Source organism: Diabrotica undecimpunctata, chromosome 8 (assembly GCF_040954645.1).
Source record: "Diabrotica undecimpunctata isolate CICGRU chromosome 8, icDiaUnde3, whole genome shotgun sequence".
Lineage (NCBI taxonomy): Eukaryota > Metazoa > Arthropoda > Insecta > Coleoptera > Chrysomelidae > Diabrotica > Diabrotica undecimpunctata.
The window spans coordinates 88,849,639-88,993,817 of NC_092810.1; the positions used below are offsets into that span (position 1 = coordinate 88,849,639).

Below are 144,179 nucleotides of genomic sequence, written 5' to 3' on the forward strand. Positions count from 1 at the left end.
TCACTCGACTAGACAAACGTTACGGAGATGCCCATCTACAACAAGTCTACAAGGCGCAACTAAGAAGTAGAATTCAACGAGCAAGTGAAAATTTGCAAGAGTTTGAAGCAGATGTTGGTCGTATAGTGCGGTTGGCCTATCCAGAGGCACCAGACAACATTTTGGAAGAAATTGCTGTAGATGCCTTCGTCAATGGGTTAAGAGACAGTGAACTACAGAAAGCTTTACGACTAGCCAGACCGAAAGTTTTAGATGAAGCGCTCGCTATTGCCTTGAAACATGAAACAGCTAGTCAAGCTTCACGGAGCTATCGAGTACGAACCTCTGAAGAGAGCGACGAACAAAACGAGAAACGTCTGGAGGAAATCGTACGGAAAGTAGTTCGTAACATGATGCCGAAGAGACGTGAACCAAGATGTTGGAATGGTAACGACGTAGGTCACATTTGTCGTAAATTGCATGAAAATAATACAACAGTCAGAAAGCTAGAACAGATCGAACACTGGGCTGGAAAAAGGCATTCAAATGCTGATGCTCAGTCAAGACGGCCATACAGTGCAAATCGTAATTATTGTCTTGAATTAGAAGAACGACTTTGCCCCGTGAGACGAACCACCGTCATTAATGATCAGCGGCAACATCAACAGCTACAAGACGCTCAAGCAGATGATCCATGTATAAAAAGAGTATTGGATTGGATGCGTCGAAGTGAAAGACCTTCTTGGCAAGACATTAGTGCATGTAGTCCCGAAGTCAAGTGTTACTGGAGCCAATGGAATTGTCTAGTGCTAAAAGATGATCTTCTGTATAGAACCTTTGAGAACGATGATGGTACAGAATCTAAGCTTCAATTGATTGTACCTAAAAGTAAAGTGTCAGAAGTACTGCGTCAATTGCATGACGGTGCATCAGGTGGACACTTTGGTATCACGAAGACTCTGCAAAAGGTTCGAGAACGGTTCTATTGGGTGAACTGTAAAGATGATGTGAGAAGATGTGCCGACCTAAAGTTTGGCTGCAGACCTTCTGAAGAACATGTTGCAAACGAAGATTATGTCGACCGCCTGAAGTTAAAAATGAATAACATTCATGAACTTGCCCAACAACACATCCAGTTAGCCAGTGACAGAATGAAAGATCAATATGATTCTCGATGCAAGAGTGAAAGCTATGAAGTAGGTGAACTAATATACCGAATTAAGAAGTTGCCGAAAGGTAAACCAAAAGTAGTTCAAATAAATCGTCTTGCACTATATACTGGCTCAAATGAAACAGAAGAAGCACGAACCCTTCAACACGAGATCAAAGATGACCGGCGACCAAGCTTTAATGAATTTATGTCAAATTACGCAGACAGAAAGAGTGCTAGATTCGGCGTGATGACAGAAGTTCAGCAGGATCTTTTTAGTGTTCCGCATAACGTCTCTCTAGCCCACTGTGTTGCCCAAGATCTTGAGATGACTAAAGGAATCTCATCTGTATTCTATAGGAAGTTCGGTCGTTTGGACGAGTTAAAAAACCAGCAGCCTAAAGTTGGAAGAGTACTGAGATTACAAGATGGTCCTCGATCTTTGCTGTATATGGTGACCAGGGACTCGTATACAGACAGGGCAAGCTACGAGGATATATGGCGTGCTCTAACTAATTTGAAGAAAATCGTGTGCAATTATGACATCAAGAATTTGGCCTTACCCAAGATAGGCCATGCACTAGAAAATCTGGATTGGAAGATTGTCAGAAGCATGCTTGAAGTGATCTTCCGAGAAACCGGCGTACGAATTACTGTGTGTTATATTAACCCGAAGAGATCGTGTCCTTCAAAGTCTGTAGACTGTTATTTCTTCTTGAGGGTTTCGTGCAGAGCTGAAGAGTCCTGTAGATTTCGCCATCCTGGGCCTACGTATAGAGTTGCTGATAAGGGCTCTCAGATATAAGAGGGGAGCAGTGTTACGAACATGCTTTCGGCATGGCCCATATAACGGTTGCAACTCTAAAAAGGCATTAAGAACATTCGCGATGTATCGAGTGCGAGGTAGAACAACACGTCACGTAAGCGAATTAGAGGTGGGACTACTCCAGAGTATTCTCGAATATAATACTTTTGGTATATATATGTAACGATGTTAGGAGTAAGTTGGAGTTGATAAGAGAGTTCCGAACTGTAAACTTATAAATAAATATATTTATACAAATTCGAACCGCTCGTTTTATTTAATATCGCTACAGTATTATCTCCAAAATTAAATCCATATTTCCTCATTCCATAAGTTCACTTTTAAGATCCAACCTGACAGATCGATTCTTTCAAGTCAAAAGAGGTGGGGAAATCACTAACCTGTTTCCAACTTGTTCCGGAGTTCCACAAGGAAGCGTACTAGGACCCACCCTCTACTTAATACACATCAGATCTCCCAACGATGATCAATACAACAATCGATACATATGCCGATGACACAGTCATCATGGCTTCAAATTCTACAGCAACTGAAGCATCCCAGGTATTAAAAAATCACCTACTTAAACTAGAGAGCTGGCTTAAACTGTGGCCACTCCAATGCAACAGTTTAAAATCAATACAAATAACGTTTACTTTAAAAAAAGGTGTCGCGTCACCAATTTCTATAAACAACACTCCACTACCAGTTAATATCGTCGTTAAATACTTGGGAATTCATTTGGATAGCAAATTAAATTGCGGCATCCACATCTGAAAGAAACGCCTTCAACTCAACTTAATCTACAGGAAAATGTATTGGTACATTAGTCGAAAATTAAATCTTAGCCTGGAGAACAAACTTCTGATATATAAACGTATTTTAAAACCGGTATGGCAATATGCAGTACAAATCTAGGGTACAGCAAGTAATACCAACATACAAAAACTTCAACGATTCAACAGTTAGCGAAGCAATATCTGCTGTAAACTCTGTATACAAGACCAGATTATCCTGCCATCCAAATCCGCTGGCCACGGATCTGCTCAACATTTCACACGTAAGAAGATTAAAACGATCGGACCCTTTGGACCTCTAGTTAATCTGGAGAAACAGAGCATAGTGTCATAGTGCAGTGAAATAAGTTATTATTCTGGTATTTTCTAAATCTTTTCTCGATTTTTTTTTTCTTGAAATACTCATATGTGTGTCAGTATTGTTTATCCTTATTAAACTTTGTTAAGTTGAAATTTAAATTAATTGGTATATTATAGATTAAATTTATAATATTATATGTCTTACCTGGGTGCTCGCCACTAGGCGGCTTCCCACTATGTAACTGTACATAAATTATACATATTACTAAAAATTTTCGATAAATCGATATCGGGTCCTTCGATAAGCCGTTATATCCATTTATTTTACATAAAATTTTCCAAATAAAATTCTGGTTTCAAAGCTTCTATCAGGTGATAAGAACTGTACACAGAATAATTGAAAATGCGTTTTTGGGTAAGTAAATATACAAAATCACCAGAAGAATATGCATAAATGACTAACTTAACGCTTAACTAAGGGCAATAATATATACATTAAATATAGTAATTTGTATGTACGAAAATAGAGTGTCATTGCTGTTACAAGAATGCCATATTGTATTCCTTAATGTTGCAAAAGAAAAGGTAAAAAGTGTGCAATCAGTTATAGTGTAATTCTTAATAGTTGACACTGTTGACAGCATAGTACCCTCATTATATATTCAAAAAGAGAGATATTTCTATATCTCATATCTTTTACAGCGTGATCCTCATAATTTTACAAGTGATTAGTAAAATTCTAATGCCAAAGCAAACCGATTACTGTTTTAGAATACTTTAACCCTTTGTTGTCCGACGGTACTTTAAAGTACAACAGATTTTGAATGCTTGAATATTGTATATATTTCATTTGTTTCGCTTCTACCTGACGCTGACGGTACACAGAAGTCCTATGTATTTTCTACGTCTTCGATGCAGCCCATGTGCGAAAGTAATATTTACATTCCTATTTGATCAGTTACGTTCTGAAGTGCATGGTGTGAGGTTAGTATCCAACTAGTCCTGACTTTTATCGTATTTTCAACATTTCATAAGGAAAGGTAAGCTCTAATTGTATATATATATATATATATATATATATATATATATATATATATATATATATATATATATATATTGAAAAAGTTGTATTTTATTAATTTTATTTTTATTTATAATAAATGTTGTAATTTTTAAAATCTGTGGTTCGTTGTTTAATTTAATATATACCTCAGCTAGCTCAATTATGTGTTCTAAGCAATCTGTCACTGTGTGACGTCGACTCTGTAGTCTCCTGGTAGAGTTCAAAAAGAAATTAAACCAAAATTTACTTTAGACCTTTGATAAATTAACCCAAATGAAGCACGTTATTTATTAATATTGAACAAATTTAATATAAACAATAAAATTCGTCTGCAACTTGGGTTGCCTTTAAAAATTTACAAAAATAGGAATCGTATAAATCTTAATGTGGTTTAGAGTCGTGACAATAAAAATTTATTACAAAATGTGGAGACTCTATACAAGTACCTAAAAACTAAATAAATATTGCAACTTTATAAAGTGTTTAAATGAACTATAAAGAAAAGAAAATGAACACTTTATTCCGCTGACTTTTAACTTGCATTCAAATATAATCAAAATTTCAAATGATCCCCAAAATTATTATCCAACCTTACTTTAAAACAGTTCTGATTTATTTAAAGAAAACTAACTACTCGCAAAATAATTGGTGAAACTGGAATATCAATCCTCTCTTCGGAAGTTAAGGTACGTACTATTCTATTTTTAATTTAATGATCATTAATATTTCAATTTTTTAAGGCCTATCGCAATTATGTTAATTCATGAATTTTAATTTTCTCAATTTAAATGACATTTCTGTACTCCAATAATGATTTATAAGTTAAATTGTTTCTCTTACTCTCTGGAACAAATTCTGGATATCTCTGCTGTGGAAACTGTGGAAAAACTAAAATTCTAATTAGACGAGTTAAAAAACACTCCCGACCTATTCCACAATTTCAGGGCTCTCCTTTCAAAAATTCTTGTCGGCCTCTCCCCAAAATCTATTATTCGTTGCTAACAGCAACCAACGTTCTTTTTTCTTTTCGTCTTCTATTTTTTTTTTTTTAAACCATAAAACTGTCCTGTTCTGACACATTTGTCAATCCACATTAATTTCTCATAATCACTTTAATCACATCTAATTTGGGAATTTATAAAAAAAAATGTTCAGATATAAAACTTATTCTATTACAATGCTAATACAATTTATTCTTTTCATCTCCACATCATTGTAATTTCTTATTTAACAAAACCCCTATTAATTTAGCTCCCATAGACTTGCTTGACAGTTTATTTTCTGACGTTTTCAAAATTTCTATGTTTAAATATTTTTTAAGAATTCTTCTTTTTTTGTTCTTTTTAAGGTTTAGACGATTCACCTATACACTAGGCAACTATACTATTCAGAAATTATTAACACTATACCAGGTAAGTCAAAATTAATTTATTTAACAATTTACTAATCTTTTTCTCTCTTTTATTTCAGAGTCGAACCCACATTGTGATGGCTTCATGAAATTCATGAACAACAAACTCATATAAAAATCCATTTAAGTTGTATCCTTTTTAACATATTGAAATCATTTCAACTTCCCCCCAATTTGGATTTTGTTCAGTGCTAACTATCAGCACTTACTAAATCTAAATTCTTACCGGTAAACTTAAATATTTTATTAATATTAACATAACAATAAACTGACTTTTATTAATAAGCATATCTCTTGAATATTTTTTTTTTTATAATTTACTCTATGACAAATACAGAATTCTCCAAACAAAATCTACAAATCTTTCACTAATTATATCAACTTCAGAATCAAATTTCCAAGTACTTTCCCAATTTATTTACTTCTTTTCCTGTACTATTTATTTCTTGTACTATTTTCGTAGAAATTCTTATAATTGTTCCCCTATATACTATTTCATATACTATTTCAGTATCTTTATTCATTGCCGCATTATTATTTATTCTTTTTATATCCGCATATAATATTCATTTCATCATCTCTACATATAACTCTCTATATTTCATATTTCAATATTTCTTATAATTTTATTTTTCATCTTATTTCCGCATATACTATTTATCATTATAATATTCCCTATTTCCCAATTTCTACAAAATATCGATTTGTCCATAGTACTTTGCTCATTTATTTATACTTGTAACTCCTATAAATCTACTTGAAAATAAATCAACCTTTTTTGTTTATATAAATTCATCATTATTCTGTACATCTGTTCCTAATAAATTATTTAATTATCAAATTTATCTCAAGATATGCTTATTTATTAATTATCCTTCTATTTACAAAACTTATATCTTATAATACCAAATTCGTGTCATAATATTGCCTACCCTTGTATGTTTATTCATAATACTTATAAATTCCCTCTATATTAAATATCCCTCTAATTTTATTAGTTTCTGGATGTCTTAGTTCATAACTGTTTACCCCATGTTCAGTACTAATGACATAAGATCCTTCAAATGGCAAAAGTAATTTTCCACAGAGATTTTCATCCCTTTTAGGCACCTGTAGTGACCTGATAAGTACCTTCTCCCCTTTTTCAAAAGTAACTCTTTTCTTTCTCTTCTTATTGATTCTATTTACATAACGATTAGCATTTCTTATTAAATTTTGGTTCACCTTCTTCATTACTTCTTGAATGTCCCCTGTATTACTGATTTCCCAGGGTCTTTCTGGATACTTTCCAGACATTAGGAAATATGGGCATTGTTTGGTGATTCCATGTGGTGTCTCATTTAAAAATCTTTCAACTTGTGGCAAATTTTCCTGCCATAAATAATGTTGTCTAGCACACAAAATTCTTAAGAATTTTACCACCTCTTTGACGTATCTTTCTGCAGGATTAGATGCGGGTCTTCTGATACTAATGAAATTTAATTGGATTTTCTTTTCTTCACAAACTCTTTTTAATCTTGAACTTTTAAAATATTCTTGATCAATTTGTAAAGTTTGATTGACATAGTTAATAATCATTTTATGTTTTTCCATTTCATCATTTCCCAATACTATTTCAAAATTTAAGTGATCTACCACTAAGATTTGTATTTCATACATTTTATTTCCTAATTTTACATTACAGATTATAGAACTATTAGTATCATATAAATTTTTATTATTCGCCCCTATTAATGATAATTTATTTGTTTTTATCACCATAATATTGTCCTTATTTAAATTATTTACAATGTTTTTGTTGATTAGAGTTACTTCTGAACCTGTATCTAATAATAACTTGTATACTGAATCTTGTATGTACCCTTCAATAAACTTTAAAGTATTAGTGTTATTATTTTTATTTAATTCCCCAGTATCTCTAATAAACTCCCTTGGATGTTCATACTTTGATAAGTAGACAATATTATGCACATAGGAGCGGTCTAAACAAAATTTCTCCCTTCTGAATCAACACTTGCTTCCCCCCTATTCTCCTCTGTTCTAACTACATTCACCTGTCTTCTCTCCTCATTTTCCCCCCTATTATATCTTGGATTCCCTTCTCTGTAAGCTTCCCTATTTCTCGTCTCCTGTGGATAATTTCCCTGGTTCTGTCTCCAATTATTGCCTCTGTCATTTCCTTGTCTCCAGTTATTCCCTCTATCATTGTTTGGATTCCCTTGTCTACGTTCCCAGTTATATCTTCCGATATCTCTCCTGGCATTGTTCATATTCTCTCCCCTATTTGTAAAATCCCTGCTTCTATTTTGTCTCTCAAATTCTCTTTCCCTATAATTATTCCCTCGATTCACATATCCCTGTCTATTTGCTGTGTTATTCCTATATGTCCCTTGCTCTTGTCCATTTCGATTCTGCGTCCCTACACTCCTCTCAATCCTCTGAAGATATCCTGTCAGACTTTCCATCGTCTTTATATTGTGGAGAGCTATTGTTTCCGCCATGTTATGGTTATATTGCCTGGCGATGTATAGGACAATCTCCTCTTCTCGCATAGCCGGTTCTAAGTATTGTGCTGTCTGGAATAACTGCATTGCGTACAGATTGTAGTTGGTACTTTTTTCATAATTGAATTTCCCAAAATACAACCGTTCCCTGAAACTAGCCTGTTGGTTTTCTCCCCAAAAATAGTTAATAAACTTGGCCTTAAATTCCTGCACATTATTTATGGAATTTTCATTATTGCAAAACCATAATAATGGCATGCCCACTAACATGTTTCGAATATTCAATTTCATTTCTATCGGATCCCTTACATTCTTTACCTTATTTTTGATGATATCTACAAATATTCTAGGATGTAAGTGATTCAGGTTTCCGTCAAACTTAATTCCCCCATCATTATAACTCGGCATCACAGTACTCACTCCCCTTGTTTGTCCTAGATTTGATTCCAAACGCTGAATCTCCTCACTTGCATTTTTAAATTTCTCTTTCAATTCCTCAATTTGTCCCTGTAATACTCTATCTCCCTTTTCCGCCTGATTTGCATGCCTACCAATTTCCAGTTCCAAATTCTGCAATCCCATCTTTATATTGTTTTTGATAATGGTAAGTTTTTCCTCATGATCCTGAGTTTGCCTTTTAACACTTTCTACCTCCCTAACAATCTCTTTATTCTGCTTATTAACTTCTTTGTTTATTTCCCTTGGTAAATTCTCTTGAATGGATGTTCCCAACTCTACAAATCTGCTCCCAATTTCCTGTCCTATTTCCGCTCTAATTATGGCCTTTTCTCTGGATATCTCCTCCTGTACATTCCTCTTAAAATCCTCACTTTCTCCTCTAACCTGTTCTACTTTCTCTTCTAAACCTTGGGTAATGTGTAGCATCTCTTCCCTGACTATCTTCACTTCTTCTTTGATTTCTTCCCTCATTTTAATTAACTCTCCCCTAAGTTCTCCTTTAATATTATTTTCCATTTTGTTCATATCCCCCCTAATATTGTTAATATTACTATCCATTTTGTGCATATCCCCCCTAATATTATGATCCATCTGTTGTAGCATCCGCATTATTTGCCGCATATCCATCTGTGTCATCCCTGACTCTCCAACATCTCCTTCCCTGCGTCTCTCCTCCTGCACTCTACTTTCATCCTCACTTTCATCACGTCTATCTCTCACTGTCTCATCCAACTCCTCTCTCAAACTATCTGTTATACTTCCCTCTCTATCACCTTGTCCTGCTTCTTGTATGCATTGCTCTAAATATACTACAACTTCTCCTGACCTTCCTCTGCTTTCTTTATCTACCTGTATATCCTGTTCCTGTTCTAATACCTGTTCTCCTTTACTCTCTTTCGGTACGACTTCTTTTCCATTTCTTAAAGTCATTCGGTCTGCCATTTTATCCTAATATCTATTTATTCTCAAATTTATGTTTAACTGCCCCAGAATCTCTGCAACACTAATCACACCAATTTATTTTTACTCTAATCTGTGTAATATTAATAAATCTGCTTAAAAACACCCTTATTTCTGTTTTCCGAGAGGCCCCACGTTGTTAGCGTCAATTGAAAAAGTTGTGTTTTATTAATTTTATTTTTATTTATAATAAATGTTGTAATTTTTAAAATCTGTGGTTCGTTGTTTAATTTAATATATACCTCAGCTAGCTCAATTATGTGTTCTAAGCAATCTGTCACTGTGTGACGTCGACTCTGTAGTCTCCTGGTAGAGTTCAAAAAGAAATTAAACCAAAATTTACTTTAGACCTTTGATAAATTAACCCAAATGAAGCACGTTATTTATTAATATTGAACAAATTTAATATAAACAATCAAATTCGTCTGCAACTTGGGTTGCCTTTAAAAATTTACAAAAATAGGAATCGTATAAATCTTAATGTGGTTTAGAGTCGTGACAATAAAAATTTATTACAAAATGTGGAGACTCTATACAAGTACCTAAAAACTAAATAAATATTGCAACTTTATAAAGTGTTTAAATGAACTATAAAGAAAAGAAAATGAACACTTTATTCCGCTGACTTTTAACTTGCATTCAAATATAATCAAAATTTCAAATGATCCCCAAAATTATTATCCAACCTTACTTTAAAACAGTTCTGATTTATTTAAAGAAAACTAACTACTCGCAAAATAATTGGTGAAACTGGAATATCAATCCTCTCTTAGGAAGTTAAGGTACGTACTATTCTATTTTTAATTTAATGATCATTAATATTTCAGTTTTTTAAGGCCTATCGCAATTATGTTAATTCATGAATTTTAATTTTCTCAATTTAAATGACATTTCTGTACTCCAATAATGATTTATAAGTTAAATTGTTTCTCTTACTCTCTGGAACAAATTCTGGATATCTCTGCTGTGGAAACTGTGGAAAAACTAAAATTCTAATTAGACGAGTTAAAAAACACTCCCGACCTATTCCACAATTTCAGGGCTCTCCTTTCAAAAATTCTTGTCGGCCTCTCCCCAAAATCTATTATTCGTTGCTAACAGCAACCAACGTTCTTTTTTCTTTTCGTCTTCTATTTTTTTTAAACCATAAAACTGTCCTGTTCTGACACATTTGTCAATCCACATTAATTTCTCATAATCACTTTAATCACATCTAATTTGGGAATTTATAAAAAAAAATGTTCAGATATAAAACTTATTCTATTACAATGCTAATACAATTTATTCTTTTCATCTCCACATCATTGTAATTTCTTATTTAACAAAACCCCTATTAATTTAGCTCCCATAGACTTGCTTGACAGTTTATTTTCTGACGTTTTCAAAATTTCTATGTTTAAATATTTTTTAAGAATTCTTCTTTTTTTGTTCTTTTTAAGGTTTAGACGATTCACCTATACACTAGGCAACTATACTATTCAGAAATTATTAACACTATACCAGGTAAGTCAAAATTAATTAATTTAACAATTTACTAATCTTTTTCTCTCTTTTATTTCAGAGTCGAACCCACATTGTGATGGCTTCATGAAATTCATGAACAACAAACTCATATAAAAATCCATTTAAGTTGTATCCTTTTTAACATATTGAAATCATTTCAATATATATATATATATATATATATATATATATATATATATATATATATATATATATATATATATAATGTAAACTTGTATGCAAAGAAAACAAATATTCTATATTTAGAAAAAGGTTTAGGTACAAAAAGGGTATTTGTTTCAAAGTCCGCAAAAGTACCGTCAGGAATATGGAGCATAAAAAAATAAAATGGTTTTACAACAAACCTCTTTCTAAAACAGAATTGGAAGACGTAGCCAACGAAATTATGGCAGGTGATGACTTACCCTTAGATAATAATTTGGTCATATGGTTCGAAGCTCTGGGGATCAGCTAGTAAATTTAATGTTATGAAAATACAAAGATACTCCGGTATTTAGGCACCACGCCCTTCTGGAAGGGATCTATGGAGGAGTATCACCGAGCCGCAAGCCCTTATCTCTTGCCGTACTGTTCCACCTTAGGCCGATCAGACACCAGCATATTCTTTTCTAAGCCGCAGATTCATCTAGAATTTTAAACTGCTGCGTTAGCCTTTTTTATTTTTCTGTACACCGAGCTGGGGCTCGAACCCACATCCACTGAACCATTCGACAGTGAAGTGAATGAGAATCGGCTGCCTAGCCCGCTTGGCTATCTGAGCGACAAGATTTCAATCTAAAACTCTAAAAACAATCGCTAATACCCCTTGGAATATCCAGAATGACGCCTTACATAGATATCTGCAGGTACTAACAGTCTCTAAAGAGTGCAAAAGAATTTCTGAACAATATCAAAACAGGTTGCAGGTGCATCCTAACACCCTGGTATACAATCTTGTCCACAACCAACAAGCGAAGAGATTGAAGCGACATGATCCCTTGGACCTACCAAACCGTTCCTGACAGTGCCTACAGTAGTGGAAGCTACGCCTTCAACAGCGCCCAGCCATTGTGATCTGCTCCACTTTTAGTATTCGTGTTCGCGTATCTGTGTATGTGCGCATCCCACCGGTAAACAAGCCAATATTTGTGTCACTATGCTTTGGTCACTGGACCTTACATCTCTCTGACATTGTAAACACAAATAAATTTTACTTATTGTTTTTATCGCGAAACAGATTGTAAAAAATCTTAGATGCTAATAAAAAAAATGTTGGTCCAATTTTATTCCATTTTCTTTCAGATACTCAGATAGTATGATTAATTTTCTTTATTCTTTTTGACTTCAGTATGAGTCAGAAGAGTTACAAGTGAATTAAACAATAATCTATTTTGAATATTGTAGAAGCATTAAAAAATGTCACTTGTTGTGGCGAGGCAATTACTGTTAGCCTCAAAAGTTAATTATTATTGATCATAAATTAGTGTACTATCTATTAGCGAAATGAAGATTCTTCTTCTTTATCTTCAGCCTGTTTACATCCACCATCCAACCTGGACAAAGGCCTCCCCATGAGCTCTTTTGCTTTCAAGTCTAGCCACCGTTTTTGTGGTCTTTCTCTGCTACGACTGTGCTTGCATGGTCTCTAATGTATAATGTTTGTCGTTCATCTTTCGTTGTTTTGTCGAAGATGAATAAAGTTCAATTTAAATAGTACGGTTAAAATTAACGAAAATTTTACCAGCCCGTCAAATAATATATAGTGCATTAACTTGTTTGTTTAGTTAGATATAATTTAAAAAAAGACCCTTACAATTAAGAAAATAGAAAGCACGAATTTTGTAAAAGTTGTATCTTTCCGCTCTTTAATTTTTTTACGAAGCAACAACTTCTCTTACTTCTCTTTTAGTAGTAGTACTACTTTTGGCTTATAAGGCATATCTATACTATTACATTCATAGAATACTTGTCTTTCGAAAGTGTATGTGCACTATTGTCTATCCAAGTCGTTATCACGAAGATCCTGGATCAAGAGGTGCGGAGATGTGGTAACCATGTGTCAAAGGCCACCCAGAGAACCATGCGAAAAAAACTTGCTCGTTGCTTGGTAACAGCACGAAGCCGAACACTTCTAGTGTATAAAAAAACGGGTACTACTGTATTATAATCAATATGTATTTATCTGTTATTATAATTGACTGCTGTTATAACAACAGCGGGACAAATCGTTGACCGATTTGGAAAGCACTGTATACTTTTTGGGGATTAAATCCTTGACGGATTTTTAGGTTTTCTGCCAAATAGAGATGTTGCTTCGTCTACGTCTAAATTCGCTTTGAGGGTAGACGGGGTGCCTGATTTTTGGAGGAGTCCTTTTTTTGAAGAGTTTTGAAGAGAGAAGTGCAAAAGAAAACTATATGACTAAAAAACTGTTGACAAAATTGACCATCGTTTGACATTTATGACATTTATAGAGTGGGTGCATTTTTGTCAAAAGTGGAGTTAAATACTAAATTAAAAATGTTGATAAATATTTTTACATGTTCAAATGGATTTATTCGAACATACTCCCCGCCAGGGGAACAAAGGCTAAACATATGAAACTAGAAAAGAAAAAAGAGAAGAAAACCAATTATATTAGGTGGGGCTATGAAGTTTACTTACTTGCCTGATGGATTTAAGACAAGATGTGTTTTTTGTCCGAAGTCGTAGAGTCCGAACCAGGCCATCATTGCTTGGTATTAGCTCTAAGACTCTTGCTAGCTGCCACTTTAGCGGGGTAGGTGACTTTGAGTAACAGTACACCACTTGGATCGAGATTGTATGGTTTGGAGGTATGAGACACTCCATTTCTTCCAAAACAATTATTGCATTCGAAACAATTTCTGGTAGAGGGACAGTCTGTTTTCTGGGATCTCTAAAATATTACTAGGCTCCGGTGGGGCTAATAGAGATTGGCCCACCAAAAAAATGGGCAGGGCAATGAAAGGAAAGATCTTCTGGGCATTCTGAGATCCTAAATAGTGGTCTAGAGTTAAGATTTGCCTCAATTTGGCAGAGTATTGTATTGAAGGATTCGTAAGTGAGCACTGCGTTTCCTATCACACGACGGAGATGAAACTTAGCTGACTGAATGCCTCTTTCATGTATTCCTACACTTGCAGGATTAAGAGGGGTAGCGAACTTAAAAGTGATTTGGTTCTGAGCTGCGAAGTCTTTAATGGATGTTGTGTGGTCTTCATTCATAAAAAATTTATAAAGTTCATGGAGCTCGTTTTTTGCCCCATAAAAATTAGTCGCATTGTCAGACCAGATACATGATGGGACTGACCTTCGTGCTATAAATTTTTTTAGTGCCAAAATATAGGCCTGACTAGTGAGGCCGGTTACTAGCTCAAGATGGCAACACTTAGTGGTGGTGCAAATGAAAAATGTTACATACGCTTTATAGGAAGGAGATCGACGGAGGTGAGATGATTTCAACGTAAAATGTCCCGCATAGTCCACTGAGACAAATTGAAACGGTCTTGTGCCTGAAACACGGTTATAGTGAAGATCAGACATAAACTGGGTGACTGGTTTTGCTTTAAACCTGTGGCATACCACGCAGTTGTGAATTACTTGTTTTATTTGAGTTAAACCCGACAAAGGCCAAAATTTCATTCTGAAATGAGACACTCTGGAGTAGGGAGACGTTTATTTGATACATCATCACAGATACAATTCGATTCTTACTAGGAAGAATCATGGGATGTTTCTCATTGTAAGAGAGATGGGAAGCGTTGGAAAGTGTACCTCCAACACGTAGTGTCGAATACTTTTGATGATAAAAAACATTTAGTTGCTAAGCGATCTGTTCGAGAGAGGTTTTCCACTTTTTAATTCTGATAGTTCCATGTGAAATGATCGTAATTGAAGGTATCGTACAATGCTTAGAGTTGCCGCTTCAATTTCTTCATTATGTAGGGAAGATGAGAGCAATGGGAGATTAGAGCTTTTATTCTTCAGATTTTTGATAAATCTAGAAACATAGGCCAATACTCTTTGCATGCGAGAGAAAGTCGAAAACTTACGACTGAAAATGAAATTGAAAATAAATTCTAAGGTTTCATTCACTTGTATTTCAGTGGAGGCTGTGGTTAACGTAACTTGTGTTGACCGAATCTCGGGTAAGTTTTGTGTGATGAGAATAATCTTAAACTGAGAAAAAAAAAGACGATTATGAACATAAGGATTCAACGAAAGCTTTTTTTTTCAAAATCCAACTAAGAGCTACTAACGAGACTGAAGATCAATAGAAAGAAAACTAAATTTATGGTGATCAGTAAAAAGAACATTCAACATATCGACCTGAATATTGAAGCCGAACGTATTGAAAGAGTACACTGATTTAAATATCTGGGATATACAGTAAATGATAAGTGGGACCCAGACGTAGAGATTAAAATCCGAATTGAAATAGTAAGATCCAAATTCATCAAAATGAGAAAGCTCTTAAGCAACCGCCACCTAAGCGTTAATCTCCGATGACGCGCCACGAAATGCTACGTACTCTCTACGCTACTTTACGGAGTTGAAGTGTGGACGTTAACAGCAGCAACTATAAAGAAGTTAGCGGCTCTAGAAATGTGGCTGTATCGACGCATACTGAGAATACCTTGGACAGACAGAGTGACCAACACAGAGGTATTAAGACGAATGGGTAAAGAGGTGAAATTGTTCCTTGGAACTTTTAACAACTGTTAAAAGGAGGAAAGCGTCATACCTGGGCCATGTGTTCCGTAAGGATAAGTACAGTCTCCTACAGCTTATCGTGGAAGGCAAGATTGAAGGTAAAAGAGGTTTGGGCAGAAAGAAGAAGTCCTGGCTGAGAAATTTGAGAGAATGGTTTCAAATACCAGAAGCTGCGAACATAATACATGAGGCACAAAACAGAGAAACCTATCGTTTGATGGTCGCCAACCTTCGGTAGAAGACGGCACATAAAGAAGAAAGAAGCTTTTAAATGATGGCATTATTGAAGAAAGTCAGTCCCCTTGGAGAGCGCAAATGCTTATCACCAAAAACGAAACTCACATGAAGCGGCTTGTCATTGATTATTCTCAAACAATTAATCGATTCACTCAACTTGACGCCTATCCACTGCCAAATATCGAGGAAATGGTGTCCAATGTATCACAATTCACTGTCTTTAGTGCAATAGATTTCCAAAGTGCATACCATCAGGTTCCAATACTTTCACATGAAAAGATGTACACAGCTTTTGAAGCCGGTGGGAAACTGTACCAATTTTGTCGCATTCCGTTTGGTGTTACCAATGGTGTAGCCAGTTTCCAAAGAACAATCGACTGGCTCATACGCACAGAAAACCTTGAAGGGATATATGCCTACCTTGATGACATAACTGTTTGTGGTAAGAGGAAGGTAGAACATGATAAAAATCTTGAGAACTTTCTCAAGGCCACGGACAAATATGGCTTGACACTAAACAAAACCAAGAGCAAATTCAATCAAACAGTAATAAACTTACTTGGTTATACTATAGGACCAAACCATGTGATAAAACCCGATGCTAGCAGACTGCAACCCTTATTAAAAATGCCTCCACCGAATGGCACTGCATCTCTCAGGAGGGTATTAGGTATGTTTGCCCATTATTCAAAATGGATTCCCAAATTTTCCGAAAGGGTCCACACACTAGCTCATGTCAACAATTTTCCATTGAACGAAGATGCTTTATCTTGTTTTGAAAATCTGAAATCTATAGTTGCAAAGTCATCTGTTCACGCTATCAACGAAAATATGCCATTTGTTGTTGAAACTGATGCTTCAGAACACTCAATTGCTGATATCTTTAGTCAGGATTGCAGACTTGTTGCTTTCTTTTCAAGATTACTTAACTCTAGTGGGCTGAACAATTCTGCTGTGGAGAAAGAAGCATATGCTATTGTTGAATTTCTAAAGAAGTGGCGCCATTTTCTTATAGGAAAGCCTTTCACAATCATTACTGATCAAAAGTATGTAACATTTATGTTCAACACGAAGCATTCCAGCAAGATTAAAAATCAGAAAATACAGATGGCGACTTGAATTGGCACCTTATAAATATGACATTGTGTATCGACCAGGAAAAGACAACCAAGCAGCGGGTGCTTTATCGCGCATCTGCTCTTGTGCTAATACCACGGTGGCAGGTGCATCAAAACTCAAGTCACTTCACACTGCACTTTGTCATCCTGGGGTAACACGTATGTTTCATTGGATAAAATCAAAGAATTTGCCTTTCTCTCTCAATGAAGTCAAGACTATGACTCGTGACTGTGGGGTATGTGCTAAAATTAAGCCGAGGTACTTTAAGAATGAGGGGCTTTTTCCAAAGCTTGTAAAAGCCACATTTCCCTTCGAACGCCTTAGTATTGAGTTTAAAGGACCAGTACCTTCGAATACCAATAATCGTTATATTCTTATGGTAATAGATGAGTATTCCAGATTCCCATTTGCTTTCCCATGCAGTGACATTAGTGCCAAAACAGTAATCAAGAACTTAAATAACTTATGTTGTGACATGATGTTTGGAATGACTGCATACATTCATTCGGATAGAGGGACTCAATTTCTATCAGCTGAAGTCAAAGAGTTTCTCAACTCCAGAGGAATCACAACAAGTTTAACTACTGCTTATAATCCTCAAGGAAATGATCAAGTGGAGAAGTTGAATTCTACTGTTTGCAAAGCTATTCAACTGGCCTGTGAATCACATGAAGCACCTATTGAGACTTGGGAACAATACCTACCTGTCGTGTTGCATTCCATTCGTTCACTGTTGTGTACCGCAACTAACTGTACGCCACATGAAAGGATGTTCGTGCACACATGTCGATCTCCAAATGGGAATACAATACCGTCATGGCAAGCAGAATCTGCACATGTCTTGATGAAATGGTTCGATAGGAAAAACAAGTACCAGCCTATCTTAGAGGAAGTGGAGGTAATAGAGGCAAATCCTGAATACTCTTTTGTTAAACTGAAAGAAAGACGGGAGACCACAGTGTCTAATCGTCATCTGGCTCCGAGTGGTCGAGGTGAAGGGGAAATACTAGATATACCAGGTCAAGAATTAGTGTTCGTAGAAGACCCACATGAGTTACATTCGAGTCTTAATGATTCCTTATCCAATACAACCCCGCAAAACGTGCAGCCCCTGGCAGATACATCTACATCTCCCCCTCCACCGGATTCATTACTTCTTGAAGAACCCCCAATGAGTTCTGAATAGAGCTTATCGCCCCCTTCAGCACTACCTAGAAGATCTGAAAGAATTCGTCATTTACCACGGTATTTGGAAGATTATAGTGTGGGAGAATGATGTGATATTAACCTTCTTGGTATTGCTTAGGCTGTAGACTTTGAATATTGTAGGCAACTTTATGCTGTCAGTGTTTGACAGAAGTCACTGTCACTGCCATATTAATTTCTATTGTTTTTGTTAACATTATGTGTACAATTTATGTTGATTAAAACCTTATATCCTAGGTTTTGCTTTATCATTTCAATTTAATCAACATAAATGAAGAAGTATCTAAGACCCGAGAGGTTCGACGGGGATCCATCTTTGAAATCAACAGCAAAGGAATGGGACCATTGGAAAAGAACCTTTATGAACTTTTTAGCTGCCCATATTGTCACTCCCGCTGTTTCTGCTGATGGTGCTGCTGTACCCCCTACGTTTTTGTTAATATTATGTGTACAATTTCTGTTGATTAAAACCTTATATCTATCTATATATAAGCCTTTTACTATAGAGAAAAAGTAATGAAACGCTAGTATAGAAGCTTGGCTTCTAAATCTTTTGTAAAATTCATTTATTTAATTAACTTGTCCTTGCCTGAGGAACAAGTAAAAAAAATTAATTCTCCAGTGACGCAATTGATAATACTACTAAACTGGTTAAAGGACGCATAATTGACCCCCTTTTCTGTTGTATGGTAAGGGCACACTATATTTATTTAACATTTTTAAAATCTATTATATTATATAATAATTATTTAAATTTAAAAATTCACACGGTGTGATTCGAACTTGGAACTCCTCGCACTACATGAAAGAATCCTGTATACTACACTACTCAGACTTACGGTAAAGATAGTGGTAGGATTAAAATGTAATAAATAAAAGTCCAACGTAGTAAAAAATGTTTCTTTAATTAGAACAACAGCATATCTATATACCACCGATGAACATTTCCTCACAGTTGCGAAGCTATTTACAATGATATACAACGATAAATTATATATCAACTAACATTATATTTATATAAATTAAAAACGAAATATACAACGATTTTATGTACAGGTTCAGTTCGAAAAATATACACAGTGTAGTCAAAATCAATTTGACCGAGATCACAATACTAACATGCATCACGAAAGTTGTTTATATTTTAACAGAGTTTTTTTTTAATTAATAGTAAAATATGTACAAACATACTCTGCAAATGCATTTCGAACAAAACAAATAACTGAGAACTATTTGCCTGTAACCTTAGTTTATAATTCAGAAATGATACTAAACTTTATTTGGCATTGGTAGACAGGGAGTAATAAATTACTGCCAAGTGGCCACTCTCAGGCGTACAGTTTCTCTCGCTCTTTACCAGTTTTCCTCTTTCGCACCCTCTCATTCTCTTTTTTTTTCCCCATCTTTCTCACTATTTCTCTATTTTCCTCACTTTTTCTGGCTTTCTCTGTCTCTCGCTCTGCCTCTGTTTCTCTCTCTCTCTCTCTCTCTATCTCTCTCCCGCTCATTGAAAAATGAATCAATAAAAATTGCATTGTTTATTAAAAATAAGAGAATTAAAATCTGCTTCGTTTAAATATAAAAACAAATAAAATCAAATAATGACATGATGCTATTAACAAAACCAAAACAAATCATTCCAAATACATTTGCACTCAACAACAATAAACTTGATAAAAAGTATGTGCTTAAACAAAAAAAACGTGATCTGACAGTTTTTTAATTAAAAAACAAAACGATTTTACGTGAAGAATGTAGTGATATTAACATATATCATGAAATTGACAATAACACAATTACTTATATCATTAGTTGAATCTTTTCCTTAAGAAATAGGGATACTTTAAACAATACATCAAAATTTAAGTCATTATCACTACTTCATAACGAAAAAAGAAATGTCAAACAAAAATAACATCTACAAAACACTGACATGTCATTAACAGTTGACAATCAATTTTATTGTTGCCAACTTCAATATTATATTAATGCTTTGTGTACATGATGCCTTTCCATTCTTCGAGTTTCTATTAGAAAACAAAAGTTAACACATAATGAATCCCAAAACAAATTTTATTTTTATTGGCAGTATTTTTAACAGTAGTATAAGTTTTAAAACGTCTTTTCAGTCTTAATTCTTAAAAGAAAACTAACGTGATGCTTTAAAATCAAAACAACGATTCAGTTCTTCTTAGCTGGTCTATATTTTTAGATTCCAACAAATCTAGACGAACAATAATATCAGAACGATCCATGGAAGGATGCGGCAAAACGTTTTTGGGTAGACACCAAAAATTAGATTAGATAACAAAATAAATAAAAGTTACCTAAAAACTTTTTGCGCATCGATTAACAAAACAAAAACAAATACCACAATTTGTTAACATTACGACTAAATCATGGCTTCAAATACGTCGGGCAGGCGTGCAACAGGCACAAACCAGTTCATTGCGAAAAGAAGTGACTCAATTTTTTTATTTAAAGCTCTTTTTGAAATCGAATAAATTGTTTATTTTGTTATATAGACTTGTAGGTAAAGAAAAATTTAAAATTGATTGTCATAGATTCAAAGTTGCAGACAACCATTTCTAAGTAATACTTTTCCTTTCAAGAAGTTTGAAATATAACTTTTGAATCACATTGCACTTACTATTGCTATCTAATGTTCGTCCAGAATCTCATGACACCTGATTGAACGAATTTTAACAGTACAAGACGTATTTCGCCTGCAAAACACCAGAATCATGAGATACTCAACGAACTGTATCTCTTCCAATCCAATCCGTCGAATGCCTGCCGACGGAATTGACTTAATCTAAAACACAGCACAAAATTTGCACTTTGCACAATTTTTCACAGAAAAAATTCAGGAACTAATCGTCATAGAGACTGCATTCGGGCACTAATTGATCACAGGACCTCGAAGACCAATCTTTGTCTTCCTTCGCTAACCAAGGGTGGTAGAGGATGTCTGCTGAGGTGATGCGTTCTGAGGGTTCTCGTCTAAGCAGTGATCGAATTAAACACCTCGCTCGTGACGATAAACACTCGGGAATTACGAAATGACCTCGGGATATTTTGGCGAATAGCGACGCATGTTCTGAGTCGTTGAAGGGATACCTGTAACAAAGAAAAGTATATAAGTATAAACAATAAACAAAATTAACAGGAAATTGGTTACCAAATAATTCTATATAGAAATCCATATAATAACCTATTGTAATGACTCGGTTAATTTGCATAGTCTTACAAGGACTGTAGTATAATTATATCGTTCTTTTATATTTTATGAAATATATTTATATATGTCTTTAAGCCTCATAAAGAAAAGTGCGAGCAGACATATTAGAATATTTTGTATAAAAGGGAGAAGGTTACGTGTACATGTATACAAATTAAATTGGTAAAGAATGCAATTTCTGACAATATATTTAAATACTCGTATACGCAAAAAGTATTGAACCAATATAACACAACGTGTAAGTGAAGCTACTGGAGTATCTTTGCAAGCAGTGGAAACAATATATATCCGCAAAGAAAAATGTTCAAAAAAATTCATGGAAGAAAAGACAAGATAATCGACGTTTATCAATTGAACGAGATAACATTAGTGCTATATGCATTAAGTATTAAGTATTTAAACCCCATTAAATAGTACACAGCGTATGGTATGGTTCACTAAGAGACATCTTTAAGAGCAACATCCCGATGGCTATGAAATGGAAGACATTTGACCAATGCGTTCTTCCTATTATGACATACGGAGCAGAAACTCTCACTTTCACAAAAACAACAGCACTAAAAATGCGAGTGGCACAAAGGCGCATGGAAATATGGATTCTCGGCGTGACAACAAAAGACAAAATAAGGAACCTATTAACCAGTGGACAGAGGAGGTTGCATGATGATGATGATGAAATAGTAGACAAGCCAATTGTATATGTTCCTTCAATTCAGAAAATTATGAAAAATGGTTGATAGAAATAGTGTGTTAGTAATTGCAATCCTACAAAAAAGATAAAAATTCTCACCCGGCCGTATTCGAATTCACGATCTATGTTTTTTAACGAACGGTAAATTGAGGCTCTATTACTGCGCCACCAAGGCGTTAATAGAAAAGTTAATTTACTACAACTTAAAATAAAACACACACCAGTAATTATACAAAAGGGTCTATTGACGTCTTGGTTGACAGAAAAATATACCATTCGTAACTTCAATGTTTTAATCGCAACTTATAAAATTATCAGACGACACAAACAAGATAATATACAATAAACTTCGACCAGGTCCTTCAAGAAAGTAGATAAATATGTTTCTTTGCAACATCCGTCATACCATCGAGAAGAGGTACTCGGACTCGGATTAGGACATATTTAATATTTGGCCCTTCGGAAAATACTTTAAAAAACACATGAGCCTAAAAAATATAGATATAGAACGTTATGAGCTTGAGACACGGAAATAAAGCTGACGGTGAATAAATAAATATTATTTTGTGTAATTCCACAGTCTTGCCTTATACTGAATATACACGCTATTGAAAATCATTAGAAAAGTGTATCAAGTTAGAAGAAGGCTAATTTGAAAAAATACGATATTTTTAAAATTTTTGTGTTTTCTTTGCAATGCTATTATGAATAAACTATTGTATAGTTAGATATTGTTTAAATAATCAACACCTACAGGTTTTTCTAAGCGAGTAGACAACATCTATAAGCAGACGTGTCAAATCAGAACAAAAAATATAGCAATGTATATTTAATAGGATTCAAAATAAATTTTAATATTAAAAAATCTCTGAAGTGTGCCATATGGTGCTGACAGAAGCAGATATTTATATGGTAGCAAATAGAACAACCCGTGCTAATAGTCGCTATGGACGTCATTGTAATAAATTGTGAGATTTATGAATTATTAAGTACCGGTGAAGCTTAACAAGAATATATTATATAAGCAAATAAAACAAACCACAAATCACATATACGTGATTTAAAAGCAATGTTTTATAAAATTGCTTGGTTACCATTCGTACACAATAATTATAAATAAGTAAGATTGTAGCTTAGCTGGAATCCATTTGTTTAATTTATATAACAGGCAATAAAAATGTTAAATTTAGTATTTTATAAATTAGTGGTTTAAAAACATTTTCTCACAAAATTGATTTGGTACCTTCAGTACTCCCAACATGAACATGATTTCCCGCCATATGGCTACCGTCTATATTACGGAAGATAGAATCAACAACCCCAATAGTAGTAAAGAAATTAATAACCAGCAACTGTTGCTTTAACCAGAGACGTAGCACAGGCTCGTATTACATAAAAAAAACAATTAAAATCATTAAGGAAAAAACAGTGAAAGCAAATAATAATTTTAATAAGTACCAATAGAAACTATGTATTTTGTTAATCCTACGATTGCGAAACAGTAACAATTTAAAGAAAAATATCCAAAAATACTTTTACCGAAAATAAAACCGAGCCAAACAAACATTTAAGTTTTAGAAATTTACCAATACAATAACAATAATAACTTATCATAAATTCAGCACTTATATAGTAAATTAAATAAAGACGATAAATACACCTATTACGTACTAAAAATACTACAAAAACAGATAATTATTGGAAATATAAAACACAGTAAACATTATTTTTATTCTCTAAATATATGAACATTTGAATAACTTATAACGCAATTAGTGAAGTAGATGTTGGCGTAGTAGACTACAAGCCCATGGGATATTTTTAATAGGTCATTTGACACATATAAATCAATACATGACAACAACTTTAGAAACTATGTCGCTAATTCTTATCGGTACACAAAGCATGAGGGTTCAAATTAAGGATTGCGCTTTAGATTTTTCACCCCTGTCCCAGGGATGGAAAAGTTTTCCGAAAATAAAAAAATTTCCCTGCTCCTGGTACCAATATTTTTGTATGGTATTAGGTCGCAGGTCATTATTTTTTTATTACCTTTCAAGTTATAAATGCCGTACAAAAATATTTGGCCTAAAAAAACTTACCCCCTTGAGTGGTAAGTTTATCTTAGCTGTGACTCACATGTACCGATAAGAATTGGCGGCATAGTTTCTAAATTTGTTATTACATATTGTAGTATTGTTTTATATGTGATTCATGCTGGGTCAATTAACCCAATAATCTCCCATGTTCTTGTAGACTATAGTATATGTTCATATATACTTGTGTATATGTATACGAGGTGTCAAATCAAATCATTAGCAGCTCATTAAACAGTAAAATATCTGAACATGTTATCACATCAGATAGAAGGGAAATTTCAACGTGATATTACTGGGTGCTTAATGGACTAATTTTTCATTAGATTTTCTGCTTTCTGAACAAAGTTTTTGTTTTTAATAGTATGAAGAGCCAATTGTTTTTCAAAGGAGTGTTATTTTTTATGAAACGATTTATACATTCTTAAAACTCCTTTATTTTATGGGGTTTGTTCACGTTGTATTTCATTTATTTTTAATCCGCTTGTATCTTTCTATTTTGAGATGTATTCTTATATTTGTTATCGTCATTATATGATTGCTTCTTGTATTAAATCGACGACATATTAAACGTATGAAAGTGAAAATACGAAACCCTTGAGGCGTGTCTTAAACGAATATCGAATACGCTCAGAGTTAAATGAAAAATAAAAGAGCAGCATAGGAAGACAATATTGTCATCGAGGCTATTGAGAGAATCAACATTGGAACACAAAATTAAAACTGTTTCTGATATAAGGAATGTATGTCGGAACGTGACAACTTTTTTTGCCGGCCAACAACCATACACACAGATCAACCGTCGGGCAGTTGGTCGGTCTTTTCGGGATGTGTGTAGGGGTTTTTATTGTTGAACGATTTTTGTTTTACTACTCCAAAAAATTATCACAATTTCGTCATAAATAAGAAAGTTATATAAGACGAAATTTGTTAATATTTTAAATCATTAGCTTTTTATGTACTTAACTGAGTGTACCTAGAAGAGCAGATCATAGAAGCTATATTATGTGGCCTCAGAATAAAAAGGGAAAGAAATTCATAAAAAAAATAAGAACGGTAATAAAAATTATGTCAATTTATTCTAGTGTGATCATGTTATCTATCATTTGGTGATATTTGTAATTGCGCTATTTATTGTCTACTAAAGAAAGAACTTAAAGGAACTTAAAGTGGAATACTGAATATTAAATAAAACTAATTTATACAGCTGATCAGGTATCTACGCCACTGGCAATGCATTTAAGAGCATCGGAAACAATAAGAAATTATAAAGAAAGAGGTTCACCTGTGACTTGGGGTTACTAATTTTCTACAACATATGGTTCGTCCGTTACGCATGACAGCTTGGGAAATAAAATTGAGGTTATGTACCAAAATAATAACGGACGTTTTCCGTAAAGTGGCCTTTACGAACAGGAAGTTACTATTCGCGTAATTCTTTTATCGGAAGTACTCATCGCCCTGAGGGGTTAAAACGTGCAACAGTCCATTAGTTCGTTTTACATTTTTAAGAGTTAATTTATGGACATTCTTTAACGCATGTACATGGGCAAATTGCTCGAATAAAAGATAATACTTGTTTATGATGAACTTCGTTAAGTTCGTATAAAAGTATTAACGGTTTTTGGAGTTGCATTTTTTTAATATGATATATATATATATATATATATATATATATATATATATATATATATATATATATATATATATATATATATATATATATATAGGTCCCCAGTTGTCACATGACACAGAGCTAATACGATGAAGAAATAATGATAAAAACTATCTAAATTTAAAGAATATTTGGCGTTGCAAAGTGAAACAATTGTTTATATATAAAATAATTAAAGCATTTGAATAAATAAAATCAAGTATCAAATCTTTAGCAATCACTGAACCAGGATTTCCTCCTTCTAAACATATGGACACGAGCAATTAATGCGAACAGCACAGCTGATAAAAAGAGACATTGAAGTCGCTGGCCCGTAACCTCTGATAGAACCATAAAATAATAGTACCACTACGGGTACCGCAGGCCGCTTCATGCTTCGATTCATCTCTAAAAGTACGTACATTACGGGCCGCGATTTTTTACATACTTAGTTACGGTCTGACAAGCAAACTAGATAATGTTATAATTGGGCCTTGAACTTTGTGGGTTGGTGTATCTATCGGTGATGGATTGAGCAGTGAAATAAATTTTGTAGATTAAATATACGGAAATGGATACGCTAATTTTAAAGTGTATTTTTCTACAAATTTAAGTGGTATGTCAAGAAACTTCAATGATTTCAAAATAAACATGTGAATAGAATTAAAGAGTGAATCAACAAAAATAACAAAAACAAAATAAAAATAAAAGGAATGCTGCAAAAAATTAAAAGGGCTATGCAACTTGTCTGGAACTGCGAAACAGTTGTTGATAAAATCTGAACAATGAAACTGAAGGTGACATGTTGGATATACATAGATTGTAACATATTATGTATTAACACCGTGATCGATAGTACAGCCAGTCTCATCACTACAGAGTCACAGAATATCTAAAAAATATGGGAACACCATCACGGGTCTCCCCCCGTTAAATCTAATTACGGTGGTATTTTTTTGAAGTTACAAAGACTAAAAACTAACAATATATGCAAACCCGATGTTGAGCAGTTACACAAACCTCACTGGTACCGTATTTGAGGAACCGATCTTTCAGGTAAACTCAGATATGGTGATACTAAAACTTGTATTTCGGAAATGAAGGAGTCCAAGGGAACAAAGTAGGTAACAACAAGGTTCTAGAGGAATCTTTGAAGAAAAAAAAGCCTTGCATTGAATTGAAAACTTCTGTTGTAATTGATATACAATTTAATTAAAATTATATCAAAAAATCAAAATCGATTACAATTTTTAGTGAATTTTGAAGTACTTTCTATATAACCTTCTTCTTCTTCTTCTTAGCCTTCTATCGTCAATTTTTGGATAAAGGCCTCTCCCAACTCCTTCCATCGATCTCTATTCTGAGCAACATACATCCAATTTATTGCGAATATTCTTTTTACGTCGCCTAAAAATCTTATATATGGCCTTCGTCTTGGTCCTTTACCTTTGTAAGGTCTCCAATGTTGTATTGTGGCGTTCCAAGGTTGGCCTTTTTGTTTAGGAAAGTGACCTTCGAAGCTCCATTTGGGTTTGGCAATTTTTGTTGTGATATCCTCAACTTTTGTTACTTCTTAACCAGTCGTTTCTCTTTTTATCGGAAAGTCGTGTATCTAACATTGCTTATAACCGTATAAAGTTATCACCAATCATTGGATAGGTTTAAATTGAATATTACATACTTAAAAGTGTAAAGTTAAACGATACGATCAGGTGATTCAGAGGCACACCCACATGAAGAAAATGATTAGTAACATTTGCTTTTATCTAGTCTATTGTATCTTAGCAAATAAGAGCTGAAAACTGTCATAGAGACGATCACTGGACTTTGCCAACTGAGAAATATAAGCTCTACAATATAAGTAGAGTAAATGGTATGAAGTAGATAATACAGCAGGAACAAAAGCAGAGAACTTCATGGTGGTGCTTAACGAATAGACAGGGTTTGATGTAAGGAAGCAGTGCAAGGAATAAGTAGTTTGTCGCCTGATGTAAGAAGAAGAAGGGAGAGATAAAAGTGTATTTCGACCTACAAAAAAGAAAGTAAAAAGCGAAATTTAATTTAATGCTAATAAAAGAGACTTGAGAAGGAATAATATAAACAACGACAAACAGAATTGTTTAGATATAAAAGAATCGGTTTTATGTGACCATATAACTCATAAAATACTTCAAATGGTCATTATTTACAAACACTTTTATGCAATGTTTACATTTGAAGTATTTATTCATCTTTTTAGATGAGTATAACCTTTTAAACCTCGTAATACAGGCCAATATCCCAGGAAGAAGAGGTCTGGGCCGAAGAAGAACATCCTGGCTGCGAAATCTCAAATCTAATAACAAAGTTATTATTGCGAATATGATCGCCAACGTTCGATAACTGGACAGGTTACTGAAAGAAGAATAATCTTTTTTAACTTTATAGTTGAATCTGTATAATTGAAATTGAGTACTTAAAATATTTTCTCAAATGCACAAAAAAACATGCTAATCCAAAATATTGTGTCTGCACGGTAAAATTCAAATATCAACTCTTTCGAAACTAGAATCTTAAAGGAATTTAGTTACGTCTTTTAATTAGTTTAACTGACATTCCAAAAATTGATCACTCGATACGACAACCCTACAAAAATCCATTTCCTGAAGAAAGGATCCCAATTTGACTTACACGTATACAAAGTTGATTGGGGATTTGGAAAAAAAGGAACTCGTACACGCAAGGCACCTGTCTGTCCTAATTAATGGTTTGCCGAGAAAGCTGGCTGATAAACCCTTAGAAATCTGCACCTGCTTATAAAAAAACCCTTCGCGAGTCCTCAGGTACGATTTTGAATTTTATCTGATAGTTAGGAAGATGGAGATGCGTGTTGCAGGCATTTTGGACTTCCAGAGAATGTCAAAATGTTTTAATTCAACATTTTAAACCAGAACAATTTTTTTTCAGAAATATTAACGAAAAATTTATAATATAATACAGATGTATAAGAAAAGTAGGTATAAAAAAGATTGTTAAGTAGAGATATTCTGTAACTAGACTAGCCATTTTATTTGTAGACAACAGACATTGTAATTTCAATATCACTGTCACTGTTTAAGATGGAACTCACCCGAACATTTTTATTTGACATAAATGTCATTTCAACGTTTGTCATTGAACATTAAACAAAATCAAATTATTCGAAAAATAAAAGCGTCTAAAAACAATAAATTATCGTAGGTACTTTTTCGTATTATCTTAAAAAATATATAAACCTTTCATCATCCTCATTTAAATTGTAAATTTTTTAATTTATTTAAAACAAACGCAAAGGAATAAGTTTACACTATTGTTTTGAAGCTTCGATATCATGAAAGCGATAAATACGTGTCTCATTACTATTCCCTCTAATATATTCATTTATAGGGTTATATCTGCCTTATCTATTCAACCGGAAATGAAGTAGATAAAGTTAGAACTAATGTGAACATATTTGTTTTTAAAAGGGCTATTACAATAAAAGTAGTGGTTTAATTTTGTTCGAATGGTGGTTTGTAGAAGATACTATGATTTGTGCGCTAATGGAACTGAATTTCATCTACTTTAATATTATCTTTATTTTTGGCAGTTGTCTGTGTCATCAAACCTCGAAAAATATTGATATTAGAAACTCCTATTATGTAAAAAGCACCTTTTAAGTTTGCTTTAAATGACAAGTTGCAATTTAAACGCAATTGTGCTGATGAAATGGAGAAGAGAGAGTAGGATAAAAGTGTTTCGTTTGCCACCATAGCACTGTCACTTACATTCTATTAAATTGATAATCGAAACATAAAATATTTAAAATGAAAGATGTTTGTGAACTCAACCAAAATATTACAAGAATTATGTTAAATATTGAATAGTAATAATTATGATCAAAAATCAGTTGGTGGGTAAGTCTTAATATAAAATTTTGATTCGCCAAAAATTTGTGAGAAATATGATTTGAAATCAAAAGCTTTTATTAAAAAATAATGAAATTGAAGAAAAAGTTTAAGACTTTTTTAATCTCATAATATTAAATGTTGAGCATCACTGTACATACAAATTTCACCTGTTACCCCGTCCAGTGACACCCCTCTCATACTCTGATCATATAATATATACGAGCAGAAAGAGTTTCACCTGCCCCACATCTCTGTTCTGACAGTAGCTGCTGATGGGCCGTAGGGGTATCAAAAAGAAACAAAGAAGGAGAAAACCAGCCGCGGCAGGTGGACCCGAATGCGTTTGCGATAATCTTTTTTTGCTTGCCGGGCGAACCTGCTAATGTTATATAATTTGTTGATGTAAACGGGCAATTTTTGAACATACTACCACCATCATTCGAAGAGGGCAGATGTATGTGATCTGTACAATGTATTAATTTGATAAAAATACAAATTTTATTATATACATATTAACAATTGAAACGTAAAAATTGAACAACATAGTTTCTAAGAAAATTATAAAATTAGCCAAGAGAACAAAAATTGGTATAAATTATAAAGGTATTCTAAAAGAACTGAAATAAATATAGATCCTTCGTGCAAGTAGATGAAACAAGGAAAACCGTGCAACAAGGTGAGAATGATCTTGATCATTGTTCTCTCTTTTATTACCCAATATGTAGCTTCTTCGAATTTTATAATAATTTTTAAACTGTTTGTCCTTTGTCTCCTGTTGTGTAAATGTATGCTAATTTTGATAGCCTAATTTTGACGAAATGCCCCTGAAGATGCTCTAGGAGCGAAAGTACTTGGGCAAGATTTAATAAAAACTGTGCTCGATATCTGCCTTTTGTTTGATTAAAATTCATTTATTCGAAAATTCAATCGTATATCACTTTAAAAATCTATAAAATATTACGCATATCTAATAAATTATCATTAAGTACGAGCATCTATTAAGTATGTATGTATCACTGTTAAACATAGTGAAATAAAGCACAGACTCTTAACGCACATTAGTGGTGTGCAGTTGGTAATAAACGGAGTAAAAAAAAAGATATTTCGGTTTACTCGAGTTTAATAACACATACCACATTTTAATCTAAATCAAACTCAGAAGAACAATCGCTGTTTGGGTTAATAATAATGAGAGCAATTAAATCGTCGCAACTTCCCCTTAAACTTGAGCCCAAATAAATTCTGTTACATTCATACATGGAAATTCATCTAGTGTAAACTGCATTCATTCATAGAATGTATTCATTCATGTAAATTCATTTAGTGTAACTGCTCTGTCAAATATTGCCAGTATAACATTAAATGTCACTTTTAAGCTATTGTGTCACCGCTCGACTGTTATATGTTCTGTCTACTTGTTTATACAATTTATATTTTTGTTATTGTTAGTTGAAGTTGAAACATCGATATACCACGCAAATCCAATGTTTCATCTACAACGTACTTTTTAAATGCATCCTTGGGCGTCTTAGTGATATTATAATTATTATTTTTTCTTATATCTTTTAGTATGTTTACATTTTTGAGCCACTTGTAACAGATCGCTGAAGGCCTTATGGACAACGTTTTTGTAAACAAGAATAATTACTTGCATTGTGCATCACACTATTACTTCCTTTCGGAATCAGATATAACAACATGGTTCCATGGTTCAAAAACATATTCATTCATATATTCGTGATAGTCACCAAGGTTTTGAAATAAAGGTTAATAGGCCAGCCATCTTCTACAAAACGTTCAGAACTTTCGATATGCATAATAATTATTTTCTTTATTATTATCTTTATACCATGGCTGGTTCTTTGCCGTATCTGTCGATATCCCACTTAAGAATGCCTGCCTTCCTCTTTTTATCTTGATATTATTTAGAAACAGTGAATGCTGCATTTATCTATGTTTCGTCTAGGTAATATATTTGCCTATTTTCTTCCTTGACTTGTTTAATCGTTCGTAAATAGTTTTTTTCTCTAAAAATTTACCAGTCATTTATGGTCGTTTAGATAGTGCCTGTCCTATCTCCAAATTATTTTTTCTATTTACTTATCTCTTGCTTAATTAATATAATAAAAATATTTACAATAATTGCACATCGATTGTACAAATAAACTTGGTAACTATTGATGAGATTTATTTTAAAATAATATTCCCTATATCTGAAAAATTCGATTCTAAAACTTTAGGTTCAATTGGAAATGTTTAAATGTTTTGTACATGAACCGATCTATATAGAAAGAGCAGGGATGTTTACTGATATAATATAATATACCTAAAGTATCATTATTTTGGTACGAATATGAAATCACTTCTTGTAATAATTGGTTTATTACTCTGCGTAATCCTTTTGCATACTTTAGAAAATAATGAACAGAAAAATAGACACATAAGTAATAATAAGTAATATTTCCAGAAAGTCAGAAATTATGAATTTAATAGTAAAACAAATTTGTGAAGAATAATTGTACAATTGATAAGTAGCTTGGAACCAGCGAGTTCACATTTAATTTATAGAAAAAAATCATATAAGTATGATTACTTACCTTCCAACTAACATCGTATACAGGATAACTCCGAGACTCCACATATCCGCAGCTTTTCCCGAATAGTGGGCTCCGGCTTTTAAAATTTCAGGACTAACATAGGCGGGACACCCTCTTTTGTCATGCAACCAGTCGCTTTCTGGTTCGTCTAATACCACGGCATCTTCTAGAGATTCCAGCTTCAATTCCGTCCTGTAACAAAACAAATATGTATATTATTAAAAAGTTCTCAGCGGTATTAAGTAAATAGTTAATAATACAATGATTACACTGTATCTGGTGTAGACTGCTCTTTTAAATGTTGCCGGTACAACATTAAATGTCAATTTTAAGCTATTGTGTCACCTATCAACTGTCAAATGGTCTGTCTACTAGTGCTTCTAATAAAGTTTCACACTAGCTTCTGTTGCAATTAGTTACATTAGTTTTTCTATTAACAAACGTAACTGAGACCATAAACAACAATTTAAGCCATTATTTCTCAAAATACGCATATTACTAGTGTATAAATATCTTTCCAATGATTAAACAAGTTGAAAGAAAATTATTCAGTTACGTAATAGACTTTTTTTCAAATAAATCGAATTATATTTCTTAGATCTGTCAAGATAAAGCTTAAAAACTTATCATTTTCTCATAAAAGGACGCAATATCGATTTGAGTAACGCATTCACACTACAGGTGTGTTATTTACATCACTTGATCATTACAAAATATAGTTTTGAAACTTTTTTTGCAATAATTTAATTATTCTTTTGTAGCTGACTTCTATCTTAATTGCGGGCCCGGCGGACAGTTTAACATGATTTGCAAGTGGTGTAACTGACCTGACTTGACCAGACAAACCAAAGATGGTATCTACTGTTGTAACCATGAGGTACCTGAATATTTTTGGCTATTTGCCACTTGCACGAACTGTGTTTTATATTGTTACAGTATCTCGACTTAAAAGTAGACAAGATGATAATGATTCGAGATGACTATAATTTATGGGTGTCTTCGAACTGGTTTGGCACAAGGAACTGGCTGGTTTTGCTTAATGAGGTTTTGAGTTTTTGCATATATCTACTACTAGTTTCGTAAAAAATACATGGAAACAGTTAGTTTTAATGGTGTCACATCAATGTGATAAATATATATAAAGTTGCTAAAAAACCGGCCTGGTCTTTATTGTGTATTCATTAAAAAATGCATAAAATCTAATATTTTATTTTAGCATGAGTTTATATTTACAGTTAAAGCGATTGGTAGGCGCCATGGACATGTTATCAAAATGAAAGACTACTAAAAATGCAACTAGAGGTCCAATTAAAAAAAATTAATGATCATTTGAAACATTAAAAATGTTTGCTTTGTATACTACACTTTATTTGGTATTGAAATAAAGTTGAAAATCACTGTCAACTGGCCATAGCTTCTTAAGTGTATCTATTCGTAGGCGTACGACTATCAACTATAACCTCGGAACTAAATAATAATCTTCAGTTAAACGTGCCGAAATAAAATATTTTATAAAAACATTTTCAGAATTTCTGCCAAATAGCCTTCAAATATTGGACAAATATTTTAAGAACAAGAAAGAGTAATAAACTGGCTATTATCTTGATTTAACATGTAAATCACAATATTAAAAGGTTAAAATCATCAAAGTGAAAACTGTTATTCCATATTTTAAATTAGTCTTGAAAAACAGGTACTTTATTCCTAACAAATTCCAAGACGGATCGGGTTTTCAAGGCAACTTGAGCTTATCAGCACATAAAGCATAATAAACTCTAAGGGAATTTAACTTCCTAAATGATTTAATAAAATTAAAGATTTCCTCGATCAAAATGAGTGTTATACTATTTGTACAAAACGTAAATGAAGATTATACAATTGGATAGTTATATACGGAAAAAGTAACGTGTGTTAAAGGAAAAAGACTAATTATACCCTCCGCGCCATTATTGGCGAAATGGCAAAAAACCGAATATGTTGGTACTAACTTGGATTTAATTGAAAGTCCAAGTTAAAATTATATGGACTCAAATGAAAGTTTTGGAGCAAAGAAAAATACCATATTATGGTGTTTATAAATTATATAAGATGTAAAATGTTCAGAATATTTTCAAAAATCAGTTGAAAGAAATTGAAGTAGAAAATTGGCAAAAACTTATAAAACGAAGTTTTATAGAAACTTAGAGAAAGATAGGAATTCATCAAATTTTCCCATTTCAGATAAAAATGATTGTTAATACTGTTAAAATATTTAAGTTTTTTTATAAATTATTTCTTTTGCATACTTTAAAGTCATATTGCTTATTATTATAATCATATCATCCATTCAGCGAGAAGGCAAATAAGAAAAGCTTATGTGGAATTGAAATTTAAATGTTTTCAGAAGCTTATTACTACTTTACCAAATTATATATATACATATACATATATACATAAATATATAGAAAAGGATAATGCGAGTGAATAATAAAAGTAAAATGTAATGGCATATCTCGCAAAACAGAAAACCAAAAAAGGTATATCGATGGAAGGCAACGGTATATACGTATTTCTGACTATCTGTCGTCTTCAGTTCGGTGCAGCCAAGTTAGAAAAGGAGCATGTTAACTTGGGAAGACATATATTATATATATATATATATATATATATATATATATATATATACACGATTTTTCGCTTCAATTCCTCTCACGAGTTCACGAATTCCAAGTCTAAGTGATAAATCAAAACAAAAAATTCTATCTTATTCATCAATATAGTTTCATTTACTAGGTTTGGTTGTAATAAATACTATGTGTTGTCCTGTTATCATGGAAAATTATGGACGTTTTCAAGTGACCACTAAAATTTTTGCTTAACTGCAGTTATTTTTGGAGTTTTTATGAAATACGAGACAAATATTACTATAATATTTTAAATACCATAAACTGACTTCTGTTCAAAGATCTCCCATATCATAAATGAATTAATTAAATACTAAAGCGTCCCCTATCCACATGTTCTCTCATTCTCATAAAAGTGTACCATATCTATTCAGGATATGCAATCCGGAACTTCGACTCGATTCAGCCATTTTCCATAGTCGGGAAATCGGTCTACTTTCCCCATTTACACAGGAAAGCATAGCCTCGTTAACTTTTTATTTATTCAAGAATATTAACGGATGTGACAAAATTATCACCCCACTGAAACGCTTTATCGATTCGTTGTAACAAAACCAATCTAACAAAAAGGCAAGTCATAAATTAAACCATATATTTTACACTTTACACTTTACACTTATCTTAGTGCAAATGTGCACAAAAAAAAAGTTACATCCCACTGAGGTTACGAAATCAAAACCGACTTTTTTCAATACTTGATATTTTATAATGAAAATGTACACGTAGCCTATTTTAAGAGCACCTTAAAGAAATAATGAAATATGTGTACCCCATAAAAATATTATGAAAGTTGTAATCCTTTTAACTACCAAATTTTTGTGAACGTTACAATTAAATTATTATTATGGCACTATTAGTTTAACCGTTGATTGAAAAACCAAGTTTAACACAATGTTTTTTAAGAATTTTTGCGTCTTAAAATTTTGTCAAGAAGCCGGTGTTTACCGTGATACGCGTCCTTTTAATTAGGTTGCACGGATAGTATTTTTATGAAAAAAAAAACATTTATATAATACACTACACATTTTTAAATAAGATTCAATAGATATTTTTTGGAACTTCTTGAAATACCATGCAGGTAAAATTCATTATAACCGTGTTTTTTGGTACTCTGAATTGTTGTAGCATCCTGAAAAAGAAGCCGCATTTCGATAAAAATGGGTGAACTAATGGTATCAAAATAATAATATAATTAAAAAACTTTACAACGAAATAAAAACTTCTATTGTGATTGGTATATTTTTCCAAATAATATGGAAATATTTTGGAAAAAATAATTTGGAAAAATCCAAATAGTTAAAAACGTTTTTGGTCCTATCAGACCATCATCAGCAACAACTTGAGTACTTGCTTAATAACTCCATCACAAAACAAAATAGTTGTCAACACAATGTCGATGTTAATGGATTGACTAAAAGGGAACGTAACGGCCTTTACTCGAAACGAAACCAGCTTCTGGGTTAGACATAACTCACCAGCCATTCAGCCAACTAACTGAGGATACAGGAAATATTTTCTGTATAATCAATTATGACATACCTTTCATGTTATAACCTTAACTACGTGTTCATAAGCGAAGTATTAAGACTTCTAAATAAAAATACAAAAAATGTTTGTTTTTGTAGTTAAGTGTTTTGGAATATATTATGAAGTCGATAAAGCTTTTTAGCAATATGCAATCATCTGATAAAGAATATAAATTTAAAAGCAAAATTTACATATCTCTTATTTTAACTGTGGTGGTACCTAAAAATACCCTTGTAATCGTTTGTGCCCATTAAACTTGCGATTGGCCTTTATATGCATCGAATAAAAGACTGCAGCGCCTGTAATGTCAACATCTTGATATGTATTATAGATGTATTCCAAAAGTGACAGGTATAGGAGTTAAAATTTGGGAAAAAGACTAAAGACAGAAGTCCGGTTGAATTTCGGGACTGACAGTATCTGGCGGAAGTTACAATTGTGCTTATTCTTACAGTCTTATGAATTATTATAATATATAATACAGGCTTATGAATTATTGTAACCCTTCAGTTTCGGTCATATTGGGATACGTTAAAAGATAAATATTGGTAATGTTTTAAGGTAGTAAATTTACTATTTTCCACGTTAATAAATTGCTTTCTCGTTATCCAGGAAGCCAATATCTTATAAATCTTTGGTGCTACTGTTTTTATTATTTTTTTAAGGGTTTTTAGTTATTGTGCAGTTCATCATTTAATCTTCACTTGTCCACTGCTGGACATAGATCTCCCTCATAATTTTCCATCTGTTTCTATATTGTGCCTCGCATCCAATTCCTATGGCAATATTTTAGATCGTCAGTTCAACGTGTTGGTGGACGATCTTTGCTTTGTTAGGCATCATTTCTCGGTCTCCATTTCAGTATCCGCTTTGTTAATCTGCTATCTGTCATTCGAGTCACGTGACCTGCCCAGCTCCACTTTAGTGTTGCTAATCTCTAACACTGACAAAACACACTGATTAAAGGTTTATTTAAGACATATATTAGTATGTCCGACGATTTGAAAATGTGATTCAACTTTTCCCATACTGCGTTGTGCTGATAGATGTCTTTCAAGCATACATTATTATTTGTGAGCTTTTTGTGACCTACTAAATAATTGTCGTCTTTGTGTTCCATCGTTATTTTGTTATTATATAATGTTGTATTTATATATATATATATATATATATATATATATATATATATATTATATATAATGTATATATATATAATGTTATTTTTTCTTTTGTCACTAGCTATATTATACCATTCATGAAAAGAGAAACCAAATTCCATAATATGGTTCATATTAACAAATAATAGATGGTTCTATATTTTTGCTCCTCATGGTGAACGTTATTAAAAATCTCTAAAAAAATTAACTATAATGTCAAAAAACTGCTTGCTTACTCATAGTTATTGTTTTCAAAAAAATCTGATAAATTTCGGCATTGGATTTAGTGATTTCAACAAAACAAATACTCGTAGAATTATTGTAAACATTAAAATACCTGTCTAAAAGTTGATTTTATTACACGTACACAAGCATCGATTAGATAAAAAGTTATGTCGTCACGGATCATGTGAGATAAAGATGCCACATCGTATCTTGTCGCACTTGAGTAATATACTGCCTCTAATCTATTTATTTCGGTATAAGCAATTTTTATGTGGTAAGGAATGTGATTTGGACGAATTGCGAAATACACAAGCAATTAAAAATCATTACGAAATCAAGAGTATTTATTTTCTAATTTCATCGAGTGGAACACCATATTTTGTAGTGTGAACACAAGACTATAGATTGTTTTAAAATACTTCAAAAAATAGGTAAAATAGAGAGTAAGAGGAACAGAAGAAAACAACATTCTTGGCTGTGTAATATCCAAGAGTAGTGTCAAATTTCCAACGTAACCGAAATATATCAGCCAGCAGAATTTAACATCCTCATCCTCATATTATTAAAAGAACTAAAAGGACTGCCCGACTAGAAGAAGAAATATCATTCATAGTATCATTCAGCATTAATAAATTAACTTAACAATTCAAACATGTATTGTTTCTATTTAAATCAGAGGAAAATAGGAGCGAGTCGGAAAATCGACTAAGTCATTATTTAGAGCTGCTGTCAATAGAGTCGCGATAGCAAATATGGTAGTCAGCATGATGCCCAACAATCGAAAGTGGTGATGAAAATAGAAGAATTCGAAAAAAAAAAATAAAGCAATATACCATCCTATATGACTTTTATTCGACATTGCTTAAATTTTCTTGTGAAATGTTTTATTTGCATTTGCCTTAATCAGTCTGATATACGCAAATCCCATAAAAATTATGCTAGCAAAAATTGTGAAACACGAATGTTTGCTCGAACCTAAAAATGTGTTATCGAATCTTTTTTGTGATTACAATGAATGCTTAGTAAGCTCATTCAACCTAATTAGGATCGCAAAACAAGCAATACGTTATTTGAACTAGTAATTTGTTTGAAAATGTACAGTATGATTACTTTTTGGGCCTGTGATTATTTAATATATTTCATTGGTAAGCATATAATTGTGTCAAAAGAAATCGAAAGATTGCCTGCTTAAATTTTAAGTAATTAAAAGTAATAGGTATATTCAGGAAAAACCTTTATTTATTTTGATCTTTTTAGCCGGGTTTGATGCACATATGCACTGGAAAATGGATTGGTATAATCTCTTGGTCGGCAATCATCATAACTATTCCGACTCTAGAGACGGCTGCTCTGTAAATTTCATTTGATTTGTTCGTTACATGTTCTGTTTCTTCTCTATACGGGTAGTTTCACCCAGTGACAGAAGTCCTGGGTGTGTTTTTTGATTGTTATGAAATAAAGTACAGATTCTTAACGGTTCAAACCACTGTTGCAGTGTGCAATTGTTACTGAAATAAACTAAAACGGAGTGAACAAAATAACGTTTACGATACGTTTACCGTTTACGATAAACTTTTAGTTTATTACACTTCCACACTTTTCTACAAAGCTATTTTTTCATCTACAACGTACTTGTTAAATGTATCCTTGTGCATCGTACCAATATTGTAAATCTCTTTTGTTAAAGTATATACTGGTATATTTATACTTTTGAAAATAAGCTACTGCAAGTCTGATTTACGTTAACTACGTTTTGGCAACGCTGCAATTGCAAAGAATGACAACTTGCATTGCCGATGACAATGGAATCAGATCTAATATTTCAACAAACTATTTCTTAAAATTATTCCCATCCATGTCTTTGGTGAAAGTGACCAATACCTTTTGAAATAAAACTTGATAATCTATCTTCCATAAATCCTTCAGGGCTTCTAATATGCATGATTCTTTTACCTTTACCTTAGGACAAATTCAGACATGTTCCGCGAATGCCTTTCTTCTGTTTTTAATTTTTCCTAATCTTTTATTTTGTCGAAATATTTCTAAATAGTTTCTGTTTCAAAAGATTATTTCCTCTTTGCCCATCCAGAGAGTCTCTTGTGTTTTTTTTTCATACTTGAGTTTCAACAATGACTGTAATTTCTTTGTAGAAAATTTTGCGTAGACCGTGTCTTTTTCAAATATATCTATTTTATCAAGCGTTGGAATGTCTATCCTCAAGTAAAAAGTCTCAGTACTACTGATAAAATTCATTTTAAAATATACTATTTCCTATACAATGTCTACGAACTGAAAATAACTGAAAAAAAATCAAATGAAGTATAAATATACCAGTATATCCTTTAACAAAAGAGATTTAGAATATTGGTACGATGCACAAGGATCCATTTAATCAAACCTCTGCTATTCAACTATTGAATATATTTTAAATTTAATCAACGGTCGTATCTTTTGGAATATATATATATATATATATATATATATATATATATATATATATATATATATATATATATATATATATATATATAATACACATTTTGATGTGGCTACAAAATTACTTCATATATTAAATAAAAAAATTAAGGTAAATAGGCTTCTTTACTCCTACAATTTTTTGAACCATAATACAACATATCACACATATTTTTTTAAAAGTGATAATAAAAACATAATAAAATTATTTTTCAGTATTTCCGATATATTCAAATTGACTTAAAAACAAAACACTTTTTCACGCTGCCGAATTCAACTGAAATTGAGTTGCGTGCAGTGTACGTTGTGTGTTGAATAGAATACAAATTCGAATAGTTCCCAATATTCGCCAGTTTTGCATATAAATTCACCGAATCCATCGGGACTTTGCGGTAATTGACCCTCCAGCCGAAACTCGTACGGTAAATTTGCTGTCGTTTGATCGACAAATCGGGTTAAAACACGACAAAACTTGCTAGAAATATTATTTCATCCATGCGAAACGAACCATTTCAGAGGTTGTGCAAGTTTTTGTTTAATAGGGACATTAACATACTAGCCGAACGTGTGTATTTTGTTACTACTCTACTACTACTACAGACGACCTAACGGGTCTTGGTTTGGTCTTGATAAATATTTATTCTCGGCGTGTGGTTAATGCCGCTGCTCATATTGTAGGTCTTTGTTGATGATGACACATCACTAGTAAATAATTCTAAGAAGGATTTATGTTGGCAGTCTTGGTTAGCAGCATCTACTTTTAATGTTATACTCACTCATAGAATTGTCCAGAGTTTATTATAGTTTCTTGAAGTAGCTGATATCAATTAATAAAAAATTCACTACCAAGTAAGCTTTTTTACTGAATAAAATTGATTTTTTTTTCAGAGAGAGACTTTAACTTTCTATTTAAACTTACATAATTTTATAAAAATATTTATCTCAAGTAATCAAGAACAAAGAAACTAAAGAGAGCAAGTACTAAGAAAGGAACAAAAAAATTGTAGAATACGTAAGGGAGAAAGGTAACGAAGAAAGGTAAGGAAGAAAGGTAAGAAATGTAAAGGAAGCAATAATTGAATTATAGACTGCATGGGAGAACATAAAAACCAACAAACAATCGATCTATTAACGAACACAACAAACAACAATAATAAACCATAAATAGCTGAAATAATCATTAAAATGATGAAAGAAAGAAAACAATATTAAAATAGAAACAAAACAAAATACTAAGACAAATGTCAAGACATATTTAAAAAATCAAAGAAGTAAAAGAAACATGGTTGCTTAATAGATGAGTAGAATACAAGTGTTGAAGAAAGCCATGGTACTTTTAATCTTCTTCTTCTTTAAGTGCCGTGTCTGCATTCAGACGTTGGCCGTCATCATGTTTACAATTTCCTGAAACTTTTCTCTATCGGCTGCTACGCGAAATAATTGTTTAACCGTGGCACCACATCATTGTCTAATATTGCGCAGCCATATGACCAATCCATGTCCTCTAATTATATGGCCCAAGTATTATGTTTTCTCCACTTTATGATGTTTGTGAGAAGGCGTTCTGAATTCATAATTTTAAGAACAACTTTTAAGTGTTTAAGTGTTAAGCAACTTTTAATCTACATAAGTAAATTTTAGGAAACCGCCTGGATTTTCAAAAAAAAAGTATCCTGAATACTAACACATAGGAAACAGAAGAGAAGGTTTAAAGATGGAAGTTTGATGTGCCACATATTAAAGATCTTCCTAAACATTATAGACGACACAATATAATAAATAATAGAATAACAGCAAACAATAGTCAATATCTAAAAAGGAATAGAATAGGCTGTTTTGTTGCCTTTATTATTCAATATTTCTTCTAATCTATAGAGAAGCGATGAGAGAAACTACACCAGACTTTGCGTATTTTTAAATGTTTAAATGTGAGTTTTCCGCAATTATTGATCTTTCCAAAAATCTCTAAAATAATGGCAATACAACCTTGAAATATTTTGTGTTAATATGTCAATTAGATCTTTATTTATATTATAACGCAATACTTTGGTGTTTTATTATTAATTTTTATAAAAACCAATCTAATGTTTTAATAATCTTTACGTCACTCAAAAAATTCCAAATCTACAAAAACATAAAGCCAATATCGGCGCCACTGTCCTACTGAAAATTACTTTATAATAAGTAATTAATATTAGTTAATACCATGTGCTAATACAGTAAATATGTTGCCAAACCGAAAACATACAGCACGAGATTACAAAATTTACTTCGTTTAGTAGACTACAATTTGTTAATATTTATACATCGTGTAAATGTTGGTGTAACCATACCGTTTTGGCAATACGGTATTTCGCAAAACAAACCTTTACTTTATGAGAAACGTCAAAAATGGGATATCATTATCATCTCAGTTTAGCAGACGTTTTAATAAATATGACATTTTTGCCCAAATCAAGTTTACAACAAAAGTGATACACACACACACACACAACAAAAGTGATGAAATATATGCCTGCCACTCCGGCCAGTCATTTCTAATAGATATTTTTGTACAAAAATTCTATAAAAACGAAATGTTTGATAGTTTTTAATAAAAATAAAAAAAAAATATGAAATACCTACTATCAGTATTAATAGTAAAATCAAGAAACATTAATTTTATTAGTAAAGAACTAAAAGCGCTAATCGACGAAAAGAAAAAACGTAATGAGAAACAAAAGAATACCGAGAGATAACAAGGCTAAATAAAATATAAATAAAAGTCTAATAAAATGTAGTATAATCTGAATATTATATAGATTCAAATTTGGAATGTAGTAAGTAAAATGAAGCTTGGAAGGCTTTTAAAAACATAGATAGCAGTATGAATCAAATTTACACTATAACCCGAAAAGAATAGACAGCACTAACAAGGCACAATAACAAGAACAAAGGACTAAATATTCATATATATATATATATATAAGTATATATATATATATATATATATATATATATATATATATATATATATATAATATATATATATATATATATATATATATATATATATATTAAATATACATATGTAAATTTATATAATTTAAGAAATGTACCTACTCTTAGATTAGAAATCCCGTACGGTAGCTTCATTCTTTGTTAATGAACCCGTACCTAACGATTTCTTCCGTCATTTTACATAAGATGACAATAATACCGAATCGGATCTCGATCATTACATATCTAAGAGTTCAAGAATCTATCAAAAATTGCACAACTACAGAGCATTGGCACTTTTTCCGGGGCTCTTGACTTCACAAACCGTTCATCGACCCAATTGCGGCTATGTTGGAGAAAGCAATATGGCTCCCTCGTTATATCGAAAGTTTATGCATTTCTTCACAATCGTTTCTTGCAAAATCACCAGTCATTACCATCTCTCGTTATTATTGTTGCATTATTTTGTCAGATCTAAACGAAACATGAAGAAAGTCTGTATAGGTGGGTTTAAATTGGGTAATCCTATGAACGTAATACCGTGTATTAGATGTTTTAAATGTTGTCACTAATATATATATATATATATATATATATATATATATATATATATATATATATATATATATATATATACATATATATATATATATATATATATATATATATATATATATATATATATATATATATTATATATTTGTGCCAATTTAGAACTTCAACAATATCATTTACAATTTAAATCAACTTAAACGTTACAAGTTCTAGTTTAAATAACCTAAGCACAAATTATAAGTCTTCATCAAACTGGTTCTTATTTTTTCTTATTTCGATGAGAATTCAGCAAATGATACAATGATACTCTTATGACCTGCAATTTCGTCACCTACTTTAAAAGTAGCCAGTAGAGTTACTGCCGGGTGTCTCGTAGGATACACGCCTACTATGTGTACATTTATAGTATAGAAATGGTTCAATTAGAAACAATTGACCTGGGATTTGCTGGTCAGTAGCGCAGAAAAGAAAATAAAAGTATAAAAAAATTATTACTAGGTTAATGTTTTGATAGATTCTGAAGTTAAAGACTTATGCAGCAAGTAGGTGCAGTATAGAAGGTTAATAAAAACCCACCGATTACTGGAGATTTGGGACTTAAAAGTTTAATAAAAATCGGTAAAATAAAGAAGGGATAAATGTTTTGTTACAATTATTGTATGCCTATAGTTGTATTCGATGAAGCTTAACATCTTTACTACAATAAATAGGAAGGATATTCTACATACTTTAGAACATCCTTGACAGGATGCTCAAAATCAGTAAACTGTATAAAACGGCACTTAAAAAAACCTAATCTTCTGCTCTAATCTGCTTAGACTCAAATCCTGTGAGCCGAAGAAGAGAAACCGGTCAGCCATTCAAAGGGTAATCATATCCGAGAAGGGTATATTCGCAGATCATTGTCCTCGTCACTAAATGATTAGGTAATTTTAATGGTAAAGTGTATAAGGACAGGCGAAGGAGAGTTTTGTCGGAAGATTTAAATAATTTTTGGAATTTGAACAAGTACATCGATCATTTATACCTTTCACTTCATTAAAAATATTTCAATTCTCCGCTAATGAACGAGAACATAATTTACACTCACCCATTTTGCCTACTCCGTGAGGTAATTGCCCAAGTTTAGGCAACAATCAGTTCAAAGCCTACAATCTAACAGAACAGCGATATTACATATTTGTTGATTATGTTATTTGGTGCAATGGTCTTTTGCATAATCGCTGTGTACATATGTATTGCAATAAATTACTATTATGCAGTTGTTACCTTCCGTTAAAGATGGAGATACATAATTGGCCGTTTGGTATATAACTGTTAATAATTTCCAAATTTTTTGTGTACAGGCCGTAATTAACTGTGAATAATTGATTTAAAGAAACAAATGACTTAATATGAAGGATTGCCGTACAAATTTTACTGCACAAATATTACCTCTTCTTCAATTTTAGGGTTTCACAATGTACAAATATAGTGTTAAATAATATTTCAATAGTAGGAGTTAGTGAAATTTATAAATTACGAAAATAAGAAGTAATTTTTTATTTTTTCAAGTGATCATCAGCATTATTGGTGCTACAGCCATAAGTATAGCGTCGCCATAAGTATAGCGATTCTAGGTCTTCTTCGCCATTCCGTCCTATCCATTGACAAATCACGAGCTTTGAGTGTTTGAGTTTTTCTGTTGTGATTGTGATTTTTATTAAACATATCACATCTTATTCTCCAGATGTGTGTTGGTTTTTGTTGTATATTTCATAGTTGCGCCTCCTCCAGATACCATTTTGACAGATGCCACCAAATATTCCTTTCGGGATCTTTCATTCAAAGAAGGCCAATGTTCGCTGGAAATACAATCTTTTTGATTTATTTTCTGAGAGTCCTTATTTGTCATAAGAAGCCATAAATACATTAATTTGTCTACTACCTCAAAACTAGAATTATATACAATATTTTTAGTTCCGTTGTTAGTTGTTGATGCTACCAAATTCGTTTTATTCTCATTTGCTTGTAGGCCGTATTCTTTAAAGCACTTGACAAAGTAGTAAACATTTCTGTTATCTTGCGTATCCACCAGGCACTTAAGTCCAGATCATCAAAGTAGGTCATAAATTGCGAAGATTTTTGTAAAAAGAAAGTAGTTTATCTAATTTTGCATATCTTACAGATTTTTTCAGGACTCTTCTAATAACACCACTAATCGAAGTCCGAAATATATTTTAAACATGTATTTATATTTGCTGATATCTTTACGCAGGTTAATTAATTAAGGTCCAACGTTAATCCAAAGTTATTCCAAACGTAATCCCACTTAATTCCAACAATAATCTTCAGTTGGTTCCGGTCGCACCCTAATTCAGGAAATCTCAACATCTCCAGAACATCTCGACATTTCATTTCTCTATTCAGGTCTTCCGTATGTTTTAACTGTTTTTCAAAGTATGCCCTCTTTTTTGACTTGCGCATTCTTTTTTCGTCCCTTCGTTTCACATGGTGTTCTTCAATCAATGTTCTCGATTTTTTTTAGCTTCAGTAATTTGCTTACATGCCTTGTCAAATCAGTGATTTCTTTGTACTCGCTATTATCTACCTATTTCCTCATCTGCGGTTTTGTGAAGTCCAGTTTTCTTTTTTTCTAATTTTAATTAATTTGGACACTCTCAGTTTAATCTACGGTGCCCAATCTTCTTTCTAAGTTTTCCCAAAATCGCTATGTTATTTTATATTTAACTTTTCACCTTATTGTTATACTCATCTAAAGTAATTTAACGCTGAAAATTAGATGGTAGTCGGAAACGTTCGACCTGTAAGGTGGATATTCCAAGACTGGCTAATTATTATTGAAAATTTTTTTGAATTTTTAGATATTCATTCTTTACAATCAAATCGAACTATAGTTTACAAATACCTTATATAGAACAATCATTTTATAATTTTAGAATTTAGTACAATCTTAACTCATTTATTTCATACATTAAACATTGTGATACCAAATGGCATTCCCCGTACCGTTTCAGGTCGCACCTGTGAGCAAAATTTGCAAAAATTTTACAATGTTCGTGAAGGGGACAAAATTCTTGCTTAATCTGATTATAAGTTGGAAACGAATGGAGAAAATACTTAATGATGAAATCTTTGGTAATAATTCATTTGATAAATGATAAAATGAATTTATTGTTTTAACAAGTTGTGAAATACTCTAAGTGGACAATTATCCATATCTTATCAAGAGTATTAACAGTGTAATCCTACATTTACAAAAAAAATATCAGATGAAATCCAAATTGGTCTAAGATAAAAATCCTTCCTATTTGTCAAAGAAAATGTGAGACGCAGAATATCTATAATAATATGCATTAATAATAAATTAAGAAGACAAAACTTAACACAAAATTACTAAAACTATAAAGAGGAAGACAGAATTAACGTTAAAGGAAAGGGTTTAATACGGAGTCAAACGTATATATTACTGAAAATTAGAGGTTGTTTATATGAATAGAAAAAAACAGAGAAGAAAAGGAGAAAACACAAAAAAAATTAGGCCGACTAAAACTCGCAATTTGAATGCCACTAGATTAAATTTACACCTTCAAACGACCGGCCAATATAAAACTCCAGATAAAAACTTTAAAAGAGCTATATATTATTTTATAGGGGATTAAACATCAGTTGATTGTAATGAGAATTTTATTTGTTTTGACGTTTCGATTTTAAATCAGGAAATCGTATTCAAAAAAATTTAAATTAAATTAAGAAATTTATAAATATAACCTGTAAATGTTTATAAATTGGGAAACAAATGTAAAAATGTAATTCTCATTACAATTAACTGTGGTTTAATCCCATATAAAATAAAATTTAACTTAAACATGCCATAATAAATCAGTTTCAGAACCTCTTTAAAAGGGCTAACTAAAAACTAGACTGCATTCTAAATTTTGTACCGGCATGACACTTGTCTTTATGGTAAGGTAATCAGGAATTGATTGCGATGAACAAAAAACAGACCAGTTGAACGACAAATCAACAGTGACAATAAAAAGTGGAGTTTATTATAAGATTCATCGCTATTATTTTTAAAGAGAATAATTTTTTCCAGAACAAAAATTGTTAATCAACCCTATTTCACCCTACGCGCTCCTGCAACTGTTTTCGAAGTTAACCTCATTACTCAATTCAGCCTTGAATAGGAACTCCTCTGTAATCTACATATTAAAACAGCGCACACCGTTCACCGTCCCAAGTGTCTCAAATGTTCGTAGACATAACTTCTAGCACTTCCGCATCTCTCCGGTGGACTCCCGATGGTCTTTCTACTATCAATCTGCCGTGCGACTAAGATCTCGAAGCGCGCGCATTTCAGTTCATTGCACTATTATTTGCAGAATTAGAAATTGTGGACTTGTGGTTACGTCTTTGTAGACGAGACGGTCATTTGCGAAGTTTATTTTTGTTGGGAAAGTCTCTGAAATGAGATAGGTTAATGGAGTTGCTAGGAAATAGACGATTAACTTGAGTTCCGTGTAAAACAGGAAAACGTAACTCATAATTACTTCTGTTTTAGATGTCGTAATAAAACATGAACAGAAATTATTTGTTTTAAGATTAATGTGGGGTGTTCGTGAAGAACGAATTATTAATTATTTGAGTACCTACCCAAGTTGAATTAGGAAGAAATAAAGGAAGGATAAAAGATGAACAAAAACAACAATCAGAAAATAAACATTATACTACATATTACGCACAAATCCGCAGAATTGTTGATGTAATATTGAAAGTAATATACGAAGTTTGTCTCGATTGACAAAGATTGTTTTCATTTATAAAAATGAAAACAATGTTTGTCAATCGAGACCTTCCTCTGGATCTGAGGATAAGAGCCTTGAGATGCTACGTGTTCTCGACTTTGTTGTATGGAATGGAAAGCTGGACACTAAAAGTGGATAACATAAAGAAGTTGAAATCATTTGAGATGTGGTGCTATAGAAGGATTTTGAAAATACCATGGACCCAACGAGTTACAAATCCAGAAGTGTTAAGAAGGCTACAAAAGGATTGCGAGGTCATAAAGCACATCAAAACAAGAAAGCTGGAATATTTAGGCCACATTACCAGAGGTGCGAAATATGAGATATGAAGGTTCATAATGCAAGGTAAAATCAAGGGTAAAAGATCCATAGGAAGACGAAGAAAGAAGGATTTCCTGGCTGAGAAACCTAAGAGAGTGGTATAGTTGCCCCTCAGTAGATCTTTTTAAAGCAGCCGCCAATAAGGTATGGATAGCTGTGATGATAGCCAACCTCCGATAGGAGAAGGAACTACAAGAAGAAGAATACAAATCAAAAATATTACTAAAACTAAAAAAATAATTGTCCAAAGAAAAACGGTATAAAACAAATTTTTAAAACAGTCAAGAAAATATGTCATTACATTGAAGTAGTGGTTTCCAATATTTCAAAAAAATATTTCACTTGATATTTTTCTTTTCTCTTTGCCATATCTGAAATCTGCCATAATTCATCTTTTTACAAATCCGTTAACTTTGTCCGTGTCTATTATTACATTAACATCAAGGCCTTGTAAGCCACTATTCAGAATATTTAGATATTCGAATGAATCGGCAAGAAAATCTAGCCTGATAAGCCAAAGGATCTTTCATCACGCAATGCATTTTACCCAGTCAATATGGTATTTATAAGTAGTTTGCATAAAACAAAATAAAATATCTTCTATCTCCTTTTTTCCGTTGTACCTTACGAATGTTATAATAAATTGAGTTTGTTCCCGAATATCTGCAGCCATGTCACTTACTCTTCTTTGAATAATATTATTAGAGAGGTATATGGGTTTTATTTTTTGAGCCTCTTTTTCACCTAGTATTATTAGCAATATCTCAACAGTTGCATGTACAATCAAAACTTCAGCAACGCTATACCTTGCTAGTAATACTTTTTCAATACCAGTAGTTGATAATGAAAAACGATTGTTGATTGTGAAGAGACCTTAGATTTCTTTCAAATAATTTTACATGCTTCTCTTTTTTGTCTGGATGTTTGTTATTTAAATGTTGAAGTAGTTTGAAGTGCTTCATACTTTCATTTGACAAAACTTCTCCAAAAATAACGCACTATGGCTTTCCAAAATAACTGTTTTTGCCCAAAGGCATCCTATTTAAGATACTCATCACTGTACAATCTGTTTTTCCTTTTATTATTTTTATTTCCAGACGTAGACGGTTCTACCAATCTCTTTCAAAATTTATATGATAAAATGGTAAAGATGAAAAACGAACGTAGTTAATGCAAATAATGCAATATTTGACTACAGCAGTATAACGCAACGTTTTTTTCCGATTATATAAAGTCGAATTTACAATCTAGACACCTTCTTTTAGACGTAGGAAGGAAAACGTAAGAAGAAAGAAATTGTGTAACTGGCTTATATATGGTGCAAGCAAAAACATTTTTCTCTATTAAACCACTGTACCAAATCTTAGATGGCGTTATCTCCTTAATTTGGCAATATTATTAAATGGCGAATGAACCGGGATGATAAAACAAGGAGGTCGCCAACTAATCTTTTTATCAAAAGGGGTCCCCGATTTAAGAAAGGGTGCCAAACACTGCATTAGGGGCTTTAAAAACTACTAAAGACGAGATAAGATGTAAGATGGCTTTATTTGAAAGAAAATTGTCTCTGCAACACTGCATCATCAGAAGCTTTGATATGGTGATCTCTGCTCTAATCAGTAGTTTTCGCATATCTCTATAAGCAGTTTTCTACCTAATACTTAGTCATCTCACAATCGTTCAAGGTCATCAAGTCATCACTGTTCAAGGCTTCGATTATCGACTCCCAATTTTAGTTATTTTTTGTTCCCAGATTATTCTGCGTTCCTACCAATATCTAAACCATACTCACATAGACTTTACAAGTGTATTATTTATAATTGGAAAAAATCATGCCTCTTTCTTATACACCGTACATGACCGACAGACACATCTTAAAATAAAGTCATTACCATATTAAAAAGACAACCATGCCCACACCCAAACACGTATTAGGACGTAAGTAGTATTTATTTTCATAGTGTGACTCACAAAAACTCGTTTTTGGCCTACGGGAACGCGAAAGTTGATTCAAAAATAAAACATTGGACGAGTTTGTCTCTTACTAAGGTTAATAAAAATGGCTTGAGTCACCCACATCTCCTGAATTATAAAAAACTGGTTTTTATTTGAGTGTGAGGTTTATTTTGGGCATTACTTCTTTGTGTGCCGAATGATTTGTATGTTAAATGATATTCGCAAATTAGACGAAAGCTTTTTACAAAATTTTGTTCTTGTGTAGTTTTCTGAACATGATCGATTTTTTGAAAGCTTTATGAAGTAGACCAACAATAAATTGTAATATTATTTTATTTATTTTGGCTAAACATTTTATAAATATTTTTTCACGTAAAATTTATGCGAATACCACAATTTTCCATAAAAACAAATACCAACCAGCTACAGAAACCTATTTACAACATTTGGTAAACGACAATTACGTAATAAAACCGTATAAAGCTCAACACTCAACACATACTAATAAAACATCTGAAAAACTGAAACCTACGTTTCGATAACAAATTATACGTCATATAAAATTAAACGTCATATAATCCATAAATATATATATAAAAGATTTGTCAATTTCTTATACATTCATATGTAGTAAATTAGTAACCACTATTTTGCCTTTTCACTTCAGATTTACACAAATTATACTACCCAGTCAATTACGAAACAAGTTTATACCTTATTCGTCCTAAGACCATTAATAAACACAATAGAAAAAATTAGAAACATTTCCAAGAATGGTAAAATGTTTTTGCTTCTCGTATCGAATTTTCTGGGTCAGAATCGTAAACAGATCTCTCCCATTTTTCTTACCTCGCGCGTTTCGATGCCCGTGACGCATTATCACCTCTGGATTTATGGAAATTACAAGGTGTAGCACAATGGCGTGGAAAGGAGATGGCGTGGTATTTCAATTAACAAACAATATTACATTTTTCAACATTTACGTGTACGATTTTCATACATTTTAATGGTTTTGTTTTACAAATATTGGGCCTTTTTAAAAACATTCTTCAGCTTGTTCACGTTTCCTGAAACCAGTTTTTTTATGGCAATCCTTCAATTATTTTTGTGTGCAACAGCGGAGTACAATGCCAAACATCGTCTTTGACAACATCTGCCGCAAAATGCCGCATTAGTAAACTAAACGCCGGGAAGAAATAATTCTAAATGCCAGGTTAGATTAGGTCCAATTTGAGATGCGTTTCGCGTTTAACCACCCTTAAACTCGACCTGAGAAGTCTACTTTGGTTAATACCTATGTCCCTTCAGCCCAGCTTTTTTAACAAAACCTATTATGGCCTTAGATGATACTTTTACGAAGTCGTAGAGATCTAGTTAAGAATGCTCAAATATTGAGTATTGAGCCTTATCCATTCCAACACTGGACAAAGAACGTGTTTCGCCATCTCGTTATCAGCCTGACAGAATTTGCAATTCACATTTTTTGTCAATCCGATTTCGTTAATGTGCTCCTTGAGGCGACAGTATCCTGTTAGGTACGGTTAGGTACGGTAATACGCAGATCACTCCTATTCACATCTAGTAGATCTTTGGATCGCTTCTTCGAAGTTTAATTTATAAAAGCCTACCTTTGAATGTTTCAGTCCCATTTGATCGTTGATCGATGGTTAGGTTTCATCCATTCCAACCAGTCCAATATTGCTCTTTAGGCTGTGCTTCTTGCTGTCAACGGCAGGTTTTGGCCTATGGAGGTTTCTTGGCCTCTCCCCTGGGAAGTTAGTCCGCTTTTTCATTCTCTTCAATACCAGTATGTCCAGGCACCCAGAGTAAACTTACTTTGATACTTTTTAAGATCCGAATCAAATTCTGAACACACTTGAAAACTAACTTGGAGTCAATCCCATTAGATGTTTCCCTGCAGTTACTCATGATAACAATACTTATAATTTCTGCAGGCACATCTCTATAGCACAAATTTTCGCTTGGAAGATATTAGAGTGATTAGTGATTACCTAGGCTTTCACTAAGGCTTAGCCTTGGTTTTCCTCCGTATACCCAGCTTCAACTCCTTCATCGGTTCATACAAATACCAGACCCATATCATAAATAAACGACTAAAACAATGTATCAGATTAACAATAAGGCATGCAACAGAAAGAAAATACTAAGAAATAGCTGTGAAAATAGATGACGAAATACTACCGTAAATAATATACCTACAACAATGAGATTGGGAACTTAACAAATCATCAGTGTCTAGAAAAGGAACAAAATAAAATTAGCGAGGAGAACAAATCTATAAAAAGGAAGATGTCAGAGGTAAACACCTGGAAAAATGTATCTGACGAATGTATTTTTCAATGAAATTTTATAAAGATTATATTTCTTTATTTTAACAACATAACTCTATACAAATCTTTGTGCATTGTGAAAAGAAAATATTTTTTGGTTGATTTCTACGCCACTGCTTGTTTATGTAAATTCCAATGTAGAGTAATGTTAGTGCAATTGAGCAAGCAAAGCAGAAACAGTCGATAATCATCCACGCCCAGGATCGAAACAAACAACCGTACATTGTCGGCGACAGGCCCACAAATGGCCCACACCCGCCTGCTATGATCTGCTTACTTCACTTGACCACCATTGGCAATACGATGGGTGTAACTCCATTTATTTAATGAGATCTCGTAGCAGGCGCATACCAATCTAGTTCCCCGTCCTTCTTTTATTTTATTTAACAGTTATTGTGACACTGTAACTGTTTAATTTATTAATGTGTACGATAGTTGCGATAATTTATTTATACATATGATTTCTTTAAAAAAGCACGTTAAACTTGTTCATTTTCCTTATTTTTATTACTTTATTCTGTATTTACTTATTAGAAAACATTACGAAATCACCTCATAGTATTTTTTAATACCAATACTTTTACTAAGAATACTATAAAAAACAATGTTATTTTAACCGAAATTCTTGTTATCCGAAAGGCCTCCCCGCCCCAATTATTTCGGTTAACGGAGGTTTTACTGTATATATGTTACGAGCAAAGCCCGAAATTAGACAATCCTAACATTGTACACAAATTATTGTCCACTTCTAGCATTGTACCCCCAAAATGTACAATGTCCGAAATAATCAAAATAATTGTCGAAACGCTCATCGGTTCGAATCGATTATTATTGACAAGCGACACACCAAATCAAAAATTGAAAAATCGAATCGACGAAGAAATTGTTCTACAATAGAGATATTTTTAGAGAAACATTTCAAAGCTTCAAGAGATGTTTGTAAAACATCTTAGATTTTCAAGAGAGATGTATGATAATTTAAAATAATTTAATTCTACGAATCCAAAAGTCAAAAACGCTGGTTAATTATGGATTTATAACCTCAAAATTGATGTTTGTTTGTCGTTAATAACAAATGGGGAATAATCGTAAAAATCGATATGAATCGATATCTGATATATTATCTTAAACTTTGACGCATGGCTACTTATTGAAATTCAAACATTGTACAGCAATTCTTTTATACAAAGTCCGCCGATTATATATTTCGGAGATTGTACAGTAAACGGGTACAATGCTAGAAGTGGACAAGATTTTTTGTACAATGCTAGGATTGTCGAATTTCGGACATTGCTCGTAACATATATAAGTAATAAGTAATGGCATGTCTCGCAAAACAGAAAACCAAAAATGGTATATCGATGGAAGGCAACCGTATATACGTATTTCTGACCATTGGTCGTCTTCAGTACGGTGCAGCCAAGTTAGAAAAGGAGCATATAAACCTGAGCAAGGAAGTTTTCGTAGTTCTCTGCTGCAGCCCTAATAAACTGCGTTGTTTGTTTATATTGACAGTCAATAATATCCAGTATTTCTTATTATATATATATATATATATATATATATATATATATATATATATATATATATATATATATATATATATATATATATATATATATATATATATATATATATATATATATATATATATATATATATATATATATAAATGTGCACTCGTAAGTGAATGGGATGTTTTCGGTCAATTTGGAGATAAAAAAGACAAGAGTTGTGCTACTTTATCTATTTATTGAAGACGTTTCGCCTATTGTTCAATAAGCATCATCAGTTCATCTAAAAGAGTGTTATTAGCGATACATCTAATATGAAAAAACAATTAAGTAAATGATCTTACCTTTAAAAGATCTGTAGCATTACAATGTTGTTATTGCAAAGAAACATCAAAAAATTAATATAATAAATATAACAGCAAAAAATATAGAAACACAGAACGCTGGAAGATTCCCAATTTAACTAATTTGTTTTAAATTTCACTTTTGAAAACATTGATTGATTAAATCTATCAAAAAATATAATTGTCAATTTTGAATTGTTATATAAATGAGTAAAATAAGCAAAAAAAAATAAAAAGAGTAATATAAGCAGTAAGAATAACTGAAATTTATAATAAATTGTTATTTCTACTATACGATACCCTAGCTAAGCTTGAACGTTCCCTGTATGTGATATTACATCCCTTTCATCTACTATTTATGTGTAATTATTATAGATCTTTAAGTTACATCGTGTTCTTCAGATGCTGTTTTCACAGTTTCACCAGTATTTATTTTTAAACATCTTAGGTTCGAAGTCAAATACCATTTGACTTCGATTTGATTTCCATTTGTTTTAGAAAGAGTGAAAGCAAAAATGTACTGGGATATAAGACTGAAGAGGAAATTGAATAATGAAAAATATAACAGTTTATTATCGTTACTGATACTATAAACCTAGAGTTTCAATATTCCCTGGTCTTCTTTGCCACTCTAGTTTTGATCTACCTCAAGTCTACTTCCTCAGGGTTATGACATAAGGGTTCCTCTGGAAGATATGTTGAATTTATTGGCAAAGGCATAGATAAAATATAAAATTAACGAAGTTAATACGATACAAAAAAAAATGTCAACATTTCGACGATTTCAGGAAGAACTCTTGCACAAAAAAATAATCAAATTTTTACCTATTTATTGATAACCCCTCGTAAAAAATATTTATTGATCAATGAATTCTACCTAAGCAATAAATGAGCAATGTCGCCATATTTATTTGTATAGGTTAGATATATATGAAATTTTATTACCCAATTTTTTTCTTTTGCAATCTTAAGAAATAAGCAGACATTGCGATGACAGGTACTATTACTAAGAATTTACATAAACTTATTGCAATAAACGATATTAAAATGGATTATCGAAAGAAACCATTATTCTCCTTTGATAGTTTTGAAATGAAGTGGAATGAAAAATTTTTAAATCATTAATTACGTTACCGATCTTTTTCAACTAAAGATGAAAGGTCCATTTCTTAATTTATTATATAATACATTATGTAGGATAGAAAAATATTAGACAATCACTTAAATACACGTTAGAAACAATAAAAAACGAAATGGATTTAAGTAAAACAATACCTGAAATACTTTATTGAAAATAAATCTAATATAAGAAAGAAACAATAAAATGTGATCACCTGGTATGATCGTTGGATTTACAATTATTCATTACACTTATTAGATCAAGGATAGTTATCTGCAGTATATTCTAACGTAATTGGTAATAATATCGAAGATATATGTATTAATTCTTGCATTAAAATACCACTTTGAAGTCATGGTTGTTTGTTTCTTAAGCAAAATGCCAAAACAGTCAATGCAATGAATTAAAATCAATAGGTTAGAACATGTATTAAAATTAATAAATCTCAACAATTATCTTGGACATTGGACAAAAGTTGATCCTTTCGTAAAGAAGGTTTTGACTTTATATATAATTATCGAGGTTTTCGATCATCTTTCATACGTAATACTATGGGTTTTAGTTTTACTATTTAAAGTAAACTTATAAAAGAACTATGCAAAGTAATAAACTAATCACTGGTTAACTCTATACCACTTAAACTGGGTTAATTCTTTTAAGACGTATAGCAACATTTGCATTCTACAAGTTTGCATGCTGGTGAATGAAGCCTTTGTTTATGGCTCGGGCTTGTTTCCTAATCATCTCATTGAGATTTTCCACTTTACCTAGGACATTTTACTTTTTACTTAGGAATCGGCAGGTCAATAGTACATAGGACTAGTTCTATTATAAGACTAGTTCCAATGCACTTCCCTGTAGCGCACCTAGACGGAGCGCCCTCAGGTCAAAATAAATATTCTCATGTTTGATCCTGAAATATCTTTCCTACATATAAGTGATTAGAAGTAGATTAGATTAGACAAGTAATAACTTGATCAATAATGAAGTATTTATTTTGCAATCCAAATTAGTGATCCGGGTTAAGTCATATTTCTTCGATGCTGATTTTCAACTTATTAAACATAAGTTTTTAGACTCTAGGTTCGTGTGGGAATGCCGAGAAGAACTCAACAGAGGGTGGAACATAATAGTGTTACACTAGCCACCGACAAATACACGGCAATGAAAGAGCCGATGAACTTACCAAAAGACGATAAGCGCCAATACAAAATCCTGAAAAAAGCCTGGATTAGAACACAACATAGCTCTTAATGGGGCATATTCAACATACCCAAAAATCGTCTTTAGAAAAAGAGATTTACAATACTGCTTCAACATACCAAAAGATCCTCTTTAGGAAGAGACTTACAATATTGCTTAGACACAAGAATGCATTTGAAAACTACATTGTAGATTAAATCGTTTCCTAAGGTATTGATACTTTCAATTTTATTGTCGCTTAATCCATGCTAATTGATTTGGGGTTAAGTTAAGGGGGAAATTGACCTGAAAATACTACATTCAAAATAGACGATGTTAATAAACTATTTTAAAGTGTTACTTGTCATGTGATTAAAGACAAGAAATGTATTGAGCATGTAGAGTATGTAGAAAATTGACAATGTTTGTTATGATTTAATGAATAAACCCGAATATTAACCCAGTCTGTGTCCACCTAAATAGTTAATTCTTAACTGAAGTAAAATTCCCATCGCTATCAGCCCCATCTGAAACCACTACGAAAAATAAACAACTATCTGAAAGTTATAACTCTTGCACAAACAAAGCCAAGGTTCAAATGCTCTAGCAGATGTGCGAAATTCTAACATCCTTTTTGATAAGTCCCTTAATGGACCTTACAAAGCGTGGGAGTGTCATCACGTCAACCGTATCTTTAACTTTGCTGGTCTGATGTGTAGGGCCAACTGCATTGTTCCATGCTTCACAATAGATGCATCTCCGAAACTATTGTAGGTGTACGACACATACCAGGTGCGTAAAGGAACGCAAAAAATAACAAACGAGATCTCTTTGGCATTGTTGCCGATATTGGAATGAATTACATAAGAGGACACGTGTCCAGTTTGGGTCTTTTAGAAATTAGGATTAGCCAGGTAGCAGAAAATAATAGTTTTTAGTAAAAAAAACTGTTTAGGTATTATGGGACGGTTTAAAGCTGTATAATTTAAAACATGGACCAATATCATGTTATGTTAGCATACCTAATTTGAACGGGGAAGATAAACTTGATACAACTTAGAGAACAAATTACAGAAAACTGGATGATTATTATTTTTTACTGGATTATGATGACTATTTTTAAGTGAACTAAGCTGTTTGACTGTGAAACTCGATAGGCCCAAATAAACTGCCCCAAATTACAATTATTATCCATGCAACTATTGATAATTAAAGTAGCTAAATTAATACGTATAAAACGAGGATGCGATGCTATCGCATATTATTAAGTATTATGTTGAGATTGCTTATTCAGGTGCAACTGAGTAGAATAAACGGATTGTTCCGATAAAACTAACAATACGGTAGATTAAAAATCTTCCAGCCATGCCTACTCGCCGCGTTATTGCGAAGCAAAAGAAAGTTTTTCACCATAATACCCGAATGCGATGGCGCAAGCCGAAGTGAAAGAAATGTGAGAAATGTGGCAGACTGAAAGTAGACAAAGACAGATAGAAAGTTCACTGACACTCTCGGCTAGTAGTGCAATACTATTTCGTCGTACCACTTAGTCCACTTATCTAAGTACCTAACAATTTCTATTTTAATTGGCCTTGGAAGCGGATATATTAGGACAGTAAGATGCTGAAATTACAGCAATTAGGCATAGAAATTAAGAAAAAATCAAAAGTGACCATATTTGACATGTACAGATTTTAGTAAATGACAAAGGAAATAAGTAGTAATAAAATAAATATTACATTATAATACTGTCTCAATGGACTATTTTTGTTTTCAACGACTTTTGGATATCCAACTTCCTATGGCGATAGACTGGAGGTAGGAATGTCATATTTTTAAGATTTTTAATTAAGAGTAATCAAGCTATTTCCGTTGTTGGAATGAAGCTGTTCTCATTATTTTGTTTCCATTGTAGTTTAGTTCGCAGAATTTTCTATTTTTTTAACAAAGTAGTACTTTATGCATTAAAATATGATAAATATTGAAAAATATTATTTTTAAGTACCTATCGTTAATTTTTACAAATGAAAACTGGAACGTGTTTAATTGGTATCTCAACACCACGGACATGACGAAGGTTTTAGAAATATCGCATAAACTAACAAATTAACATATTTTGTATGTTATTTAGACTAATTATTCTTAGTACACTAAATTATTAGTTGACTAATTATTCTTGTAGACTAAAGCTACAACTATGTACCTAGTGATATAAAAAAATACACTTTCAAACAGCCATGGAGACTTTAATAGCAGATAAAGTTTTCAATAGAAAAAGAAGATTATAAAAAGCATAATTTTTACTTAATGAATCTACCCTTCATCAACATACGAGTTCGATAATTGTATGTCCTTTTAGGCCCCAACCATTAATCGTCCACATGTTTCCTGTATAAATAATAAATGATTTAGAAATCAGAATGAGAACAAAAAGCTAACAAAACAAATGTAAGCCTCTCGAAGCCAAAACGCAGGACATCTGCCTTACCATTTCCTCTTTAAAATTTTACCTGGACGAAATAAAAACTACAAAAAATTCACTTCTTAAATGGCCTGGAGATACGTGCTCCGGTTTTATTCCGAGATGTTTTGAAAGGTATAGAAAGTGATGGGCATTGTTTCGGTTTTTTGTGGCGAGCCAGCACATCTGCCACGCGTCTGGGATGAGGTAATTGAATGGGTAACTGAGGAGGAAATTACAGCAATTTGATATGACTTACAACTGTGAAAAATGTCCAAGGCGTCAAAATATTAAATAAGGAAACAATTCTTAGTAGAAATCGTTTTTTTTTTGTAATATCTTGTTTAAAATAATTCGGAGCGTTTTTAGAAACTTTAGGTATAGCATTTGTCAGTTGTGATAATCATAGATAGATGACCACTGATCACTCGTGAAATCTTAGACAACCATTTTCAGATGTTAGAAATGTTACGAATACATCAAATCAGTGATCAAAATTTTATGTACAGAGAGTAAATATCATCAATTTCATTAGGTAAGGACGATTGACACGATGAGATGACAAGTGCCTTTGATATGTGAGACAGAAATCAAAACCTGTTGCTTTTAGCTGTGTATTTATTGTCTTTTTAAACCTCTTGTATGTTATTTAAGCGCAAGAAAGAGTAAAATTAGTCAGTGGATGTACACGTTCATTGAAAAGCAGACAATCGTCGGCAAAAAAACACGAAAGATAACCTTAAGAGCCAAGCATTTTATCGAGAAAGAAGGCCAAGTCTAACAAAATGCAACTCAGTTCACACGGTAAGTAGGTTAAGGCCTCGACAACTTAACTCGAGGATTTTAATTTTGCATGTAAACGAGCACCGCGTCGGATACGTTTGCAATGTTGCCGGCTATAAAAATATTCCATATTTATATGAAGGATCATGTTTAAAAAATCCATTTTTATTTTATATTTTATCTGTAATGTATTTATTCAGTGGTATTTGTTTTAATGCAATGGAATGTGTATAAAAAGTTTAGATTTTTTTTTTGAAAATAAATCACTTTCAATGTCTTCATGAAAACCTCGACACATATCATGGCTTTATATGTCTTATTGATAGATAAATATTCTTGCAGTTCCTTAAAAGTCGGTCGTGGTAATCTAAAGTACGGGAATTAGAATCCAATTTGGAATTACTTTATGCCTGGATATCTAGTACTTGTATCTAGTATGGTTTGGCATTTTATAAAATATTAAAAACTCTTATACCGCTGTTAAGCGAGATTTATGTCAAAGTATTATTTCATTTGGTTGTGTGAACATATTTTACGGAAAAACCAACTTTGCAGGTCACTTTTGGTTCAACGCCAATAAGTGTTCTTAAACATTCAAAATATTCCTTACAAAATGAGAAAACCCTTGACATTAATATTCATTCTAATGAAGAACCTGTTAAAAGAAATGTATATTAAATTTTTACTACGCATGTATTTGTTCCAGGCAACTTTATGGGATACTTTGTTTTGGAAACTTAATCCACATGGTGTGTTTTTGCGTTTAAAACAAAAGAAAAAAAATTTTTACGCATATTACTGTGAAATTGAGGGGGTTTTAATAGGTCATCGTTTAAAAAACTAAAATATTTCCATTACCATATCTTCCTATGTAAATTTTTTGGAAGGTTGCTTTTGTATGAATAAAAATAAATTAACTCCTATTAACTAATACTTAATATTTTCAAAAATATCCCTAAAATGTCAAATTCGAATATCCTAAGAAATTCTTTCACATGTATGTTTTCATAGTATAAATGATTTTTTTTAAGTTTTAGTTAACTAGTTAACTTATTCTGGTTTTATAAATACTTATTTTTTCATCCAAAATAAATCAAAGTCGTTTGTTAAAATAATGTATTATTTATTGCTGATTTATTAAACCTATACAACAAAAATGCTTTCTGCGTTTGTGAGACTTTCACGAAAACCGGCAACGTACATTTGCATACTAAACAATCATCGCATAGGAACTACACTACAGTGCAAAATGTTAGAAAGAGATAGTAGTCAAAAGTAGTTCCGATTTAAATCGGATGCTATCCATTGGTAAATTTTCGCTGATTGCCTCAATGTGTTTTGATCTTTCGTCCTAAAATCGAGGACTCACTTGCAACATGGCTTTTTTGTTTTCAGTAGGTCAACGAGTAATAGAAGTGATATGTTGCTATTGCTGGAATATTACCACATTTTGTAACTGAAAAATGAGGTACTTGGAGGCAGGAAAAGGATAGTTTTTGATGGTGTAGAAAGGATGTGTAACCACTTACGTACCAGCAACAAAAACTGTGAAATTTGTTTAAAAACAATTTAATACATGAAAAGAAATGCCAGATCTATGGTTTAATATGAATTTTATGGAGTATAACCACATCTTCGCCAAGAAACCAATTAATAATGTCTAAACTCATTGACAACCAAAACATCGGGCGCATACACAAAAAATGTAAATACTTTGCAAATTTAATGACAATAATGAATTAACAGTAACGATTAAGAACAAGAATTGAAATTGTATGCAACTCTAAGAGAATGATTCTAAGAAAACGTAACGTTGGTGGAAAACTGCCATAGCTTCGGTATCTCAGATAGGTACTGATTGTCGAACCAACTTTTTACAGCAGCAATTATGATTATTTGTAATATTCGAAAGAAGAGCGCACCTTACGGAGTATAAACCGATGGGACGTGAGGACTAGGAAGAAAATTATACTCTTGTACTCAATAACCCTTAAAAATATTGTATGTGTAAAAATCGTCAATGACGATTAAAATTCTCGTTTAAAAGAATGTGTAATTAAAAGTCTTTTCAATTCATTCCAAAGTGATTTCTTATCGACCCAGTAAAAAGAATCGTGTGTACTTCAATCGTGACCCGAGATAACATTTAGTCATTCTAGACGCATTCACGAAGACTATAGAAGAGGATACGGCGTCGTCTCAAGTTCGGGCACACGCCAGGAAGTGGCCAGAAAAGGATTTAGCTATCAGTCCTCCCACATCCTGTCGTTGGCGAAATAAAAGAAAGGCACACATTGTGTGCCTTGCGCGATACTTGATATTCATTGTTTAGAGGTCATGTTCCGCCTTGTGATCTAAAAGCGACTATTCAGAAAAACGCATGTTGTGAGTTATGTTACGGGTGTCCTGTTACTGTAAGAGATAATAAAAAGCCAGTATTGAATTCCATACTATTTTTTAATACAGCTCAACGACTTTTTATGCTATATAATATATTACATAAGAATTTTACACATCAGCAGAATTATTTTACTTTCAATAAACATCCGCTTGAAAATAAAGTGCCAAGTTATGAATTATAGGTAACAATGCAGCGATATCTTTAGCTTTTTATCAATTTGTTAATAGAAACATTATATATATATATATATATATATATATATATATATATATTCAACTATGACTGGAATTTGAGAAGTAACTACTTATGTAATTCTGAAACAAGGAACGTAAGGAACTATTACAGAAGCACCGAAAAAGCAGGAGGGAACCCTAGCATAATCCGGTAGTGTAACGTTCATTTTAGTGTAAATAGATGATGCATGAGAGGAACTGAAGAAATACTACTAAAAAACTTTAGAAGATTAAAAATAAGTTACTCATGGTTTTATCAGTAAACAGACTATAATGTTATTTCATAAGATGTTCTTCTTTTCGAAATAGGTTAACTACTTTGGACCAACTTTTAGCAGACACTATAGTAACCTGTGCTTTTAGAGAAATAAAAATTATTTGTTGGAGGATACTCGAAGAGAAATTCTAAAACTGAGAAGGCACTAATATTTTTATCTAAATAAAACATGGATTAATGAAGGACATTTTGTAACAACAGTTTATTGGAGGAGATCAAGGATATGTTGACCAAAGCTTGTTAGAATTTGTTTCAAACTCTACGAAATACTACTATGAAGAAATTAATGATTTTGACTCATAAAATTCCTGTTTTCATTAGTGGTGTCTGCTAAACCACGGGCATTCAAAAACTTGAATCCGCCCTACCTTTTGGTCTATTACAAGGCACAAAAATCAGAATGGATGAATTCAGATTGCTTTCAAGAGTGGTTTAATTTAGAGTTTGTTTCAAAAGTTAAAATCATTTAAAAAGTGTTAACTTGCTGATCCTAGTATTAGATACTGCTCCAACACATCCTCATGACTGCAATGTAGAATGTAGATGAACATACAACTATTTTTTCTTCCTTCTAATGTGACGAGCTTACTGCAACCGATGGACGAAATAATGGTCTGACGCTTAAAAAGTTTATACAGGCATAAACTTGTTTCTGGAATTCTGCAGCATTCGGAGAGCGAATACAAAGGTGTTTTAGCGATTCAAGAAATGCCCTCTTTGACATTTGTTAAATCTTGAAGAAAATGTCCATTGAGTATTTATATTTAGTTGTAGACGAATATTGTAGACACTAAAGAAGAAGAAAACCAATCAATTCTACAAGATTTTTAAAAGTTATCAGGTGACGAGGCATTAATAGCCAGATGTTGAAAATTGGATGACAAGATGTGACGAAAATTGGATTACGATCACCTTGCAAATGAATTTTTGAATGATGATGAAATCAAGAACCAGCGGAAAATGAGGATAGTAGTGATGGTGAAGTGAAGAGGAGAAAACGGTTTCTCATGAAGAAGCCAAAAGTGGAATAAAAATTACATTACAATACATTGAGCAGCAAGATGATTCAACAGCATTAGACGTTTTGGTTTCATTCGGCTAATCATATTAATTATTTCTTTGGGAAATGACGAAAGTAGTAATGATGAAGCTATCTAATCCATGCAGAACGATATATTTATTTAGTTATGTAATAAATATGCTTATGTGCTTAATGACATTTTTCTTTGATAAAGTAAACGTATCTTCTCTCTAAAGGTAAGATTCCGACAACGACTGCAGACGGCAGACAGCAACTGCAGACGGCAGTAGCTGCTATCGTATTGATTCCGAAGTCAACAACAGCTACTTCAGTTATGTGCCGGAATAAAACAGTTGAGGTTAGGTATTACATAGAAAAATATTGATTACGAACTGCTGCAAGATTTACTTCAAGAAGAAGAAGATGACGACGATATGTTATTGTTATTTCTTTAGGAGAAATCCTACACAAATAATAACCATTGTACTTAATTAAACTGGAAGAAGGCTCTTATGAATCATTGATCAAAATATTTTATTCACTTTTTGGGCGATCTCTTTCCAAACATTTTCTTTGAGATGGTCTTTTTATGTAAAAATGTACAATGACATATTTTAATATCAACAGAAAAGTAAAAGGTACGAAGGAATTTCAAAAATATTGGAAACACAGAAATATGCTAGAAAAAAAATGCTTAAAATAATCTTTTGAGTGATTTGATCATGGTATAATTTTGACAAAGAGATGTGAACATGTATATTTTATTTAAATTTGGATAATATACCTGCCTCTATAGTTCGTCGTCACGCTGTAGAAGAGGAACCTTCTGTACACAATGCTAAATAATACTTTCTTCTCCTTATTATGAGTAATAGTTAATCTGAAAAAAATGTATTGCCTAGCTAGAAAACTTTCTAAAATTTTTCGCTTGTCAATAAAATTTTATGAATTTGAGCTAAATTGTAGTCATTAAAATCACTTACAAGAATTTTACCTGGCTTTTTTAGGAGAATTAAAACAATGGTATGACCTGCTACAAAGTTGAACGTTTCCATTCAATGCCTTTGTATTTAATTTAATACTTATCTTTTCTATATTTTTAATTCCTGCAAAACATCTAAATTCTCAGATAGTTGCTTAAAATATTTTCTTCGATGAGGTTGTTATACAATATGTTTAGGATACGAAGAAGAATAAGCTAGTATGAATACCTATAATTCTTTAAAAAAAAAAGTACTTGTAAGCTATATACTAAACAAAATATTTTAGGAACACAAATAAGAACTGCATTTTTTTCAACGTCATTTCTTGACTTCCACAGATGTATTAACCAGTGTACCTGAACAAAACGTAACTTCTTAACCTTTGTTATTGCCTGTTAAAATCCCGTCTTTAGGTCACGCAACGTTCTATAACCAAATTTATAACCAGATGTGATTAGGAAATGCCGTATTTGAAAAACAAGTTTAATAACGACAAATATTGATGCAACATTATGTTGAAATTTTATCTATCAACTTTGAATGTTGTTAGTGTTTGGTCTGTTTCTGGTTGCGGTTATCATACGGGAAAAATAGAAAATATGGATTTAGTAAACGAAAAAAAAAAATAAAGATTTATTGCTGAAATGCAAAGGATTTATAGGTTTGTGCACTAATTTTAAATCACTTTTCACTCAGAAATGTGTAATTTAAACGGCGAGAATAAAAATAAGTCAATGGTGACGCACCTAGATGAGAGTCCGTAAAAAATTACGCAAAGGAATAAATCGTCATGAAGTATCCAAAACATAGCCAGGGTGTATGATTTTAAGATTTAAAATAAAACTTTTGTTTCTCCACTATACAGATAATTCCATCTCGGACCATAGTATTGAAAGATACTTTTAATTGTTATAAAATAAAGTACCATTTACTATTTTTTAAGTTTTAAAGTTTATTTTGACGTTTCGATTTCACTTCTGAAATCGTTCTCAAGATACAAATTAAATAAATGTTATTTTTGTTATTTGGGAAAAATTATAATAATTTAATTTTATCTATCTGACTCATTCAATGAAACCAATTGCGCCGCAAATTCTTCGGCAGATTGCAGTAAGATCTGGTTACCAATCTTAAAAGAGGAAATAAATAAAAAGAAAATACCATTATTAGTAAAAACATAAAATTAGAGTTGTATGTTAATATTAAGAGTCAACTTATAAATGTAAGATCAAATACTTACCACGTCGGGATATTATCATAAAGTTTTTTCCTCACGATATACTATCGGACCACTAACAGGAGAGATTTTCCTGTCACAATTGCATGTGATTGTCTTCAAATCACATACTATGATTTTTCTGATGAGTATTCTAAAGCTTAAGTTGATTTCATATAAAATCGAATGAGCTTTCAATAAAGTCAACCCATGAACGCAACTCAAAAATATTAACAATATCGTTTTAAAGTCATTTATGTACTTTTAAATATATATGAATTGTCAAAATGAATGAGTCAGATAAAATTAAATTATCAGAACTTTTTTCCAAGTAACAAAAACAAAAGTTGTTTAATTTGGATTATGAGAACAATTTTCGAAGTGGAAATCGAGATGTCAAAATGAACTTATTTTAAACTAAAATTGGGGTTAATTCCCAATAAAAATAGTAAATTGTATTAAGATGCCACAAGAAAATACCTTCAGAACAATATAAAGTATCGATTCTTAATACACAACAGTGGTGTGCATTTGGGAATAAACGGCATAAATGAAATAAAGGTGTTTTGGTTTCTAATTTATTACACTTTCCACATTTTAATATAAATCACACTTTAGATTTCAATTAAAGAAATACTTTCAATTTTCCATATATTTTATTTTTTGATAACATGTTCAATATACTTCTTTACATTGTCTTTAACTGTATATAATGTACTGTAGTAGTGATTTATGGCAACTTTATAGTTGATTAACATAATCTATTCTGAAAGTAATATTTTGGAGGACAACTTTCCTCTTAACTGGAACCCAACTAAATTCTATTAAATACGCTGCCAATGGTAAGGGGAAGTCGATATACCGACGTAACGTATATCACAGAACCGCTGCTTCAACTAGAACGTACATTTTAAATTTACCTGTGTGTCTCTTGGTAATATTTTAAAGTTCTTTTCTTAGAAAATATTTTGGTATGTTTATGTTTTTGGAAATAAGCTACTGCAAGAGGTTTGCTTTTCGCCAACTTACACCTTGGCAACGCTGCTTGTAACCTAGAATGCTAACCTTGGATTGTCCATAAAAATGATAGATAGTCTCTGCGGAATCAGATCCAACATTTGAACAAACCATTCCTAAAAAACATCTCCATTCACGTTTTATAAATAGTTACCTGTACGTTTTGAAACAAAGGTTAACAAATCACATTCCACAAAACCTTCAAAATAAATATGCACAATAATGTTTTTCCATTACCTCATGGTAAATTTGAATCTTTTGGGGTTGCCAATGTTTAAAAACATCGATCTCATTTATCCATGTTTTATCAAGATAATATGTTTATTTTCTTTTCTGGCTGATTTAATCTCTCATAAGTTTCTTTACCAAAAAATGATTTCCTCTTTCTAAAATCAAGATACAAATTTTCTATTGTATTTTTCATTCTTGAAACTTACTTTGAAAAATTGCCGTCATTCTAGAGAATTTTGGATAGTCTTCTTCAAAATATGTTAATTTCATCAAAAGTTAGAATCTCGTTTGAACGAGAGTAAAGTAAAAAGTATGTACTGTTCGCCATAGACTTTGCTTTAGTAGTACATTGATTAGAATTTTTCGTAGTTAAAAAGGGCCATTTTGTGTTCTTTAGTTAATTTATAAATTTAGATTTTGCAACGTACATCATAACACCATTTGTACAGTATGATCCAAACTTACCGGATTCTTGTTTTTCAACTAGGAGAGTTTTTCTTACGTGTGATGGTCGAAAAATTCAAAAATTAAGATAATTTTATAAATTTATCATAATTACAAATGGTAAAAAAGATACAACTTTTGTCTAATATTACAGAAAAAAGCTGAGATCTACAAATTTTAATATTTTTTATACTATATTTTTCAGTATAATATGAATTCGGACTCAAGCATGAACTTTTTTGATATTTTGATTAATAAATAAAAAACCGTGAATGGAGTATTAACGCACTTAGTACTTTTTCTGCTTCCTAGTGGAAATATATAATTCAGAAGTTTCAGACGTTTCAGAGATAAAGGAAAGTAACTGCAATTTTTGAAAAAGATAACGATTGATTATGATAACCTAAAAACAGCCTCTTGCATACGCCGATTTACATAACTGATAGATTTGTTGATTGTAAAATTACAAATCACAATATAGCAATCGCCAAACCATTTGGCGCATTATCTCATAAATTGTTGGTCCGATTACATCAAAACTTTTTTGATTTTTTCCCCGACTCATCCCGTAGATATAAAAATGTCCAAGTTTCATCATCTGCTGTAATAAATGATATACAATTTAATACAATGATTTATAAATATGTATCAGTGTTGCAACCGAGTCCAGTGTTACGAAAACCTTGTCCACAAAGCGAAGGTCGTCACTAAATTTGTGTAGTGGCATTAAATTTTTTCCTATGTGTTTATTTTCGCCATTGGCTATTATTTTTAGATTTTACCTCGAGAATTTTATTATTAGGTAACGCTTTTATCACTATTAAAGTTAACTAATTCATTTCGTTGATGTCGGGTTATGTTCCGTGTTAATTAAACGCCAAATTTTATATCTTTTTTACAACTTTTTCATTCATACATTGCAAAAAATAACAATGGCATGATTTATAAATATATTGTCAAAAATTATGCCTCATCATATGCTACTTTAATGCTTTCTAGTGTTTAATGATGGTACGTAGTATGTCTTACGTACAAAAACGATAAAGAGAAGACATCGTGTGGTGAAGGGACATCTGATGTTAATTCTTTGTGTCAGCAGAACCCAGTGAAAGCTAAAGTCGGCTCAACTCGGTGTACCAGGAAGCACCTATTACCTTTTGTCGACAAGTCTCTAACGGGAGTGGCCATCCATTTCCTAATTTCTCATGGGAGCAAGATTGGACCAGGAACACACAAACAAACCAGCCTCAGTGATTTGTAATCTGGATCCCGTTACAATTTATATTTCCGAAAATAAAGGAGAACTACCACAAAGTAGTCAGAAAAACGAGGAAAAAGTTTAAGTACCTGTTGAAAAAATAGTTCAGATCACAGTGTGGAAAGAACAATGAGTCCAAACAATCGATTTATCTACAATCAACACACTGAACATTATTGAACAATACTATAACTATATTGCTAGAAATCAGCCATCAACTGGAAAATTAAGTGCTAGTTTATGCCTAAGAAAAAATTTAAGTTTCTATTTGAATCCAGATAAGGAAAAATTTTAAAGAGACAAGAATCTAATACGTAGAATAAAAAAAATATTTCAAATATGTATTACACATCCTTATATCACTTATTTTGTTATATTCTTTCGTTATTTTTAAAAGATCATAAATTTAGTAAACATTTTCTGTAATATTATTCATTCATAGTTTCAATCCTACCTATTTCGACTAAATAGTGGTAATTAGTCACTTGTACCGTATAAACGAAATAACTGATCTTTGTTCGAAAACAACAGATAAGCTTCCTGTCATTACCACAATCAATGAAATCAATAGAGCAAGGTATAATACTTCACCTCAACGACAATATCCGGCTAAATGACAAGAGAAAAACAATTATTCTTTTGTTCGTCCGTTCAGTAACTGTACCGGAAATCTCGATATGATCGAGAGGCATTTTAAGTTTATGACGTCAATCTATTTGAAAATAGATCTGTCATAAGTATATATCCGGTTCGTGTAGTCTGCAAGCAGAAGTGCAAAAAACGTATTGCGTGTATTACTATTTGCGTTTTTGTTCTAAAAATATAATCTGGGGTCACAGCCAGAGAGAGAAATTGTGGTTAAATATGTGGAAATTTGTTGTGGGGTACTTGATCGGAAATTTTAGAAAAACCAGCATTGGTCGACCTAAAACGGGAGACAGAGGAAACAGATATATTTAGAATATGTAATTTTCGCAAAATAGAAGTTATTTTTAGACCAATGAGTAGTGACATCAAAATACGATGTTTTTTTTTTCATAATACTACTATCCTTTATTCTAAATTAGATCCTAAAACGTGAACTTTTATCTAACAGGGGGTTGCAAATGCGCTCAGAATAATAAATTACAACTCTCCGGTCTTTCTAAAATACATAGTCCATGAATATCGAAAAAAGGTATACAAAGACATACACATCATACATAGCCTCGTTAAAGATATACGTTTATTTCTTTCCAGGATCTATTGTTTCTACATTGTGTTTGCATTCAATAACGTTCTTGTTTGTTATCTCCATAATTGTTCTGAAGCTATTTTCTTGTGGCATCTTAATACCATTTACTATTTTGACTGAAAATAAGGTACAATTTTACTTTAAAATAAGTTTATTTTTACCTTTCGATTTCACTTCGGAAATCGTTATCAAAAATTTTCATCAATCAAGAAACTGTGTTTGTCTCAATGAATCCCACTTCAATCCTTAGTTACAACCTTCGTTTTCTGTCCTCTACAAATTGTTTCTTCATCTATGTTCTATGTTATCTATTTAAGTGCAAAATTTAAGGCTTCTCAATATTTAATGATGAAGTGTCCGACAAGGCTGAGTAATGTAGCCAAGAGTGTTTAGTGTCTATTTAGAAGAATTAATTAAAAAAAATCCCGGGCCGTACAGCTCAGGCGGTAGAGTGTCTGACTTCCACGCAGAAGGCTGAGGATCAAATCCAAGCGGCGGCGACGGCGAGAACATCTAGATATTTTTAAATATCTACAGGCCCAGGTCTACTCAGTCTAAATAAAATGAGTAACTTGAGGCAATATTAGGCGGATAAAGCGTAGCACTAATCCTGTTATCTTCCTTATATACAGCAGGCCAAAGAGATAGCTGACTATCCTGCTATAATCCCAAAGCCCCTCAATCGATATAAAGAGGGACTATTAATAAAAAAAAATTAATAATGAAGTAAGTGGAAAAAATATTGCATTTGTAATATTTTACACGCAGATGACACCTTGCCTTGGAAAAAATGAACAATGTCGATTTATTTGTAAACAACAAACGAGTGCAAGACCCTAGGACCAAATATTTGATCATGCTTTCATATTAAACAGCGGCAATTCAAAAGTTTCGTACTGTTTTGATCTACAATGACTGGAAATGCAGTATTATCCCCAAAATTGTAATCCGGTGCATATAATTTATATATTGTAATCCGTTTTGCATATAAATAATAAAAAATTGTCTTTAATATAATAAAATAGCGAAAATATTCTTCTGAAATATGATAACAATGAATGTGGCGTGAATGTATCACTTGAAATTAACATGAATCAAATTTAAAGGCCATAGTTGACGTGAGGCAGGCAATGATCACACGTGACTTATTTCTCAAAAATAACCGCGAAGCTGCCATTCAATTCATTTTTCTACGGTGTTCAGAGGCAAGGTTATATACATATCTTGCGAAATATTAGAAATACCATCTCGTTAATGTTTAATTTATTCATACATTTGGATGAGATTCAAATAATTTCCTCTTTTGATTATGATTCATTTGCGTAATTAATCTAGCAAGTTTTAATCTACACGTGGAAGTAAACACTACACAAAGAAGAAGTTTGCTTATTATTTAACTTAATAATATTTGATTCACTAAATAACCAGTACTAGGTGAGGATACTAAATGGAGTCACTAAAATTAGCATTTTTTCAAAAGAAACTGTAAAAAATGAATTCACTTACAAATGATCTAAGGACTGCCAATTATAAGTAGTATGTATTAGTTATACTGGATATAACAAAGATATCAAGAAAAGAAGAATACAACAAGAAAATGCTTTAAACAGCAAGAACATGAAAGTAAATACGAAATGAAAAGACGAAAGGTAAAACCAGTCTAGACAACAAGCAAACGAGTATTTTAGAAAACTCCCGTTTCTACTTTATAAGAACTCTAGAAAAACTAGCGTTCTTGTTAAACAGTAAAAATAAGGAATTCATAGCAGGTGAAGGAAAGAGATGAAAGGACTATTTTGAGAAAGTACTAGCTATAAAAGAATGAATTTTAATCAAATAAAAGGCAGATATCGAGCACAGTTTTTATTAAATCTTGCCCAAGTACTTTCGCCCCTAGAGCATCTTCAGGGGCATTTCATCAAAATTAGGCTATCCAACAATATGGAGAATGTAATAAACATTAACTGATACATTTACACAACACTAGACAAAGGACAAACAGTTTAAAACTTATTATAAATTCGAAGTAGCTACATATTGTGTGATATCAGGAGAGAGAATTCTCTCCTACAAAAACTAATAGTATATATTTCCCATTGCCATTTTGGTTATGCAATTAATATTGTTGATTCAAATGATATTCAAAGAAAAATATCAGATTATTCACTTCCTTTACAATGAATCACCTCCTTGTTCTAATGTTAATTATTTCTTTGTTCTGAAACAACATTTTTACTTGGATGATATAACTTGAAATTTGCAGGGAATCCCTTTGAATAATATACGTATATATATATATATATATATATATATATATATATATATATATATATATATATATATATATATATATATACGTATATATATGTATATATATATATACGTATATATATATATATATATGTATATATATATATATATATATATATATATATATATATATATATATATATATATATATATTAGTGTGCATAGTGGACTATATTTTCAAATCCCCGTGTTAATCATTGGCAAAGGTAATGACGAAACGTTTTTGTGGGATGAGTTACCACATCAGAATTACACCACGACTCGTATAAATATAGAAAACCACGAAAATATCTTCAATATGATACTATCATGTTGGTTCGTAATTCTCGAAACCGAAAAATTCATCGTTCAAGGTGTGTCAACCCAGTTTTTTGTTTTGTAATGAAAACAATAGCGAATTTCTTCACAATAAAACGATTTCCAAACTGTGTAGAGTTGCGGCACAAACAGCACTTGAATAATTGGTGAGTTTCATCAATTTATCAAATCGTCTTTTTCCTACTTAGACCTGCGTTTAAAGAACGTTGAGAAGTAATAGTGTTTGATTGTTGGCAATTTAAGACATAAAAATAACATTATTTTTTATTTGGGAACGAGCTAATACCAAGATGATTGTTTTGTTGACTACTTAACAGAATTACAAGTGATGTCACACTAATGATTAAGCTTAGACAGTGTGGAATTTAACAGTCCCCTTAAAATAAAAAAAATATGTATAAGGAAAACGATGTAGCCCGTAATGTTCTTTCTCATTAGGGTGAATCCAATCACAGATGTTTCAAAGGGTGTTTAATTTTAAAATATGGTTTGGAAAGAGACCAAAAATGAAATTATTCGATTAGAAATATACTCGTAACCAAGTACAAAGTATGACACAAATGTCACGTTTGGAATAAACGATGCATATATTCCAATGGAGGCCGTTTTTAAATATTACAGTTATGAAAGTATAAAAATCCCTTTTACAGAAAAAATTTTGTTGTTTTTGATCCTTAGATCAAAGAAAAAAAGTATTATAGCGTATTTAAAAGCTTTCTTGATAGTATTTCTTATTACGTGACAGATTTCGACAAAAGAAGTTTGTCGCTGAAGTTTAAAAAATATGTACTTCGTCGTGCTTATACGAAATAAACAGTTATATTCAAAAGAACACATTTATATTTATTTTATTTTAAAAACATTTCACTTTGACTATTTTTTATTTGAAAACGGCAACATTGGAAAACAGGAAGTATTTAGTGATGTCTTTAAAGATTATAATCATATACTTTGAAGTGCATGGTTCCACGTGTAGCTGAATTAGGCAATAGCAGATGCCTCATAGGCATACTTCGGACCAGTTATTTGTATTTTTAATAACGTTACTGTTGGTATTTGTAATAATTCTAAAGGAAAATTAGTGAAGCAAATGAGGTTTATAAGGTTTGGTGTATAGAGAATATGGCGATTTAACCAATGCCATAATGTTAAATTGGGTTTACAGCTAAGAAAAGAAAATAACAAAATTTTGCAATTAAACATACGATATTTGAGTAAATTAGAGAAAAATATTGAAAAAAGGGAGACACGTCCAAAAAAACTTAATCGAACAACAATATCAGAGAAGCGATATGAAAAAATCATAAATAGAAGAAAATTGGAAAACGATACTGTGAAACAATCGATTCGAAGAAAAGGTTCATTCATTGTATTTACAAAAGAGATTCCTACTTTGAATAAACTTTTAGTAGACATTAATGAAGACGAATGTTTGTCAAACATTAAAAGAGATAAATCGTGGAAAACTTTACGTGAATTAGAATTCGTTTATGAGACAATAGAAAATCTGCGCTCATAGAGAAAGAAGAAATTATAACCAAAGAAATGGTAGTACCAGCAGAAGGTTTACTCAAAAAAGAGTTATTGTAGCTATGCAAACAATATTCACCAAAATTTAAGAAGTATAATGTAGATGAAATAGCAAAAGAACATGGAGTTAGTGTTGCGATTTGCTATTACCACCTTATCACTGTGAACTTAACCCTATAGAACTAATCTGTGCTCAAATGAAGGGATATGTCACAAGAAATAATACAACATTTAAACTTCAAGATGTTCGTCAACTATTATCTCATCTTATCCATATCAAAAAGTTCACCTGACAATTGGCAAAAATCTATAAGACGTGTCATAGCAGAGGAAGAAACATTCTGAAAACTCGATATGTTAATAGACCAATAACCAATAGCACCAATTATTATTTCTGCGGGAAATAAAGAAACTGATGATGATGATGATGCCTCCTTATAAAGAAGACAACTTATGTATTCAGGTATGTAATTGTATATTTATACTACTAATTTATATGATGCTAGTATCCGAAATATATTTATTATTAAATTGTAAGGAAATGTCCTAAGCCAATATTTAGTATTTTTATAAAAATTAATGTGGGTACGTAATATTTGACATTTGAGTTTTTTTTTATATTAAATTAATTTTATACTCTCCGTCACTGAGGCGTTCAGTTATTGTTTAATCCTCATTTTGTGTGGTTTGCTCATTTGCATTGTATGATATATTGTATTTGAGGTTTGTCGGGGTGGTCATATTAAAGTCGAGTGAAAATTCAGATAAGAAGGTATCAATTATTACGTTTATTTTGCATTGACCAACCCTGTATTTAAATCTTTGCTATAAAATTTGTACTATCAATCATTTTGAAATGTGCTATAGCTTTGATATCCCCTAAAAAGTATTTCATAAATCGGTCTAGAATAAATATGAACGTAATAAACAATTAATATACATTTCTGACTGAGAATTGTTTTTAAGTTACGAATCAGAAAATATTTAATTTAGAGTAAAAGTTTGGGAACTACATTTCGAAAAAGAGGTTTTCATCGAGTTCCAGACCTAAAAAGTTCCAATGTTTCTACTTTTTAACAGTTTCTTCATTGGAATGACGTAGAATATTAGTTTTTGGAACGTATAGGAAGAACTAGCTGGTATTGAACCGGCTATTCATACTGTGCTATTCAAGTGCCAAGTTGTTTTTGTTGTCAAGTGTTTTAAAATCCGTTAAAATAAATAAATGAACCTCCTCCTCCTCTATCTTTTCTCCTTCGTAAGGATGTAGTAACGTCATGTAATTTGTTTGACTACTGTTCAATTATCTCTCTCCTGCGCGTGTTGGAGATATTCCTTTGGATCTTTTGTCCGCTACATTGCCTTCAACTATCATTCGTTACATGCCTTCTCTTCTTCTAGTTATATGTCCAAAATATTTTGGTTGGTAGTTGGTGGTGTGGTGAAGCTAGGTTTTTATGTTAAGTTCTTCTGGTATTGAACTATTCGTGAGGTGTGCGGTCGGTCCATGATATACACAACATCATCATTATCATTTTGGCTTTACAACCCTGTGTGGGTCCTAGCCTCCCCAAGAATTTTTTTCCAGTCGTCCCTATCCATCGCCTTCCTCCGCCAAGCACGTATTTCCATATTTCTTATATCTTGATCTATGTTATCTAGGAATCTTGTTCTGGGTCTTCCTCTCCTTCTTTGACCAATAGGTCTATCAAGGAGCGTTTTTCTAGCTGGGTCGGTTTGCTCCATCCGCATTACATGGCCTACCCACCTCAGACGTCCTATCTTAATGTGTTTTACGATATCTGGTTCCTGGTATATTCTGATGATATGCGCAACATTCTACGGTAAACCAACATTTCCAATGCCATTATACGCTTCGAATCGGCTTTTTTATGGTCCATGTTTCTGACGTTTCCAGGTTACTGCTCGAACAAGGCGTAATTTTGTGTTTTTTACAACCATGTATCTTATCTCTGTTTCGTTGTTTCTGTTTCTATCGATGATCATTACTGTGGTTTTTTATATATTTATTTTCAAACCATATTCAGGCTCTACTTACTATGCCCAGATTATTCATAATTTGTTTCAGTTTTTTTGGTGGGAGAATACGCGAATATAACAGTGCCATTAGCATATCGTAGGTTATTGATATACTGATATACTTGATATATTTTGAATAACTGAACAACCATCAGCAAATTCCGCTTAATTTTTTTCTTTTTTAGTCAAACTCGACTATATCAGCACGTATTAATGACAGACGACATCTACACATAATGATTCTGACATAAAGTTCATCAAATATTGTGACATATGAGACTATTATACATCAAGAGAATAAATATATATTTGTATTTATTAAAAAATAATCATTTAAACTGTTTACCCACACTGACTCTCATTGCTTAATCATACGAAAAAAACCATTGCTACCGCTTTACAGGTATGTTATTTTGCAACGACAAGATGAAAATAACACAAACTCTATAGCGGCCAAGCAAATTTGCCAACATCACAGCCACCTATACGAAATGAAGCAATTGCTACTTTATTTATATCTTGATTCTTAATTTCAAAATACTGACTAGTTATTGAGTTTCTGACTGTTTTACAAAATATAATTTAATTATCGTTTCAGATAGCAGTCTAATGTAAGGTATAATTTAAACATGTTAATGAGAAATCATTTCAGGCAAAGTTGTTTGTAAATAGCAATTTGATGGTTCTGAAATGTGAAAAAGGTGAAAGAGTAGACATTGCGTTTTTTTATTTTATTTTCAAATATACGTTTGAAGACCATTTGGATGACTCAAAACCAATAATATATAACTGTTATAATACATGCAAGGACAGGAAAGCGCCCTTATATAACAAATAAGAAAATAAGAAATAAGAAAAAAAAATTAGAAAATTGTTTACGACTGATCAGGAAAACAGACCTGCGACAGACACAGATATATATATATATATATATATATATATATATATATATATATATATATATATATATATATATATATATATATATATATCCTCTTTGCGGACGATATTGTCATAATCGGAAGTGAACTCAACCAACTACAAGAAATGCTAAAGAAAGAATATGCTTGAAAATGAAAGTAATAGAAAGGATAGGAGAAACTACTTACTAGGGTCATTTAATAAAGTTGATGACCGATGAATCCGCATGATATGTGCTGCCGTTGGTAAACTTAGAATTGTTCTCAGGAACAATAAAATTTCCATAAATCTCAAGGCAGAAGTTTTCAATTATTGCATCCTTCCAGTGATGACATACAAAATGATAGTAACACAGTGTGCAGTGGAACGACTTATGTTGGGAATAATTTTAAAAGATCGCGCCCGCAATGAAGAAATACGTAGAAGAACAACAGTAGAGAGCGTAATACAACGCACTGCTTCATTGAAGTGGTCTTGGGTAAGACATGTTGCCACACAAGATTATACCAGGTGGACTAAACGCATCGTACAATGGAGACCTAGCTTACATAAGAGAGGTGTGGGTCGACCTACAAAAATATGACTGGGCGATGTGAAAGACAATGACACCCTGTAGCAAGACACAAATTAAAATGGAAACGCCAAGAGGCGGCTTACGTCCAGGAGTGGACAGTCAACGGTTGTTGAAAGAATAAGATATGCCTGCTGCAGCTTGGCTAGGTGGCGCATATTCGAATTGACGAAGTGTCCAATTTTCCGTGACTCGTGACTTCCGTGGCGTACAAATCAGGCTGAATTTGACCGATGGCACGGGTCAAATTGGCTTTGAGGTGGCTGTGGGCTGTGGCTTATTCGCATATATCTGTGACTTAAAAGAACATCCCAAGAAAGAGTCTAACGCGATCAAAGCGCACGATCTCAGTGGCTAGTAAAATGGGCGAACTGTGCTCGAATAGAACACCCATTTTGATAAAACAATTTTATCATTTGCACGTGTTGTTATAAGATTATATATCCTAGTGATTTAGCAAAAAAAACTAAATAAATGACAGCCAATTTGATAGATGAAGCTTAAAAATTATGACGGCTACCAACTGTCAAATTTCGGAAGTTCCTATTGGAAGACCCTTCATAAAATAATTTTAAATATATACATATATACTCATTACCTGAGACAGCTGGACCACTATTCAGTGACACATACTCAAATATCCCCTCTAAAATAAACACAAAACAATCGTACGCTTTTAACGAGATTATATTTCTCTAAAAATACTGTTTATTATGGACCATAGCAAAACTACCTGTCCCATAAAAAAATCTACTTACTTCTTGACACTGTATTAAAAAATTTCGCCAACAGTTTTATCTAATGTCTTTGTCGGTGAGTGCTTTGTGCAGAAGTGTAAAAAGAAGCTTTTTTCGTAGTTATATATGTTTAGCGACAACCATAACGTGCCGAGGGGATTCAGGTAAAAGTTAAAACATGAAAAACTTGTTGCAGAATTATATTTTTGCTTCGGACTTCACGCTGGCCCCTGTCTTGAGCCTATTAGTAGGACAAAAGATGTTTGACATCCGGTTCTCACAGTCGGGTACTGAGTCTTCCGGTAGGGGGTTCCGAAGGAAATAATAGTAAGAAAAGACTACCCATGCAATGATAGATGGTTGATTATAGTATTTTTTTATAAATCGTTATTTATGACGATACTTTCGACTTTTTCTAGTTTTAATGAAAATATTGCCCTAAAATTTTAGTTTTACAGCGATAATATTACCATACAATACAATACCATACAATTATTGTAAATCACCTGCAGTATTGTTAATATATTATCTACAGTAGCTCTTGTTAACACCGTTTATTACTTAATTATTTGTACATTATTTAAACAGCTATACAAATTATGTTGCTCACATTTATAACAGTCATAAATGTCACAAAAGAATTTTTATTTTCACGCAAAAAATCAATAATAGTAAATTTTTTGGCGAAGGTGTTTCCGGATAGATGTTATATAATTACGGAAGAAGGAACAAAATCAAAGAAATAATGAGTACAGAGACATCACTTACAGAAATAATAAAGAGAAAACTGCTATCCTGGTAGAAAAATATGATAGAAGATAATCGACTATCAAGAAAAACATAAATGGATACCCAACATGGATTCCAAAGAGACGAATAAAAATGAAAACCGAAAAAATCATGTGATGATATTATTAAAGTTATGAATAGAAGAGATCTATAAAACAATGTATGGCTTATATATTGTATATTATGAAGATTTATCTGGATTTTTGTATGATGTAAAAATTTGATTCATAAATGAGTCAAAAACAACAAAAATAATAGGCTTACAGTTGCAGTAACAGGAGTGGACAGATGGATTATTAAATATAGAAGCATTGAAAATAATGATGCGCAATAGGAAATTATTATTTAGTATATTGTTAACGTACCTGCTTTCGTATCTGGAACTCCAGAAATCATTTTTTCTAAATTGTGTGTATAACAAATATACAGCTGAAATTACACTTGGAAATGATACGCGTTGGAAAAGAAGATACTTGATTATTTACATATATAAATACCTTATTCTTCACGATGTAATCATGGAAATAATTTTCTTTGCATTTGGAACAACGCTTTAACAAAGTTATTACATTGTGTATATGTTGACAAAAATAGAGACCAATATTTGCGATCCAAATTAATTTTTTATTGTTGATAACAAGGATGGGACCGGTTTCGGGATATACAATAGATAGCCAATCATTAGGTCCCGTCGAAGAAACTTTATCAGATATCAGTAGAACATATTTTAGGAATGTTCTGCGAAAACACCTATCTTCCTGAGAAAGTCACCTTCATTAATGGGACAATAGTTGAATGCTTGAATAAAAATATTTTGAATAAAAAAAATGTTATTCTCAAAAGGAAATTATTTACACGGCACACCACATTCACAGCACATAAAACGTCAAACCACGTAAAAAAGGATCTGGTGAGTACAGAACCAGGATTATCCGTGTGCGGATCATCCGGGCTGCGGATTATCCGTGCTATGATTTTCCATTACTCAAATTACATTTTTGAAGTTTAATCGAAATAGGTTACCGTAAATTATATTCGACATAAACTTTATACGCCGTGAGTAAGACGCATAATGCAATACCGACAGTGCTCGGGAATCGCTGGAAATCATTCGCTTGTCATTTGCCACTGCGTGCTAGAGAAGAGTCGCTACTCTCCTAAAATGATAAGGTGGTATCAATCAAAAGAGTAACTAATTAGGAGGCTGAAGAAGCTGCCAATATTCTACTAGACTATGTTGTGCACCGAGAACCTTCAAACCTTGTCGATATTTTGAACTTCCGCAGAAAACTTCTGAAAATTAAAAAAAAATCAAAGATTTCTAACACAGGCCAAAGTGAGTGACTTTTTTCAAAATCATAGCTGCCTAAACATACTATTTTTTCTGTTATGTATCTTTTTCTGTAATTTAAAAGTTAGTTTGAACTTACGAGATTTATTTTTTCTCTTATCTTTTTATGATAGCTACATGTGTATACGTGTAGATATGTATCATATATGGGAAATAAATGTTCTGATTATCCTTGCTTTTCAATTATCTGTGCCATTTCCGGTCCCGTGGAGCACGGATAATCGGGGTTCTACTATATATCAATTTAAATATCAGCTACTCTTTCAGTATTAGATTTTGTCAGCGTCAAATCTAACAGAGCATATGAAGTTTTATCGAAAACTCGAAAATCATTACAAATTAAAAAGGAAGATACAAACAAAAACATTTACTTATTTTAAAATAAATTTGAATGTAAAAATTCACTATCAATCCGTAGTATTATGAAATAGTAGATAACCTCAGCTTCAAAGCAAAACTACCAATTAAGGAACAACCACCCACCAATTATTAAACAGTCCAACCTTTAAACTTGACCCCCGGTTAACAATTTTGACAGTATTTTGTTATAGAGATTAAATTTAATATGGCTGCTGGCCAAGTTCTTAACGCGATGTTATTTTAGTCAAGGATTCAAAAAATTGCATCACATCGATGAGTACAGGGCCTAGCTGGCCCGTTCAACACTAAGTAAAATCGGAAATAATAAATAAGATCAAAACCAATTTTTTATAGGTATTTCACTGCACTGGAATAAAAATTATACATATTGTTACAGGTTCGTTCGCTTTTATTCTTAGGTTACATATTAATTAAGACGTTGGCAATTGCATTAGCCCGTTTTATCTTGTTTACTGCTGACCTAAATATATATATATATATATATATATATATATATATAATATTTAGGAATATAAAATAATTAGGAAATGATACAACACCTAGAAAATCATTCTAAATTTAAGAGGAAAAGACAAACAAAAACATTTACTTATTTTAAAATAAATTTGAATGTAAAAATTCACTATCAATCCGTAGTATTAGGAAATAGTAGATAACCTCAGCATCAAAGCAAAACTACCAATTAAGGAACAACCACCCACCAATTAATAAACAGTACAACCTTTAAACTTGATTCCCGGTTAACAATTTTGACAGCATTTAGTTAGAGAGATTAAATTTAATATGGCTGCTGGCCAAGTTCTTGACGCGATATTATTTTAGTCAAGGATTCAAAAAATCGCATCACATCGATACGTACAGTAAAAAAATATATGAGAAATATCATTATACAAACACAAAGAACAACAATATAGATAGTAAGGAAATTTAGTATTGCAACATACTCACAAAAGGAAGAGAATAGTGCTAGGCAAAAAATGAAATTAAGACGGAGCAATTAAATTGTCCAGCTCACAATATCATTCCGAAAATCGGGGAAAAATAAAAAATATTTTAAACAAAATAATTACCAACCGGAATTTTATAATCCTCTTATTAGAAACGGTAGAGCTTTGGCATTAAAAATCAACAGAACACTATTCCAAACAATAACAATAGTCCTATGCAGACGCATAATAATTTTGTGTAATTTCTATATTTTAATGTCCGAACAAATGTCAAAAATCCTATCTGGGTATTTACATAAATTTTTGGCATAAATCACTAAAAATATAGAATAAATATTTTCCAAAATTCAAACCTCTTGTCAATACAGACAGTCAAGTCATTCAGATGTAATTTATAAAATAAATTGTAAAGAATGTAACTCGTCGTATATCGGACATATGTATTAGTACTTACACAGACGAATTATTAATAAAAACATTATAAGAAACCCAACCTAATATAAACATAACACTAAAGCATTAGCACTAGAGCATTCTTTAGAAAATAACCATTCTTTAGATTTTGAAAATATACAGATTTTAGAAATAGAGCCAAACTATAATAAAATATGTATATTGAAGGTGATACATATTAAAAAGCAAGCAACTTGCATCAATAACAAGACCGATATCAAGGACCTCCCCAATATATATTATATTTAGAATATATATTAGATTTTTTCTATTTAGAAAAAAATATTTACGACGAGACTGGCAGTGAAACAAACCACATGCGCCACATGTATCACTTTTAAATCCTAGTATATTTTAAATATTGATACTTTTATTGTTCGCTGGTAATGGAAATTCGCCAAAACGTTTTACTTTAATCTTTGAAGATTAAACATTCTTGATAAGCCCAAAATAAAATGATATGCAAAATTTGCAAAAAATAAATACATGTATGAAAACGATATCTACAACAAAAAAATAGAATTTCAGGTACGGTTTTGTCCAGTCCATCCCTGTCGACGCATTATCGATTTCTCAATAGCCGCTTGTTCTTTCGATCAGCGATCTGGTTGTCTCCCTTCATTTCTATTTCTTGTTCTCTCTGGACGTTGAGAAATTTTATTTCTCAAAGAGTTTTGCCGCAACTATTACATATTACATTGCATTACATGTGTCAAGTGTGTACAGGCGATTTTGAAACATTAATGATCTGGGATTGGATCTCGTCACAAAATTAACCGAATAAATTGCTATGATTATTTAACAATAAGTATGCAGTGTTTCGATTCTTTCTCGAAAATATACAGTGTGAGAAATATATTCAATTTGTGATTAATTTAAGTTCCTTGTTCATTCCATGATGTTATAAGAAATGACCAATTTCTTTGCGATAAAGAGACAAATACAGATTTAGATTATCTACCCATTTTACGAACGAACCCTAGCTTTTCGCCTTGTCTATATGGACTTTGGTAGACAATGGACACGACGGACCTTTTATTTGACCCTGGTATATCTAGAGTTCTTGTATCAAGACGATTTTCTCAGCAACAGTAAGTTCTATTTGGAACAGAGACCTCTCTGCCCGTTCCCTCTACATTTTGGTTTTTTGTAGCCTCATGTGCCACTCAGAGTCGTCTTATGCACCACATGAACATCATTATGTTGCACCTCGAGATTGGTCGCACCGTATGATGAGTCAGTTGTGGTGCTACTGTCTGGTGATTCGCTGATTTAGCATGGTACAGATCTGCATTGAGATGTATATTTTGTTTGTGTGTGTGTGTGACAGTTAATTACAAAGCTGTAGCCTCTATGTCATGTTCTCAGTTGATCCGAGGGTGTTTATTTGGCTATACCTTATTTACACTGTGCTATATAATACCATTGGAAGTTCCCTATTAGCCATTGGGACGCGCCGTATTGGGGATAAAAATTTCCCCGGCATTCGGTGCTGCGTGGTGTATTGAACCCACAGTCTCAGACAGGCACAGTCTGGTAGTTATTGGTTCAACAGATTGGATGACATCATATCCCCTCGTTTATTTAAAACACTCCTTTTTATAAGCATGGAGAGGTATGTTGTTGAACTTGGATCCTTTTTGTGACATTACAAAAAAAAATTAAAACTACGGTGCAGGCAAGTTATAAGAACATTAAATTGGGAAAGGTGCAGTGCGGCAAATTTCTGGCAATAATGTTAGAAAATCGTGAGCTTTCAGAGCAACAAATAACAATCCACGGAGGATGTACTGATAACGACCAAATAGTCAGAAATACGCATTTTTTCCACATTTCATACCTATTTTTTTTTCCTTGTTACGAGATATGCCGTTATTTTTACCTTAGTTTTACTATTTACTCGCAATAACCTTTTTGTTGATTTTATAAATCTATATATCTATCATTATATATATATATATATATATATATATATATATATATATATATATATATATTTATATGTATATATATATATATATATATATATATATATATATATATATGTATATATATATTTTTCAAATTATTTTTTCGACCGTACTGTTTTAAATATTGATTTATAAATTTATACTATAAATCAATATATATATATATATATATATATATATATATATATATATATATATATATATATATCTTAAATAATAATAATAAATATCTTAAAGTCTATATTTATATATTTTGAAAAATAATTGATAAAACTTACTTTTGTTGATCTGCGAACACGAACTTCCTTAACTTCAAATCTCTCAAAACGATCCCGTTTTCGTGGCACACCTGAACCGTCTCCGCGATTTGCCTAAATAGCTTCTTCGCCTCGGATTCCCGGAGCCTTTTTCTCGATCTCACGTAGGAATGTAGATCGCCGTGAGCCTTGGGGAATACCAGGTACAGGTAACGATTCCGGGCTATGACTTCGTGAATCGACGAGATGCGCGGGTGGAAATCCAATTTGTAATGGGCTGACACTAAGGAATGACTTTCCCTCGACACGATCTATAAAAGAAACAAAAAGAAATTAACCAAAAAACCGAAAATACGTATGTGTATTATTTTAAAAATTTGTTTTTCTAACCAAATTGTTCATATTTTGGTAAGGAGTAATAATGATAAGGTACTTGTTTACAAAAACATTACAAAAACACAAGAAATCTTAACAGTACACAAGCTATTGGCCAAAAAACTACTTAGTCACACTATAAAAATATGATCGAGAGTAATTGTATTCGACAGGAAACCGAAATATCCGAAAATTAGTTCAAATTTGTACAAGACATAACACAATACTGATACAGATCCTATTTTTATTATTATAAGTATTCATTGATCTTGAAAAATCGTATGATAGGGTACCTCTAAAAATTATTCGGTCAGCATCGAATAAGAAAGAAACTGGAACAGTGGAAAACAGGTTTTGAAGGAAAAAAAGGTAAAAGTTTAAAGGAACAAAATACCAAGGTAATTGCTCGCCAACACCACAAATACCTGGTATAGGTTTTTTAGGTTCAGGTTTAACTTGACCAGGTAACAAACGTATCTCAAACACGACCAGTTTGAAATTTACAATCTACTATTTTTTGCAGAGGTATGATTTTATTTTTTAAATAGTTAAGAGATGACACAAGCGCATATAGACAAAGATAAAACGACATATCACATTACTTTTTACCAAAATTTAATTATATATTTCTACAAAAAAACTAGCACAAAAAAGGAATTAGAATTTCATACTAGTGAGTTAAGACTTATATTGCCTAAAGCACCTTCACAACATTTTCTCTTAGACAAAAGAGACAGACAAAATATTTTAACTTTTTCACTTAAATAAAAAACAAAAACAAGAATTTTAAATTAAGAAATAATTGAAAATGATGAAAAAGAAACCACAAGTCAAAATTTATTCGTATACATGAAAATATTATATATATAAATAATATAAATAAATATGAAACCTATTGAAGAAAATAATTATACGAAAAATTAAAACAAAAACTTACAAGTTTTTTGGAATTAGTTGCCATTTTTACAAAATTCTAGTCACTTAACCTGTCTGTCCGCTTAAACACTGTACCACTATTAAAATGAAGCCACAATATCTACGGATTTGGATTTTATTCAGTACCGAGTCAACTGCAGGAATAATCCTGTCTATAGGTAGTACTTAAAGAAACAAGCTTTATCTTGTCGAATGCATGTATTAAAAAATGATTCACAAATTTATTAATTATTATTACTAGATACATAAAATGATAAAGATGAAAATAAAAAAAAACTTTTAAAAATGAATATTTGCCGTAAATCAATGAATAATGTGTCTGCTTTTTCCGACTCTTGAAGTTTTCTCATAGAATGGGTTAGATAGAATGATAAGGTTTCACATGACACTGGATCCTATTTGCCGTCTATGGACTCGATAGAATGATAAACATGATACACCGGATGACGAAAGGACCTGAAGTTATATTGACTATAAAAAGAAGGAAGCTGAAATATTTGGTCCAAACAGTATGTAAGTGAAACTCAAAGGAAGAAGGAATACGGACTGTGTCCGAAGTCAAGAAGTGTGTTTAGCTTCCAGGTGGATGATAAAATTTTTGGTTAACGGTTGTGAAATTGAAATATATTCCATCTTCTAGGATTTTAAGCGAATGTAGCTTAAATATAATTAAGCTACATAACCATTTGACTAACTAGAACCAAATAAAGAATAATCAGAACAAATGAAATAAGTTAAAGGATTATAATATAAAGAGACCAAATAATATTTATTAATTTTTCACTATGTTGCTACCTATCTAGCAGTACGTGCGTATTAGATTTTATTTACTTAAATTCTGTAATATATCTTTCGTTACTCCTTAAAATTGTTTAAATCTTTCAAACTGTTATTTGTTTTACCAACTACCTTGTGTTGCGAAACTTTTAAATTTGAATATACATAAATATTTTGGTATAATAAAAAATTCACCTGTTAACTGAATATAAAACATAAAAAGCAATTCAATACAAAAAGTCGCCTTGATCAAAATAGTAGTAACCTTTAATATGAACCTTGAAGTAAAGGTTACACCACACACAGCGTCATAGAGCCGCGATATCAATTTTTATTAAATCATTTTAACAGTACTAACACCTCGACGGTCGTATTTGCATACCGTCTCTTTGACAATAAGTCATGCGTTAACTGATACAAAAAATTTGTTAAAGGTACTGTTTAACTTATGCTTGTTGAAATAATTTCTCGGTTTCTTTCGAAACAACACTCATAACAGGGGCGGAGATCCGGTACACTGTCGGGCAAAAACGTGCTCTCGCAAATTGGATCTTTGATCTCAACGATATAGTAACAGTTTTCCATCAATTACAAATTTTCTAGACATTACACGATTAATACATATTAATATACACTTATTTGATCAATAGACATAACGTACGACAGACAATAAGAATGTCTAAAGAAACGCTATATGCAGATTATAACAGACGGATTCGACTAGCATGTACTTCATCATGAAAATTAAAATGCATCCTAAGAAACAAAAACAAATAATTTACGATCAATATCATAATCAGAATACTTAGACAATGCGTAATCGTAGTTTTGATATTTGAATGAAATACAGTACAAATAGTGGTAAAATCTTAATGGAGATATAGTGGATAGGACCGAAACTGATATATTGATAAAAATATCAACTGAATAAAAACCATGGATTGGAAAAAGAAGACTTATAAGTCCTTTTATGCAATGGTATGAAAATATCCGAGCAGTATTTGGGAAAAACTGGATTGTGAAGACCCAGAACAGAGATAGGTGAAAAGAGTTGGATGAGCCATATATCCACATGTGCACTATTTTTCGACAGTTTGGTAAAATTATGAAGGATAGAATAAACACATCGAGAGATAGATTGAGAGTTAGATAGATATTTACATATTTCAATATCGCTATATATTGTCTACATATTTTATAAGTTTCCAACTTATATTGATTTCTGTCCTTTTTCCTAATAATGTAGTAGATTTTTCTCTATCCAAGCGTATATTTGAAATTTTTTGATTCCGTGTTTCCTGGTTATGCCTTTTCAATAATTTCTTATGCCATTTTGACTTAAATCAAGTACCAATATTTGTTCTTATTTTAAGAATTATTCTTCTACTCCCAATCGCATATAATAAGCACCAAACATGTTTACAGTCGCTTCTTAGATATGCTTCTCTCTTTCGTTTCTCAACATCAAAGAATAAAAAGGAAGCTTGGTTAAGATACTAGGATTTCCTAAGCAATGGTAGATCACCGTCGTTAAGAAATGATTTATATTTTTACCGTACTTCCTTGATAGTCTTTGGGTTATTGTGCAATATTTTTATTCCGAATGCTAAAAATTTTGAATCCCTGATATTTTAACATATATCTATAAATTATTTTTTCGATAGTTTTGGGTACATACGAGTTTTCCTGTTCAACTGTTTAAGAGTACTGTAATAATGCTGTAATTTTTGTATAAACAGAATGATAATATTCGTTAATTTTGTAACAATTTCCTTAAAGAATGAACCAGTGCACACGGCCCTGATGCTAGGTAAGGCTCGAGATGTTGCCATATACGGCGTTCTAATACTAGTAACGTAATAACAGATGTATTATTAGATCACAGTTTGCTGTGGAAATTATTCGGTCGTTTCGTTTAACGGGCGTTATTCTAAGAATTCTTGAGAGGCATTTTAAATTTCATTATTAATTATATTGTCAGTAGGAGTGAACTGGAAAGAAACATATTGCAGCAAGATAAAATGTCACAATATCATTGAATCTATAATGAAACTGGAATTACGTAAGAAAAAGTAGATTTGGTTCACTTTTATCTATACAGAGATACTGCTGCACTGCTATGTAATTTGAGATATGACAACAATCTTATAGAAATGTCAAATCTGACATTATAGTCACACAGTTTGACATTTTAATAGTGCAATTTTCGACATAGACTTCAAAATTCTATTCTATTTTTGTAAAGATCTCCCAAAAATTTATTTTTGCAACATTCAAAGCTTTGAGTGGAGTTAATTACGTTATTGCTCTCTTTTGATACTGTTTGGTTCAATTTTTCTGTTTTGTTTCTATCAATCCATGACATAAAAATGGGAAATGCATATGGTAAAATAGAATTTATTTGGTATTTTAATAATGATATCTAGTGGTCGGTTATAGAAACATTCCCGTATAAATCACGAATTATATGATCAAGATAAGTGGTGTTTTTAAAATGAAAACTTTAGACAATACACTCCCACAGCTCTTTATTCAAAAATACTATGTGAACTTAAACTTATCATTTGCCGACCAACAATTTCCCCCAAACGTTAATCTCTAGTTTCAGGTTCTTTATGCTCAATAATAATGTGAGCTCACGCAGTCTTCTTGCAAGACGGAGATAGGGTGGGTGAATCAAAAGGGTTATTTACCCATTTAGTCGTAAGCCACCCCCCGACTCGACTAAAAATTGCGAAGAAATTTTCCCAGGGTCCTTCATAATGGTTTCTTTCAAGAATGACAAATGAGTGTAGCTTTAAGTGCGGCAGGAGGGCGAGGGGACGTGTGTTTTTATTCGCAAGGTGAATTAATAAGGGGTGTATTCAAATTAACCATGCCGGGGCCTAATGGAGTATTAAGATAAACGTTTTTACTTTGGGATAAATTGTTGGAAACGGTTCTTTTGGACAGTAAATAATGAGCCACTTATAAACCCTTTAAAAATACATTTTATCATTTTTTCAAATAATAAAAAAAACAATGAATGACGAGATGCATATTTTCATTTTACGGTTCTTTATTTTTTTATTTAACGTTTTTTAATCTTAAGCCACGAATTATGTTTTTCTCATTCACAATAAAACGTATTCTATTGTATAAATGCTATTTATTACTTAACTTTTTAACTGTTTATTTACCTAAAACTAACCCTTTTAAGTTGAGCTTATTGTTGAAAGACATAAAACAAGTTTTGTTCTTTGTTTAAAACAACCAAGTAGCTAAAACCATATGTTAACTAAATAAATATTTAATTTTGCCGCAGGAATTGAATGAGTTGGTTAATGGGCCTACATTTTTAAAGAAGTATTTGTTTAGAAATAGATTCAACTACATATGTGCTTTAAATAGACAATCAATATATGAAAACATAGAAGAAATAAAATTGTGACAAACATTATAGTATTTAAGTCACTTTAAAGACTTTGCTAAATACTTTTAATCTCACAAGAGATTTACAACCGAATAGAATAAAATTAAAAGTAGGAATAAACCAGAATTTAAGATAATAAATATATGAATACATGAATACACCACAAATATCGCCGAAAAAGAAATTGCGAACTATGAAATAAACTATGCAATAAATGATCTTAAGCACGAGGGAGCAGCTGGCAGATGGATATGCAGTAGAATTAAGAAAATCAAATTTAACTTCTTTTCGAAATGTGTTACATATTAGCCCGAAGAAAAGATACCGAAATATTGGAGAGAAGTGGTAATAATTAAGTTGCCAACAAACAGAAAAGTGACTCCTTAAAAAAAAGGAGGCCAATTAATTACATTACTCACAAAGGCAAGTAAAATAATGACATGTATTATATTGCAAGAGAAATAAAGAACCCTTACATAAAAAAAAAAACGAGATGTGGCACTCGGGGAGTGACCGAGAAGGGGAAGACTTCGTCTAAGCACAGAGCGATGGTTTTTAATTTAATTTATTTCATTTTACTTTATTTTGTTTTATTTTAATTAATTTTTTTATTTTATTTTATTCGTATTAAGAAACACGCATGGGACTGCGTTTACTGCTCCATGTAGTGATCGCGCGATCTTTCGTTACATTGCGTTTTTGTTGTTTTTTTTTTTCACACCTCTGTACGATTCGTGGCACCGATCGATACATTCCGTTCGTAGACCGCGATAAGAAAGCTATGTTTCCAAAAAGAGACAACAAGATCTAACCAAATAGGATATGTATAATAAACCAATCCGCTGCAGTACGACCAGTTAGCAGACGGCTTCCAGAAAAAAACCAAATAGGATTAAGATCAAATGCCCATATATTGTTCATATTAACACCTTAAGAATTATTTCAGAAGATGTAGCGGAAATAAACTATATTTATTTGAACTTTGTTAACTTTGAAAAAGCATTTGATACAATTAACCGAAATATAATGTGTTTTATTAAAACAATGCGGATTACTAGATTGCGCACAGCAAGTGTAGAACGTAAAAAGGACAAGAATACAGTGAATGCGTTCGAAAAGTTAGAGAGGATCTAAGTTTTCTGATGATACATGTATTATGGCAAAAGGTGACAGGGATAGGAATACAAAAATATAGAAGAAAATAGGGTAGTGGAACAAAAAATAATGTACATACGTTAACTAAAGTCGTAAAACCGTAAACTAAAAAAGATAATAATAAAAATGAACGAAATTTTGTAATAAATGTATTTGAAACATGTCTTTAACCAACCCAAACATGGCGTCACATCTACCTTATTTCGCATGAAATTCTCGGTATACCTATTATAAAATAATTAATTCATGCAACACCGACCTTGTCACCTTTTGATATTATATACATAAACAATACACCAGGAAAATGTCAGAAAACTCGTGCAGGTATCGATATTATCGCCTCATGAAAACGTTTGCATGCCGGCTTAATTGCAATTGGAGATTTCATAAATTTATGACACTACAAAGGGCGCTGTAGAAATCAAAGTGATTACTTATATTAATAACGTTTAACAGGAAAACAGATGAAGATAACGAGATGTGTGTAGACGCTCAGTTTCTAATCTAAAAAATTGCTGAAAATATATAAGAAGTTTAAAAATAACGATAAATTCAGTAAAAGAATTACATATGGCAATAAATCAAGCATATGAAAATCATGAAATAATCTTATCGCCGTACCAAAATATTTATATTGTAGACATATGTTACTAAAAATTATACTCGCTGTATATATTTGTTCCTGTAGAAAACATTTCTGGTTTAATCCCTTTATTAGTACTGTTCAAGTTCTTAAAACAAAGTAGCGGAACATTATTTTAAAATAAATATCATCATTACGGAGAATTTTGTGAGTAAAATTGATACACATATTTAGAGCGAAATGAACAAAATAAAGAATATGAAGACTGAAATGGAACCGTTTAAATAACTAAAAACGGGTCCATTATATTTAAATTAAAAACTTCTCTCTTAATGAATTGTTACCTATCATTGAAAAACAAGAATCGAGTGCAAGTGTTGATGATACTATAGAATTAACTGTTATTGGTAATAAATTAATCAAGGAAAGCAAAAGTGGACCCCTTCAACCCCTTAAAACTTCTTCAGACCTACGACCAATTAAAATCGATTAGGCATTCAAACAAAGAACAAGACATAAAGCATGCCTTTTACTTGAGGAACATTTGATAAAATTATGACAAGTACCGAAGAAGCAAGCACTCTCCAAAATTCTCTAGGTCATTTCGAAATTTTTTAAAGACGTGATGGATTTCAAGTATAAGAGATATTCCTGATGGACGATCGAGAAATAACTATTGGAGGAGAAACTGTTTACGAAAGATTAAATATGTCAGAAAAAAGAATAAGCAAATATATTACCTAAATACTGGACAGACAAAAAAATATTAGATACATATATCAATCTACATGTAAATAATAAGACGATAGAACGAGTTCAGAATTATAACTATTTAGGGGCAAACATTAATGAAACAAACGATTATACCAAAGAAATTAGAGTTAGAATAAAAAAGGCTAGAAGTGCATTCAATAATATGAAACAAATATTCAACATAATATTAAATCCTAAATCTTAGAAAACGAGTACTAAAGCGTTATGTATTTTCTGTTCTTTTGTATGGCGTGAAGTCATGGACTTTAAATAAATAATATCGAAGAATGCTGATAATCTCCTGAACAGACAAAAAAACCAATAAAGAAGCACTAAGAATAGAGAACAGCAGGGAGATACTGGATTCCATCAAAATAAGAAAACTACAATATCTGGGTCATATAACACGTGGTGACAGATATGAATTACTAAAACTAATAATGCAGGGAAAGATTTAAGGAAAGCGCAGTATAGGTAGAAGAAGAATGTCCTGGCTGAGAAATCTCAAGAGAATGGTTTGGATACAGCTCAACTGAACTCTTTCGGGCTGTAGTGTCAAAAGTTAGAACAGCAGTGATCATTGCCAACCTTCGTCGCGGAGATAGCACGTAAAGAAGGACAAACAAAAAGATTAAAATCGGAAGGCAGGAATTCTTGGAAAAGATGTTGATATCTTCAGTTCTGAAGAATTTGTAGAAGATGGATTATTAACTTACTGTGACTATCGTGAATACATGAATGGAAATATTTTTTAGTAACGGTCTGTTACAATAAATATTTTCAATAAGTAGTTATTACTAGGGCTACTTAGGCTTATTTCCACTACCAAAAGCTTAGAAATAAGATCCTACCTAATAAGAACTTTACAAGGTTGCTAAGATGCACCAGGATACAATTAAAAAGTACTACACATAGTATATCGATCCTTCGACTCCTTACTTGCTATTATGAGCTTAACCAGTAGAATTGATTTGGGCTCAAGTTAAGGAAAAAGTTACTCGGAAAAATACTATTTTCAAAATAGAAGAAAAACCAAACCATTCAGAAATGTTTTTATATACTTTTTACACAACTATGGAGTAAAAACAACTTTTAATACAAATACCCATATCTTTATGAATTATCCATTTCGTACTATCCCATTTATATAAAAAAAGGGGAACGACTGATTCATGACTATTTTAGAAACAGTACGTATTCTTGCAACCATGCCAACAGACAATAAAAGGACATACGTTACCTTGTACACGGTTACATCATTGAAATTGAGTAATAACATTTATAGGTTTAAATTAAATATTAAAACAATCCATACTTGTAGCTGTAGATAAAATGTAATATAGTCATTTGACATACATTCGTATTTTTTTCATTTAGTAATTCAACCATTTGTAAATCGTCTAGTAGGGGTTACTAATGACCAAGAGAATTTTGTTTATATGGACTCGTGTGAAAAGTACAGATGGGAATTCCTTATGTTTTTAAATGATAGGACTGTTGTGGATCTAATGTACCATAGAAAAAACATTTACACAAGAATAGTTATAAAATAATTGGTAGTTTTTATGGAGAACAAAACTGAACAACAACTGGACAACAAAATTGGTTTTTATACGACGTTTTTTCCAGGTAGTTGTAGACAATTTTTCAGATATTCTTACATGCTACGGATCATTGTCCAAAACAGGTATGAAATCCGTTGCAATTAGCTGTATCATTTGATCAAACTATTCTTCAAAAACATCAGCATTCATATCTTCGTGGTAATCACCAGATCAAATTCACTTAAATGTTAATAAACCACCATTTAAAAAGACATGTTCACTACCGATATGGCTAACTATTAGTCCTTTTTTTGTTTACCAAAGCAAGCCTTTATTCTCGCAAATTGTTCATCTAAAAACACGCTTTTTTTCATGCAAACAACAATTTGCTGCGGTCATATGTATCTACAAACCTTCGTTTAGCCACGTTTGGTCAAAATAATTTCATTTTTAATTTTTACTACAGAAATCTCTAATTTTTCGTAAATACTTTCACTTCCAACATGATTTCATCTTTTTCGATTAATCGAGACTTCGATTATGTCCTTTCCACCTAAAATTTCATTCCCGTAGAATTATCTAAGGTTTCTTCTTAGTTCAGTGTACCCAAAATTTTAATAGGGAAGTACATTATAAATAGAACGAATGTACCTATTTTTCTTCTTCTCTCTCTATTAGAACATAAAAAATATCTTATATGTTTTTTTTTTTTGGAAAAGAACTTATAAATATATTTTAAACCAGTTAGTGATCGAGTACCTATATTAAAATTTTCCATACAGTCGCCAAAAAGAATTTCAGCCAAATTTGCTAACAGGAAATAATATCCTTCATTTTTCTGTAATACGTTTTTAAAATTTTCTTTAATTTTTCCCCCGACAGTGCTACTAACACTATTAATAGATATTAATAATAATAGATATTAATACATAACCATTCAAATATATATATATATATATATATATATATATATATATATATTTATATATATTTTCAATCTTCTCCACAAGATGGAACCATACTAGAATTAGTTTATTGGTATTATTGTAGTTTAATATAGATACACAATATCTTGTTGATTCAATTTTTGACGCAGTGATTTAGTAGAAGGGTTAAAAATTTATTATGCAAAGATATCTTTTGTTATCTATGACTACACTGACCAACTCGAGCTTTCACACGGTTGCATGAATATTTATTAAAGACGTATGATTTTTAGCATCGTAGCTATTGTTTGAAAGGGATAGGATTCAGGACGTGTACATTAATATGCACAAACAGTACTGACCATTACGTCATGGACACAGTAGCTACGGGAGATGTTTGATCCCCGATATATTCCGTGTATTATTTTTGAAGGGTTTATAGTATTCTTGTGAATATTGAAACCATTTATTGTTTGCGTATACATATTTACTTTTTAAATATCTCTCATAAGTTGTTTAACATCTTCTATGTTGCACATTAATAGACATTTTTACTTTATTGTACTAGAAATAAACTAAGCAGAAAGATACAAGAAATCTATAATCTCAGATGAGGAAAAAAAGGCTTATCAAGTAAACCACCTGTAAATATTCCAGTATCGTTTCCAATATGGGTTATTATTATACGGTGACGGATTTAATAATAAATAATCATCCTATAGATTCACTAATCCCTGTCTTATTGTCAAGTGTAGAGACTATACTGGGTGTTTCAAAAAGGTATGTCATAGATTAAATCACGCATTCCGGGGACAAAAATAAATTGATTGAATCCAACTTACCTTAGTACAAAAGTGTACACAAAAAAAGTTACAGCCCTTTGAAGTTACAAAATAAAAGTTGTTTTTTTGCATTATCTCCTAAACTACTTGACATTTTGTAATAAAAGTGGACACGTTACTTTCTTGTTCTAAAAGCATTTTTCATAAAAAAGAAACAACAAAATCTAAGCTCACAGAAAAATTATTAAGGGGGGTGTGCAGCCCTAAATCCCCCCAAACTTTTGAGTACGTTCAAATCAAATGAGTTTTGTGGCATCATTAGTTTAACACATTATTTTTAAATTTTTTTTGCCTCTATCACTTTTTTCAAAAAACAGTTAAATGAATTAACAAGTACAAAAAATGTCTATAACCTCTATAAATATGATATTACAACAAATGTTCAAAATGACCACCATTTTCTTCAATACACATTTGGTATCGTTTTAATAAGGAAAACCGAATGCGCTGAAAAATCATATTTTTCTGACGAAATTGATTTGCAGCTTCAATTATTCTAACCCTCAATTGTCGTTCGTCCTATATTGTTACAGAATACACTTTCTCTTTCATAAACCCCCAAAAACAAAAGTCCATGGGGTTAAGACCTGGACTTCTGGGTGGCCAAGAAATAAGTGCGTCACGACCCCTTCCAATCCACCGACCAGGATACTGCCTGCACAGGTATTCCCGGACTTCATTACCGTAATGCGGTGGAGCGCCATCTTGTAGAAACCACATATTTTGCCTTATTGCAATATTCACTTTTTCCAAATACTCTTGTAAATCGTTTGCCAAGAACTGCAAATAATTATCACCATTTAAATTATTTGGAAGAAATACTGGGCCTATTAGATTGTTATCCACAATTCCTGCCCAAACATTAACTTTGAAAGTCCTTTGGTGATGACTCGGTTTTTTGGCGTGAGGATTTTCGTCCTCCCAAATATGCTCGTTATGATGGTTTGTTATTGCATTTCTACTGAAGGTAGCCTCGTCGGTAAACAAAATATTTCTAATAAAATTAATATTTCGAGTGCTTTCCATTAACAACCAATCGCAAAATCCAATCCTTTTAGGAAAATCTTCAACCAATAACTCTTGAACCGTTGATAAGTGATAGGGTTTAAGCAGCTGATCCTTCAAATACCTCCAAACCCTTACGTGAGGAACATTTAGTTGAGCAGCTATTACCCTTGTACTTGTTCTAGGTACTTCTTCAATGATTTCTAAAATGTCTTCGTCAGTTGCATCCATTATTGGACGACCACTACTACCAGCAACTTGCGGTTGGAATGTACCCACTTCCCGTAAACGACGATCAATGGTCAGAAATAATCGTCTATCGGGTGTATTTCGATTGGGGTATTTTACTGCATAACGCCTTGCTAGCTGACTGATAGTTTATTGAAATCATAATTTAATCTGATCCAACGTACCCAAAGTTAAATGCATATCTGCCATTTCCTGAAATGTGTAGGCCATTGTAATATCAAAATTTTTAATATTAATCTTATTCACACAATAAATGATAGCTTCAAATTATTGACTATTATTGATGGAACTGTTTGTAATTATTGTATCCCTAGAAACTAATTGTAATTTTATGGCCAACTAGAAAAAAACTAATTTTTCGAAAAAGTGATAAGAGGCAAAAAAGTTTTAAAAATAATGTGTTAAACTAATCATGCCACAAAATTCATTTGATTTGAACATACTAAAAAGTTTGGGGGGACTTAGGGCTACTCACCCCCCTTAAAATTTTTCTGTGAGCTTAAATTTTGTTGTTTCTTTTTTTTTATGAAAAATGCTTTCAGGACAAGAAAGTAACGTGTCCATTTTTATTACAAAATGTCAAGTAGTTTAGGAGATAATGCAAAAAAAATTTTTATTTTGTAACTTTAAAGGGCTGTAACTTCTTTTGTGTACACTTTTGTACTAAGGTAAGTTGAATTCAATCAATTTATTTTTGTCCCCGGAATGCGTGATTTAATTAATGATATACCTTTTAGAAATACCCTGTATTTCTAACAGTAGCAAACATTTTATGTAAAATTCATTATTCACTACAGTTTTTTTTTTTAATTAAGCACACTCTTACACTTTACTGGGGTAAACGTTGAGGACATTTTTCATAACACAGTTATTAACGGCTCAAAAGAAAGTAAAGAAACTAAATTTATGATATTCTTTAAAATGTAATAGTTGTAGGAAATGTGATTATCAATATTCCGAAAATTAGAAAGCCAATATTGGAATATTCGCTCATTCGATAATGATTTATAAATGTTCCTTCCTAGAATTGACCTGCTTCTAATTTATATATATATATATATATATATATATATATATATATATATATATATATATATATATATATATATATACGTACATTAGTATTTTAGTATTTTTACACCTTTACCAGACTGTCATACTTTAAAAAATAGATTACTTTAATAAATACTCAACACTATGAAAACGGCTGAAAATTACTATAACAACGATACTGAGAACTTGACACGTGTTTGATAATTTTTGCAGCGCAAAAAGTTATTTCATTAATTTTCTGCGTCTAAAATTACACCAAGTCGAGATCATATTCGTTTGAGACAAGGTGACACCTGGAGCGATAGGTAACACCAATCTGCTAACTGATTTTAAAGAAATCCTACGTCATACGACGACGTAAACATTCAATTTGTATTTTTTTAATGTATGCACTGCATAAAATATGATAATAAACCGGATTTCTTTTTATTTTTTAAGTTTAATGGATTTCCAGTGACCTTCGTCGTGTTTTGTACGAAAAGCGTAAATTTCTGTAAACATGGGAAGTCAATATGTGAAGGATATCTAAGAAAATTCAAAGGTTAAGTCATTATTATAGGAAAACAACATTATTATCAAGAAAAATAACTAATTAAGTTGAAAATAAGTATTTACTTATATAAAATATTTCTTTTTTTATGCAAAAGCAATGTACAAATTGGGAATGTAGAAAGAATTACTAGAGACCACAAAAAATTTGTACAGTGAAAACAAAGTGTTCAGTATCACAGGAAACTTTGAACGACTACGTAATAAGAAAAGGGGAAGCAAAATACTAAAACCTGGCATTTACAATAACGAAAAAAATTAAACAAAGGTTAAGACAACTACGTGACAAATCCCCCGACTATGGAACCGTTAACCTGATAGATCACACATCCTGATAGATGCAAGGTGTTCTTCTGACCTTATGGACGTCAGAATCTACCCAAGTCCAAACATAGACAGTGACCACTTTCTTGTAGTAGCAAAAATCAGAGGAAGAATATCAAACTTACAGAAGGATAAACAGATGAAACAAGACAGAATTAATGCTGAAAATCTGCGTATTAAAACCGTTGCGAGAGAGTAATGGAGACAAATGGATGAGGAAAGTGAGAGGCTCAAGGCGGGTAAAAATCTGGAGGAACTTTGGAGAAAATGTAGAAACATAGTAACTCAGAAGGCAACGGAAATATTGGGGAAAAATCAACAGTTAAAGAAAACAAATGGTTTGACAAGGAGTGCTAAGAAGCCAAAGATAATAAAAATAGAACATACCTAAAGACAAATCAATCAGGATGCAACACAGCAAAGGAGGAATACCAGACCCTAGGAAGAGAAGAAAAAATATTACATATGATAGGGCCGCAATCTTTGAACAGGTGGGTTGAATTTTTCGACGAAAAATTTAATGACCATCATACAGATAAGCAGTAACAGATCAAAATGATTAAAATCTATTCAGCCCAAACGAAAGACCACCTACCACTAAAAAGATTGCCCAAGCCATTAAAAAGCTTAAAAATAATAAATCACCAGGAAATGATCAAATTAGCAGTGAACTCTACAACCTTGTTAACAACTGCTTACAAAATACTAGCAAATATTCTCTACGAAAGGCTACTAGTTTACATAGTCAGCTGTAGCAAAGCAGGCCGAAAAACCATACCATACTCCAGAAAAATCAACAATTGATCAGATTCATTCAATAAGACAGATCCTCGAGAAAACATTAAAATTTAATATTGAAACCCATCACCTATTCATCGACTTCAAGGCCGCCTACGACAGTGTCAAGAGAACAGTACTATACCTACCAATCAATGAGTGAGTTTAGTATACCAGAAAATTTTATCCGATTAACGAGAATGACAATTTCTAACTTAAAAGTCAGTGTTAAGACATAGGGAGAGAATTATAGAACCTTAAGATAAAGGATAGACTAAGACAAGGGGATGCCCTTGCTTGAATATTGCCTAGTAAAAGGCAGCCCGAGATACAAAAATTAGAGACGGTGGTATTATTTACAATAAATCGATACAAATCTTAGCATACGTCGATGACATTGACATTATAGGACGTAGCAAGCGAGATGTTTAGCAATATTTCCAAGAATTGGAAACGGCGACGAAACAGGTCGGTCTAGTCATCCCCGAAACAAAACGAATTACATGTTAGTTACTAGGAATCCTATAGCAAATGAGGAACGGGAAACAGTCATTTCTTTGAACGTGTTGACACCTTCACATAGTTTGGCACGCTAGCGAAGAATTAAAAGACTTTAAAACCCTACAAATATAGCATACTATGGACTAAAACAACAATTCCACCCCAGAAACATCCCAGAAAATTATTATATAAAAAATATACAAATATATATACAACTACAATTTTATTACATAAAAAACACTGCTGATGCCGGTCCTCACATATGGGGCAGAAACATGGACTCTAACGCAGAAGAATGAAGGACTTTTGGGAATATTTGAGCGTAAAATATTTGGAGCTATAAACGACCAAGGCCAGTGGGGCAAAAGATATAATTTCGAATTATACTAACTCTTTAATGAACCAGACATCGGTAACGTTCATTGAAATACGACGACTTAGATGGGCTCGACATATAGTACGAATGCCAGACAACACGATTGCTAAAAGACTAACCATAAGAATACTTGTAGGAAGAAGAAGTAGAGACCGACCGCGAATTAGGTGGTTAGATGGAGCTGAAACGGACTTAAGGGTATTAAAAATCAGAAGATGGCAACAGGTCGCCAGAAACCGAACAGAATGGTGACGAATCTTAGAGCAGGCCAGGGTCCACAAAGGATTGTCGAACCGAGGATGATGATAAGAAACCAAAGAACAAAAACTTCACCGTAGAAGATAAAATTGCAAATGATGTGTGTATCAGTGATGAATTTTTGGCGATCAACGTGACAATCTTTATCTTGTCTTCAGCAACGCGGAAAAGCTGCATAGATGTTGTGTTGAACTAGGTTCTGAGGTTCTTTAACCAGGATTTTCTTCTTCTTCCTGGTCCCCGTCTTCCAAATATTTGTGGCTACAGGATGGCATATTTGGATTCATTTGGCACAATGTGTCCAAAGCACTGTAGCTTTCGAGATTTTATGGTGTTCAGTACCTCTAGATTCTTCTTCATTCTTCTGAGGACTTCCTCATTTATAATTCTCTTGCACATATCTTCGTTCAAGGTCCACGATTTACAACCATAAAACATAACAGAGGAGCTCATGCGGTTGAATGTGTATCTAGCTTCCTCGATGCGCGCTCTTATCTCCTGGATGTTGTTCCATTCTTCATTTATTATGATTTCGAGGTAGTTGCAGAGTGTTCACTGTTTCTAATGGAGGTTAGTTGACGTACAGTTGACCTTCTGTTATCTTTTTCTTGTTATTAATTATCATGCACTTTGTCTTCTTACGTTTATCGTTATCATTCTGGCATTACAACCCTCCATGGGTACTAGCCTCTCAAGAATTTCTCTCCAGTTTCCCGTAACCATCCTCCGCCAAGCACGAATTCCCATATTTCTCATGTTTTCATCAAAGTTATCAAGGAACGTTTTTCTAGGCGGGTCATTTTGTTCCATTAAGAGGGGTTAAATAAGTTGAAGCATCGCTGGGTCAAGTGTATCGAGCTAAAAGGACACGAGACATGAGAAATAAATCGCCATTTTTTCAAAATTTTTGTTTTTCTTATGCAGGCTAAGTACTTATCGGAACGCCCTACTAAGGCTAATATTTTTTTTTTGCTTTCATTGACCCTGGAAAAAATTTGACAGGATTGTTCCAAGAGCCTTAAACAAGCTCTAAATAGCAGTAATTATAAAACTAAATATCAATCGTGAAGTGTACCTAAAAACAGCTACAGATCAGTTGGCAAAACAGTAACACAGGGTAGATAGGGGTTTTATCTCCCAATAAATTTTGGAACTGGAAATAGTGATTAAAAAATTGAAACAGTAAATTAAAAAGGTAAGCACACTACATTAATAAATACCAAGAAATAATTCTAAATATACATGCAACGTTATTATATCAGTCTATACGACGTAAAATAGGGCTCAATGTTTACACAGCTATATGAAAATATTTAGGCAATAAAAATGGATGAAAAAAAGAAACAGTAAAAAAGGAACACATCAAATAATAATTGGACAAATAAGAAGAGAATAAAAGATCCTTTATTTGACTTCTCTCCAGAAATACTTCCATAATAATTGTAATTAATAATGATATATTTAAGTACATAATTATAAATTTCATTGAATAGAACAACTACAGATGATAAACAATCTATATTTGATTGTCGTGATTGGACCTTGTAAATTATGTTTATAGAACAAAATCTTGCCACTGCATTCGAAGTTTTTATCAGAAATATACGGTACCGATGATGATGTGAATGGTCTGATCAAATAGACAAAATAATTATGTCAAAGATGTTTCAAAACCAATCCAAACAAGCGATATCGTTGCAACATTTTTGCATATTAACAAATAAAAACATTTTGAAGTTGTCAGTACACAAAGTACTGTTATCTACAGTCTTTAATCTAATATTGATATTTGCTTGACGTATACCTGTTGATAGAAAACATTGGAAACACATTTTTTGCATTATTGCGTGAGAATTTCAAATATAATATAGATGATAGTGTATATCCGTCCAATCACGTGAACGAATGCATGCTTCATGATCAAGTTATCGTAAAATTCTTTTGGATTAAGAAACGAAGAATAATTGCTTAGATAACAGGAAATTAGTTACATTAGAGTCTTCCAAAAATTTTGTGTGGTAATGATATTGCCATCAAAAGGCAACGTGGAATTACGTTGCGAAACGTACAAAAAGATAAAGTGCGTGAGGTACAAAATATCTACTAAAGAGTCAGAATGTACCCGTTTTTTATCATAGCAGAATTATGTAGAACATTTATAAATATTTTTATGAACATTTATGTCAACTTCAGTAGGCTCTCCAAAAACTTATGCAGACAGTTTTGACAAACACATTTGCATAGTTCTCATTTCTTAATTATTGTTGTGCTCACTATTGGTAGGCTGAATGACGGTTTCCGGTCGAAACGGATTCTTCGTTTTGTAATATATTTCAGTCGAGCCGAATATTTTATCTTAATGGAAGAAACACGACCATTAGTGAATACAATTAATTCTAAAATCATTTTTTAATAATAGAATGAACCCAAACACTTGATTCTTATATATATTTTCATTGTATAATAAATACCTATATTTGAAATTTGAATTAAGTTTATATCTAACCTAAGATAAAAATTTGAACAATTTTACATGTAGCAAACAGATTCTTTGCCTAATACCATCTTTCTCTCCACACACATAACTGATAGAATGAATACCTATTCCGTAATAATTATGCTGTTGAAAATGCATAGGTTGACATTTGTTTTAAAACTCTCGGTGCCAAGACTAGTTATCTATGGTGTTAGGGTTCTAGATATGGGAGTTAGTATAGATGATGAATTATATATATATATATATATATATATATATATATATATATATATATATATATATATATATATATATATATATATATACATATAAATGCATAGAGACTAATTGTTACTACGTGAGAATGTTCAAAAGAGAAAGCAGCTGATAAAAATAAACGCCCAATTGTATATAAATTCCAAATTTCTTGAATTTTTGAGGCATTGTCAAAGGGGTGAAAATTAGAATGTATCGAGATTGCAGCTGTTACCAATCGGTCACTATACATGGTAATACTTTTACCTGAAACCCTTTCAAAAGCACACTATAAAATTGTATATTTATTCTATGATGTTTAATCTTTAATATCAATATATGCAAATAGAATCTATTTTATATGACTTAGGGTGCATATATTTTTACGACTTTTCGCCAGATTTCCCACATCGGAGAATTAATCGAGAAATGTATAATTCGTAGTGCAAGTAGAAGGGTCTCAGTAAAGAACCGGATGGCCCTATTAAATCGGTGCATTCCCAGACTCGCATCGCGAAATCTTGGCTTGTCTAACCAGTTTGATGGTCATCTCCTTGACCAACTAACCGGTTTAGTTCTTGTCGTAGATTCATAGTGTATTAGTTTCATTCAATCAGATTCGCTATTACTCACCAGTGGGAAGGGCGCAGAATAGAGTTTTTAATTTAGTATTTATTTATTCCAACAGGGATATTCAACATAATCGAGGAGCTTTATTGTGAGAACGAAAAGTTGTCTACGCTGCAGAAAATGCATCTACTTATATACTTTTCTCCTTAAGCGTTTTAGGTTTAATATATGCATATTGTTCAACTAAAAGGACTCATGAGAAAATTATTCGACAAAGTAAACAATAACAAACTGATCGATGATCACAAAAAAAATAAAAATCAAAGATGATTTGATGATTATAGCAAATGTATACGAACAATAAAAAGATATTGTCAAAGTAGATATAAATATTCCGAAAAATGTACTCGTAAATTTACTCATGTCGATATGATACGATACAAATATTATTTTCTTCATACTATCGTTTACGATTTGATTTAGATACTAATCGAATCTAACAAACAAAAATCGAAGTAAAAACAATTTTTATATAAATAGAATGGAAAGGAGACTACAGTAAAATAAAAGGAAATGGTGGACAACCTGAATTCAATGCATTGAACAGAGGATACCACGCAATGGAAATAGATCTTGATTGTATAACTGGTCTGAAATGTATACTGTTAAATAAAACTAAAACAATAATAATATTTCCGTGATAATAATTCTTACAGTGATATGAGCAGCCCCAACTTATATGGATATACGCTCTTATTTGATAAAACCTGTTATGGCACTCACCTTACAAACCAGCTCTTCCTTGGTATTGATATCCAGACACCGATACAACGAACTGCCTTCAACTTGTTCGAACAACTGGTACTTATCGGCTATGATGGAACTCTGCAAGAGTCTTTCACTGTTAGTAGTACCCACAGGAACATGTCTACTACGATCAGAAGTCACTCTCGGCACCCGACATTGTGTATCGCGCGGCTGGGGCACTCGCAGTTTCACAACATCGCCCCCGGCAGAGGTAATTTCCAACGATTTGTCATTTAAACGACGAATACTTTGCGGAGGTTCTTGGACACGTATGTTTTGCATTTTTGAACGAGTAAGTTAAATCACTAAGTATCACCCACTGTTTTTAATAGATTAAAACAAAAATAAAAATGGTTTTGCGTTATCGGGAACTACTGACACTTATGGATGATGAAACCAAAGGTCCTGAAACAAAAAAAATCAAGCATAAGGCACTTTACACAATCTTCAAACAAACTATAAATATGTAGAAATACTTTATTCCTAGAATTGATAAGTATTGCTTCCATTGTTATTTATAAAACTTTGTTGTTGTTGACCAAATATTTAACCAAATCGAGTCAGCTAATAAAAAAATCCATAAGTTTTCCAGTTTTTTTGATAACCGAAGGGCATTTAATAGCTTCCAGCAATGCATGTATACAACTTAATAATAAAAGGAAAAGCTAAGTGCAACTACCTACTTGGGGTTTACATCAATCTGAAAACAAGTCTTCATACATCAAAATGATGTAAGCGTTAAACCCTGTCGCAGCTTGCCTTCTTCAAAAGGGTGAAAATAATGACCAGCCAATTTGGGGTAAATTTCACAAAAATTAAATGTTTCCCTTAAAGCTGTATCCCGAACGACAATACAAGTCTTAAACCAGGTACACGTGGGAAAACACATGTGCCCTAGCAGGTAGATATACGATTTTAAATTGGTAGTGGGTTGGGTAGCGAAAAGGAATATGTTAATGTTAGCACAGGGCGAATAAAAGATATCTGCGTATAATCTACCTATATATCGAATGGTTAAATTTGTGTTGCGATCTATTGAACACTATAATATAACCTTTTTAAATATCTAAAGGAGCGCCTCGTTATCAAATATCAATCGGGACTGAATATAAAAAATATTTAAATGGCGTACAAGGGACACGTTTTAGGTATATTGATTAAAAGTTTTTACATGACGGAGATATGCAGTGTCATGTTTCCTGGATTGTATTTCACAATATTGTCAAGTATGTGGTTGGCTTAATCAACCATATCACAACCACCCAATCAAGCTGACCTTGGAAGTAAAAATAATAAGTTTGTAGGTAGAAAAATACATAAATGCGCATTAATAATTGTGATTGATAAGTTGAACCAGACGTTTTTGACAAACTTACAGAGTAAACAAATAACAAAAGTGATGAGAAAACGCATATTATCATTATCTTTTAGCTGGAAGTGAGTAATAGTTCTTTGGAATCACTTGAATAATCCCCGTATAAATTTCCAGTGTGGTGTTTATGATTCTTCGAAATGTAAAAACATACTTTTCTTAAATAATTTCCTGTGTTCATTTAAAAAGCATTGCTTACTTTCATATAGTTAAAATGAAAAGAAATTTAAAGTTCATAAAACTCTAATTCCAAAGCTATTTTGTCATTAATTTGTGGCTAAATAAATATAGGAAAGCATTAATAATACAAAAGAATTTATAATGGAGGATAGGAACAAACTGCCATTTAATGACCGATAAGATCAAAAGACAAATGATAGATAATTTGCCCACTTTATTGTATACAAAAATAAATTAAATACATTTTGAATGAGCATTTAATTATGGTATAAACATTGTTTATTTCATACGTGCAGTACCAATATTAGTTATTATACGATAAAAATATTAGAAAACCCATAAAATCAAGATGATTACCAAATACTATTCACTGTCTGTTATCCAAAACTACAAGAATAAATTTAGCTTACAAAATATTGTAAAGTAATATGTATGGAAATTGTATAAACGTAACTACCAATAATTGTGTCACTTTAGGTAGGAGGTCTCTCAAGAAATTGAACTATAACTATGTTACACCCAAAAATGCGGCCATTAACAGAGAGTGGACACCTATTAATATTATATATGTAATATAATATACTCTTAATTTCAGAAATAAAGACACGACATTCGCCTGCATCCTACAAAATTCATGTTTGGTTATATCAATAATGTATTTAGTTACCGTAGACGGGGTCTGTATATATTTTGTATCATCACCGATATCTTATTTAATCCTCATCACACGGCTTGTGACGTCCATTGCTGAACATATGCCTCCCTCAATTGTTTCCAGTATTCTCGATTTTGTTTGATCTTAATGGCAGCTGATATAAAACAGATTATTTGTGGTGTAAGCATAATATCGTTTCAAATAATATGTTCTTATACGTTTTCTTTATAATATATTCTTATTTCAATCAATGTTATAGTTATTGTTGTATACCTATGTAGTTATGAATAACAATTTATCGGAAATATTTTGGTACTTAAACAGGCGCAACAATTATAAATGTCGTAACAGCGGATCGATCAAATAATTTGGATATTGCAACATACCTAGTTCAGCAATGAACAATACTATAAAGGTCGAAAAAATTAATTAAACAACAATGTCATTGGTGAAATACCATTCTAAGCGAAAAAAATAAATACTAACCTTGCTTGGCACTTCCAAAAAGGTAAAAACAAATCCTTGAAACAAAATTGCACAATAACAAAACCACTGAAACACTGCGCGATGTATTAACTGAAGGTTATAATTTTTCTGTTGGACGTGCACACAACAACATGGTCATCGCGTCACTGATAGTATTTTGCTTGGGCTGTCGTGAATTCTGAAATCCATTCCAACAATAGACGGCGTGGTAGGGACGGGACATGCGCGTAAGGATGTTTTTAGGTTTTTAGAGCTTTTCCGATTTTTACCTGAACTTCTAAGCTTTGGGAGCAAGGTGTGCTTCGTGCTTCGTCTCGTACCTTGATGATGGTGTACATTAACACACACCGAAGGACCGAAGGCAGAGTGAGGCACTTGAGGCAGCTTGCGGACCGGACAGCGGCATGATTCGCATAACTTTGCGTAACATGATTTTATTTAATAGTAAATAAGATTATTTTCGTCATTTCATGCAGCGTTATTAACTATATACAATATTTGGAAATAGGTATAATAAAATCTTTTTTGTACTTGATTTTTTTACAACTATTGTTTTTCTTTATCACTTTTAATAATCTACGGTTATTCTAAATTTACTATTTCTTTCTCATATCTATAATACCTATATTTCGTCATGTTTGACAGCACACTAAAAAGTCAAATTTATAATCAGTTAATAAGGTCAATTAGGGTAAATGTGGACAGGGGCAAATGAGGACATCGAAAATAAAATCGTTTATAAAAACGCTATGTTGAAATTGTCTTTGTATCTCCCTTCTATACTTAGGTGACATCTACCAGCAATCTACGAACTCACAATAAAAAGCTGTTATTTTAAAGCACCTGACACTGAAAGTTAACTTATAAAATATTTGGTGTATCGATTTGGTCGGCTGTTACGGTAAGTACTGTTACCTTAAAAATATTTAAAATGTTGAATGTTTCTCATCACAGTTGGCTTTAATTGATTAAGTAGAACATTTTTTTAATACTTGATTTAACTGCAAATCATTGTGAGATGTTTATTTTGTGTGTCCACAATTACCCCAAAATAATATGTACAAGAGGTAAATGAAGACAGAATTTTGGGGCAATTGCGGACGCGTCCCCAATTACTATTATACAGAGACTTGGTTTCTAGTTGATACTCATTTTTTCGTTACAGGTTAAAATAAATTGCAATATGGTAAGAAAATATATTAACAAAAGACCAGAGAAAATCTACACGGCATAAAACGTAAAAGCTGCCGTAAACGACGACAAAAACCACAACCGTTCTTATCGCTCTGCTGCAGAATATTATGGAGTTCCAAGAAGCGTTATATTTAATCGAATAAATAGAAGAAAAACTTCACTGGAATCTCTTGGCGCTGGTCGGCATAATGCTCTTTCAAAAGAAGTTGAGGGTCAACTAGAACAGCTAATTTTAGCGAGAGCCGACTTTGGATATCCCATGGATAAAGAAGAATCTTTCGTTCAAAGTTATTGTCAATATTCAAACATTTCCACTCCTTTCAAGCAAAATAAACCCGGTCAAGATTTTTATAAGAATTTTATGAATCGACATCCTCGATTATCATTAAAGAAACCACAAAGTTTGCAAAATAAAAGGGCCCTATCTTCTGATCCTTTTGTTGTAGCAGATCATTACAATAAATTACAACAAATTGTAAATGAAAATTTATTTATTTATCATTTCAAATGCCCGAGCTTTTCTTCAACTGCGACGAGTCTGGATTTTGTACGGATTCCTCCAAAATTAAGGGTATTGGCCAAAAAAAAAAAGCGTTTTATCAACCCATTCGTGGTACAGGTCGTGAAAATATATTAATCAACTGTTGCATTAGCGCTGATGGTTCTTATTTATCACCTCACATAATTTTTCAAGGAAGTGCAGTCTTACCAAGATGGACTTGAAGTGGTTTAGATTTTCCGGGGACCACATATTCGGCCACTCCTAAAGGATATATGGAAGAGCCAGTCTTCTTTAATTGGTTTGTTGGTCAGTGTATACCCCATGTGAAAAAAGTTAAAAGATCACTGCCAAATGTGGAGCCTGCTCAAAAAGCACTCTTAATGTTTGATGGACACAAAAGCCATATTAGTGCAAGACTTGTACAAGCTGCCCTAGAAAACCAAATAATTTTATTTCGACTTCCTAGCCATCTAACACACAGACTGCAGCCTCTAGATTTTTCTGTTTTTAGTCCTCTAAAAACAGGATGGAATAGAATATTACTCACAGAAATGAGAAAATGTTCGGGTGTTATCAATAAGAACAAAATGTCAAAAAAGATTTTTCTATTGACATCAAAGAATTATGGATAAAATATCTAACTCCGGATATCATCGTTCCTGGATTTGTTGGTACAGGTTCTTTGCCAGTGGACCAAAGTAAATTTCCAGAGGATGATTATGACCAAGTTGCGTTAGCTGGGTACAAATCTACCATTAAAAAACATATGACTGCCGAGGACACATTCAGTTTGGAAAATACTGATACCAGTCAAATGACTTCTGGTTCCAACGTTTCCATAAGCAAATTAACAAATGATAATGCCGCTAAACGAAATGTAATTTATTTCTTCGTAAATAAATTAAAGACGAATGTAGAAAGTTCGGTTACTCCAACACCAGCCAAAGAAAGACAAATACGGCTTAAGCAACTTCAATATGGAGAAGTTTTAACTTCCGAAGAGGTTTTAGAACGACTGCGTCAAGAAGAAGAGAGAAGAAAAAGTAAAGTTACAAAACGAAAAACAGGCAAAGAAGATAAAACTGCACAAACTAGAACAAAGAAAAAGGTTCTAACGAAAAATATTTCGGAAAGCGAATCTGATACCAACGAAAATTTGGAAAAAGAAATGCAAGAGAATATGAGACAGAGCGATATAAGCTTGAATTATGATACCAACGATGATACGCCTGGAAATTTTTTAGAAGGAGATGTTAGTTCGTCGAAGAAAAATACGATTGAATTAAGGCGAGAAAAAGAGCAGCGAGAAGAACAGATGTCAACAGATAAGCCATCCACTAGTAATATTTCCCAACTATCAGGCTGCAATGATAGTTGCCAAGATTTACTTAATCGTTATTTTACAGTAACCACTTCGAAAACATGGTATACGTTGGTCTGGTATCGGAAATTGTTTCCGATAAAGAAGTGAAAATGGCATTTTTAGATCGACTAGGAAGTACCTTTAGATGGCCAATGCATCTGAAGATTGAGAATGTAGCATTAGAATCAATTATAATGGAGGTATTTCCAGAAGGCAAAAATCCCGTAACATTATACCCTTCTACATTGGGACATGAACAAGCCTGGAAAGAGTCGAAGATTTCTCACAAATAGTATTGTTTTTGAAAATGAAAAAGACAGAAAAGATTTTATTTCACGTTCAAAGCGTCTATGTATCTATTGATACGTATTTCGCTTTAATAAAGCTCATCAGAATAGTTATTCATAGCCGTTCTTAACGTGAAAAATAAAAAAAAAATAAAATTCTCTGTCTTATTAGAAGTAACAATAACATGACTTCGTTATGGACGCAATAGCGACATCTGATAGAAACTATCTTACCGAGTATTGTTTTTATTTAATTTGTTCGTTTTAAATTTAGTTAATCACTTAGTTGACAATGTACCGTTTACTTTCTCAATAAACTAGTAAGAGAAATTATAGATTTTATTATTTTTTTATATGCATTAAATCATCAGCTTTTGTCTTCATTTACACATTTTATTTTATAGGTGAGTAAAATTGGGAAAAAATTGCAGTCTTCATTTACCCCGTACATTGGGGCAAATGAGGACATTGTACTTAAGATTTAAAAAAAATTATAGAGTACTTGCTTTACACAAATATATGTTGAAAGTCATAATTTCTTGAAGGATTATCTCTCCTCGATCACATAAAAATATACGAAAAATTTAGTCACACTAATTGTTCCCAAAATATCTTAATATATTTGAAATTGAGGTAAGTGTCCCCCATTACCCCTACTGACCTTAAATCATAAGGTTACAATTCGGAAATTTATTTACTATTTAGTAGGTACCTAACCGATCTGAAATATAATAATAACTATGAACATAACAATAACTCCAATATTGGCATGTGAATTTTTGATAATTTTGGTAATTACATATCCCACAACTATTACTACCTACGGTAGAGTGAGGCAGCTTGCAGACAGCGGCGTGTATGGTCGCATGATTCGCATAACTTTGCATAACATGATTTTATTTAATACATAGTAAATAAGATTATTTTCGTGCAGCGTCATTAACTAACTATAATAATATTTGGAAATAGGTGTATTAAAATCTTTTTTGTCCTTGATTTTTTTTACAACTGGTGTTTTTCTTTATAAATTTTAATTATCTTCGGTTATTCTAAATGTACTATTTTTTCCTCATATTTATAATATATTTCGTCATGTTTGACAGCACACTAAAAAGTCGAATTTATAATCAGTTAATAAATCATAAGCGTGCACTTAGGAAAATTTATTTACTATTTAGTACCTAATCGATCTGAAATATAATAATAACTATAGACATGTATAACAATAATAGTCCAGTCGTCAGAGAATTGACCCATAAAAATCATACGAACAAGCGGAATTTTGCAGAGAATATTAAAAATGTAGCTGAGATAATTTTAAACATAAATGTTTATAAGTATTCTTTGTGTAGAATAAACCGTTCTATTAGAAACAACACTTGAAGCGACCGTCGATTTCGCATGTCAGTTACTTGCGCGAAATTAATGTTCAATAAAATTTGTATCAGCTCGACGGTAAAAATTCAATATTATTTGATCCAAATGTCCGATTGACAAAAATCAAGATGCGTTTTAAAGACAAAGAGTGCATCTTTCATATGCAGTTTTTGTACTATGCCGAGAATAAACTCAGTTTTTATAAAGGTATTAAATAAATTAACGTGACGCGATTTTTTACTTGTAAGTATTGTAAGTACTTATGAGTATTGTGAGATCCATAAAATTGATCACTATCATTGACCAGTTGTAGTAACATTTCCATTTTTAGAGATCAATCTTTAAAACCTATGACATGAAATTTTAATTTTTAGTTGTAGTAACAAATATGAGGCATTTGAAATATGAATAAAAAACGCAGAATTTAATGTTTCACAGTACAAACGATCACACGTCACGGGAAATGTATTTAAGAAGACGGTTTTGGGTGTAGTTTATTGCAGACGTTTTGTTCCTTTGAAAAACGTACTAGTATAATTGAAAAAAAAAGTTTTAAATGTTTTAAATCGTTTGTTGTGTGAAAGTTTAAATCCAGCGTTTTTTAAGCATATTTCAAATACCTCACATTTGTTGCCAAAAATCAAAACTAAAATTTCATGCTATAGGTTAGGCTAGGTTAGGCTCTAGTAATCGAATCTTCATAGTGGCCAGTCAATGAAATGGAAATATTGTATTGATCTCGTGAGAATCATAAAAAATGGCAAAAATTGCGCCAGCTTTATTTATGTAACACCTGTATAAAACATGAGTTTAGTTGCGGCAAAATACAAAAACTGCATACAAAAGCTGAACTCTTTACATTTAAAACGCATCTTCATTTTTGTCGATAGGACATTTGGATCAAAAGATATCGAATTTTTACCGTCGAGCTAATACAAATTTTATTGAACATTGATTTCGCGCACGTAACTGACATGCAATATCGACGGTCGTTTCAAGCGTTGTTTCCAAGAGAACGTTTCATTCTACACAAAAATGCTTATAAACATTTTTGTTTAAAATTATCTCAGCTACATTTTTTATTTGGAACATTTTTTCTACGGTGTACAGATTCTTGGTAAATCGATTTTTTTTTGCGATTTTATCCCCCAGTAATGGGGGTGTCTTGACCTACGATTAGTTTACCGTGAGATATATTTGCTATAAAATATTATTTTATTAAATTAAAATAATATACGACAATTTTCATAGAACTATTTATTGCTTACTATACATGTTTACAGACTGAGTTCCGTTCGATCCTACTAAAAATACATTACAAAACTTTAAAAATTACAACTATCAATCTAAATAAAATAAAATCGAAAAATAATATGAACTAAATTTTAATGAGATGGAACAGGGGGTTTTAGGGGGAAGCTCGGGGGTAAAAGTGGTAAACTTTTTTGCATCTTTTTTGGGGTCCCAAAATTAATATGTTCGGCAAAATTCAGCTTATGAATTATGTTATGAATTATATTCTTATGATTTTTAGAGGTTTATTGGCATTTTCGTCTGACGACTGGAGTTGTAATATTTTTAAAATTCCTCAGTATGTATTGATATCCCCTAGTATTTGCTAAAGTAACGAAGAATAATTTTAGTGTATTTCATTCCCTATCCGTACGAATTAAAACACCGAATTCTTTCAATTCATCTTAGCGTCACCGAGGTCGAAAATAAACCATTTTAGAGTTTGTTTATTATTTCATAGATGTTTATTTTATCGGCATGCTTTGATAGTTGAACCGCTCGATACTGCGTTTTAAATAAATATTCCCGTTTAGTGCTGTGTTTATACCAAGTTAGGCGAATGAATTTAAAAGATAATTGTTCACTCTCGCCGAGGCGTTGTCAGAGACAGCTGCTTCTAGCGTTTGTCCAAATTTCACGTCGAATTTGTAAAGTTTTCTGTTTTTACATCTTTTCATGGAAAATGTGTAGCAGTGTAAAGTATAGTAGCAGTTTAATGGTTCAGTTACAGTTTTAAGTGACGTTTTGAAAGATATCCACATGTTCCAGTTTTCTGTTATTTTAAGAAGCCGAGTCTAAAGTTTGTGTTCCAGTGTCACTTCAAGCTCCCTTTTGTTTTGTCCTTGTTCGTTGTTCCAGACTATAGATGTAGTCTATTTGTTCGTGTGGCAGAAAGTGTAAGCCCAGTTCTACCCCCAGAAATTCCAGTGAAGTCTGGTTTCCACCCTCAGCATTTTTGTGTAAAACCCCAGTGTAATCCAGGTAACTTTTGTGTTTAAATTTTAAAGGAAAAGTAAAAATATACATTTTGATTAATAATTGCTTTCATCATTTAAAGAGATAATTTTTTATTTTTAATATTTTATTTGTGATATAAATTATAGCTCAGTAAGAATAGTAAGTGTTTCTCTTTGTTATTTTTATATTTACTTTTGTAACTATTCATACAGTATTTTTTATTGTCTATTTTTGAGTATTTTTTGTATTGTCCATTTTTGTGACTGTTTTTGGTGAGACACCATTAAATGTTTGATTTATTTCCCTAAACAATTTTTTTATTTATCTAGAAACAAAAAAGTTTATAACCCCTTTTTTAAGTTTCATTTAAAAAGACATATTTTGCACTTCTAATAATTATTTCAATAGTTACAACTAGTTGTTGTAATCGTTATAATTTGGCACCTCGAAGCGGCGTCCATTTTAAATTGCTAGAGGTCCTTCCTGTTGTTTTGTTTGTCCATTTGTTTCAAGAGATTCATGTAAGCACCCCTTTGTTTCATTTTTTGTAGTTGCCCCAATCCCACCCCTTTGCCATTCACTTATCCACGACCCAGCTACTCCAAATAAACCCTGAGTGCCGTTCGCATAAGTTTCGTTTATTTTGCTTGCCCTATCTCCACCCCAAGAGTTTCTGTCCCCACCTTTCAACTCCCATAATAATACCCTATGTGGTAGGCAAAATATTACGTTACAGAGTATAACTGAAATATTGGCATGTGAATGTAAGAATTTTCGTAATTACAGATCCCACAACTATAACAACCTACGCAAATATAAATTTAGTTATTTTAGTTTACTTTAAGTCATTAACGTATCGCAAATGTATTGAGAAAAATACTGTCAACGTTTATTCTGGTAAAGTGTATGGTTGAGCTTAATGAGCTTAATTTTCATGCACCCCTTGGGTACGATGGTTTTACACCTCGGGATTGGAAAGCGTAATAATCGCAGCACAAACTCGCCGTATGATGAACCACTTGTGTTGCACCTGTTTTGTGATTTGTCGATTGAGCATGTTGTAGGTGTACATATGTCTAAGTGTGCATGAATTCTGTCTTCTCATAATTTATTTGTTTCTGCTGCATCTTTAAGTCATCCAAGCCCTTTCAATCAATGAGTTCAATTTTTGCCGTATAAAAGTAGCAGGTCATTAGATATGTAAGGCATTCGTATATTCTAACATACATACTTCCGTTCATTTGTATTCTTCTTTTATTTATTATTTTCCAGTACTAAATTGGAAAGTATCATTGACATAGTAATCCTTTGTTTACTATAAAGCTATGTGTTTGCAAATTTTTCCACTTTTACTCTATAAAAGTTTTGACAAATTTGCCATTTTCAATAAGCACTTTATTAACTTTATTTTATAAACATTACATTATATAATTAAATTTCATGTTTGCACTTTTAAAAAGTGTAAACATGAAATTTATTTATATAAAGGTAATGTTAATAAAGTGCTTATTGAAAATGGTAAATTTGTCGAAACGTCAACCCAGGAAATAAAAAAGTCTATATATATATATATATATATATATATATATATATATATATATATATATATATATATATATATATATATATATATATATATATATATATATTGTTATGATGTATTGTTTGTGAATGATGAGCAATGAGTGTTTTTTTTAATAATATAATATATAGGGTTTTTATCGCGGTTCTCAAAGAATTAGTTTGTAAGTACTTTTTTTAAATTATCTTTATTATATCTATTATGAAACACATATATATATCTAACCTAGCCAATGTAAATTTAAAATAAACTATCTTTAAATTGAAATTCTTATGAAACTAATTAAATTCTATAGACAATGTAAAATTTAAACAAACTATCTTCAAAATTGAAATTGTTATGACACTAACTAAATTATATTAACAAAATTTTGTACCTTTCTGTCACTGAATGCCTAAATGAACTGTTTTCCACTATATAGATTATAATCACCACTCAAATGTCTTCTTCTCAGCTTCGGTTATCCTTGTTTTTGTGAAATTACTTTTTCCAATTATCAGCTTCCACCAATTTAAGATATTTTTCTTCACAGCATTTATAAACCACCAAGCAAACCAGCAAACAGCATTTATTTTTATTCTTCTTTTCAATATATCAATATCCAATCACCAAAAATATTATTTAATTTTAATATTCAATGAATACTTCTTCCATTATCATCATTTATACATAACATAATTTTTAATCTTCAATAATATTTTCTTTATACTGTTTCTTAATCTTGATTTAACTCACTATATTGAACAATTGTAACTGATTGACTGCCTCTAACTAATTTTCATACTAAAACTGGCCATCATAGTAACTGTAACTCATAACTGATTGACTAACTGAATGGACTTTCTTATTAAACTGCCATCTTGAATCCAAATCACGGGTATTTATATCTTTTCAATCTTCCAGAACCATCTGGTAAGAAATCATCTTCGATTTAGTTCTATTTCTTCTATCTGGATGTTCTCGAAAAAAGTATATGTTCGATCCACAGACATAACCATTATTTCCAGAATGTTCCACCGTAAACAAAGGTCAAATTCTCCATTCTGGAGAATTCTTTAATTTTCTATTGATAATTTTTTTGACATTTAGGCTTTTCAGATCAGAATATACACTTAAATTAGTAACTTAACATTCTAATTTAATAAACTACACATTTTAAACAACTATAACCCCACTTATATTCGTAAAATTTATTAATTTCTGTCTGTCACTTACTGTATAGTTGCTTGCCTATGCACATGGCTCACTTAAATATATTTACAACATTAAAATACAACTTTTTACAATTATTATATGCTAATTTCTTAAAAATGCCCTCACATAAATATATTTTTATAAAATTCTCTAGTATATAACTTATTAAAATAACCAAATACTTTTAATATCTAATATTATCTAGTATGTAATTTATAAATTATTTTCTATAAACACCAATCATATCAATATATATATATATATATATATATATATATATATATATATATATATATATATATATATACATATATGTATATATATATATATATATATATATATATATATATATATATTGAGATGATATTGAATATAGGAGAAAGAAAAATAGTGTTTAAAAAAAAAATTTATAAGTTATATACTATAGAATATATTTATATGAGGGCATTCTTAAGAAATTAGCATATAATAAGTGTAAAAAGTTTTTTTTTTAATTATGATATATTTAAGTGAGCCATGTGCATAGGCAAACAAATATACTCTGAAAGTGACTGTTAAGGGATGGTTGCGAATGTAGAAGTGGGGTTATTTATTGGTTTAAATTGTTTAATTTACATATAATTACGGATTTGAGGTAGTGTAGTTTATTAATTTAGGCTGTTTAATTTACATATAAGTTTATATTCTGATCTCAAAAGCCTAAATGTCAATAAAATTCTCGATAGAAAAAGAATTCTCTAGAACACGGAAGATAACCTTGTTTGCGAAATAGACTATTCGAGAAGATTCATATATGTAGTATGCAGTATAAAGTCAGACAGTTAGTTAGTAAGAAGACAGACACACTTAGTTACAGTTAGTGAAGTCAGTTGTTCAGTAAGTTCAAGATTGGTCAGTCAGAAGTAGGAAGAAAGTATAAAGTATGATCAGTATAGACAATAATCAGTGATTTAGTATTAAAATTTGATATTATTGGCAAGTATATTAGAAGAATATTGGTTGGAGATTGGAAGAAATTAAAAATGATATTATGATTGGAGATTAGTAGAAATGAAATTATAATAGTCATATGGTGATTGGATATTGGTGTATTAAAAAGAAGAATAAATATAAATGCTATTAAGAAGAAAAATATTTTAAATTGGTGGAAGCTGATAATTGGAAAAAGTAATTTCACAAAAACAAGGATAACCGAAGCTGAGAACGAAGACATTGAGTGGTGATTAAAATCTGTATAGTGGAGAACAGTTTCATTTAGGCATTCAGTGACAGAAAGGTACAAATTTTTGTTAATATAATTTAGTTAGTGTCACAACAATTTCAATTTTAAAGATTGTTTGTTTAAAATTTACATTGTCTATATAATTTAATTAGTTTCATAAGAATTTCAATTTAAAGATAGTTTATTTTAAATTTACACTGGCTATGTTAAATATATATGTGTGTTTCATAATAGATATAATAAAGATAATTTCAAAAAGTGCTTACAAACTAATTCTTTGAGAACCGCGATAAAAACCCTATATATATATTATTAAAAAACACTCATTGCTCATTAAAACATCATTCACAAATAATATATCATCACAATATATATATATATATATATATATATATATATATATATATATATATATATATTGTTATGGATCAGTTTATCGATCAGAAATAGAATAAAGAGTTTTTTTTTATTTTAATATACCGCGGGCATATAAGTTAAAATACATCCCTGTACTTATTTGTAATACTTTATTTTTAATAGTACTTATTTGTAATAGAATAAGAGAAGACATTGATCCGTGACGGAACAGTTTTTCCTTGAAAGACTGAGTGAATAGTGAAAGGACAATGGAACCCGTATAATTTTATAGATTTAAGAATAAACTTGTAATTGTATTTTGCGGTGGGCATTTTTCGAAAGTAAATAAGAATTAGATTTAGATATGAGATAACAAGAATTTGGAAACTTATTTTTGTTGAAAAAGGCAAAATTGTTTTCTGAAAAGTAATTTGAGTGAAAGTAGTTTATTTGTTTTAAATATTATGTTGGAAATTTTCTAAATCGAAAATAAGTGGGAAAAATGAATGCTTATGATTGGTTAAAAAGGAATGATGGGGAATGAGAGAGTTGAGAAGGTTTATCTGGGGAGATTAAAAAGATTATTATGTTACCGGCAGACCAGAAGAGAAGACGTGTTTTCATGTAGTCAATCGGAGTACCAGTATTTTCGTTTGTTAGTGAAAAAGGTGGAAGCTGAGAGCAGATCAAAAACGAGAAGATTAATACCTCTTTTGAGTCTGCATAGTCCACGAGATATAATTGAGAAAGAAAGGAGAATTTGTGAATAAAGAGTACCGGTCAAAAGAGGCTTGGGCTTGTGTTTTCGGAGGAGTAGTTTGCTGGTATGCGGTTTGGATGAATGCTGAGAACGGGAAAGATTTGATGGTAGCCGGACATAATCAATCAAGGAAGGAACTGTGGTTTGATCGAGAGGAGACATCATTGGTGTAAAAAAATAAAGGTCAGTCAAATAATTTGAATGAAAGAAAACTTTAAGATATTCTAAAGATAAAATCAAATATAAGCATATGAACTAAGATTCCAAGTTTTAAAAAGTTATTTTTTTGTGAATAAATTATATTTTATATGGTCAATTTTTTTTAGTAGATATTATTATAAAACAGATCAATAGATAGTTTGTTAATTAAAATTAAATTTAGAGTACCTATAGGAGTTTGTTGGGAAAGATAATTGCCCACAAAAAGTTATTTATTAACATTCACCGTATTGCTTATTGAAAATAAATAATAATTTGTGTGCATATTTATGTTGTTTTAATGTTAGTTCCGTTTCCTGTTCTATCCCGATTATGAGCAACTAGCAGATACTGAACCCACTAGAAGAGATATATAAAGTAAACTGATTAAAGTAAAATTAAAAAGGCACCCTGAGAATTTTTAATAGTAATTGAATTGTAAGACTCTGCATAAATTAGTGAATTAATTAATTAAATAATTGGATTAATTAAATTAGTGTTAATCAATAATAAAACATCATAAAGCAGATCACAACAATATATATATATATATTATCAAGTTTATGTTTATTTCCTTATTTTGAACACAGGTAAAGGTGATTTATCTAATATTATGCTATGCTTTTTATATTAAAGTGCAGCTACCTGAATTTGAGAAACACACATGCGGGTTTGTAAAGTGTTCTTTCTGCCCCGAGAAACCACCAGGCACATAAAAAGAAATCATACTAAAAGCAGACTCAAGGTGCGCAAGAGGGTGGACAAAGACCAAACATCAGTATACAGCAAGGTGCTATATCTTTTATAAAAAAAAGTTGAAGAAAACTCGCAGAGCAGATGTAAGCAACATTAGGCGATGTTAAGACTTTTGACGACGTGACTATACAAAAAAATCGAAAAAGAAGACATCTGCCATGTCCTTTTGTCCAATAAATCAATGGTGCACATACCGTATACAGTTGGATTACTAGGAAAGATCATTTAGTTTAATTTTTAAATAATAATTTTAAACAAATTAAGTCATAAAAATTTTTAATTGAAAAAATAACAATATAAACTAAGCAAAAGATACAAAAATTTATACTTCATTTTATAATATGCGAGAGTGTAGTAGCCTTATTATATATTATATTCATTAAATTTTTCTTTCTTTTTAATCACACAATTCACTTTATCTCTCTAATTTTTTGCAATTATGGTTGTCAATGAATGCTTTCTATGTTGACGGATATCTTAATTGTACTTAAATATTTTATTATGTTTCTACTTTTGTCTTTCATTTGTGCCTAAATGATATCAACTCTATAACATCCAGGGTTGTTTTTTATCTGTGTTTGGAAACAATATCCTCTGTCTGTGTTTCTATAAGTTCTCTTCTCATCTCCCTCCACATCCACTTCACCTCAACTTCTGCGCTCGACCCTTCCTTAACGGATATTTAGTTTTGTGATATCGTGGTTTTTGTAAAACCGCTCTCTGGCGGTTTGGGATCTTCTTCTTTCTTCTTTCAGTACCCTGTCCGATTATCGAACGTTGGCGATCATATTGGCAATAATAACTTTGTTTACGGCGGCTCTAAATAAATTAGCGGTGGTCGCTTGATACGATTCTCGGATATTTCGGAGCCAGGATGTTCTTCTTCGGCCTGGGCCTCTCCTTCCGGCGATCTTACCCTGTATTATGAGGTTTAGAAAGTTATACCTCTCTGGATGTCTCATTACATTACCGAAATATTGTAACTTTCGAATTTTTATCGTTTTTGTTATTTTTGTGTTCTTTTTCATTCAATGTATAACTATTTCATTTCTTATTCGATTAACCCAACTTATCCGCAATACGTGTCGATAAATCCACATCTCAAAGGCCTCCAACTTTTTGATTAATGTCTCTGTAAGGGTCCAGCTCTCCATACCATACAGCAATGTGGAGAATATGTAGCAGCTTATTAATCTGATTAAAAGGTAATATCTCTATTAATTAGAATTTTCTTTAATTTATAGAAGGCGGCTCTGACTCTTTCTAACTTTATTTCATACGCTCTGATGTTCGTTGGTTGTATTATAGAAGTATCATTCCGGTTTGGAATAGTTATGTTTAAATCGACGAATATTAATTTCAATAACAATTGGATTTTGTCAATTTTTGGAGTGTCGTATTTATTATTATATAGTACATCTGATTTCTAACTCGGTGTTCATAGTCAGAAGATTTCCACATATACAGGCGGTGAGGCTTTAGTTTGTAGTTGAGGTGTAGTTTAAAAAATGTGTTTATTACAGAGAGTTGTTTCGTGCAAAAATTTATTAAGCGATCTCCTCTGTTGTTGCTGTCGCCAAGTGCAAAGTTTCCAACGACATTGATGCTTGTTATTTTGCCTTTCTTTGTGAGTTACATAGCCATTTCTAATTCGAAGTAGAATTCCTCAATTTGATTATTTTCTTTATCTTTTGTAGGAGCATATACTTGCATCATTACTCTGTGAAAGGTGTTAGAACCATCGAGCGCTCCAAGATGTGGGAAAAGTCGATGACCGATTTCTGGATATTGGAGGAAATGAGTGTAGCCAGGCTGTTACAGTGGTGCTTGTCGATATTACCTGAATATTAGACTCAGTGTTTTGTTTTTCTTTTCCCGACACTGGGCTCACGAATTTGATCATAAACTAATACAGGAACACACACTGTTCAGGCCTTCACAACGTCTCCATTTGCCTTCGATTCTGCGTAACATCATAGAATGTTGTGCTTGTTCAAATCTCACATAATAAGCTAGTTTTATTAAGTTAAGTGGGGGCGAAAATGTAAAGGACTGACTTAAGCTTTGTAGTATATATTATGGTGCATTTATATATTTTAATGATTATAATTTCTATAATCTGTAAGTTCGTTGTTCCCACGGATGGGACTATGGTTTGAGTTTTTACAAACGCCATATCTTTAGCAGTGATGATACCTTCAATATTTACTTTCACTACTATCCGTGTTAGTTCTGAGAAAACAGTTGTGATTTTGTATTACTGTACATTTGTTTTAGGATGCCTCTAGTATTGGAAAGATTGGCCTTCTATAGTTTGGTTCAAGATATAAGAAATTTGACCTGAGGCTGGTGGGGAGTCGACCGCAGTATTATAATAATGGACAACACCTATTGATGTTACTAATCCCTCAATTGTCTTTGCGACGGGTAGCAATAGTTTTGGAACAGCTTACTAGGACCGGACTTTATATTATTTACAGAACTGACTCGTTACCTATCAGTGCAAATAAATTGTTAAAATTAAAATTTCTATACAATGCTTCGTATTAAAAAAAATTTTGCTATACACGAATTAGTCATATTTGCTTACTCATCTTATGGAGTTAGAATATTATCTGTTTTATTTCGTTCTCACTTTAAATAAAATGGACTTTCGATAATGAAGCTTTCTATCTTTAAATAAAAGAAAATTAAAAAATTATTAGCAAGTATATTAGTTAAAGATAAAGTATACTTCTTATTATTATTCTATAGTTTTACACATTATAATTCTCGTGCTAATAGGTATTTAGGTATAATTAGGTATTATTTATTTTTCTGGAAAACATAATTTATGAAACATTATGAAAGGGGGCAAACATATTTAAGTTTGACATTTGCACATTCAGGCAGTTATTTTCTTGCATTTAGATCGGTGGTTAGGTAACGACTATTCAAGTAAAATGTCAGGAATCCGTGAAGCTAGTGCTAAGTGTAAAACACGTTTACATTTATCTGATGATGCCAAAGAAATTATTAGGAATGTTTATCAATAAGTAAAAGAAGATAATCCAAGTTCAGAAGACGGTAAATTTCTCATCAAGGCAACATCTCGATTGACAAGGACGCCGTATACAACAGTGTGGAAAATTGTTACAGATAGAATTCAACCTCGTAAAAAGCGGAGTGACTTTTCTACATATAAAGCAGTAAATGAAAAAGACGCTGAGGTAATTAGAAGAGCAGTTTATAATTTCTATTCAAAGAACCTAGTTCCAACACTTAGTATGATCTACGATCAACTTGTTAAAGACTATTCTATTACGTATTCGCCTTGTATTAACTGGAGAAATAAATAATTGGATGCTATATCTAAATTTAGAGATGAAGGAAGTCCGATATTTTATCTGGATGAAACATGGTTCAACACCCACGATACTGCTCAAAAAGGTTGGACAGACGACTCTATTAAGTGTGCACCCAATTATCCAATTAATAGAGGTCAGAGAATAATTATTCTGAACATTGGATCCAAAAATGGCTGGCTTGGAGGAGAAAGTTTTTTACTATCGGCAAAAAAACATTAAAGATTCAAAGCTGGATTACCAATGAAGAGTAATTTGTTTAAGGAATGGTTTGAAAAGAAAGTGTTGCCAAATTTTCCTCCAAAAAGTGTCATTGTAATGGATAACGCGACGTATCACAGCGAACAAATTAAGAAAATCCTCAGTGTAGGCTCGACGAAAAAACAAATATCGGATTTTTGTATGAAAATGATTTGTACTTTGAAGAAACATATACAAAAAAAGAAACGTTGGAAGTTCTTCACACAAAAGTATTTGAGAAACAGTTTGTTATAGACGAATTAGCTAAACGTGATGGTCATATTATATTGCGATTACCTACTTATTACTGTGTTTTCAACCCTATTGAATTAATCTGGAGCCAACTTAAGGGAAGTTTACTGCGAAACAACGATGTCCCAAATTTAGTGGCCAATCGGTATCACATGTTGTAAAAGAAATAAAAAAGATTTCCCCAACACTGTGGCAAAATTGTGTTTCCACATGTTATAAAAACGGATCATTACAGAACATTAACCTTACATATTAAACGAATAATTATAACTGATTCTACTGAAGATGACAGCGATAGTGACATAGAGTTGTAATTTGTAATTATTTTGTTCCATCTAAACTTCAAATTTTATTTGTATTATGCTATTGTTTCTAATTTTATTATGTTATCTTTTTAATTTAGATTTTTACTCCCACTCTTTTAATCTTTTACTGTTATTAACATTATTTTCCTTAATTTCTTTAATTTGTTCATTTCTCTTATTTCATTGTACATAATAACATACCTATAACTACATAGATATAAATACGTATTAAATATATGATATGATATTTACTTTTATATTTATTGTTCCAAACCTATTAAAGTATTACATGTATAATGTTATACTTGAACTTTTTTGTTAATTTTAGCGAATCCGCTCCTGGAGGGTCTGTTGTTTGTTATTATAATACTAAATCGGTAGGGTGATCCCACCAGCGTCAGCAAAATTTCTTATATCTTGACGGAAACTATACTATAGTTCGTCCCAAACCCTTCTTTCAGTGCGTCATAGTTGATCCAATTCTCTCTAACACTTTAAGCTAGAAGTGAGAAAAAAACGTGAGTCTGTGACTATTATACATAGAGCTTAGAAAATTATTTATCGTAAAGCTAATTCTACGGATGTGTAATTGGTTGGAGTTTAGAATACGCTAAATAGTAAATACGCGCTAAATACGCTCCAATCAATATAATATAATATAATTTGACGCAGATTGTCTCGATCGTCACAGTAGGTACTTTCACAATGTCAACTGATAAAATGATAATTGTTATTCCAGGTTAGTATTATCAGACATTTTACAACTGTCAACTGTCAAATTTAACTAAAGTGTCATGCAATAATTCTCGACATTCTTAAAGTCCTATATGACGTCAAAATTAGTGACGCACTGAAAGAAGAGTTTGGGACAGACTGTAGTAGACGTTTCTAATGGACATGGTCAATAAAATTTACTCATCTACAATTATTGTGGTATTATTGATTTCGTAGAAGTTTCTTTCATTTCCTACAATATTTTTTAGTACTGTGTCACATGTGTGTCACATTGCCAGTTTTGTTAAAAGTTGGTTAATATGTTTTCGTTATATTTTACGCATTAGTTCACTTTTTCACAAGGTTTTTTGATAAGTGACACGTTTATTTTATGGTTCTGAAGTTTTTTCGGTGACATTTTACTTTTTAATTATTGTATTTTTTGAGAATTAACCACAAATTCAATTAGAAATAATATGTTGTTTTATACCACCATCCTGTCTTTAAAAAAACTCTATCATCCAGTAATTCGTCATTCGTTATCAAAATCATCTTAACAATAATTACACTCTGAACTTTTGTTTATTGCAAAATATTTCATAATTTATAAAAAGTCTACCGAGTCAGCTGATTGTTAAATATTGTAATAATTTTGACAAACAATACGCAGTACTTAAATATTTTCCAACATAATGTTAAAACGTAAACAGACGATATTTTAGGAATTTGAATATTAAGTACTAATTTTTATACACACAATTATAGTAATAAGACGTGATCGAGACAACGTAGTGAAATATTTCAAAAATGTAGAAATGACAGATCCAAACTTTGTTTCTTTTCTTAAAATGATAAAGATACAGGCGACGTGGTTTCAGACCCATCGTTATAAAATTAAATAAAATTAATAGCATGATAATATTGTTACACTTATCATGCTAATACTTTAAGTGAATGAAAACTATAATCTTCAAAAACTCAATTACAACTGTTCTTCCAACTGTCAACAATATTGTTTATATACATTTTCTGACGTTCCAGACTTCATTAGACATTTTAGGATTTTCGATGGTATCTTGAATATTCTAGAATTTTAATACTTCTTTTTTCGTCAATGGGGAAAAGAGAAGAAGTATTAAAATGGACAGTTCCGCATACTCACGGAACTGTTTTAATATTGCCCCCTCCTTTATAGTTCTTCTTCTTCTTAGTCGTTGACCTGATGCAGGTATCGTGATATCATGAAGCTATTAGCTAAATTTCCCAATGTTCCTCCACGTTTTTCTATCTTCTGCCATTCTAGCACATTCTGACAATGGAGCGCCAATGGTAGCACCAATATGGTCCGTGTATCGTGTGGGAGATCTACCTCTATTTCTTTTGCCTTCTACTTTTCCCTGGATGGTAAGTTTTTCAAGACCATTTCTTCGAAGCACATGTCCAAAATAGCTTATTATTTGTTCTGATATTTGTGTTCTTAGTCTTTTCTTTATGTTTAGCTGGTCCAGTATTGATTCATTTGTTCTTCGGGCCACCCATGGTATTCTCAGCATTCGTCTCCAGCAGTACATCTCAAATACATCTATGTTCTTTTTGTATTTCTCAGTAAGGGTCCAGCATTCCGATGCATAAGTAAAAACTGGAAAAACTAGACTTCTTACTAGTCTCATTTTTGTATCGGTAGTTATTTCATGGCTTTTCCAAATTTTTGTTAATTTTGCCATAGCGCTTTTTGCGATTGCTGACCGCCACTTTATTTCTTCAGTACAGCCTCCTTTGTTGGTTAATAATGAGCCCAGATACACAAATTTATCTACAACAGCGATATTGTTTATCATCATGCTTATCATCATCTTTATAGTTATTCGCCTCGAATAACTGGACTATCAGAGAACGAATGAAGCCAACAGGGTGGATCAGTTCCATGGTATGGCGCTTATCTCTCGATATGAACTACCTTGGGTTTACATCTAGCTGAAAACTGGATGCGGTAGATTAGATCGTTTATTTTCTGCAGGATGGTGTACGGGCCTTCCCAGTTTCGTTGAAGTTTCGGACAAAGTCCTTTCTTACGTGTGGGATTGTATAACCATACTGGATCACCTCTTTCGAATTTCGAATGTTGTATCTGTAAAAACATCTCGAGCCTGGCCCTGGTTTTACCACTTTGAAGTTTTAAACTTTTACATGCAGATTTGTAGACTTTTTTCAATTTTTCTTTTAAATTTTGGATGTACGTCAGCGATGACCATTCTTCTACGCAGGGAGGCAATCTTACAAAAATAAGATCTTGAGAAAGCTTCTTTTCGTGAACTCTTCCGGTGATCATCATCGCTGGAGAATAACCGGTTATTTCATGTTCGGAACTTCTATAGGCTAACAGGAATAGAGGAATTAAAGTATCCCAGTCTTTTTAATTATTAGCGACAAACATTGAAAATCACATAACCAATAATATCCATAATATATAATCATTATAATCCAATAATATCCTGTAAGGCTGACGACACACTTTCGGAAGACTCTCTTCTCTTATTTAGATCTTATCTTTATCGTTGCTATAGCTGATGTTTCTCATCTTCTTCTTTCTTGTTAATAACTGCTCGAATGTAACTCTGTACACTATTCTTTTCCTCCGTATTTTACGTCATCTTCACGATTATCTCTCTCACAGTCACAGAGTTCATACCTATTTCTCGATACATTCCGTTTCTCTCCACTGTCCAGATATTACTCTCCAGCATTATGTGAGTAACAGTGTCGGAGTATTGACAGTATAGACATTTGTCTGTATTTATCTTTCTGAACCTATGAAGATACGAAATAAAACACTCATGCCCTGTGAGCACTTGCGTCAGGAAGTAATTCAGTCGCCTGTGACCATAGTCCACCTAGGCACGGGATCAGCATCTTAGTCCACTGGGTAACATCTTCCGTGTTGTACCACTCTTCTGGCCATCTTTCCATTGATCTTTCCCTTTCTTCTTTTTTTATGGCTTTCAAGGCCGTCGCAGATACAATTCTATAGGCGAATGCTACTCGCAAATAGACTCGTTCTGTCTACTTGTATTATGAGCCCCTTGTAGGTCAGTATCTCTACCGCCCCACTCCAGACTGGTGCCGCGTAAAGGATGATTGACTGCACAAAACCGCGTAGGGCTCTCTTTCTTTTTGATTTGGGTCTCCCAATATTAGGCATCACCCTCCCCATCGTAGCCGCACTTTTCGCTGCCTTCTGGGATACCACCCGTATATGCTCCCCCTCATCCTCCATGTTGGTGGTGTAGCGTCACTCCCAGGTATTTGACGCGTTTCTTTGATGTTAGCTGTGCCCCTGCACATTGGAGTTCCATCTCTTGTTTATTCAGTTAACCCTTCAGAATGATGGATTCGGTCTTCCCTGCTGCGAGTTCCAGTCCGTGATCTGTCATCCACTCCTTCACGACGTTGCCCGTGTGACTTACCCGAAATTGGAGATCCGGCTCGTTCCGCGCTACTATCAGCACAGCGAGATAATCCGCAAAGGCGAAGGGGGTTATACCTTTTCCATATTCGCAGTTCAAAACCCCTTCATACGCCAGGTTCCGTAGCGTCGGACCCAAGACCAATCCCTGTGGGACTCCAGCCATTACCTAAACGAGCGTGCCCTTCTCAACCATGATCCTTCTCTCGGAAAGGTATTCCGGCATCACATTTATCGGATAAATAGGACAGTCCCTCTCCTCCAATGTCCGCATTAACTCTTTCCACTGCAGAGTGTTGAATGCATTTCTAACATCGAAGAGCAGCAGAGCCGCCCAACGGTGTTCATCCCCAATGTTGTGCAAATCCTCGATTACACTCAAAATTGTGTCAATTGTGCTCTTTCCTTTGCAGAATCCGAATTGTCTTGGGGAGAGGCCTCCTGATCTCTCAATCGTGTCGGCGATCGGTCCTCGCAGCATCCTCTCAAACAACTTCCCGATGCATGGGAGGAGGCATATGGGGCGATACTTCTCCCGAGTTTTGTGAAGTAATACCAACCTTGATATCCTCCAAGCCTCAAAAAATGTCTGTGCTTCAAATAATGCATTCATTTGCTCCAAAAGTATCCTATGTATCTTGAGTGAATCTAATGCCCCGACTAATTCATCCATGGCAAAGGTCCGCTTAGCCCCTTCGTCCATCCACACTCCATGCCATCTGCCGGACGGAAAAAGATTACTTCAAGATTTTTGTCTAGTGGCATTTCGTATGAGGGGTACGCATGACACTTTTTCATTGCGTTCCTATATCCCTGACCAAAGATGCCCTCATCCAACTTGTCACACAGTTCTCTCCAGAGCCTTTTTTTTCTGTAGAGTTTTCTTTCGTGAGGGGTATTCTATTTCGATTTACTGGATTTGCTCGACGACAACAGAGTTTATCCCAGCTCTGCCTCTTACCTTCGTTTCCTTCTCCACATGGCTTTGCATTTATCTCTTAGCTCTTTGATGTCCGCACTCAACCAGTATGACTGCCTGCTCACCTCTCGACGACCTATTCTACTGCATTCTATAGCTTCTTTCATGACTCGTCCCAGGTTTCCTACCGTTGGCGTTTAACACCATATCATGCTTACTCTCAATTTACTGAGTTTCTCATATGTCTTCCAGTCGTTCCCATCGCCGCATTCGATTACGTCCATCCCGGACACAGGAACCTTGTTAGTACTTCCTGCTCCGGTTATCAAGAGTCCGATGTACCAATGTTCCGTTCCGGTATAGTCTGGCAAAAACAACCAAGCTTTTATTTTTGATAAGAGACAATGTACCTGTCTGACTAATAGAGAAGAAGAGAAGCTAAGAATAATAGAAACTAAGATTCTCAGAAGAATTATTGGACCAAAAAAATCCAAGACGTAAAGTTTAGATAATTACTTAATAACGAAATAGATAATTAGATAAATGGAGAAGATATGGCCAGAAATATAAAAGCTCAAAAGATGAAATGGCTCGGGCATGTACAAGACGAGAAGAAGATAAATTAATAAAAAAAATATTAAAGTTGACATTTACAAATACAAGACCTAGAGGGACGCTTAAGTGCAGATGGCAAGATCAGGTCAAAGAAGATATTAATAACAAAATAAAGGTACCCAAATTGAGAAAAAAATCGGAGATCCCCAGACGGATACGGAGAGATCCCCACGAAAACCGAATCAGAACTCATTATTAATGGGCGGCTCATAGTCCTGCACAGGAGTAATAGACTCGTATATTATATAAATATCTATATATATATATATATATATATATATATATATATATATATATATATATATATATATATATATATATCGAGAAAAGGAGTACGACCGACAATCCAATATAAATTAAGGAACACTCGAAGAGTGGTGGGTTTTTCGGTCAAAGTGGAGAAATAAAAGACGAATCTATTCATCTATTTATTGAAGACGTTTTGCTTCCTAATCAGAAAGCATCATCAGTTCATCTAAAAAGAACAATATGAAAAACCAAACATCCATGGAAAAGTTATTGTAAGTGTGTTACCTTAAAAAGATTGTGATAATGGACATTATAATATTATGTTGTATAGACAATTAATTGGAACTGAATACAGTTTACAAATTAACTCAACTTAGCACAGCAAAAGACATGTGGTAATGGTACATGTATATAAAACATATGTGAAAAAACTTAAGTAAAAAACATTAATTTATAGAGAACCAAAAAGATCATAAGATGCTCTTCCAACAGTATAATATTAGTTAAATTTGATTTTAACTTTAGGTAACATTATTAAAATTGAATTATAGAGATATTTAAAAAAAATATATAATGAAGTTACCACTCTGTGTCTGTCTTATAATTGATAGATTCAGTAGTTTTATTAATGTGTACCATTTCAAGGAAAAGTCGATTTTTATAATTATCAATAACCATTTAAGTAATATTTACTGCAACGTACTAAACAATATATGATATGATAGATCTTAACCTTTAAAAACAAACTCAGTAATCCTCTATAATAGTAACTCTACCTATAATTTTATTTCATTTCTAAATATCAGTATACAAAATATATAATGAAGTTACCACTCTGTGTCTGTCTTATAATTGATAGATTCAGTAGTTTTATTAATGTGTACCATTTCAAGGAAAAGTTGATTTTTATAATTATCAATAACCATTTAAGTAATATTTACTGCAACGTACTAAACAATATATGATATGATAGATCTTAACCTTTAAAAACAAACTCAGTAATCCTCTATAATAGTAACTCTACCTATAATTTTATTTCATTTCTAAATATCAGTATTACAATAACTGACTACTTACCATCAATTACATTTTATAGATCAATTTACCATGTTCCTGATTCTTTCTCAATTCTCTAGTATTAATTCCATCTTTTCATTTTATAATATGGATAATATTGTCATAATAATTGTTTTAGCTTATTCACTAAAAATTGTACAATGGGAATTCACTTTATAAAATATTGCGGTTACCATAACTCCTAAATAAATATCAAACAAAAATGTCATTTATTTAGATATGTTAAAAAAACTTAAATTTTTACTCTTATAGTTGTAAGTATTGAAAGATTCACTTTGTTGATATATATAATAATTATTCTAATAAATTTCCAGTTTTCTCATGAAGAAGTCACAAAATCGTGACGAAATATTGAGACATAGAACAAATAGAGTTTTATTTCCTACAGACCGATTGCTGATACTATAAATCAATATTTAAAACAGTACGGTCGAAAATAATTTAAAATATAATATATATTATTTATATATATATATATATATATATATATATATATATATATATATAGTATATAATATATATATATATATTGTATATAATATATATATATATATATATATATATATATATATATATATATATATATAATGCTGGAATAAATCGAAAAAGAAATATCGCTGGAATATATCGCAAGAAAAGAGGAATACAATAGATTGTATATCAACCTCGTAAAGGAAGCACGGGATAAATCTTCGACTGGTTCAACAACTATCCGACGTGATTTTATTTATTTAATATGTAATATAACTTTCAAAATTAGACATTTATTTTGCCTCTCGCCTAATTTACAACCCATAGAAACAAGAATTGGGCAATTTACTTTATCTACATTAATGAGGGTACGATTAAAAAATATTTAAAGAGTTGTTTCCAACAAGGAACTCTCGACTATTAAAAACAAATATTGACAAATAATATTGCTGGCAGTACTTGCAATGTTATTTTTAAATTTATCTGTATCACGACGTGAAGCAATACCTACTTTATCTGTGTAAATTGGGAAAAGTTTTTATTAGGATTCGCTGATAATGAGTTTCTTCAGCCGCTTTGCGTAATTATATATTTAGAAAACAAAAATACAGATTTACGTATTAAATCTGCCATGAAGGAAGATAAAGCAGGGTGTTGCGGATTGTGCGTTGTGTACACATTTTTTATTCTACCTTAACACGTTGTATACATTTCTCATTTATGTCACTTTAATTGCTTGTTCAAAATATTTCTGAACATCTTATATATAATATATATATACATACATACTATATATGTATATATATATATATATATATATATATGTATGTATATTAATTAGGCTAATGTTCATTAAGCTATTAATTATGTTCAAAAGATAGGGCTAAAAGAAACTACAACGGTAAAGGGGGTTTATTGTTTCATATGGTCAATGGACTCCTAAATATGGAAAAACCGCTAAATACTATCATTTAAAGGGGTGCTTTTTTAAGAAAAGTGTGAATTTGTCCCTATACACTAAATTGCATGCGGGTGAATTCTATGCAGTTTTCGTACATATACATCTACAGAAAAGTTGTTCAAAATTAAATTTCCTATCGAGATATCACCTTAGTCAACATTTTTTTCTTTTTTGCCCATAACTTTTTTCCATGGTCGTATGTGGTATGGGTATAGGCATTGCTTTTTTTTTGGGAGGTGAGAATCTTCAAAAGACCGTCAAGGAAGGTGTCCCTGGTGTGTCGAATTCAGTCCGACACGCTGCACCTCGTGCCGAGACCGCCTACCGATTAAACTCACCCTCTCTTCTGACCCGACGACCTTAATCATAGCTCCCCCTAACACCCCGAGCGTGAATTCCATGGATTGGTCAGCCTCAAGGACGCCTCCCCTCCCAGGCCCCGCACAGCGAAGCGACCGAGGACGGAAAAGAGGGCGGCCGGGACGCTCCCCAACCCAAGATGGAACCAACCATAAGATGTCAGTCGGCAGTTACGAATAACTCCAGTCTTTCATACCTTCATCTATTCACTCTTTCACATCCACCCATTCATACTTCCTCTCATTCAACTCCAGTCATTCCTTACTTTGATCTAAACACATTTAGATGGGGCAATCTGTGTAGGTCGAATGTAAAAGGTCCTTCCCCATTGACTGTCCCCATACAGAAAAGAAATAGTCTGAAAAAAGGAGATGATAAGAAAGAGCAACGATAGGATTAGAGAAGAGAGAAAGAAGAGGAAGGATGAAATGAAAGATAGGAGAGAAGCCAAAGAAAGAAGAAAGAAAAGATAGAGAACATAAACAGGAAAAGGAAATTGTAAATAAAATTGTTCAACGAACAATCACGTATAAATAAAATCAAATAAAAAATAAAACTACGATAAAGTAAATAAATAAATAAGACTATGATAAAATAAATGAATAAATAAATAAGTAAAACCGTGTAAAAATAAAATAGGATAAATTAAATTAAGCAGTCAGTGTGGTTTGGGTGTAAAGGGTCCTCCCCCACTGACTGCAATTTACGACACAAGACACGTTAAAAAATAACTATACGGTCATCCTGTCTGCAGTCGCCTCTCTTTTTCTTCTTTATGCTTTATTGTCTGTGTGACAAAAGCAATGATCAGGTCGAAGTCATGCTTGTTATTAGCTTTATCAATTAGCTCGCGAGGCTTGCCTAGATGGGATACCAGGCTCAGCTCCAGCTCGGTACGCCCCGCGTGATCAGCGGGGCATACGAATACGACATTCCGCGCATCATCGACCACCCCGCACTCAGGGCATAGATCGTTCTCGGTTTTTCCTATACGATGGGTATATTTCCTGAACGATCTATGCCATGTCAAAAACTGCGTGAAGTAATAGTTGACGCGCCGATATCGACACCCGTACCACCTCACCGAGTGAGGTGGTACGGGTACCTCCGGGATCAGGGACCTCGCCCAGGTTGCCTTCCCGACTTCGGTTGCCCATTCTCTCTGCCACGTCTCTAGACTTGTAGCTCTTTCCTGTGGCCCTCTACCTATCGCTCCGTTGCCCCTTTGGTACATTCGGACTATCTCCCTGGCCAATATGTGCACCGGTGCAGAACCAGCCACCAACTGTAAGGCAATGGTTGATACAGTCCTGTACGCACTGCACAGCCTGATCAGGGGTTTCCTCTGAGCCCTAATAAGCATGTCTATATATTTTTTCATGCGAAGGACCTCGTGCCACACTGGGGCCCCGTATAGTATTATGGACAGTATTGATTGGAGCGTGACTGTCCTCTTTTGGGATTCGGGCTCACCGATGTTAGGCATTAACTTGTTTAGTGTTGAGGTCCTTTCTTCCGCCTTCCGACATGCTTCTTGCACATGCTGTCCGAAAGAGAGTCTGTCATCGAAGGTTATTCCTAAGTACCTGACTGTCCTTTGGGGTCTTATTTCGGAGCCTTGATATTCGAAGATTATATCGTTTCTTTTTCTTGGTCTCCTCAAGAATATTACTTCTGTCTTTTCTACTGCTAGTTTTAGGTCGTTCTTCTCTATCCACGCCGCGGTCGTTCTTATCACATTATTTACGTATGCTATCGCTCTCACTCCTATCTTCTTGTGTATTTCTAGTACTCCGTTATATAGTATGTTCCAATGTTCCAACGAAAGGGTCCCAGGACTGACCTCTGGGGTACTCCCGCGGTCATTTCTTTCTTTTTCTTCTTGGATATGCATACGGATCTTTCTGATAGGTAGTACTTTATTATGTTGGACATATACTCTGGAGCCCCAAATTCGACGATTCGGTCCACTATGAGGCTCCAGTTTGCTGAATTAAAAGCATTTCTTATGTCCAGCAAAACAAGGACCACCCATCTTTTCTTGCTTGTCTTAGCCGCATTCCTTATCCAGGTTGCGGCATAGACTGTCGATCTGCCTTTCAAACCAACAATATGGAATCCGTATTGTTGGTTTGAAAGCACTCTCTTATCTTCCAACACGCCCTCCAGCCTCCTCTTGATAAGTCTTTCATAGAACTTACCAAGGCAGTCCAGGAGGCATATTGGCCGATAAGAGGCTACTAAGTCGAGGGGTTTCCCAGGCTTTAGCAGTAGAACCAAGTTCGCTTCCTTTAAGTCCCTTGGAAACTATTGCTTCTGCAGTAGGTCGTTGTATATTCTTCTGATCAAGTCTGGTTTCTTTGTTGCTATTACTTTTATTGCTTCTGGTGGCAGCCCGTCAGGGCCGGGAATTCTCCTCATCTCCTGACCAGCGGTTTTTATTTCCTCTTCCGTGAACTCCTCTATCATCGTTGGAAACATCTTTATAAAATTTTGAGGATCCTTAGTAGGGAAGAGGAATTCGGCTGATTCCATCCGCTGGACTACGTCGAGTCTATATGGGGCGATTACCTTAAGCGTCTTCATGGTTATCTTGTACGCATCGCCCCATAGATCCTCCTTCAATGCCTTTATCAGTGTCTGCCACTTTTTTCTCTGCTTTTATTTTTTTGTTTAGCGTTTTCTTTAGATTTTTATATATTTCTTTAAGCTCGAGGCTGCCCTGGCTTCTCGTATAATTCATTCGTGCTCTGAGGCATCTCTCCCGTAGACCTTCTATCTCATCCGTTCACCAATAGGGGGATTTTTTATTATTCTTTCTCCTCACGGTGGCCAACTTTACTGCTCTTTCTAGTGCTCTTCTCAGTTGGCCAAGGTCAGAAATCTCTTCTTCACTGATCTTTCTGACCTCCGATAGGTACGTGGTTTTGTTGAAATAAATTTCCGTATGTCCTATCGTCCGTCTTATTTCCCCTTTAATTTTTATTTCATATTGTATATACGGGTGGTGGGTGAATAACTGATCGTCAAGGACATCCCACCCGTGCACTTTCGTGGATAGCCCTTCACTCGCGAACGTAATATCGATGTGTGATCGGCTGGCCCCCTTTACGAAAGTTGGTTTGTTATTGTTTAATTCTTGAAGGCCAGCCTGGGCTATTCATTCGTTCCATAGTTCCCCCTTTTCGTCGTTTATGGAGGAATCCCACAACCTCGACTTCCCGTTGATGTCCCCGGCGATCAACACTTCTTTTTCGTTCGTGGCGACGCTCATTATTTCGTTTACAATTACTTTGTATCTTATCATAGGGATATTTGGAGACACGTAGCATGCCAGGAGGCTGAAATCCTTCAGTTTGATAAGGATATGATTTCCTCCTCTGACAATACTACGCACCCTTAAACCCCTGTTTCTAAAAAGCACCGCCACGTTTTTCCCTTATCCTGGACCCAATCACCGGATGACGTTATCTTTTTGTTTGGTTCCGGGACGATGAGCAGATCTGTTTCTAGCTTGCAGGCTTTTACGTGGACAAGATCTTGCGCTCGGCGGGATCTGCCCACGTTAACCTGCAATATCCGTATACCAGGTTGATCTTTGAGGGCCACTTTGGTTCAGTTCCCAGAGGCTGTTTCTGCATCGGATTCACGGCTTTCGAAAACGTTAAAAGCCCTAAAAACTAAAATAAATAAATAAATTAATATAAATATAAATAAAATAAATAAATACGGTATATAGATGAAATATGTATAAATAAAAGAATTCAATAAATAAAAGTAGTTCGGTAAAATTGAAATAACTAAAATAAATTAAATAAATAAAATAAATTTTGTAGATATAAAATAACACCTAGGTGGGCTGTATATGGGCCCACCTACGTTTTCCAAAAAGTCTATTTTATGTTTCTTTGGCGTGTTTTAAGGGTTTCTCTCTCCTCCTCTGCCGTATACAAGGGCTCGGTAGGACGGACAAGCCATCCTGTCCATCCTATGCCCTTCTTCTTTGCACACGGAGCAGTATGGTTTGCTAGTGCAGTTTGCGACTTGCGTTTTTAGACAATTATAACAACACGCGGCCCTGCTCTCTTCTTCACATTCGTAGTTATTGTGCCCGAACTTTAAGCACTTATATCATCTAACTGGGTTGTGTCTCTCCATTATTGGACACCCGACCCATCCTATTTTTATTAAGCTTGTACCTCCTCAGCTCTTCTGCTCTGGAGGGGTGTACAACTATCGTAGCCACCTGTTCACCATATCTATTGGTTCTTAGGGCCTTAACTTCTATCTCCTCCACAGGAACGCCTGTATAGTTCTTTATTGTTTTTTTAAACTTTCTTCACCAACCAATGGGTCCAAACTCGTAATCGTGAAGAAAGTCTCCTTTCTTCGGATTGCCGTGTCCATCCCGTTTATTTTGCTGTCCAGTTCGGCCCTCAACTTAGCTGCAGCCCCTCTCCCCTTTAACTTTACAAGTAGATCTTCCCCATTCGTTCTTTTTAACTACTCCACTTGTACCCCGATCTTTTCGATGTCGATTTTTTCTCTCATTTCGTTAAGAACTTCGTTATATTTCTTTCCTTCCATCTTTATAAGGAGAGCTTCCTCTTGTTCCACTCTCCTCTCTGCACTGAATTCCTTCCCTCTTACTAAAATCTCCCAGGATATACTATATCTTTGCCCTACATATTCGAGGGTTTTCCTTATGGTTTCCTTATTCAGGTCGTTTGCGACTACGACCCACATGACCTCTGGCATTTGGTTCATTTCTTTCCTTATGTCTTTTATAGCCTTTTCTGCCAGCTCCCCCCCCCCGTTCTTTGTCTAATCTGGCAACGAAAGTACACCACATCGTTTTTTATTTGCTTCTCTTCTATTCTATTTCTTCTAGCATCTCCGCTAGGTCCTACATCTTTAATGATGCTTTCCACACCTTTATCTTTCGCGTCTTTTTTTGTAAATATTAGACAGTTCTTTTTTTCTACTGTTTCTAGTAGCCCCGCTTGTTCCCACTTTGTCTTTACATATACTTTCTCTTCCCATTTACTGTCGCATATACTCATAAATGAAGGGTCTCGTGCAAAAAGGTTGCAGCTCCACTTTTAGGCGAATTTAGTCACAAGTCCCTTTATCGATCGGTGCAAAAACGAGGAAGATAAGTTGATTTATTTGGATGTTATACGGAGTGTATTTATGCCTCTTTTATCAATCCGGTGCAAGAACAAGGCAGCTACGGAGTTGCCTCCTTTTTGCACCAAATCAGTTGACGTTTCAGCCGCTTCGATGCAGCACCTGTGGAATGCAGTGTATAGCGAGCGTGATTTACCTCGTAATTTTAGTTCGTTCGGTAATTTCGACGAAGGTACGTGCATTTTTAAGTACTACATTGTAGGTACAGTTTCCTGATATTTAAGTATAAGTAAGTATATTAATATGTAATATAATCATAATGAGTATAAGTGCGTACGAATAATATATACAGAAAAGCAACAGTTTCAAAACATTTATTAATTTAAAACTTTATTTTAGGTTCGACATAAGAAATATGTCACGCAGCAGTAGCCCAGTAGAATCATTTGACGATTCTGACAATGATCCTGATTTTTGCCCGGATAACCCTGGACTTAGTGTTAGGCGTTTTTCCCTATTTACTTTAAGTGCTGAAGTTTCATCACTAATTGAGAGTGACTCTGAAAGTGATGATGTTTCACAAGCAGGAGACAAAACTGGAAAAAAGTTAAGCAAGAAACGATTTAGAGATGAGAGTGCATGGAAAAGAAACGTGGCCAAGCAAATGAGAGCTGAAGGAAAGCCTTATATAGGTTTGAAAAATAAAACAAAAGTGTGCTAAAGAAGAAAGAAAAACGGGTAGTGACTGCTAGTGTAAATTTAAATGTTTTAAAAAATTTGACGACCGTGGTAAGCTTGAACTTCTGACAGTTTTTAATGATATCGGCAATAAAGAAAAGCAAGACATTTTTATTGGGGGACAGATACATGTTAAAAATGTTGAAAGACGAATGTCCAAGTCTAGTGGAGGATTAAAACGAACATGTTCTTGTGTATACAATATTAAAATTGGCGCATTAGAACGACGAGTGTACAAAAAAGCTTTTTGTTCACTATATGGTGTCAGTAAAAAAAGGGTAGAGCTTATTGTCAAACATTTGCATGATAGTATACCTGCCCCCAGAGATATACGTGGTAAACACGCAATTCATCAAATTGATTCTCATATTCAATCGTTTCCAAAAAGAACGTCTCATTATAGTCGGACAAATAATGAAAATAATTTTTATTTGAATCCTGAACTAAATATGAGTAAAATGCATTAACTTTTCCTTCAAAAATATGAACCGGATGTTAAACCTAAAGTCACTTATGACTATTTTTGTAGACATTTTGTAAAAAACTACAACTACTCTTTCGGTAAACCACGATCTGATACATGCCAAAAGTGTGATAGACTGGATAATCTTTTATCTGGGGAAAAAGATAAACAAGTAATAAAAAATCTAAAACTGGAGAAAGAAGTACATGAAAAGAAAGCAAACTATTTTTATAAACAATTAAAGGAAGATATTGCAAAGGTTAAAACAAGCAACAATCAGGCTGAGCTATTAGCATTTGATTACCAGCAAAATATGCCCCTTCCCCATGTACCCAGTGGAAATGTCTTTTTTAAGCGTCAGCTCTGTGAATATAATTTTTGGATTTATGTAGGAAGCGTCGATCGGATAGCCAAGCGGGCTGGGCGGCTGGCTTCTCCTTCGCTTCACTGCGAGAGATGTCAGTTCGATTCCCAGCTCGGTGACAGAAAACAAAAAGGCTAACGCAGCAGTTTAAAATTCTAAAATGGATCTGCGGCTTAGTCTAGAATATGCTGGTATCTGATCGGCCTATGGTGGAGCAGTACGGCAAGAGATAAGGGCTTGCGGCTCGGTGATACTCCTCCATAGATCCCTACCGGAAGGGCGTGTGCCGCCTAAATACCGGGTATATATATATATATATATATATATATATATATATATATATATATATATATATATATATATATATATATATATATATATATATATATGTAGGAAGCACCGGAAAATCTTATTTCTTTATGTACGACGAAATAGTCGCAAAGAAAGGACAAAATGATATAGTGAGTTTTGTGCATTATTTTATCAATCACTACTTAGCGCCAACAGTGACAAAGTTATTTCTCTACTCCGATAACTGTTCCGCGCAAAACAAGAACCAGACATTCACTCAGTATCTCTACACTATCACGAAAAATAATAAGTTTCTGCAAATATTGCACAGATATCCAGAACCGGGACATAGCTTTCTTCCGGGTGATAGAAGTTTTATCTTGATAGAAAAGGAGAAGAGAAAGCGAGAAAGGATTGTGTTTCCAGAAGAATGGGTAGCATTGGTCAAAAATACATGTTGCAAGTTTGAAGTACCTAGTTTGAGTTAATCAAGACATGATTCTAAATTTTAGTGACCAATTCCTCACGATTTTCAAAAAAACTGTATTTAACAAACAAAATCAAAAATCTGCAATCTCTTCCTACCGTATTATGGAATATGCTGCAGATGGTGTTCAATGCAGCAGTCTCGCTAGTGCCTATCTCAATGAGAAATTTTCTCTTGAAAAACCAGGAAAAAACCTGACTCTGCCTAACCGTGAATCACGTCTCTACTCCGGGCCATTACCGCTGAAGGCTAAATTTCTGCATATTAAGGAACTACCAACCTAATACGTACCAGTAGACTGTATGCGGTTTTACGAGGGGCTTAAGTGTCTAGGAGAAGAACAGCCCAATCAGTCTGAAGACAGTTTCACGGATGTTTAATGTATTTACTTTTACAAAGTGTGATAATTGTTTAACTTTTATACATTAAAATATTTAATAAAAAATACTGTCTTCTCATGTAATAGTGCATTAATACGTACCCAATGCAAGAACGAGGCAGCTCCTAAGTTTTTTTTATTTTTGCAACCTTAACGAAATGACTCAAAATTGTGAAATTTAAATACAATACATATTCTTTACCATGCTAAAGCGTAGTATTTAGAGAAATAAGGAAAAATACATATTTTTTAAATTAACCAGTTCTTACTCTCTCCTGATCATTTTATAATAATGGAGCTGCATCCTTTTTGCACCGGACCCTTCAAATGTTCTTTTCCCTCTTCCCATGTTTAAGGCCCTTTTGATTTTTCTTGTTCTTGTTTCTGCCCCTCTTGCTCCTCTTTTAGTTTACTATGGTCACATTTTAATTTGTGTTGGGTTTTTTCGGTTATACTATTATCCTCCTTTTTGTTGTTTGTGGATTTCATAATCCCTATCAATTTTTTTAAATCGGTGTCCACCTTCAGCTTTTTTACCTATTCGCTAAATTTGTTAAATATTTCTTCGAGTTTTGTATTTAATTCCTTCAATTTCCTTTTTATTTTTTTTTGTTTTGTTTCATTTAGAAACCTTATGCTCTCCTCCAGCCTTTCCCTCTTGAGGTTATTTATCTCTCCATGCTTCCAGCTGTTCTTTTCTTCATGTTTATCGTCTCCCCCCTCATCGTCTAACGGGAGAGTGGCCAGCGCACTCCCCTCGATATTCTGCCATACGTCTTTAATTTTTTCAACTTTCACTTGTGGTTGTTGCTCCTCTATCTCTTCTTCATCGTTCTTACTATCTTCTGTAATTTCGTCTCCTACTAATGTCGACTGCTTTGCAACAGTCGACCTATTCTGTTTTTGTTGTTGCTTGTGTCTTATTATAAGTTCCCTCTCAAAACTATTCATCATCTCTCCTGCTAATATTTTTTTCGAGTCGTCATGCTACTGTTCTTCCCTATTCTTTTTTTCAATTTCCTTTGCATTGTCATTGTTCACCCCCGTCTGTTTTGAATTTTTTGTATTACTCATAAATGGTCCCACGAGCCGGGACGTGCTATACATCTGGAGCGGCAGTGCGCCCTTACCGCGCTAAGTCTTCGATACTTCGGGAGGTCGCCAGGTATCCCGAAGGGATCGTTTGTGATGCTCTAACCCTAGCATCTCTCATATCTTTGGCACGATGCCTTCCACCGTGATGGTGGGGAATTTTTATTGAAGTTTACTCCTCTAGGCTTTTTTTCACGGTTGCCTCCGGACGCAGTGGCAGTCTGTGTGATAACTGCTACCTCCCCTGTTACGTGGAAATTGGAACAGGACGTGTGCTGGGAGAGGTGACGGGTGGGGTAAAC

General features: G+C 32.5%; 1 protein-coding gene across 1 annotated transcript; it reads right to left on the reverse strand.

Annotated features, from left to right (window-relative positions):
* Positions 1-19,113: 19,113 nt before the first annotated feature.
* On the reverse strand, positions 19,114-109,186 carry trbl (tribbles pseudokinase 2). The gene is made up of 5 exons (XM_072540574.1): positions 108,922-109,186; positions 106,205-106,633; positions 85,747-86,036; positions 32,415-32,606; positions 19,114-21,347 (listed from the first exon to the last, which is right to left on the reverse strand). The coding sequence occupies exons 2-5, from the start codon at positions 106,508-106,510 to the stop codon at positions 21,101-21,103; spliced, it is 1,035 nt and encodes a 344-aa protein (XP_072396675.1). The 5' UTR covers positions 106,511-106,633; positions 108,922-109,186; the 3' UTR covers positions 19,114-21,100.
* Between the last annotated feature and the right edge of the window lie 34,993 nt (positions 109,187-144,179).

Bases quoted from the DNA above. Each gene is read 5' to 3' on its own strand.
- trbl (XM_072540574.1), bottom strand. From the start codon at position 106,510: ATGCAAAACATACGTGTCCAAGAACCTCCGCAAAGTATTCGTCGTTTA. The intron at 86,037-106,204 runs GTGAGTGCCATA...TTTCTTTTATAG, and splicing joins AGGAAGAGCTGGTTTGTAAG to ATCGTGTCGAGGGAAAGTCA. The intron at 21,348-32,414 runs GTAAGTAATCAT...TCTTTGTTACAG, and splicing joins TATACGATGTTAGTTGGAAG to GTATCCCTTCAACGACTCAG.